General features: G+C 44.9%; 9 protein-coding genes and 2 long non-coding RNA genes across 13 annotated transcripts; 9 read left to right on the forward strand and 2 right to left on the reverse strand.

Moving 5' to 3' along the window:
• Positions 1 to 3,681: 3,681 nt before the first annotated feature.
• Positions 3,682 to 6,271, reverse strand: LOC142820969 (uncharacterized). The gene is made up of 2 exons (XR_012898009.2): positions 6,133 to 6,271; positions 3,682 to 4,556 (listed from the first exon to the last, which is right to left on the reverse strand). It is a non-coding gene; the product is annotated as an uncharacterized LOC142820969 (long non-coding RNA).
• A 13,126-nt stretch (positions 6,272 to 19,397) lies between these two features.
• Positions 19,398 to 26,766, forward strand: HOXB9 (homeobox B9). Its single transcript, XM_006120458.5, has 2 exons — positions 19,398 to 20,849; positions 23,768 to 26,766. The coding sequence occupies exons 1-2, from the start codon at positions 20,342 to 20,344 to the stop codon at positions 24,001 to 24,003; spliced, it is 744 nt and encodes a 247-aa protein (XP_006120520.1). The 5' UTR covers positions 19,398 to 20,341; the 3' UTR covers positions 24,004 to 26,766.
• A 4,890-nt stretch (positions 26,767 to 31,656) lies between these two features.
• HOXB8 (homeobox B8) lies at positions 31,657 to 34,397 on the forward strand. 2 transcript variants are annotated; one of them, XM_006120460.5, is made up of 2 exons: positions 31,657 to 32,636; positions 33,253 to 34,397. In XM_006120460.5, the coding sequence occupies exons 1-2, from the start codon at positions 32,216 to 32,218 to the stop codon at positions 33,555 to 33,557; spliced, it is 726 nt and encodes a 241-aa protein (XP_006120522.1). In that variant the 5' UTR covers positions 31,657 to 32,215; the 3' UTR covers positions 33,558 to 34,397. The 2 variants fall into 2 exon arrangements, with proteins under 2 accessions (XP_006120522.1, XP_006120521.1); XM_006120459.5 differs by having other exon boundaries at positions 31,688 to 32,636; positions 33,250 to 34,397.
• Positions 34,398 to 34,541: 144 nt separating this feature from the next.
• HOXB7 (homeobox B7) lies at positions 34,542 to 40,155 on the forward strand. The gene is made up of 2 exons (XM_006120461.5): positions 34,542 to 36,360; positions 39,230 to 40,155. Exons 1-2 carry the CDS (start codon positions 35,961 to 35,963, stop codon positions 39,481 to 39,483), a joined length of 654 nt encoding a protein of 217 aa, XP_006120523.1. The 5' UTR covers positions 34,542 to 35,960; the 3' UTR covers positions 39,484 to 40,155.
• Positions 40,156 to 46,565: 6,410 nt separating this feature from the next.
• LOC106731806 (uncharacterized) lies at positions 46,566 to 56,845 on the reverse strand. Its single transcript, XR_001368066.3, has 2 exons — positions 56,707 to 56,845; positions 46,566 to 47,084 (listed from the first exon to the last, which is right to left on the reverse strand). It is a non-coding gene; the product is annotated as an uncharacterized LOC106731806 (long non-coding RNA).
• HOXB6 (homeobox B6) lies at positions 47,083 to 51,389 on the forward strand. Its single transcript, XM_006120464.5, has 2 exons — positions 47,083 to 49,240; positions 50,466 to 51,389. Exons 1-2 carry the CDS (start codon positions 48,829 to 48,831, stop codon positions 50,723 to 50,725), a joined length of 672 nt encoding a protein of 223 aa, XP_006120526.1. The 5' UTR covers positions 47,083 to 48,828; the 3' UTR covers positions 50,726 to 51,389.
• HOXB5 (homeobox B5) lies at positions 51,540 to 95,845 on the forward strand. The gene is made up of 6 exons (XM_075911276.2): positions 51,540 to 54,105; positions 54,855 to 57,172; positions 74,234 to 74,459; positions 84,279 to 84,342; positions 90,356 to 90,418; positions 91,012 to 95,845. The coding sequence occupies exons 1-2, from the start codon at positions 53,553 to 53,555 to the stop codon at positions 55,100 to 55,102; spliced, it is 801 nt and encodes a 266-aa protein (XP_075767391.1). The 5' UTR covers positions 51,540 to 53,552; the 3' UTR covers positions 55,103 to 57,172; positions 74,234 to 74,459; positions 84,279 to 84,342; positions 90,356 to 90,418; positions 91,012 to 95,845.
• Positions 67,377 to 95,845, forward strand: HOXB4 (homeobox B4). 2 transcript variants are annotated; one of them, XM_075911278.2, is made up of 6 exons: positions 67,377 to 70,718; positions 71,411 to 71,729; positions 74,234 to 74,459; positions 84,279 to 84,342; positions 90,356 to 90,418; positions 91,012 to 95,845. In XM_075911278.2, exons 1-2 carry the CDS (start codon positions 70,304 to 70,306, stop codon positions 71,722 to 71,724), a joined length of 729 nt encoding a protein of 242 aa, XP_075767393.1. In that variant the 5' UTR covers positions 67,377 to 70,303; the 3' UTR covers positions 71,725 to 71,729; positions 74,234 to 74,459; positions 84,279 to 84,342; positions 90,356 to 90,418; positions 91,012 to 95,845. The 2 variants fall into 2 exon arrangements, with proteins under 2 accessions (XP_075767393.1, XP_075767392.1); XM_075911277.2 differs by having other exon boundaries at positions 67,381 to 70,718; positions 71,411 to 74,459.
• An 11-nt stretch (positions 95,846 to 95,856) lies between these two features.
• HOXB3 (homeobox B3) lies at positions 95,857 to 100,071 on the forward strand. Its single transcript, XM_075911274.2, has 2 exons — positions 95,857 to 96,280; positions 97,729 to 100,071. Exons 1-2 carry the CDS (start codon positions 95,857 to 95,859, stop codon positions 98,481 to 98,483), a joined length of 1,179 nt encoding a protein of 392 aa, XP_075767389.1. The 3' UTR covers positions 98,484 to 100,071.
• A 1,492-nt stretch (positions 100,072 to 101,563) lies between these two features.
• On the forward strand, positions 101,564 to 106,068 carry HOXB2 (homeobox B2). The gene is made up of 2 exons (XM_075911275.2): positions 101,564 to 103,899; positions 104,840 to 106,068. The coding sequence occupies exons 1-2, from the start codon at positions 103,521 to 103,523 to the stop codon at positions 105,382 to 105,384; spliced, it is 924 nt and encodes a 307-aa protein (XP_075767390.1). The 5' UTR covers positions 101,564 to 103,520; the 3' UTR covers positions 105,385 to 106,068.
• A 9,643-nt stretch (positions 106,069 to 115,711) lies between these two features.
• Positions 115,712 to 118,597, forward strand: HOXB1 (homeobox B1). Its single transcript, XM_006120468.5, has 2 exons — positions 115,712 to 116,548; positions 117,183 to 118,597. Exons 1-2 carry the CDS (start codon positions 115,933 to 115,935, stop codon positions 117,506 to 117,508), a joined length of 942 nt encoding a protein of 313 aa, XP_006120530.2. The 5' UTR covers positions 115,712 to 115,932; the 3' UTR covers positions 117,509 to 118,597.
• The last annotated feature ends 22,220 nt before the right edge of the window (positions 118,598 to 140,817 follow it).

Consider the following 140,817-nt stretch of genomic DNA (forward strand, 5'->3'; position numbering starts at 1 on the left):
AGCAATCCACCAGCCATGAACGGATCATAACTTTTGATGCTATGTTTTATCTCTCTGTAACCCTTCCCAGTTTCCTGAGCCCCCGGAATTCATGGGCCAGGTGCATCACTGGCAACTGAAGTAATTTTGCGTTTATTGTTTAATTTAGGGCTTGAATTGTTGAGTATCTGTGGTATCCACCTCTCTCCGCTTCGGAATGTGTTTGATCCTTGTAATATTTCCATACCCAGATCCATTTGCAAACATGAATGATGTTTCACAATACAACACAACACAACACCAGTGCTGTGATTTGCCTGGGGCAACACAATATGCCCATAGTTCAATGAAGCTGTTGGACTGGGATTTGGGAGGCATAGACTTCATTCCTGCATCTGCCACACACGTCCTGTGCATCCATGGGTGAGTCACTTAATCTTTCTTGCCCTCTATGGCTATGTCTACACTGCCATGCTATTTCAGGATACTGGAGTATCCCGAAATAGCTATCCTACATCTTAACAGCAAGCTTGTTATTTCAGGCTTGCTATTCCGATGTCCCTGTAAACCTCATTCTATGAGGAGTAAGGGACATTTCAGAATAGTGAGTTATTTTGAAATTTGGTGCTGAGAAGAGAGCACCAAATTACGAAATAAGCCATTATGAAATAAGATCAAAATAAGATACAACACACAATAATAATAATTTGTGTAGCTCTAATTGCAGATCTTATTTCAAACTACAGTGCAGTGTAAATGTAGCTTAAGGGTATGTCTGCACAGCAGCATTATTTCTGAATAATTGGCATTATTTTGAAATAAAGAGGAGCTGGAGGACTTCTTAAGCTGAGGCTATGTCTAGTCTATGGGGTTTTTCCAGAAAAACTCTGCTGCGTCCAGGGAACACGTTTGCTCTTTCACTTTTTTCACGTGCTCTTTTGGAAGCCCTGTCTTCCTCCTCCACAAGGAAGAAGGGCTCTTCCAAAAGAGGGTTTTTCCCAAAATTTAGCCCAGTGTAGATGAGCCAAATTTCGGAAAAGCCTCTTCCGAAAAACCTATCAAAAAAAGGTAAACAAATTGTGGGGAGCAATTTGCATACCTTCTTCCAATAAAGCCCCATAGTGTAGACATACCCTGACTCCTGTAACCCTAATTTCACAAGGAGTAAGGGAAGTCGAAGGAAGAGTGTTCTTCCTTTGGCTTCCTCCTATGTAGACAGCACCAAAAGCCGAATTAAGCTATTTTGACTTCAGCTATGCAATTGATGTCACTGAAGTTGTGTAGCTTAATTCGACTTTTGCCCTGCAGTGTAGTCGTGTCCTCTATATATAAGACAGGGTATTTAGGATGAAATCCATGGGAGTTAGACACCTAAATACCATTGAGGGTCAAGACCTTCTCATCTGGGAAGTCCTCCTAGAACACAAAAAATGAATTCCACGACCTTGTGGCTGCAACCATGTTCCCTTCTTCCCATCCCACCACACCCCAGCAAACATGTCAAAAATGTTTATTTTGCTTTATCTGCGGGTGTTTGATCCCCTTGAGGGGGGGGGGGGGCATAATTCTGCAGGGAGGCCTGATGCAGTGAGTAGACAAACAGCCCGCCTGGTACCCTGGGAGGTTCTTTGCGCCTGTTAAGGTCTGGACCCGGCTTTTTATTTTGGAGGGAGGAATGGAGGAAATCCACCACTGGGGAGCGGAAGCGATTGAGAAGCTAGCGATGGCCAAGTGTAGCCGCCCGTCTCCCCAGTCTCCTCCGTCTGCAGCTCTTCGGGGCTAAAGGGCCACCTTGGGTGCGGGGAAACTTTGACAGTGCGCAGCGAGGAGTCGTAAAATCTCCCCAGGAGAAGGAGGTGGGGCCAAAGAGGCCTCAAATCTCTTTAAAGTGGACGTTAGCGAGGTCTTTTTTTTATGGCTAAGGCCTTAAAGGGAAGGATCAAAGACACTGTTTTGCAGAAGTCATGGGCAAAAAAAAAAAAAAATCGGATTCCTTTCCTGCTCGAGGTGTTGCTGGGGGAGGGGTGCCTCTGGTTTTCCTGTGCCTCCTCCTTTCCCCTGGGCGGGAGGGGGGGGGGGGAGAATCGAGGGACATCGGAGGGGTTGCAAAGCCACCCGGCTGGGAGGAGACGGCGCCGCCAGACATTCTGAGGAGCCTGCGGTCTCAGCGCGCAGCGCCAGGCGATTCCCGCGGCAAGGTTTGGGGGCTTGAAAGCCTGGGGCGACTGCGGGGGACATAAACCGCGAAACGGATCAGGGGTCGGGAAGTGGGTCCTGTACACGGAGACATTAAAGATGGGTCTCCCCTAGTGTTCGGTATCAAACTCGGGTACAGGGACTTCTTTCCCAGAAAACATTGTGGGGTCGTTTTCTTTTAAACAAGCTTCTAGCTTTAAAGAGTTACACCCCTTTAGTGAGGATACTGGCTATCTATCCACATGCACCCCATCTATCTATCTATACCCATACAATCTATCTATCTATCTATCTATCTACCAATAGTTTCAATATATCAGCTCTCCATACTCTGGTGCTTGATCCATTAGCACATCTAGCACGGGAGATAATCTAATAGGGGGTCACACGTGTCGAGTCTCGGAAGTGTGAACCCGGTGGTGGCGGTGGGGGGAATTCTCGGGGTAAATTCGAGATTAGCATTAGGAGTTGATTACCTTGCCTGGCGCGCTGTGTGCGTCAATGTGCATGGAACTGCGGCCACACGGGCCTGGACTCTGCGCTCCGCTTCCCTGGATGTTACAGATTGGCTGAGATTTCGATTTTCCTCCCCAGACGTTAAGTTTAAAAGCGGGGGCGGGGGCCGCTCCCTGCCTTCTACGTGGAAGCCCTTTTGTTAGTGTCATCAGGCCCCGTCTCTTTCAAACGGTAGGTTTCTTTTCGTGAACTTGAAGGGGGTAATTAAATGATAAGAGGAGACGATTTTCTTCTATTGGCTTTGCATCTATTCACTCCCCCATAATATCCTCCTTCTTGGCTCTTAACCGATCCCCCCATCTCCCCTCACCAAAAATCATCTGCTAAAATGTCCGCAGCAGTTACCGATGTGTGCAGGTCACTCAGAAAACACGCCGAGGGGAGTGAGAAATGTCCCACCCTTTCCCCATCCTGTGAAGGCGTATCTGGGGTGCACTGGATGAGGAAGGGTACTCAGCTAAGTCTCCTTATCACATTGCTACTCTGAAAGCCGCAAACATTTTGCGCGCGAGCAAAGTAAACCCCAAACTTTACTAGCAGCAAAGGCTCGATCCTGAAGGCCAAACTCTCCCCCAGCTTTTGGGGGGAGCTCTGATAGGGGAGGGGTGGCTGGAAAGGTGCGATCCTTAAGTTGCGAAAGCACCCCTCTATGGACCCCCAAGTAAGCAGGCTCCTGCAGATCAGGGAAAGGCTCAAGCTGATTTCCCCGCTTACTTGGGGCGGTCATGGGGGTTTATTCACACCCTTGTGGTCCAAATTTACAAAAAGAGCACACACACACACACACACACACACACAGAAATTTCTGCCTATGGGCCTGTACTTGTTGGGGGGGGGGGGGGATGATCGGAAGAATGATCGACGCCCAGGCCCGGCTATACAATAACGAACACTTTGCTTCTCCGGGAAGTTTTGTTAAACAATATTTAGCGTTCTCAAAGAGCTGTAAAGATTTATTTTCTTTGCGTGACTAACAAATCACAATGGCTAAATCTCATACTTTTTCAAAGACAAATATAATAACTATAACTATGTAACTCTCTCTCTATAAAACGATAGATGACTATATAACTATAGCTATATAACTCTATATAACTATAGACCTAAATGTATAACTATATACAGTGTATATATAACTATGCATATATATAATCCTGCCTTTCTATATAGGAAGTAAGACATCACATGTTATCTCAAGATTAGCTTTAATCAATCTCTGTGATAAAATTATCTTCCCTGCCTGCTTCTTCGGTAGAGGGAGACTGTATTTCAAGACGAAATTGGCGGTGCAGCTTCCAAAAATGGCTTCACTCTGGTGGTTTCCCTCTCATTCCAACTGGCAGGCCTGGAAAATGTCCATTCACTCACCTGAAATTCATTCTAAAGATTCCTTCCGTCCCCCACCCCCCAAGTGAGACCCTGAGGAGAATTTTGCCATAATTCTCCCATAATTTTTCTCAGTAACAGAGTTAGCGTTCACTGAGAAGGTTTCAAACATGGCCCAAGCGGCCACGCGTCGAAACCCGCTTATAATTCATTAAAAAAAATGCACATGCATAATACATCCGTGAGGGCAGAACTTGGCTTCCTTCCTTCTTAGAAGGCAAGATTTTCTGGGGTTAAAAAAAATTAATGTATAATCTAAAACAGTTTGTGCAAGAAAATGCGTTTCTCACAGATGCTGGCTATAATCCGGTGTTGGTGGGTTTACACCCCTCGCTACTCCATTCGTTTCATGGCGGTTGCTGCTGATGTACACAGTTCGGAGGTCTGAATCAGGCCCGCAGCGTTGCATTGAACTTAGCGGAATAAGAATATTGTCTTGATAAGGAAAGTGTTGAACAATTGGCCAAGACCTTGAATTTCTGCAATGAAAAGTGAATGAAGAAAGTTAGCCCAGTTAAAAAACGAAAGCGAGCAAGTATGTGTACATGGCGAGCAAGACCCATTTTTTATGAGTCCATTATGGACTAAACTACGTGGCGCCATCCCAAATATTGATACTGGAATTTAACACTTGTTTCACCCCGTGCTGAGATCATAAATACAGAGTGTCCTGTCCCAAAAGTATTTAATTTTTATTTTATTTTTGCTGACATGCTCAATCGCAGCTGCTGATGAAAAATAACGCTGAAAAACCAGTTAGGCGGTGCGGGGAAGCAACGTAATGAAAAGAAGCATCTGTCCCGAGCTTTTCTACAGTGAAAAAACATTTAGGACACCTTTTTAAAGACAACTGTTTACTTATTTTTTAGATAGTCCTCATCGATATGAAAGTTGAAAACACAAGGTAAATTCAGAATAACAGGCCAGGTCATCTTATTGTTAATGTGCTAGGTATACTTGTATGTGCCATATGTATATATAACTAATACGTCTCAAAGGGGCATGGTGTTAGTCTATAACTTTAAAAACAACCAGATGAGTTGGAGTGGAAATTAACACTCATCTGATGAAGTGGGTTTAACCCAGGAAAGCTCACAATCTATATTTTTGGTAGCACTTTAGACTAACAAAACATGTAGATGAACAAAACATTTGTTAGTCTATAAAGTGCTACCAGACCATTTGCTTGCTGTTTTTTTCTGTAACAGACTAACTCGGCTACCCCCTAAAGCTCCTGAATCTATATTTTTGTTCGTTTCTAAGGTACCACAGGACTGTTCGTTGTTTATCTATGTAATGTGTGTCCCAGTTGTGCGTGTGTGTATTTCCCAATTTATAAGTGTTTACGTGACTTTCCCACAGTCAGTTCCTTTAAGCCTAACTTCCAAATACAGGGTTAAGGTCGCGTAATTAGAACATCGACTTCTGCTTGTTCAGACTGTGTGCTGTGTAGAGGGAGGAGGTCTGCCTTCCATTAGCAGATATCCATCCCCGCCCTCTTAGCAGCTCGGATGCCTTCTCTTTTACCCATCAAAGGTCTTATGCTATAACCCCTTACTAAAAACAGGAACAAACACCTCCCATATTACTAGGGGACTAAAAATCATTGCATTGGAGTCCGCACTTGGATAGAGAGAGGGGCGTAGGAGAAACTTTAGCTGCGGAGGGTTGCTTTTGGGGGAGGGGAAGGGGTTAGGGTCCTTCCACCCTCTCAGTCCTTTGTAAACCCAGAAAAGTTTCCCATTAAAACTGACACCCTAGGATGGTCCTAGCGGTCACGTCCATCTCGGATTGGCTCGCTCACCGGAAGTTGCTGGCAGACGCCTGTTCCAACCGATAAGTCAGAGACCTTTCCCCCTGCCCCAAAAGTAGGTTTTGTCCCCGCCCCAGCCCCACAGATCCCGGGGCAGCTCCTCAGGCAACTCACCCCTCCCTCAGCGCTGGGCCCCACGGAAGAATCGACCCAGGCTTCTCGGCCCCCACCCGTCCCTCCCCGCTGCTTGTCCGGGCTTCCCACTGCAAACTGGGGGGCGAGGGGGCAGGGTTTTCCCCTACCTCCTTTGGGGTTGCGATGGGTCGCCACTAGACAGGGCTGCTGCGGTTCCTTCCGCCCCGTTTGGGGGACCGGACAGGGTGGTCCCCAGCAATGGCCTTCCGGGGAGTGCGCACCCAAAGCCGAGGAGTCCTGTGCGGGATGCGATGCTGAGAATTATCCAGAGGGATCCGCGTTCACCAGGCGTGACTCCGAATCGGGTCCTGGAGCTGGGGAAATCTTCGGCGTCACTTCACAACCTCGGGCAGCCGTCAAGCCGGCAGGCTCCCAAAGGCTTCCCTGGACTCCTGCCTGCACCCTCGCTCCCTGCGAAGGGGCACCCGCGAGAAAACAGCCCCTCGGCTCCGACTCTAGAAAGGAGACTCTGAAGAGTCCGCTGGGTGGAAGGGACCAACGGAAGAGCAGCGGGTGTTGTTCTCTCTCCAAGAAGCTGCGCGTTTAGACAGGCCTCCAAGCGACCCAACGCCGCGAGAAATCCGAGGTGCGCGCAACGAGGAAAGAACAGCAACTTGGCCGCCAAGGAAGGCGACTCACGTCCGGGCAGGAAGAAGCCGGTTTTGCCCGTCAACACAAGGCGATTTGAGCCAGACTGCCAAGGAATAGGGGTGGGGGGTCGAGGCGGGTTTCTCCCCCGCCCCCCTCCGCCAACACACTGACCCTTGAGTGAAAAATCCATTTTCAGCGCCCAGTCTCTCCTGCCAGCCCCGTTTATAGCCCACATCCCGGAGGGGCCCAAAGGGAAAACGAAGCAAAATAGCCCAAATGCTTGGGAAGATTTTTTCTCTCTCTACGGCAAATGAAAAAGGAGGGTCCATTTTGCCCCCGAAATTCTTCTAGCGGAGAGATCCCCAGGCAGGTAAGTTAGTTCTGGACACAGGGCGTTTGGAATAAAGGCGGATAGAGGCGGCGGAGGGGCGAGGGGGGGGGCTAATTAGGAGGGGTTCTTTCGGAACCTGCTGGGCGAGGGTAATTTCCCCTGTGTAGATTCCAAAGACTGTTACAGTCTTCTCGTCAGACTGTGGACACCTGTGTCGGCGCCGCCAAGCCAATACCGCCACGAGAACCGGCCGCGAGACCTGCTTTATTACATGGTCATTTCATCCCAGTCCTCCGACATAGTTACCTACAGCCACCTTGATCTTCCTCCCCTCCCCCCAAAAAGTCAGTATTTGAGATAAAAAGCCATGCGTCTCCCTTAGCGTGTGTGTATTAGGGGCATCAAAACTTGGCTTAACCCCCCCCCCCAAAAAAAATCAGCTATAGCTGTCGAGCCTAGAAATCGAATACAAATGAAATAACCTGGGGGGAGCGGGGGGGAGCGGATTGTAGAGTTCTCACCACTATTTACGTGCCAAAAACTTTCCTCCTGAGCGGCTGTATGTGTGTGTGAGGACGGGAAATTCCTAAACTCCTCATAGAATCTTCATCAATAATCATCAAAATACCAAATCATTCGCGAGGTTTTACTTTCAGCGTTCAACAAGTGACCCGACTGTTGGTTTTTTAAGCCTTCCCACAGCCACCCTGACTTCCTTCCTTCCGGGCATTTCTTTAATGGGGCTATTGATAGTGGTTTTCTAATCCCGGTCCTGCCAGGGGAACAAGAAAGGAAGTTTAGACTTGAAACTATGCGGTCGTTTCAACGGGACTGCCAAGTGCACTGGCTTCGGGAGAACTAATCCAGTTTTGTGTCGCCATGTGTTCCTCCCCACGCGTATAACGCCGAATCTCCATAGAGCTTAGATAGATCGATGCAGGCTTGTATCAGAATCACGCTTTAAATTCAATTTCCTCTCCGTTTTATAGTTCTCTGCAAACAACGCCGGAAACCGTGGATAAAAAAAGACTTATTAGCGCAATCGACTTATTTAAACAAATTCATAGAGCAGAGTCCTGACTGAATGCCCCACTGAATCTAACCCGAGGTTGGCAATTTGAATATTTTTATTTAAACAGATGTGTGCATGTCCTTGGTTGTCTTAGTCAAGCAGCATTTCTAACGTGGACCGCGAAGAAGTCTTAGAAAGTTTTAAACCTCTTGCATCGCCTGGAGCCAATGGAACGGGGTGAAAGTACTAGAAACAAACAAACAAAAAATACCAACCTGAAAATAGTGAAGGCTGTGTTGTTTCCAAGTTTTTTTGGTAGGTTACTGACTGGGAAAAACGGGTTTAGACTCTGATTCCTGGAGGCTACATGTGAAACAACTACTAAACGTTTAATTTGGGAAAGTTAAATGTGCACGTACAGATTGGCTGCTCATTGGATCGTAAAATAAGTTTGTTTAAAACATTTTGGTAATTTACATTATTTAATGACAATCAACCTAATGTTTCCTATATTACGCTGTACCTGCTGCTAAATTACTTTTTAAGGCTTAGCCACCCTGCTACCGCTAATTAAAGAATATTTCAATTGACTGAGTCAGTCAGTATGCAGCATCTGCAGAGACCCATAAAAGGTTTAAAAATAAAGTTTGGGTTTTTTTTCACGCTGAGAGCTCGATCCTGCCAAGAGCTTGAAAGATTTTACTCCCGTGAGCTGTCCTAGGGCTTGCTCCCGCGACCCAGGTTCCGCGCTGAATTTCGGAATTCATATGACAATGGGACCACAATTGCATTTGAAACTCAGCGGTGTGTGTGTCCCTATTGGCCGCAGACACAAAGCCATGCGCCTCGAACACGTTAAGGACAAAAGAAGAGAACCAACAAAACCTGAAGGATGCTGCTGAAATAAAGTGTAGTGCTTGTGCTTTGCTGCAGAGGAATATTGAACCTTCCTTGCAAAGCGTTTACACACACGCCTAATTCTGCTCTTTAAGTACATGTACCACGGAGAGCAGAATTTGCGCCGACGTTTCGATTTGCTTAATTCTGAAGATGGGGGGGAGGGGGAGCCGACCCTGCCATTCTGACATATCAGAAATGGCACGGATGCTAGAGATTTTATTTTTAATCCGGAAAATGACTAAATCTAAACCATAGTTTTAGTCCCTGGACACCCATTTACTGACAGCTGCTTTTCAATGTGTGCAGATGTATGCCGGGCGGACCCAAATGGCGTATCGAATTGAGTTTTGTGACTCACTTATCTGGACCCCCATCGATATTTTTTTTTAATCGCTCTTTTCTTTGAATCACGCTGACTTTCTCTTGTTACACCTATCGCCTGAAATGTGAAGGGAGGAGATTAGACAGAGGATTTGTGTTTCATGGGTGCGCGCGTGACAGCAATCTCTCCTTTGCTTTGTGCGAATCTTTCCTGCAACAAGGGGTCAAAGATGACTAATAATCATCATTAATAACGTAATACATTGTTGACGTGTAATTGCAAATCCACAAACATTTGGCGGGAGCGGGGTCGGGAGCCGGTAAAATACCTGAACCTTCCTTTCGCTCTTTTTAAATAACTTGGCCACACATTACAAATTGCTGGTGTTTCTTTCAATTTTGCAAGGGAGATATGGTATCACCCCCCTAAACGTCCCCCCCCCCTTTGCCTCTAGTCCATGCGGGAATGATATGACATTGGAGATGGTTTTCACTGGCCCTTGCAATCATACATAGCCCGTGGACATTTGAAGCCACTTTCCCTTCCAAATTTTGGAGATGAAGCGGGTGCCGCTCCATTGTCTCTGACCCTGGTTTATTTCATTGCACTCCGTGTATTAAATTGCTAATCTCCATTTGCGATGTTTCGAGTCTGTATTGTAAAGCCAGTTCTCGCAAAAAGTGAGGCATTTGCTCCGTTGTTGTACTCCTGCACAGCAGTGAATGGGCTTTGCGCTAGTAAAAAAGAAAGAGGTAAAAATATACAGCCGCGTAATACACAGGCTTCTGTTTTTAATTTCGTTCCTGGGGTGCTAAATCATGTACAACTGCTTGTGACTGGAAAAAAATCTTGCTTATTCCATGTTTTACAGAAAAGTATAACTCCGTTTCGTTTATCTTGGATTTACTACAGATACCTGGGTTCTGTGAATAATAAGTTAGCAGACTGTTATCGACTGTCTAAATTCCTCTGAAGTGGGTTCAGAGAAAACCATTTTTGTTTCTTTTTGAGTGGACAAATTAGTTGAGTTTTCTGGTTTTCTTAAAGAGCAGAAAATGTAATCTAAATTTTCCAATTTCTTTCTTTCTTTCTTTCTTTCTTTCTTTCTTTCTTTCTTTCTTTCTTTCTTTCTTTCTTTCTTTCTTTCTTTCTTTCTTTCTTTCTTTCTTTCTTTCTTTCTTTCTTTCTCATTTGCATCAAAACACAGTTACAAATGTTTGTTTTATATTTGGCGGAGGATACAAAAGCTGTAGCTATAGCTGGCAGCTGGCTGGCTGAAAAGGGTGGAAAGGAAATGGAAAAAAAAAAACCTCCCTTATACTAAATAACAGAAGCTGAAGCTGGAAAAAGAGATTCTTCTTTTGACCAGAGAGCGCCGCCTAGAGGCCAGTCGAAGTGTCAGCTGCACAGATTAGACAAGCCAAAAATTGGTTCCAAACCAGAATGAATAGGAAAAAAATAGACCAAAGATAAATGGGTGCTAGCAGAATTAACAATTCACTTCTCATTGTGACAAATGCCTAAATACAGCCAAAGCAAATCAATTTTGGGAGAGGGGAGGGCGGGCTACTGTTTATTTTTCTTTGTTATCGCGGTTGTGACAGTGTGGAGAGGTTTCATAGATAAAACTTTAAAAACTTATCCATATAAAAGCAGTAAGCGCCTTCCATATGTAACACATGCTGGGTGAAAATACTCCACAGCTCTTAAGGGACGGATGCCAAATACTCCAGAGGCTATTTCTGATGAATGGGAACCCTGACAAAGTTGTCATAAAAATGGAGCGCGCTGAAGGTCTAAATAAAGCACCAGGAAATCCATAATGAGAACCTGAGAGTTAAACACGTGTATATAGAAAATAGATCCATGCACAGATATACATAGATAGATATATAGGCAAGTACACTCATCTTCCCTTGCCTATTCATTATTTTAGCAGGAACCTCATGGCGAGTGGAACTAGTCCTATAGATTTAAATGAACTCTATAAGAGAGCTAGCAAGTATGTGATGTCTGCATTTAAAACATTCTGAAGAACTTTTGCAACTGCCAGAAGGGGGAAAAAATCCCATTACTTGAAAATATTCCATCTGAAGGCTTAAACCCACTCTATAGCTTATGTAGTTTTATTATGCTTATTATTCTTAGCATTATACGGTGCCTTACTTATTTTAAGCCTGGTCGTGAAATTAAATGACACATGCAAATTTGTCTTTCATACTTATCTAGGTCGTTTTATGTCTGTAATTGGGTGGGGAAGTCTTTAATGGCCAAGTTTGAAAGCTGAGTTATAAACAGAGTCTTCCAGTTGGTTGTTTTGTATAGACGGAAAATCTACTCTGGCAGCTTTGAGAAAGGCTAATGAAAATGTTTGGGCTAGTGGGTTTCACTTTTAAAAAACTCTCGGGAGCAGATAGAATTCAATCTACGAGGCTGTGAGTGACAAGTGCGTGAGTGGGGGTGTGAATTATTTGTCACTGACACGCCAATAAAGTTTTGTCGTAATATAACTTTTACATTTTTTTGCAAAGTTTTTTGCCCCTCGTTGAGTGTCCGGACTGTGATCCAAAGCGACATGATAGATTTGAAATAAAAAGGACATATTTATTTGAAATCGCAGGCGATGACAAAGATGTTGTTTCTATGTCGTAATTTTCAGAAAGAGAGTTTGTATTGCACACAAATAAAAAAAATTAGGATGCTTGTTTTCTGAACCTAAATTATTTCTCTTTTTATAACGTCGAATTGGATGGTGTTGCCGAGCTGGGTTTTTGGTTTGTTTGTTTGTTTAATCTGTGTTGTGTTTCTATTCACCCCCTCATGTGATGGAAACTGAAGTTCAACAACGGGGCTAAGTTTTATTGTATTTCCGGTACAATAGATTTATGTACCACCCGGTCCAGTCTTTTAAAGGCTTTGCAAATGAAATGAAGCTAAGTTATAGTCAAGTTTCAGGCACCTCCTTACATCTCTTGAACTCGGAGTTGTTGTAGTGGGCTGGGTTTGGCTTTGTTTTCCTTCCAAAGAACTTTTAAACGCTAGGGAACTTGTACTTTAAAAACCAGAGCTATCGATATTTATTTTCTTTCGAGTGAGTTTATTTATTTAATCCACATAGAGAAGAATACAACATCCAAGGTAAGACATATATTTTATGACATTTAAAAATGATGGCAACGGGAAAATTGAAGTAGAAAATCTTAGTGTTGTATTTTTAAAGAACTCTAAAGGTAAATCGTTTCACGTGTTAGACTTCTTGATACGTTCTAAAAGTCTTCGTAGAATTAAGGAAATCTCAGAGAACATTGAATCTCAATAAAAGTTCTTAGTGGTCTGTTATCCAACCATCTTCCCCCACCTTATCCTCAACTTATTAGGTTTAATTCTTCTTTATAAAATTAGTAATTATTTTAGATCATCACCATAAACATATCATTTATATATCCAATGCCAAAAAAGGAGCAAGTTTATATAAAGTTGAGAGGTTATAGTTATAAAATAGATGTGGGGATGCTTTTCTTGTGCTGATGGATTCAAACTGTTCGAGAAAAAAACTGGTCACGTTATCACTTTTTAGGAAGTGGGAGAGAAAACATTACTTATGATTTTTAGATTTCCGGAATTGACCGATTTTGTTTGATTGTTGTTGCCTGCAGGAAGTTAGTCAAAGATTTGTTTTATTTTGAACAAAAATCAGGTTTTCAAAAAGTATTTACACATGGGAAAAGATGCTTTCAGTTGTTTTTATGAAAGGCTGTAGGTATTTTTGTGCTATATTTATTGCTGAAGCAATCGTTTGTTTCTCAAAGTGAATAGTATTTTACTGTTCCTCTAGTCTATTTGTAAATTATTTGTAAACTCCTGCAGGAGAGATCCGTTCTAGACACTGTACATAGGAAATAATCTGAATAGGTATTTCGTGAAATCGTAGGGGTTTTTTGTCTTTGAAAAGATCCTTTTGTTGCTTTTGTTTCCTAGCAACTGTTTTCTATTATAAAAGTTCGGATTGCAAGTGATGTCAAGCAAAATGGCCGCCCAGGCGCCTTTCTTGGTAATTTTAGCCTTTGACCCAGGAATGAACTAGAACTGCTTTGTGAATTAGGTAGTTTCATGTTGTTGGGCTTCTAGTTTTTTAAACACAAGAACATAAAACTACCTGATTTACGCCAGTTATTCTCCTCGATTTTGTTTATTCAGGGCAGTTGGATCAGAGGGACATGCTAGGTACGGTTTTATTTATTTATTTATTTATTTATTTATTTATTTATTTATTTATCATCTCACATCACCTTTAGCACCTAAGGGTTAAGCCAATTGACAACAGCCCCTATTACTTTTTGCAATAAAATAAGCCCCTGGAATTATGCATGTAGGGTTTGAGAGCCCCCCCCCTCAAAAAATCCATTTCAATGAAAGAAAGTATGATGAGGCACAAAACAATTAGCAACTTATAAATGGTTCCGTCCTGCTACTGCCCAATTCAATGAGGTCGGGATCCTTTGTCGACAGGAGTCTTGTTAAAAAATAGAATTGCTTGGTGCATACAAGCGGAACCACGTTTCTGATTTCTGGAATAAGAAATCCACATCTAGGTTTACACTGTAACATATCTGTTCAGGGAACCCAGTAAAACTCTCTCCTTTTTCCTTCTTCAGTTGCCCATGTTATTTAATGATGTTCATGATAAGCCCTATTACAAAATCGCAAACAAGTGTAACTTTCTATTTCAGTTATTTCACTGTGATCATGCACCGTTTCAATGATAACATGCAGTTGTCTGTGATTTCTCCTGGTCCTTCTCCGCCGCAATTAGAAATAGACACGATTGCTAACTGACTTTGTGAGTTTAACACAATGTACAACTCAGAAGATTCTACTTAAGTACTCCAGCGGCTATACTGCGAGGTGAAAAAATATGGATACAGATAGTTTCCCACCTGTGTGGCTGTGGTTCATTGGCCTTCCAATGAGCACTAAAATAACTTTGTGTGTGTGTGTGTGTGTGTGTGTGTGTGTGTGTGTGTGTGTGTGTGTGTGTGTGTGTATCAGCTTATGGAATGGACACAAGTACTAGTTGGTCTGGAGGGGGGATTTTTTTAAAGTTTTCTTGCCTCACACTTTCAGTTTCGAATGAGTAAAGGACTGATGTGAAAGCCAAGCTTAGAATATCATCTGCGGTCTCCGCTATAGCCCAAGGATCTCCCACGAAAGCTCATGATACCATCTACATGTTTTGTTAGTCTATAAAGTGCTACCAGACCATTTGTTGTTTTTTAAGTTTATCCTGTACAGACTAACTCGGCTACCCCCTGAAGCTTCTGTGGAGTTAGTTTATTCTAGGGTCGGAATGGTACAAAACGGGTGTATCGCCTTTATGCTTTGAATATGCTTTGTCCCAACAACTGGTAATTGTTGTAGGCCATGTGCCCATCTTGCCGATTAATTTAGCAGCCATTCCGAAGGAGTGTGGAAGGGGAAGAAGAAAATCAGCATAAAACTATTTGCATTCCGTGCTTGTAAGAAGTTCTGTGAGTCTTCAGTCTAGAAACGCGAGTTGTATGTGATCTCCAGAACCTTACCCCCGAAAGGCACAGTCTTGCGAAGTTAATCATCAACTACTAACCTGTCCCGTGAACGATTTTGATCTCCCTTGTACCAAGGTTAAAGAAAACAACAAAGTTCGTGGGAGGGAATGGAATTTCCGGCGCTGTAAATCGAGACCAGAATCCGGCCCGCGTGGACTGTACACAGAACTGGGTCTATTTTCCAAAGGGCGGATGGAAGGGGGGAAAAAAGGGCGCCGGGGAGGGGAAAGATCCGAGTTGGGAATTAAAACTAGTGACCATTGTGCACCTGGTTTGCCTTGTTTGTATCTGAAGCGCTTTGTTTTCTTTTCTTTCCAAACCAGAAGGCTAAGCAAGGGCGACTTCACCTGAAGCAGCAGCAAGGTTGGGGGGCTGAGACTGCCAGATCCCTACCAGAAACTGATTCGTTTGCTAAATAACATCAACTCCTGCTCTGCATCCCCACGCGTGGCAACCCTGTGAAATGCAACAATAAACCTCAAATTCGTATTCCTTCGCAACGGCCCAGTCGGCCTAAAATTCTCTCAGCCCCCTTTCCTAGATGAGTCTAAACTGTTGGCGAAGTGCTGTAAAAATAGCTATTTGAAAGAAACACCCCTCTCTCTCTCTCTCTCTCTCTCTCTTTTTTTGCAAGGTCTCATGCCATAGATTTTATTGAAGCAATTATTTAACAACCCAATTCTAGTGTGCTTCCCTGTTCCTTCTGACTCTGGGTGGAACCCACCGGCTTTTTCTCACAACCTCAGCGTCTTAATGCCACCTCCTTCCTTCCCCCCAATAATATGTTTGGGTCCCAATTATGTCACAATGACCCAAGACCCGGTTCGGATCCCTCTTAGCTCCTCAGCCCCTCTCCAGAAGTCAAAGAAGTTCCACGGGCGTGAAAATCCATAATCCAGCCAGGAGAGTCGCAGCCCCGCACTTACGTGTTAGTTCATGGGGAAGAAAGACTTTAGCACCCACAATATTGGTTGGAAGATACACTCACTCACACTTTAATTTCCTTCCCCACAGTTTGTCCTTTACAAGGGCAACCAGGTTTCACTGTCCCACGGCGTTAGGAGCGACTACGCTTGCAAACCTCTTTTCAACCCGTGTTTTTTTTAGCCAGAGTAAAGTTTCATTTCTTGGGAAAGTGCCCACATGCGTAAATTGTTTTGCTTCTCTTCAGACCAGGATTTTTTTTTTCTTGCGGATTTTGAACAGACGGCGGTATTCATGCTACGAGGCAGCACAGGAAATGGTAAATAAAGGTAGATCCTTCTGCTTTTCGGCTACAAGAAACTTGATTTCACTTTTTTAAAGAAAGGGACCTAGGGAAGGATAATGATTCTTCGCCCTCCTCATGCGTTTTGCGAGCTGGACTTTCCTTTCCTAACCTCTTAGACTGGTGTAAACGCATCATTCCTATATTCTGTTGGCTTTAAGCTGAGCTTTGCTTTTTGTTTTCTGTCTCCTTCTATTCCTTTCCCATCAGTTATGACACTGTTTGGTTATTATTTCAGGATGAGCGTTCTTCACAGCTGTAAAATGAAGGCGAGGGAATTTGGCATGTGGGGTTATCCTGGGATCTTGCTCTTCAATGTCTGGATAGCTATGAAGTTCACTCCCTATTTTTATTCACCTTGTATTAATTACCCGTATCTCCTTAAAAGAAAAACTACACGACAGGGTGGATTTCTCTTAAAAGAAAGGATATGATACATATTGAGCACAGGCGCCATATTAGCCTTTTGGCTCGGAACTCTGGACCAAATTCTACAATCTTTGCCCAAGTCTGGTTTAAGATAAAATTACTATGGTGGTAAATGGTTTTTTTTTTTTTGGCCCGGAAAAGGAATACCGGGTCAGAACTTTGCTGTCCCCAGAATTTTTCTACCTTCTAAGGGATGATAAGGAAGCGAAATGACATGGAGAAAAATGCCATTTCCAATACGTGGCAACAACAGTTTGTTTTTTATACAAGGGTTAAATATGTTTCCGGTAAGAAATGGGTCTTCTGTTTTTTTCCTGTGCAGATCTTATAAACCAGTAAAATGTGACTGTTACAAAGAGTCACTACGTGGCTATTTAAAACACACTTTATATTGGCTGATTTCCGCATAGAACTTATCCGCCCCACAAACTGATGTCTCAGGGTGAAATTGGGCAGTGGGAGACGCTAGTTAGAAATGACTTCTTCCCCTCCCCGCAAACAATAACTATTTATAAATAGCAACTGGGTTCAAAGAAGCTTTGGCTTTCCAGTCCAAGCCCAAAATATTTAGCATTTTTCCTCACAGCCAACAGGACTTGAAAAAGTTTGGCAGGGAGTCTGAAAACAAAACAAAAGTGTCTCTTCTAGATTTCTGGGAAATAACTGCTCCCGTTCACTTCCTGTGCCCAATTCATAAATGCGCAGCTCTAAAACGGATCCGTCCAGTAAATAAATCAAGCAGGACTTGTACATTATCTGTCCAAATATACCCAAATTACGCCCAGGCAAGGTCAGAATCTCCAAGGAGTTCTCTTTTGCTTCTCCTTATCCAAGTTATTTGCAAAGCACTTAAGTTTTCATGCAATGCGAGGCGTATGTTGTTATCTTAATTCAGTTCTCTAAAATGTACCCCTACCCAACACAGTACAGAGACCAAAGTGCAGCCTCAAAAGGGATAGATCTGATGGTGCAATACAGGCGGGAAGAAGAATAGAGACCACTCTCCATCTATCCCTCCCTCCGCGAAGATACACGAAGATGAAATATGGTGATGTACATTAAAAGTAAACCACTGGATAAACAGAAGCCTCCAAAGCAGCCAAAGTAAATGGATTCTCCAGGTCTCCTTGTGTGGTTTCCATCCACTTGGGATCTCAACCCCTTTGGATTCTGCTTTGGAGACTTTTTAGTTTTAATTTATATACTCCCGAAAATTATATACTCCGCAGCTGACACGCTTCACAATTATTTATAGGAGGCGCTCTCCGATTTTTTTCCCCCCAAGAATATATTTATGACAGGTAAGACATGGCCAATTTATCTTGCAAACCCAGAACAGGTGCTTGGCCTCAATGAATGTTCAGTAGTTTCTTACACGTTCCTTTTCTATCCCCACCGCCGCCGTGGCTACTTGGCCATCATTTATATCATAAACACGCTTTCACCAGCTCAGGAAGTTTGAGCGCCACAATCCACTTACATCAGTCCACTCCTTTCCAAGCTATCATAATATTTGGGGAGTTCCTCCGACTCCCGTGATGGGAGAGATTGGGTTATTTTTTCTTTTTTTAATATCATTTCTGCCAGGCAATAAAAACTGAGAAATATGACAGTGTACGCAGCGGACACATATTTCATTGTTAATAACGCAAGGGGTATTTCCATTTCGGAACCTGTCCGACTCTACGAGGGAAGATTTTTTAGAAAGTTAGAGGGGGGGAAAACAAGGATTATGCAAGGCGCGTGGCGCAAACCTTTTTTTTTTACTGGTACACACTGGAGATTGTTCCTTAAGGAAACCCGGTCCCGCACACTTACCCAGAACACTAACTACGCTTGGGTAAGGAATTCCGTGAGTTGCTCTTCCATCGATTTATATCCAATTGGAACGAAAAGGAGTTACTTCGGATTTACCCTGATGTGAATTTTACCCTGATGAAGGTGAGAGCAGCATCGGAACCAGTGGGAGTCGTCACCTGTACAAATGTATTCACGGCACCATTTCAGGATCCCAGACTAGTGGATATAAACAAAATCATAGCAGGCTCTGCAAACCGTGAAAGAATTTGCGCTTTTGTTGTTATTGCCGGATGCATGTACTGATGGAATTACATATTAAGGGCAGGATTAAATATTTCCTGTCCTTACACACCCACTACCTCGACTTATTTTAGAAAAGATCTAGTTGCTGATAAGAACTCATCTAGAAGTAGATACATGCAAGCAAATGAGACATATGTCACTCACACAGTCTACAGCTTACTTGCTAGCCTCAAATACATTTTATAGGCATTCAGGAAAAATGTAAAGGTTTGGGGTTAGGTTTCTTAAGAGCCTGTACAATTTTCCACCGGTAAAATTGTCTTGTAGAGATTTGTCATGTGTTTATACCTATATCTATAGAACATGAAAGAGAGAGGAGAGAGATTTGTTTTGTTTTCTCTTAATTTGAAGAAGGTGACTTAACACTCAATATCTGATGATTAGTCAGCTCCTAAAGACATGGCAAATGTACATCAGAGCAAATGTAGAAAATATTCTTGCTGCGTAATCATGTTAGCAAGTTCTAGTCTATTCATTGTAACAAGAATTCTGGGTGCAGGGAAGAATTCTATAGAAATCTAAGGAGGAAATTCTATAGAGATTCAAGGAGACTCAGGTAAAGTCCGAGGATAATTTTGCACACAGTCACGCTAGAATTAAAATCTTAGTGTATTTTCCTGGACAGACTGCATCTGACATAATTTGTCTGAACAGACGCTATTTCCGCCAGAGCCCGGACTAGTTGGATCTCCTTAACGCGTGTGTTATTCGTGTCCTGAACTATTAGCAAAAAAGAAAAGCACTCCGTTTTTGTTTTAAATATCATGTTTACACGCAAGTGAATTTTTTTCACACATGGATGAAGGGCTGTGACTGTGGCAGTGAGATAGGGTGTCGAGACGTAAAACGTGAAAGATTCCTTTTCTTTTCCACAGGCAGTAAATTCAAGGCTATAAAAAATCAAAGAAAGCTAATGTAAGTTTTATTAAACTATTTAACCGCCACAAAGCAGGATCCGTGCCACACGGTATTCATCGGCCTTGTACAGTGAAAAGACGGCGTCTGGTTTCAAGCGGTGTGTTGGACTATCTGAGCCTTCGCCATACAATCCAGGGGTTACCCTGTGAAGAGCAAGGAGGTGCACTCTCCCTTTTCCCATGTAAGGCAAACCCAGAGCCCCTACAAACGGAGGGATTCTGCCCCTCTAGTCAAAGTGATTCTGTCAAGTACATTGCAACCATATTTGAAATTTTAGAACTCCGGTTATTTTTCCTGGGTTTACCAATTTCCACCCAGTCCGGGAGGGATAATTCTCTCCAACCAGCCCCTCCCCTAGTTTAACAATGCACGAGCCTCCTTCTCGCTAATAACTAACTTTGCAGCCGAATTAATCCCTATTCCTCCCGGCATGAGGGTTGTTAAAGCCGGGGAGATCCGCGTGTTGTGTGTCTCCCTCCCCCCCCCCCCCCCGGTATATTTCAGAAGCGCATCTATGAAGGCGTATTCGCCCCGCACTGTACGTCTCGTGGCTTTCGAAGCTTCTGACGTTTTGCAACATTGCATAAACATAAAACAATCCATCCTTGATATGGAATGCAAGGGCGAATGACAGAGCCGCCCAGCCCCCTTCGGCTGCGATTGATTTACGCCTCTACTGACGCTTTATCAGGCGCACGAAAAAAGTTTGACCAATCATTTTGCTAGGAGCTCACAACACAGCAGCTCCACTGTACTTTGTTGGCTAGGAAGTTGGAGAAGGGGGTGAGAGTACAAATCTAGATCTGTCCTATATATTTTTTTCCCTTCATTGAACCGTACTTTGTATGATGTCTGAGAATGTCCATTTCTGGGACTCTTAGCAATTATTATGTCGACTCTATTATAAGTCACGAAAGTGAAGACTCGCCTGCAGCTAAATTTTCAACTGGCCAGTATACCAGTTCCAGGCAAGTTGGCCATAATGAGCAGCTAGAATTCCCCTCTTGTAGTTTCCAGCCAAAACCTCCAGTTTTCAGCGCCTCCTGGACTCCTTTGAATGCACATTCTTCCGGTACCCTTCCTTCGGTCTATCATCCATATATTCAACATCAAAGCGTCCCTTCCGATAACAGGTATCTACGGAGCTGGCTGGATCCCGTGCCCAGAACAGAGACCATACCCGGGCAGGGTTCAGTTAAAGCGGAACCTCTTCTGGGGCACCCCGGGGAAGTCCATAAAGAAGGCGCCCCGGAGTACAATTTAGAAACTTCTGCTGCAAGGGAGGCGATCGTTTCCAATCAAAGGCCCAGCTTCGAAGACAATAAAGTTTGTGAAGGAAGCGAGGACAAAGGCAGGCCAGATCAAAGTAAGTTATAAAAGTGAGGAAGTAAACAGCATAAAAGCGGAGGAGGTGCCATAAAACGGGACAATGCGGAGCAAAGTTAAAATCATGTCTGAAAGAAAACCGCTCGGATTACTGGTGCCAGCCTAAAGGACGGGAACGGGTGGTGGAAAGAGGTGGGAGGACTGGCGGGGAGGGGGGGGAGAGAAGGGCATTGGTGTTATTAAAACTCCTGAAGCAAGGTATAGGCGAGAGCAAACGCAAAATGCTTTCTCCAACCCTGACATGCGTTGCTCCAAGCTCGGAACCCGGGGCATTCCTAGCAGAGGGTGAAAAGAGCTTAGGGAGGGGGGAAAAACCAAATATTGGAAAGGGACTGGGGGGTGGGGTGGGTGGAAGGCGGACGAGTTCACGTGGAGAAGTAAACAGCCCCGATGTCTCTTTCATGCTAGCTGCTCTGACTTACCTTGAGAGATCCAAAGCGGACGGGTTACCTCGGGTTTTCCCCCCCTACATCTGTCACGCTGCCGCTTTCTGTTTGTTTATTAAATGGAACGGGAGGGTTGGAAGGGTTCAGAGCCAGGCTCCCAGGCAAGAAAGGGGTCTGAACTTCACTCGGGCTTGGTGTGTCAGGGAGCAGACTGGTGAGCGGTTCAGCGGGGTCTTGCGCCTCTGTGGGGGTGTTGTTGGCGTGTATGTACAACGCCTGCATGGAGATACAATCAGTATGTGCGTTTATAGACCCCCACGTAGATGTACATATCTATTCACCCGCAGCTTTCGATGCACAGCGAGGCGGTTCGAGCAAAAGCGCCTCTCGTACCTGAGTCCTTTGAAAGGTAAAAGCAGGACTCAGCCCGGCTGTAAATAATTGGCCCGGGATGCCCCAAGCTTTGGAAACGAACTTGAGAGCGCTGGGCGCCAAGTGACCGAGCTCTGCCCCTCTGAAGTGGCGGCTGTTAGTTTGCAGCGCGGAGGAGATATTTAATTCTTAATCAGAAGCATTTTTTAAAAAGCCCATCCCGCGGAGTGAGGCGAAGCGATTCCTCTCCTTGAACCGCGCACAAACAGACAGTCCGAGTCTATTGTACCGGGCAGAGATCCAGAACAAACTGCGGGTGAGGTGAATGACTAGGCAGAATTACAACAGGCGGGCGGGTCGCTGCATGCGCCTGAAACCGAACAAATACAAATATTGTCCTCGAAAGTCCTGGGATCCACTTACTTCGATAGGTGGTTAGGACGCTCATTTTGTTTTGGCTCACAGTTTAAAGTTGGCAGCTGTTGACAGGATGCCAACAAAAATTTGCAGCAGAGCTAGAAGCGAGACTGGAGGGTGGGTTTTTTTTCCTCCCAGAGAGACCTTCTCATCAGTTTCAATTTTGGGGGGGAAAGTTTTGCATAATAAGGAAGCTCGTGCCGCCACCACATTGTAATGCGGTGGTTGGATTAAAAAAAAAAACCAACCTCCCGTCCCAAATAATTTCTCATTTGCTTCCCTGGCTAGGGGTTGGCAGGCAATTGATAGAGCAACCCAGTCCCCTGTATAAAATGCAACGTTTTTCGAAGATCTTCTATGAAAAAGAGCACTCCACTGCCATTAAAAGACAGGTCGCAGGACTAACCGTATCAATTATTAACAGCGTTCTTCCTCTTTAATATTTAATTCTGCATATTAGATCAAGTCAATTACACTAAGGAAATAGTCGTGCAAATGTGTAAGGCGCAGTACTTACAGTGGAAGAGTTGCAGGGTTATTTTTAAAATATCCAATCCATGTCATTTTACATGGAGAAAGCATTCTGTTGGTGCACTTTATTTATGTATTGGTTACTATAACGCTCCATTGAATTGGTGTAAAGGGCGATGGCTTTATCTCTAGTTTCAGGAGAGGCAAAGGAAGTACAAGGATATAATCTTCTCATTTGATTCCCCTTTGGCTCCCAAGTTAACTAATGGCCAGGCAGTTTAATGCTTACATGTCATCAGTAGAAGTTTGCAAAGCATTTCGCTCCCCTACCCCCAAATATTCCAGCACACCTTGGTGACAACTACGCCAGGTCTATTTTTTGGCACTAGTGCTATTGTGTTGTGAATACACATGATCAGACACGCGGTCCTCATTCTCTATTTCGAGTTTCTGGTGCAAAGTCTTTTTTGTTCTTTACTCTCCACCTCGATTAGATGAAATCACTGGGAAATGTTCTAATGCCCAGGGCCACATTAGCCGAGGAGGGCAGACCGAGTGTATAACGTTGCTCCTTCCCATTGCTTTACTTACCTTTACAAAGGGCTGCTAATACAATTGTGTTTCTGAAAAACACTGACCAGACCTCACTTAAGTATCCCTTCAGCCACCAGGGATGTTTATTGTATTAGGACCATTGCCTGGTACTTAGCAAAAATAGGCCTGATTTATTGAAGCCTTATTCAGAAGTTAATCTATGTATTTTCTGAAGTACAGCGGTACCAGGAATGGGCTAATCATACGCATGCACACCTACCTGCAACCTATGCCTTTAGATGCCTGACTTACTCGCCGTCTGTCTTAATCCACACGTGTGTGCCTGGCCTGAGACCCATGTACACACACATGCATCTGTACATGTAGAGGCCCCGATCCTGAAACCACTTTAGTGCTTAATTGGAAAACAATGGGGCCATTCCAAGGGCGGAGGAGGGGGTCAAGTTGAGCACTGGAGTCATTGTTTGCAGGATCGGGGTCCTAGACATCCACCCTGGACACAGGTAGGTGTGTGTGTGTGTGTGTGGGCGTGTGCGCGTGCTTTTGTGAACATGCATGCTTTTCACGTAGCCTTGTTCTGGTAACTCATATCTCAGTGGCCATTTGTCCATGTATCCAGGTCGGAATATTCGATGGCCTTATTGATTAAAAGCACTCTGAGAAGCGAGGAGTACTGATCTTGCTGCTTGTCTTTCAGCCAACCCAGCGGCCAACTGGCTACATGCCCGCTCCTCCCGGAAAAAGCGATGCCCTTACACCAAATACCAGACCCTGGAGCTAGAGAAGGAGTTTTTGTTCAATATGTACCTCACCAGGGACCGTAGACACGAAGTGGCCAGACTCCTCAACCTGAGTGAAAGACAAGTCAAAATCTGGTTTCAGAACCGAAGGATGAAAATGAAGAAAATGAACAAGGAACAGGGCAAAGAATAAGAGGCAGGAGGCAGATGCATCTTCCTCTCTGTGTATGGGAGGCAGCTTCCGAGCTCCACTATTGATCATAAATAAAACACGTGGGTTTTTTTTTTCGGTTCCACCTTGTCAAGCGGGAAGTTCTGCTTAATCTTGCCAGTTAGAAAGCTACTCATGTGCAGGGGCAGCTCCTGATTTGGGACACATTGTGGGTTTTGTTTTTAGGGCCCCTCCCCCCATCCATTGTAGACCTAACAGGCCCATAGCTGTGTCTCCATCGGGATATGTTGCCTCGATTTTCTAAATGAAAGGCAAACAAACAAACAAAATCCAGTAACTACACCCACTGTGTCACAAATAACCATAGCCCATGACACCCCCCACCCTCCTCTTTGTAACCACATGATGGTATCTCTTACTCCAGCCTCACCACACACCCACCTACAGAAACTGAAGTGGCAAAGAAATCAGACAATTTACTAGAAGACAGACACGTTCTTAAGAATTGAATTAAACTGCGGCACATCATTTTTTTCCATTCACCCACTTTATACTGATGTACTCGGATTAATGACACTCCATTACCCCACTGCACCTATGTTTTTATTATTCTAATTCTTATTCTTTCAATCTCTCTGTGGTGGATCAGTGATTTTGACCAGGGAACATAGTATAATCTTAGAAATAATCCTCCCAAACTGGTAGTTTTATACTGGGTCGTTTAAAAAGCCTATCAGAATGAAAGTGTTATTTAACAAAAAATAAGAACAAAAAGAAAAAAAAGAAAAGAAAAAAGACAAAAAAGACAAAAAAAGACCCCCTTCCAACTTATTCTTAACTTTTAGAGGAGAAAAATGTCATTTTTCTAGTTAAAAACAAACAGAAAACAAAACAAAAAACCCCTACCTTAGTAGATCTATAAGAGAAGGTAAAGTTGTATTCTTAGTGTTAGAGTATTTATAATTTATTGTGGAATGAATTTTCCTAAGGAATTAGGTTGGTTCAGAAGTAAAATGCCCGGGCTGGTGCTTGTCCATGTTCTTCCCCGGAAATTTCAGCGGAGAAGTTTGTACTTGAATGTTTGCTTCTGATCTGCTAGAAACGAATGAATCACGTTTTACATTTATCCCCTTGTTTACATTTGGAACACAAGGACCTTCTAAGACGTGCTGTGGCAATTTCACACGCAAAGGGACACTGGTTGGGTGACATAAAAGAATTGTGATTGTCTTGTGGTTGGCTTTTTATTTTTTATTTTTTGAGGTGCATTTAATGTAACAAATATGTATCCTAATTGTTTACAAAAGAGGCCTCATTTCATGGTGGAAGGAACGGAATTCTCATCTGAAAGATCTCATGGAGGTTTCTCCAGACCATCCAACCAGGATTGTGAATCCCTTATCTCTCTGTAAGACTTAACTTTTTTGGGGGGGAGGGAGGGATAAGAGTGGGAGAGGAGTGGGAGGAGGGGGAGTAACTTTAGTACAAGTTGACTGACTATATGATGGCTGTTGTAAAATGTGTCTGTGATTGTGTTTCTGTGGACGCTGAAACTTGTTTTATGTTTTCAATGTCTCTTTGAGTATACCTTGAGATCTTTCATTGTTACTTTTCAAAGAGAGACGACCAGTATCGAAATAAACCTATCTTTTTTTTTCGTGTGCACATTTGTATACCAAGCTACCAACAGTCTTTCTAGGAATAACACAGCGTATGGTGGCAAGTTTAAATAGAAAGAGAGAGAGAGAGAGAGAGAAAAGAAAGAGAGAGAAAAATATATTTCTGGTGGTGTGTGAGCCAAACAATACAAATCTAATTTCATAGAGGAGAAAACTGATTGTACTTTTAGAAAAAGATTTTATACTACTTTTTTCTGCTGATAAGAGATTGCTCTGTAGAGATTGGAAAGTGAGATTTACATCTTCGGCGCATGATCCTGCTTTGCAAATTATCCAACGGTGCTTTTCTGTTCGCTGCAATTGACACAAGTTTCGTTTTCCCCCTTCAAAAAAATCTTTCCGAAACCAGACCCGAAAAGATTTAAGCCCATGTTTAATCTTTAAGAAGCTTTTTGTTTTTGTTTGTTTGTTTTACACTTTCTTGTGTCAAACTTCCCAACTTTAAATGCTGGGAAGCCTCAGCGGATTTCGTCTAACCTAACGTCACGTTGGATGGAAATTTTCCCTCGCAAAAGAAATTCCAAAAACCAGGGAACCCCCTATTTTGAATTTAAAAAAAGGGGGAAAAGATCATTATTCTTAACCTGCCTTTACTTTCAAAATCATCTGAAATTAAACGTAACCAATGGGCACGTTAAAGTTGCGGGTTCTGTGTGTTATATTTAGTTTTTCCTGCCCTTTTCCATTGAAAGAACGACGAATATTTCTAAAGCATAGCATTAACGAACTGAATATACTTCCTAAATCAGGCATGTGGAGCCAGACTGGTCCGAGACAGGCTTGTGTAAACACCTACTATTTAAAAACAAACAACCGATCAAATCTTAACCATAACTTTTAATCCACTTGTTCTACCTATTGGACTTGAGGCTACAGCATCCTTTCCCCCCTGTCCTTAGCTTTGTGGATACCTTTAAGGCAACAGTGAACTTATGCTTTTAAACATGGTAAAATGTTACTTCATTTTGGTAGAGGATTTGGTTTGTTTGTTTTTAAAGAACAAATTGTTGGAAAACCTGATTTCTGTTGCACGAGTCCAAATGTATTTTCTACGGATGTTTCATGTTCCAGAATAAAAATCGATTTTAGAACCATAATACCTATATTTCATTGTGTTCCACTGCTTTCCCTAAAAATTCGGAAATATTTTCAGTGTGTTTCCCTGAGTTCAATAGTGGTTCGTTAAATGTACTATAAAGATAATTTTTTTAGCTTGTGTACGGGGGGCGGGGGAGGAGAAGTGTCCATGGGAGAAATGAAATTAATTATTTTCTACTGTTTCCATTCTAACCTACTCCATTCCTAACCAAAACCATTTTGCAAAACATTTTGAGTCTTTCCTTCTGGGGTTAGATGCGCAGTTATTTTGTGTCTACGTAGTCTACAATGCAGGAAAGATGAGTGGGGATTTTTTTTAACTTTGCAAACGAAAACAACAACCACCCCACCTTTGGTTGGATTGTTCACAGCATATAACACTTTTTTCCTAGGGCTGGATAAGAATTCACTATAACCTCTGACATAAAAATCGTTTTGCACGTTATGTCTTACGCTGCAACATAAGTCCTTGGAAAGTAAAACAAACAAACAGACCCAAAACGAGACCCTAAAGTTCAGGACAGCTGGAAATTGAGAAATACACACAAGATTCCTCTAACGTTGTTAACATAAAAAAGAGTGCTCTAAAAGGCGACATTTTACTTAAAAAGAGGGGGGACCTTCTTCTATGGGGTAGCCCCAAGAAAACAAAAGAAGTTAAACGATTTTTGGAGCTTAGTGGAGAAAGAGAGGAAGGGAAGTAACTTGTCATAAAAAGATAAGTGCAGTGTGCTGCAATAAAAGAATATGACCGCTATAAAACTTTACAGGGTATAAATTTCTGAAGGTTAAAGAACTAAACGGCTGTAAAACAAACAGTGCAAGAAAACTTTCAGGAGCTCTTAAATTACTACAACGACTTGGGTATGTGGGGAAACCCAACATGTAAATACTCTTCTTTCTGCTTCAATCACATACAAAGTTTTTGTTTAAAGTCGTCCCCCCCCCCCAAGGGTGGAGGTGGGGGGAAGGGAATATGTTAATTCATTCTTCTTTATTCTTTCCTTGCAGATGCCGTGAAAATCCAGCTTTCTGGATGCTTCCCTTTGTTCTTTCTTTCTTAGCAATTCCAGGCTGCCAGAATCCCCGAGCCATTAACTCACAACAACAACAACACCACACACACACATACACACACACACAAGTTCTGGCGAGACGTCTGGGCTTGGGAAGTTCTTTATCTGTTTACAGCCCTACCCTTCCCCCTCCAGAGGAGAATGCCCAATTGTTTAGTCTCGGGTTTTGAAACAATAGTGTGTTTCAAAAGTAAATCCATTCTCCCCGCTTTATTGCTCCTAAAACGACTGGATGATGGGGGTACTTTGGAGAAAAACTCGGTGTCTTGCTTTTACTTTTTTATCACCACCTATCCGCAGAGTTTCACGAACCGTTTCCTGATTTCCAAGCTTCACCCCTCCCCCACAAATAAGTCCCCCCCCAACCTTTCCCCGACTCTTTTTATTGGATTCATCTGTTTGTGTAGCTAGGTTTTTTTAACTCATACGGTCGCTAGATGGCGCTATTGCTCCATGTTAAAAATCAAACGCGGGTCAGTTCTTTAATACTAAGGCTATTTAATAGCACCTTGATTTCACTGGAAACAACAAAACTTGTATATTTCAGAAGAGTATGAATAATCCTGAGAGATAAAATATAGGGTTAATTATAGCAATTTTGCCCATTTTATAGGTTACATCTATTTTGTCCTGAGAGTGTAAATTATATGAAATTCAAATCTGGAAGGTAGGACAATTTGGGATGAAACCATTATCTATGTTAGACATTTATAAAAACAGCTATTTTGTCGCCTACCGGTTAGTTCGGTTTGTTAGAAAACAACATTTTCATGAGGTTAAAATGTAAGGAGTACATTTTCAAAAATGAAAAAGAAGGAATGGAAGATTCTTTTAAAAAACAGAGAGCATATTTTCAAAATACATATATGCAGTATACTGTCTCATTTGTTTATTTAAAATTGTTTACATTAATAGACATCAAAGAATTTACAAATAGCACGTCTGTTATGGCTATCGAACCGCTGTACTTTTGTATATTTGCTCAATGGTTCCATTACACTGCGCATTGATTGTTTTCTTAACTGATGTAAGAAAATATAAGAAGGAGCCTAAGTAAAGTATAAAAAATTAAAATAAAAAAATAGTTAATTTACCGAGCTGAAATACTTTAGAATGATTCCACTGGCCCAGCAACCGTAACAATATGAAAGTTTTGTATCTATAATTTCATTTTCATTAGAATCTTTCCCCTCTTCAAATTAAGAAGCAGTAAAATCTACTGACGCAAATACGTGTAAGAAAGAAGCAAAACCAAGGAAACACAGGCACGCAATTTTAATATAAGATTTTTTAAAAACACTTTTGTACCAAAACATTTTCTGGATAAATACTTCTCTTCACAAGCGCAACGAATTTATCCTTTTTCAAGACATCATTTTCCAGAATGGAATGTAACAAACTTAAAAAGATACTTTACCAAAAGTAATCGTTTTCGATGCAGAATTTAAGAGCTTGCTTATAACTCTAAAATTTAAATAGTTGTACATTGTATTTAAATATTCTAAAAAACCAATACCCATTGAAACAGAAATACCTGCAAAATTAATGGAAGTCCATTTTATACAACCAATAAAATGCAAAATAATGAAAAGTTATGGTATCTGTAGTAAGATTTTTTTCTATGTGATTTTCTAATAAATCTTTCCTCTACTGGGTATTTATAAATTATCTTCTCTCTCTCTCTCTCTCTCTCTCTCTCTCTCTCTCTCTCTCTCTTGTTTTTTTCTTATAACAGAAACATTTTCCTTTCACCAGAGATCACTAGTACAATATATGGATGATTTAGGGCCAGCCATTGATTTCTGATGCATTGATGAGTTAGTACTACATCATGACCATAAAATTCTACTGCACTTGCTAAAAATATTAGCTTCCAAGATTCCAACAGAACTGCCCCCTTCTCTGAATCTTTTCATACCAATATCTGAGTTTATAACATGTTTCATTTTATATAAATCTATGCAGACAGAAGAACATCAGTTCCTTTCTGAAAATAGACTATTTATTTGGGTTTTATTTGTTTGTTGTTGAAAATAATCATTGTAATTTTTCAACCACAACAATAAAACCCCCGAGATGTTTTACTCTGTTTACTCAGCCGATCTATCTATCTATCTATCTATCTATCTATCTATCTATCTATCTATCTATCTATCTATCTATCTATCTATCTATCTATCTATCTATCTATCTATCTATCTATCTATCTATCTTCAACGATGAAAACAAACTGTACTCAATCGACAGTAAAATTGTCTGGACAAATAAAACCTTAACTTGTGTTTAGAAGGAAAAAACCTTAATTATGCTTCTGCAAACACTCCAAGAACAATAATTACATGAAAAAGATTTTGGAATAAGATGAAATTATTCCTATCCGAAATAGAAGACAAGTAATAGTAAGGATGGTTTAAAATGGTTTACAACTTTTATTTTCTTTCTTTCTTTCTTTCTTTCTTTCTTTCTTTCTTTCTTTCTTTCTTTCTTTCTTTCTTTCTTTCTTTCTTTCTTTCTTTCTTTCTTTCTTTCTACTGTCTGTTTTCAAGATAGTATTTTATGCACAATAATAGGCTTTATTTTTTTCTTATTAGCCTTTTGGAAGCAGACGATTGAAAATTGTCTCAGTTTCAGGCTGGGCGCGAAATAATGTTTTATTCCCCTTTCGTGTGTAAATATAAGGTAGTCGGATAGAATGGAAAGCAGTTTATGTGCAGACAGGGCTCAAAGAAAGATACAGATGTACAGAATGTCTCTTTACCTCCTATTGAAGTTGAAAGATTGAAAAATATAGCATGGAAGAATAGATGGAGTGATAGGAGGGAGTGCTGATTGTTTAGAAACACTAAGAAGCGCTTAAGTTGGGAGGGATTTGTGTAGTTATTATCTGAAATATGTTTCAGCAATATTTGCTGACTGCGATAAATGAATTTCAAAATCTACCCCCTGTGTGTTTATATTGTGGAAAATTGCAATGCTAGCGTGTTAGGGATAACTTTGCTCGGTTGTTCCCAAATGTCAATAAAAGAGAAAGTCTTTCCATCTCGTTCGCCCCACCCCACCCCCGCTCTTCTTCCTTTCGCGTAAAAAAAAATAAAATAAAAGTTTAAGCTGGTGGGAGGGGGTGTGTGGAGATGCGGGGCCAGGCATCAGTTAATGCCCATAAGGGTTCTGTTTTGGATGTGATAAGCGAAACAATCCTTTAGGTTCCCATCTTTTCCAGCCACATCTTTAACACATCCTCTACGGTGGGAGGGAAAGAGGAGGAGATGGGATGGGGGGCGGGGGGAGTGAGCCACAAAAAGTCAATGTTATAGATGAAAAACTATAATCATTTTAATTCAATATTGACACCCCAGCATCTTGCTATAATGCGAAAGGTTCCAATCGAACCCTCTGCTTTATAGCAGTAGAGGAAGGAACTCGTAAAATCCTAACAGCTTTTATGTAGTGCGGTATAAACAACAACAACATCCCCGACTTTATGGCGTTTTATAGTTTGTTAAGCAGTTTACAGCCTTTTTTGGGGGCTATTACAAATGCAATTCCCTTCATGCGATAGTTAAACCTTTATCAATAATAAGGAAATTGATCATTAAAATGTTAAATATGACTACCTCGTTTGTTTTAAAATATGTTTAGGATAAGAAGCTGTATGATTTGATAACTTGTATTAAAATACCAATTACATTTATAGGACCTTTTAAAACGGGTAGCAATTAAATCGTGTTCTTTTACAGTTTTCCAAAGCGACCCTGACATTTAAAAAGGCTAAAACTGCCTCGTTAAATTTTTGAAATTAACGAGGGAGAGCGCCTCTCTTTAATTTTCCAACACTCCCCAAAAATCAATCTTTTGGGTGGTCTAGGTATTTGATTTGTTGTGAGGCGAGAGATATCTCATTAATGTAGCTAGTTAAACATATTTAATCCGTATATGCACCCCACCTCTCCCTCTCTCCCTCCCTCTCTCCCTCTCTGGCTTTTCCTTCTTTATTCTCTCACACTCTTCCTTTCACAATCATGCAGTGCAGAGTCCGTGTGGAGTAAGGAGAAGCCAATCGGATGAGGTTTTGGTAATAGATGCAAATGATCATGAAAAGACACTGCAAAATATGAAACAACTCATTTGCGCCGAAGTAAATCACTGAAAACTGTTTATGAACTGACTGGCACCTCTTCTTGGAAATGTAAAGCGAGAACTCCTATAAGTGGCGATTTTTTTTTTAGGGGGGGGGAAGAAGCAAGAATTCAGTATCATGCAGCCTTAGAGTTTTGATTATATCCTCCTTTTATATTCCTGGAAATCACAAACTGTTGTTGTCGAGCCTCTTAGCTCTTTCTGCGCTGCTAGATTCCCGTGGTTTAGGGGGAAAAAATTAAAATGAGCTCTTATTTTGTCAACTCACTGTTCTCCAAATATAAAACAGGGGACTCTCTGCGCCCCAACTACTATGACTGTGGCTTTGCTCAGGACCTGGGAGGCAGACCCACAGTTGTGTATGGACCCAGCTCGGGGGGCAGCTTTCAGCATCCGACCCAAATTCAGGAGTTTTACCACGGAGCACCCTCTCTCTCCAGCTCCCCTTACCAACAGAGTCCCTGCGCGGTAGCCTGCCACGGGGACCCCGGCAACTTCTATGGCTACGACCCACTGCAGAGACAGAGTCTGTTCGGGACGCAGGAACCGGACTTGGCGCAGTACGCGGATTGCAAGCTGGCGTCCAGCGGCCTTGGGGAAGAGGCGGAGAATTCAGAGCAGAGCCCTTCTCCCACACAGCTTTTCCCTTGGATGCGGCCGCAAGGTGAGGCGAAATAGAAAGGGCAGCGAGGAGGCATTTCCTGAACCCATAAAGTATCCCCCCCTTTCCACAGCGACTTTTTACTGCTTTATGGGGGTAAACTTTTGCACTTGTAAATTGCTTTATAGTTTAATTACCCTGAAGGAGACCTTTTCTTCTCCTGGTGCAGAGCGGGGCTTTCAGCGCGGGGCGCTTCCCCTAAAGTTTATTGCACTTTTATAGCCTTAAAGCCCCTTCATTTGAGGGTGGGTTTTTGTGTGTGTGTGTTGCGTTTTGTTTTGGGTTTCGCCCGGGCTCTAACTCTGCGCTGTCTTGATTACAAAGGAGTGAAGAGAGATTTTTTTTCCCCTTTTGCAAGGGAACAATTTTTTTGTTGTTGTTGCGAGCTCCGCTCTCGGAGAGTGGGGTGGTGGGGTCTTTTTTCCCGCCCCCACACAACTTTCTTTAAGAGCTGTCCTCCCCTATTGTAATATTCTAGAGGGGTCGGGTCTGGCTGTTTGTTTCCTGCCTTTGCTTCTCTGTTCTCCTCCCCCCCCCCCTTCGCTTTCTATTCCGGAGCCTGGTTTATGTATCTTTCAACCTCCTTCTCTTCTCCCCAACCTTTGCCACCCCCCAGCAGCCGCTGGACGCAGAAGGGGGCGGCAGACCTACAGTCGGTACCAAACCTTGGAGCTGGAGAAGGAATTCCTCTTTAATCCCTACCTGACCCGCAAGCGGAGGATCGAGGTGTCGCACGCGCTGGGACTGACCGAAAGGCAGGTTAAAATCTGGTTCCAGAACAGAAGGATGAAATGGAAAAAGGAAAACAACAAAGACAAGTTTCCCAGCAGCAAATGCGAGCAGGAAGAACTGGAAAAACAGAAAATGGAAAGAGCCCAGGAGGTGGATGAGGAAGGGGAAGCACAGAAGGGGGAGAAGAAATAAGGTTTTTCAGAACTGAGAGACAAGCACTAAGGTCTGGCGAGATTCCGGCTCTTACATTAATGGCAGTTAATGTAAGGGGAGGGGGAGCAATGCATAGAAAAGAGAAAAAACCCTTTTATTGCTGTCAAACAATATAGCTGTAAGCCCCCACTTTTCCTGATTGTCCTTTGGTACAATGAACAGTATGCAAAAGAGATCCGGAGGTCTTTCTAGCCTTTTGCCAGTTATTAACTAGTGGTAGTGTATCGCAATAGCTTATGTAAAACATGACTGTGAATTCTCTCTCTCTCTCTTCTTTATGGGGGGGTTAACTCTGCTTTCAATGCTATAGGAGTTTATGTGAAATTACATTGTGCACTTTTTAATCACCCTCCTTTTTTTGTTGTGGTCAGCTGTATGATATTGGAGGTAGCTATGAAAACAGACACCCAACAACATGAAACTGCCTATTTATGCTGTAGTTACCTCTTTCTACTCCCTCTCTCTCTCTCGCTTTCTCTCTATCTCTCTTTTATGTTTATTATTTGGTCACTTTCCTTTCCTTCCTGATTTGGGGTGGGATTTGTTCTTTTATTTTTGTTCACAATTTTGTCTTTTTTAGTGTCTCTGGCCCCCAAAACCTCTTTCCTCTCCTTTAGTTAGCATGCGCACAGTGAAGCAAGTTGTAAAGTGATCCTTAGGTTTACTGTGAAAAAAAAGAATGTATACTGTATCCGTGAATTACTTTATGGGGGGAACTAATGATATATTTTGTTGTTCTTTCATCACTTTGTTCTATTGTCTAAACCTGGAAGCGGCGGAAGAAAGTTACAATAAAGTTTACAAGTGAGAATCCCGTGACAGCGGTCTTTTAACCTGCTTCATTTCCTCTAGGACTACTTGGATAGAAAGGAAATAAAAGTCAATTGTGCCCTGTCATGCAGACCTCGCAGTCAAAGAAGCGGCTGCCCTTTCGCGAGGCTGAGGAGTGGAGGTTGCTACTAAGCCTGGAGGACGCAGTGGCTGAAACTGAGGGCTTCGGGGGTGCCGGGGAAGGGGGGGGGGATGGATTGTTTTGTGGCGGTTGTTTTTTTTAAACAGTTCACATCTGTTGACAGATTAGGTGGCTGTGTGGAAATCCTTCCTCAAGGTAAATTTTTCTTTCCTTGCTTGCTCCCATTTTTTCCCAAGACGAAGCCCAATCACTCAGAAATGAATCATTCCTCCCCCCTCTCTAATCTGTTTGCAGAATTGTCAGATGGGCCGCGGAGTAGCTGACGTGTGTGTGTGTGTGTGTGTGTGTGTGTGTGTGTGTGTGTGTGTGTGTGTGTGTGTGTGTGTGTGTGTGTGTGTGTGTGTAAGACAGAGAGAGGGACAGAGGGTTATTTTCCCTTTCGCCATAACCTTGGAAAGGAAGAATAGCGAAAACTGGAGCTGCCGATCGGTCGTGATCTCATATCCCAAGCAAAGCTTTCATTTAAACACGAGAAGGCGAGAGAGAGAAAGAGAGAGGTTACTTTGGGGAAGAACCGCCTGCTTCCCCAGCAGAAAGCTAAGCAGCGACCTGGTAAACTGTACTTGGCTTCCCCAGACCCGTTGACAAGCTAAACAAGGGATCTGTAGAGTCTTTATTTTTTGCAACAGGGGAAGCAAATGCCAGCTCAGCGCCTGTGGCATGGGAATAAATTAAATACACAACTGAATGGCTTTTTTTTTTTTTTTTTACAAAACCCCTAAAGTATTAGGTATCAATGAGGCATTTGTCTTTTCAGGGCTACAGATAAGGCGTGGGGGGAGAAAGGGGATAGAGTCTCCCGAAGAAGAAGAAAAAAAAAGCCATGACAAAGACAGTGAAATCTGATGGGGGCGAAGGAAGGAATTTTAGACAGAAGCAATGAAGGAATAAACAGAGCTCCGTTCATTTATTTCTCCCAGCAGAGAGAGAGAGGGAGAGAGTGAGAGAGAGAGAGAGAGTCGCTTCTTTATAGCCAACGTGTATCTTTTACTCCCCACTCCACACACACACACACACACACACACACAATTACAGGTTGCTTATCGACTGCACAATTACACACACACACACACACACACACACACACACACACACACACACACACACACACATACACACACACACACACCCCTTACAGCCCGGATCTTGGAGGGTTCCTATCCCATAAATTATTTATCATATTTTATAAATCCAGCAGTCCTACTATTTTTTTCCACATTACCAGGAGCCAGTGGGGAAGCTGGCTGCTGATTGGGGCGGACAAAATCACGTGCCCCGGAGTCACATGGTCAGGGAGGAAAAAGGGGGTTCTTTTTGGTGTAAATCTGGACTCTAATTCCGTAATATATCACGGTACCTCGTAAAACCGACACTAAAACGTCCCGGCCTACAAATCACCCGGCCAAATTATGAGTTCATTGTATTATGCGAATGCTTTATTTTCTAAATATCAAGCCGCAAGTTCAGTTTTCCCATCCGGAGTCTTTCCGGAGCAAACTTCTTGCGCGTTTGCCTCCAACACCCAACGCACCGGGTATGGGTCCGCTTCCAGCACCTCTTTTGCCGCTTCCATGCCGGGTTTATACGCCAATGGGAGCAGCATGCACCCCCAAACCTCCAGCATGTACTCCACCGGCTACGGCCTAGACAGCAGCTCCTTCAACATGCACTGTTCTCCGTTCGAGCAAAACCTCTCTATGATGTGCCCGGGAGATGCCTCTAAGCAGGGGTGTAGCAAAACGGATCAGAGGGATTCCGATTTGCAAAGCGAGAGCAACTTCCGGATCTATCCCTGGATGCGAAGCACAGGTAAGTGGAAACCTCCTTCAAGAAAGACGCCTAAAGGGGCGGTGGGGGGTGCAAAAAAATTTAAATGATTTTATGGCGTGCGGGAAAGGAGGGGGGTGGGCAGAGCAGGGGGTTTTGTCCCCAATTCCTTGCATGAGGTGTGGCCGAAAAGAGAGCTCTCTCTTCGCTCGCTTGCTCGCGCTGTCTGCCTTCCAGAGAGGAACCCCTCCACCCATAAAACCACCCTTTTAGCTTTAAATATTTATTAGAATTGCTGGGGCTGCGTACGGGCCATGCAAAAGGCCGTTTGTCTTCGTGAGGAAAGGCAGGGCGACAAAGTAATGACTTTCGGTCCCTCTTCTGGAAGCTACTCCGTTCATTTGTGTTTATGGGGACCGCAAGAAGCACTGGAAAGGCAGGGCTTTTATATACATCTCTAGATACACACATTTTGTTTGCTTGTGGAATTTGCGCTTGTTTGTTGAAGATTGCCAGAGCTTTCCTGGCTAAAGCCCTCGCATCCCGTTCCAGCCTGGGTGGTTGGCGTGATTCTAATAGAAACTGCGACACCTCATTCCACGTGCAGTTAAATCCGCGCTCTGGAAACGGCTGAAATTTCTGAAGGCGACAAAGGGTCTCGGGTCCACAGCGCAGCCGCCCAAGTAACTGGTCCGTGTTTATGCTTTTTGTGGGGTCACTCTGCTTAGCGGAGCGATCCGTGGGAGCGGATCTGCAAGGAGCTTATTAGACAAAGTGCCTGCACCAGCTTCCAAAAGTTGTGAGACACACACGCTGTCAGGGTGATGCACACACACGGTCCGTGGAGCTGTGGATACCGGGGTCTCAGTAAGTGTAGGTGCCGACTTAGCACATGTATTTAAAACACAGATCTGTCTAGTGCACCCATCCCGGCTGGCGTATGTATATTTCATCCCCAAACACGCTTCGTCTCAGCATATTAGTGTCAATTAACATTTAATAAACACCCTGATTCATTACAAGAGACAGAGGTCTGACATAACCTTAGTTTCCTCATACACTGAAATCATTTCAAGAATTAAGAAACACCCCGGCAATAAAGCGTGACCAAACTGGTCTGACTTTTTTTTTTAACTAAATCACTTCTCTTATCTTTCTTATCTGGTCTTTCTCAGATCACGGCCTAGAAAACTAAAATAGGAAGATCTCATTTTTTATTGCAAATGGAGTTTTTTTTTAAAATAGGTCGCTGTCCCATTGAAAACCGTGTGGAACATATAAGGTCATGTCGCTGCTCTAGTTTTCCAATGACTTGCCAGATTGCAACTTGATAGCCTTTTGACTAATGAGTTCACTTGAAGCTAGATATTCTGAATATGTCTTGTTAGGAAACTTTAGGGAAGAAGAAACTCCTGTCCAAGCGGGGTGCTAATTAAAGGAAGCCTAATGCGGGCTCTTGCACAGGCAGGAATGTACTCTCTGCTTATTTGTGGTCTGTATTTTCCATCGCCGGTTCCATAATTCATTCACCTTTACAGTTGAGGTATCAAAGACTAAATATTTCTGGTTGCGAACACTTCATCTCTGCGTTTCTCTGGCTTCCGAGATAAGCAATCCCCCCTCCCCCTTTTCTGGCATGTGCCATTGTATAGCAACAAGGCTAGGAACGATTTTGAAATTGGGCGAACATGCTGGATTCCTGCGAAGACAAGCCCTCCAAGAGGCATAGGGTGTGGTACGCAGAGCCCCAGAACTAACATTCTACCTGCACCTAGAAGAATCCCCATCCCCAACCTTTGCCCAGTGTGTAATTGGGGTTGTGGGATTTCATCAGCGAAGAAGAGAGAGTTTAGCAATTTCCATTCAAACCAGTTTATGGCTCTCTTCCCTCACGGATTTTACAACCCACATTCCACTGAACTGCACATTTTACTTCCTCGCCTCTTTTACAGCTAGCCTAGTCATTTCCCCTTTCCTTTCTTTAATAACAGTCTTTTCTTGCTTACCCTCCCCCTCCCCAAAAGCCCCTCCACTGGAATGTTTTGGATCAGTGTTGAGGGCTTGTAGGACCCATTCTGGTGATCATCGGAATAGAAAAATAGAAAACCGCAAACATCATGTTGCTGCGTAATTATTTCCAATTGAATTCCAACAAATGACCCGAAAATGTACGCTGGTTTCATTCCAGACCCCATTTCTCAGACAACTACATAGTTGTGGGGAAGCTGGATAACTTGCTGCGTCTTTGTTGCAGCCTGTTCCCAGGCAGATAAAAATATTCCTCTACAAAAACTTCGGTTTAGGCGGCCTCATCTTTCATACAGATTTTTTTTAAAATATACCCCACTTTCATCTGAGGAAGTAGCCTGATCCACGCTTAACCACTGACTGCGCGTTTCCAGCAGGCCAGAAGAGCAATGGGATACAGAAAACATTCCGTTTAATAATTAAGACCATTGCGCATCTTACAAACGGAGCTTTAATGGTGACAGCTTTAACAAAGCAGGAATAATTGAAATGGCATATTCAGCAGATACTTCTAGCTAGCGATGGAATGTATTTATCGCTTTGTTTATTTACTTGCTGGATCCTAAGAAATGTCTTAGGTTAAAAAAAAATGCGTTCATATCAAAGTGGTTCCCAAAAGTCACAAACGTTCTCTCTTCCCTCCCCCGCGCAACCTAAAAATGGGTAACACTCCCCCGCCCCAGATTAAAAAATAATTCAGTTTGTGATGGGGCCTATGTTACACTAATGCATTTCTTCAAAAATGAACGGAGCACATCCCTAGCTGATGGGAAAGTGTCCGTGTTCTATTGAGAGATGGGCCATATCTAGAATATGTTGAAACAAAAATAACCCCCCCAACAAACAACCAGAGTTTATTGGATTCTAATTTATTGTTTCACAGGGACAGACAGAAAGCGGGGACGCCAAACCTACACCAGGTACCAAACCTTGGAGCTGGAGAAAGAATTCCACTATAACCGCTATCTGACGAGGCGAAGGCGCATCGAGATAGCCCATGCCTTGTGCCTGACAGAGAGGCAGATCAAAATCTGGTTTCAGAACAGACGCATGAAGTGGAAAAAAGAAAATAAAACTGCCTGTCCCGGTTCAAATAGCCAGGAAAAACCAGACGCTGAAGATGAGGAGGAAGACTGAAAGCGGAACGGGACTTGAGTCCAGAAAACTAATCCAGGAAACGAGAAACCTAAACCTAAAGGACTATATCTATAAAAAAATAAATGAAATCAAAATAAAAACAAACCTAGGAAAGATGCATTCTGTTTCCTGACACTGAAAAAAATACTACCTATATTACAGTCTCTTTTTTGTACAATAGAATGGATAATGATATCTACCTATTAAATGTGGCTTCAGAGTCAAAATAGATACATTTTTCTATGTGGGTCTTCATATAGTACAAAGTATTTGTAAAGCTCCCTGTTTGTATTTCCTTGTGTACTTTTTTTGGGTATGAAGTAATGTGTGGTCTTGCTAGCACCTTTAATTAGAAAATGGTATGGGAAAGTCTGAAGGGAAATTAAACTTATGAGTATATATAGGACTCTGTACATAATAGGAATTATGACCGCTTGTTTGTTGTAACGTCTGTGTTTCTTTTCTGGTTGCGATGCTGTTTTGCCTGTGTATATTTTTACCTGGATCACTTCCTTGTTCAAGTCATTAGAGAGAGAAACAATAATTAATACTGTACTAAGTAAAGCCGTGTCTATCCAGGTCGCAGATTATTTAATTGCGGCGCGTTTCTTTTTCCTGGTTTGTGATTTCAACATAATAATAATAAAGAAGCCCCGCCAATAGTTCGCCTCAGTTCATTGCACGTATATGTTTGCACTGTTACAAACTAGTTGTTGGTTTCAGGGTAGAAGGCAAGTTCCCCCTTTTAATTCCCCGATACCTCTTTTCCCTCACCCTCTAATTTCCAGCATAACATTGCAATGACATTTCTACAGATGTTAAATACTTCAAAACATTTTGCAAACTAAAACCCATAGTCGGGGATAAAAACCTATTGCCAAGAATGTGGGATTGCAGATTTCACTTTTTTTCCCTTTCGCCAAATATCTGCGCAGATTATTCTACTGGGGAAAAGATGGAAAAGCTAAAAACAGAGAAGCAAGAAACAATTATGTATCTATCTATATCTATATCCACATACAGGCATGGATATGAATATTATTAATATATTCCTGTGGTAATTTGACCCTTTCCCAAGGACACCAGATATTTCGCTATGGTTTGGGGTTTGGCGTTGTTTTCTCCCCCCGCCCCTTTCGATTGCTTTATTGTGGACTATAACTATTTCATTAGCACCAACTAATGTTTAACATGAAAGCACACATAAAATAAATTAAACCAATTAAACTCAGGAAAATCAACAACGCAAAAACAATGGAAACTAATTTTAAGCGCTTGTGAGTGTATCTCTCTCTTTCTCTCTCTCTCTCTCTTCCTTTTTCTCTTCTTTCTCTTTAATATTTCCAATGCGCACAATCAACGTGTCCTTCGAGTAGGCGATGGACGTAATTCTAGAAATGTGTGCGTAATAGTAATACGAATAAATAGACCACGTGGAATTAGCTGTAGTTGGTAAATTCTTTCTTTCTTTCTTTCTTTCTTTCTTTCTTTCTTTCTTTCTTTCTTTCTTTCTTTCTTTCTTTCTTTCTTTCTTTCTTTCTTTCTTTCGTCAGGGAAGCTGAAACATTTAATAAAATACCTTTCTTTCATTTTTCCTCGCCCATACACAACATACGGTTTCCACTTATAACCGAAATAACCCTACCAAAGTTTTTAGACAATACGATGCAACATATTGCTAAAAGAAATCATGATGGTAGAACACCTATTCCAGATATTAGCCATGATGGCGTTTACACAGAAATCCTGCCGGATCGGTGAATTAAAAAAAAGTGAAAACTAAATTTTTCCCATATCACATTATTCCCCCCATTGTCACTTGTTTTCACGGGTGCGTTTTCCAGAGCGAAAACTGCGTTCCAGCAAATTCCTGCTGCTCGTGACACTGGGTTTTGCTGCTTTGGGTCAGATCTATTGTCCCTGCGACACGTACCTATGCTAGCAACCGGCCTCTCGGAATTAAGAATTTAAAAAAAATATTTATTATGCTCACTCTATTGAAGCCCATCTGATTAGCGTAACACCAAATCTTACGGCTTGCTAGTCGTTTTTACATATTAAAATGACCTACTCTCAGGGATTCCAATTAAGGGTTGTTGTTTTTTTCCAGCGAATGATCCTAAATATGTAGTGAACATAAATACACAGGGGTAGATTATGCTACAGCTAAAACCGCAATTTCCCTTTCCATATATTTATCTTGATCTATTTCTAAATCGTCCAAAGCCCGCAATTGCTAATTTTCTATTTTACTAAATGGATTCCTAATTACCCAGCTAAATAATGTTAAACCCACGTAGCTTTAAACCTCTATTTTTAAAGCCCTCTGGGTAAGGTGTGATTCCGGCACCTCTATGAAATCTCCCTCCAAGAAAAAAAAATATCTTAGCATATTCTTTTATTTTTGTTTTTTAAAAAAAGATGGCGGCTAAGAAAAAGACTGCTGTTAAAGCAGTCATGAAGAAATGCAATAAATTCCTTGTTGTTTTATGAAAATTTACAACTTTGTGATAGAACTTTATGAGTGGCTGGGTTCTGGGATTGGCCAGAGCCGGTCATGTGGACTGCTAACCGTGAACATGAACTTTTTATGATTTCCCATGTGGTTACAATGCACCAGTCTTTTGGCCGCTCCACCTTGGGTCGGATCAGTGTCCTCTGTAGGGCTCTTGCTTCTTTACATTTTTTTACTTTCGTGTATAAACTCGATAAGGCTAAAAGGGGGAGGAGGTGAGGGGTAAGGGGGGGACACACATGCACACACTCTCCTCCCCCCTCCCCCAAAAAAGAGACAGAGAGAGAGTTTAAAGATTTTTGGTTTTTAATCCCTGGGTTAATTTGCCTGCTGGTTTTGGAATCTCAGTAGTAATGGAGGGGAAATGGAGATTCTGTGCCGAGTGGAGTCTGATCTCATTTTTCAAAGAGGGAAGTTACTCCATTTTCTATGCAAATGACAGCAATGCAAGAAGCGATCACAAGTCAGAGAGACAATCGACGGCTATCAGGTTGGGACAATATTTGTCAGCTAAAAGATAAACAAACGCTATTTGCTTTTAAAAAAAAATCTTATACCACAGAAATGGACGTCAAAAGGTAAGGCAATACTATATGTTTCTTTTCTTTTGATATATCTATAGCTCTCTATATATTTGCTTTGAGAAAATGCAGTATTAGAACTCCTCTCTCCTCCCCCAAAAGAAAGAAAGAAAGAAAGAAAGAAAGAAAGAAAGAAAGAAAGAAAGAAAGAAAGAAAGAAAGAAAGAAAGAAAGAAAGAAAGAAAGAAAGAAAGGCATTTCAATATCACCTGAATACGGTAGATATTTGACTTAAGGCTGCTATGGTCTTTAGTGACAGTGTCTTTTAGAAACTGCCTTAAAAACAGCCAAGCAAATCCTTTGTGGGTTGTTGCCGTAGATGTATTTTATTTTTTACCCCTCCCGGACAGAATGATCCTGCCAGTGTGCCTGTCTTCAGGCGAGCCCAGTAATTTGGCGAAGTTTGCATGGAAGCCAGTTGGGTTTTCTGTTGCTCTCCGGGCTCGATATGATGTGGTTGGTTTCTTCAAAGAGGGCAGTCCACAGCCGTCCTGAAGAATAAGGGTCTGGAAACTAGAAAACATAATCAGAATAATAACAGAGACAGGGGCTGCAACGTTCGGATTAGATTTATTTTGAAAGTGAAAGAGGACTTCGTGATGGAATAAAGCCGTGTGGATTTCACTGCGTTCTATTATGTCCCTGCAAATGTGACCTGTCTGTGGAACTGTGCATGCCTAAATATTGCTTAGTTATATCTTCCTTTCCCCCCACTTGCTGCCGTGGGGTGTGAAAATATCCTTTTGTTTGACTAGCTTCTGCTTTAAACGAAAAGGTTGCTTTGATTTGAAGAAAATACCTGTTTGGCGCTGCACGTCATTTTGAATGTTCCTTTTTAGTATTTCAGGGCTATAAAAAGACACATTGCTACTGTTTTCTGGGGCTTTTTCAAATATCATAGTATACGAGGCTTATGCTGGAAAGGGATATTGATTAAGGGATACCTTCATGAGTTAACCATTAAAAACAGATGGGCGAGGCGACTTATACCACTGGCTGGACTATTCCTGAATATCATGTGGACAAGAGTACACACTAGCAAGAGTGTAAATGGCAAACAAAACTTGATTGTCAAAAGGTATTTGGGAAGGAACTGTCGAGCGTTTATACATAGCAGGAAAAATATAAACGTCAGCTGAAATGTTTTCCCTTTGCAGTCCAAAAATGGCATAGACTCTTTGGTTGTTGCTGTTCTTCTACAAAGGCACGTGATTATTTTATTTCGTTTAAGTAACATCATTCCAGAATCTATTTCTGCTGATTTTTTCTTTAAAAATTCGACGTGAGAAACCACTTGTAGAACGCAAGAGATAATGTCACTCGAAGTTAAGTCATTTTAATCCGTTTACCCCGGGCACCCTTTCATGCCTGATTGTCTACGTAATCTAAATGTTTTCGCTAGGACACAGATAAGTTGCTAATTAAGGAATTCCTATCGTTTAAACATCACCTAGTTGTTTATTTTTAAAAACGGAAAGGTCTATTTCTCTTTATGTCTTTTCTGTTATAAATGGCTTTCCAGCCCATTTTGTGCAGTATGCTGCCATCTACCGTCCAAAGCAAGAAAACTTCGGTTTGCTTAAATATTTCTCGGTGATTAATATACCTTGAAACTGGCTAACAAATCCCATTTCTACATTTTTCCCCCTAGTAATGGATTATAAATGCACTGCATAGCTGGGTACCTCCTGGAAATGGGGCATATGTGACTTCTCATTTGGTTCAGGAATCTCAGACTTGCTCAATTTTTTTTCTGAGGCCTGCTGCAGCGCGGAGGACCCCAAGTTATGTGTTTTTGGGATCCAGAACTTCTCCATTATGTATTACAAAACCAAAAGGGGGTTTTAAAAAAGCCTCGTTATTTCCAGCGAGCGAACGCAGCTTGTACACAGAGAGCCATAATTAGAGGAGGCGAGAATAAGGCAGGAGATTGGAGCTAATAATAAAGACAAGAACTTGTTTGTTTGTTTGTTTGTTTGGAATGATTCTTCTGGAGTTGTCTTTAAAAGGTAGGTCTACCGGGGTGCACAAAACCCAGGTGATGGCTGGGGAGGGAAGCAGGAGCGAAGAGGGACAATACAAGAAGAATCCCTTTTAAGATACAGTAGGTTTTGAAAGGACAATGCACGCCTTTTATTTTTAAAAGCTCTCTCTGTCTCTCCCTCGGTTCCTCCTACTACCATACAGTTTCCTGGCAACTGTTTATGTCTAGACTAGTGACATTCCCCTGTATGCAAGTGAGATGCCCAGAGACTATGTTAAAATAAATAAAAAGTTTCTCGTTTTGACTAATAACAGCCATGATTCACTTGTTCCATTCTGTAACCCTTCCCACCCGGCGGCACCCCCCAGCCTACCTACATGGTTCATGCTTTCATTTCTCTTCCACCCGTTTCCTTAGCAAGATTTTTTCCCCCTTAACCCTCTCAGGGTTTCCGTTAGCGGAAATAAGGTAATATGAATACATATTTTGCTATCCGAGTGTCCTTCCCGCAACCCCCTCTCACTTTTGCTTTTTTTCCTTCCCCCCCCTTTTGTTAATTATTAGCTGCACTCTTTAATGGAACAATGGTAGATTATTATTGCTCCTTTTCAAAGATCCCATTAACGAGGTTATTATGCACTGCACGGGAAGTCAGGTAAATTAAACTTAAATTGCTGGAAATTAAGTTTCAAATGGTTATGTGCGGATGGAGAGAGGATTTTTTTTAAAACACCTTCAGGGGTCATTGTTTTAAATATGCCAACAATGGAGAGAAAATAACCCTTATGCCTTTTTTTCCCCCTAATAGGGATTTGAGTGAGGATGTATATTACAGGACCAGTCTTCTGTGCTGTGAATAGCTTTAGATGTCGAAATACAGTAACGAGGCTTTTCAGATGTTGTCTTTGGTGTTAGCCTGGCTTTATGGCTGCAATAGGTCCCCTGATCTGGAAGGTCCCGCTGCGTTATGAGTTCGGAGGGCTTGAGAATTCCAACTCTATGGGAGGAAGGGGGTGGGGGAAACGACCCGTTTTTGTTGGAACCCGCTTCCACTTAACTTTCTGCGAAGTTCTTAACTCGCTCAGCTTTTACACAAGCAGGGCTCTGTTCTGTTTGCATTTCGAAATATTTGTGGGCGGCTGTAATCCCCTCATTTATCTGCTGTTCTCTGCTTTTGTGGAGTTGGCATTTGCTACCAGACGAGCAAAAAAAAATGGAGAAAGAGTGAAACTAGCACTCTTCTAAGGGAGACCACTGCTAAGGTACATTCTGCAAACAAGTCCCTTTCATCTTTATTTATTCTCAGCCCATTGGGTAAGGGGGAAAGGTGGGTTCTCAGGGCTACTGGAAACATTTTATACTTCCTTCCGTTGTCTCTAACAACGACACCCTCTTTGGCTACTTTTCTTGTTCATAAAACCAAACGAGGCCCAGATGAAAATACACTAAGAAAAGACCGTCGAAGACTGCAGTGTAAGCTGCACCAGCAACCGCTCTGTTTAGGGCTCTTTCTGTTCCACGCCCCATTCCTGGCTGCCTTTAGAAATTGCCTTGCACAAAACATTTCCCCACAAACCCCCCGCATAGATGGATCTTAAAAGTTTAGCAAGCAACTTGGGAGATAGCCCAAGCATCTTCCCCATTCCCCTCCTCCCCCCGAAAAAAAATGTAAGATAACTTTTGAAAAAGCTATCAAAATGAGATTAGAGACCAATTTACCACTGATCACACCGTTCTGTCTGTGATCAAATGCATTCTGAACACACTGCTAGCTATTACAGATGGCAAACATGCCAGCTTGGAGGTTTGATTATATGGATGATGGACACTACGATCTATGTATTTTTTTCCAAAATGAAGCAAAAGCTTAATTTATGTTTTACACCAAGTTTTCTTCTATTTTCCCCCACCCACTAAAATCCATGAATACTGTTAAGTGAAGCGTCACCTTCCTTAATATTATTCCAGTCTAAATGACAATAAGCAATTAGCGAGAGGCGAGTTTCAGTTAGTGAGTTTATTTTTTTTCTTTCACACACAAAAAAATGACGACAGCCAAAATATAGGACAGGTTAGCCACAAGAATACTAAATTGAACTGTCTCTCAGAGATCTGCGCCAGACATCACCACGTTCGGGGAAAACATTCTTGCGACATACTTCGGGGGGTGACCATTTTCATAGCTATCATCATTAAAAAGATGTAAAGAAAACGTGTTCAGCAATTTTTACTCACTCATGTAATTATCAGGGATTCAAACTTCATAGCCCCATATTCTGCATGGCTGTGCAATTCATCCCAGCTGTTCGCGGTTTTGCTCTTAGACACATTTTGCGTAAACTTTCTAATCAAATGTCTGAGCGTTTGCCTTCTGCAAAGCGATTCACTTCATTGTGTTCAATACACGGTTGTTGTTGTTTTTTTCCAACGGACTGTCAAGTTTCTCTTTTAATCTCGTGTTCCCATGCCCATAAACCAAATCTGCGTAGGTTTGGGTCCACTCCATACACAAAGGAAAACTCTGCAAGAACAAATATAATAGACATCAGTCAGAAAGGAGGGGAGAGAAACTATTTCCTTTGCATGTTATTTCCTTGAATTATAAAGAGAACGCTCCGACCAGTGCCCACGGCAGGGATGGCATAAAATCCTCTGGCTTTGGAGCTGTAAACACAGTGTTTAAAATAAATTCGCTCCTAATAAGAGAACAGTTTCATAAATTGGCAGAAATTGGCAGTTTTGTAGTGACCATGTAAATGATGTGCAATCCTAGGGCCGAAGCACACACATCTAGGTGTGTACGTGGTGTTTTGTATATTTCATTGCATAGGACAGACAGACAGATAGGTATGAATTTGGAAATGCCCCTGAAACCACTCCATTTTCAGTTTTATTGCTGAGGACATTTCTGAAAAAAACACGACTCTCTCTAACATGCCTGGCCAAATATTTAAATCTCACCATGTCTTCTGCTAGAGCAATCTGAAGAAGCGACTCGCCACTGCCAACCACACCTACCGCTAATGAATACAAGCAGAAATATGAGCCACCCCTCTCAGCCCAAACTCATTTCATTCGGTCTTTCGCCCTAGTTTGGAGGAAAAAAACCCCACGGAATTTCGAGTTTATTCCTTGAGAGGTGTCAACTTTTTTTTTCCCAAATAAGTCCCTGGTAGTGGGAACCAGACCCACATGGAAAGGGGGTTACAATATGAGAGCCAGAGTGATCGTTCCCCGTTAGACACGCCAAACAACTGTATTTTTAAAAAAATCTTGATCAGTGGCAATCGATACAGACAGTTCTTGGCCGTAAGCGAACGCTGCCTGTGTAGGGTCGGAACATAGATTTGGTATGAACAATAAAACGCAAGAGGGCACAATTTGGGACATATGTCTAGTTCTAGATGAGTGTTTAGCCCGGAATAAAGGTAACACTTCGATTCCCATTCATCTCCTGGCTGTGCAACTCTTCCACAAAATAAGTACCTAGAATGCGATGAGGCAGCGTGTGACCCTTTAAAAGGAAGCGTTTTCTCTGTCAATCTATCCATTGGATAAACCTGAGAAATAAGTTACCAATCTTGACTTCTCTTCTCCCGTCTTCCAGCACCCACCTTTCCTTTCCTATATCCGAGCTAATTGAACAGATACGGTCTATTTAGCCCCACCCCCATCCCGATAAAAAATAAAGTAAAAGTTGCTTTCGATGCAAAAAAAAAAAAAAAAAAAAAAAATAAAAAAAGAAAGAAAAAGAAAAAGAAAAATCATAGCACTATTACCCACATAGTCTGCAAGCAATAACAGGCAACCAGGGATTAAACTTTGCAGAATAAAAGGATTCAACTTTCTCTCTCTCTCTCTCTCTCTCTCTCTCTGTTGTATGTGTTTGGTGTATGTGTGTGTGTTTTTAATGATTGTTTTAGAGACTCCCAATGTCTGGGGATTTCTCTCTCGCGGATCATAACGTATCTGGTGAAGGGGGTGCGTGTGGTAGTTGAAAAGGGAGGAAAAAAGAGGGGTCGGGTGGTTTGTTCTGGGGGTCCCCCGTGCACTGCAAACCCCTCATGGGTGCTATTTTGCAATCTCAGGCGCTCGCGATTGGTCAGTCCATGATCAGATGGTTCTACTTCCTTGTGTCCCTCGCTGGCTCCCAGCCATCCCCTTCAGCTAAAACCCAATCTCCGATATACTACTAATAGCTAAACCACTTGGACTATAAAACACAACAAATCATAAGGCCGGGGAAGGACCGCTGCCTCCTCCCAATGAGTTCTTATTTTGTCAACTCCACTTTCCCGGTGAGCCTGGCCGCCGGGCAGGAGCCTTTCCTGGGACAAATCCCGTTATATGCCTCGGGATATGCGGATCCTTTAAGACACTACCCCGCTACTTATGGAACCAGCGGAGTGCAGGAAAAGGGTTACCCTTCCTCCTCTTACTACCAGCAAGCGAACGGGGCGTACAGCCGGACCTCCGCCTGTGACTATGGGGTAGCAGGGTTTTACAGGGAGAAAGACCCTGCTTGTGCCAACCCCAATCTGGAGGACCATGTCCCGTTTGCCTCAGACCAGCGGAAGTCAGACTGCGCCCAGAGCAAAACTGTTTTCGGGGAAAGTGAGGAGCAGAAGTGTTCTACCCCAGTCTACCCCTGGATGCAGAGGATGAATTCTTGCAACAGTGAGTTCCTTTTATATATATATATATTTATTCCTCCCCCCCCACCCCCGCCGCCTTGCCCCCTCCCGCCTCTTCTTATTTGCAAAAGGAAAACAGGAAATTTAGCGCAGATCCAACTTCCAGCAATGGACGGGACTCGAAGTTATGCTTGACACAACCCAAAACTTTATGGCAGTCTTGCTCTCTCGCCCGGTTCTTTCACCAGATCCTCTTTTTTTTTTAAAGACACACACAAAAAAGTTTGTGCCATACTTAGACAAGCCCGTATCTTCTTTCTTTTTTGCACGCTGTAATCCGTATGTCACTTCTTTCCAATGATTTATCTAACTCGGTGTCTTCTGCACATACAAGAGAGATTTCTATTCGCAATGACAACAGTATGGCTACACACACACACACACACACACCAACACACTCACTCACGCGCGCGCACACACACACACACCCTCCCCTCGCTGGAATTAAATAATGTAAAAGGGCTTAAATATTTGAAAAGAGAGAACTACAGTTTTAATGAAACTCAACGCGTAATGAAAAGTCTGCCATGGGAGAATGCTCCCTCCCCCCCCCCCCCCGTGATGTATAGCTGGTTTAAGTGCTATCTCTTCAATCCAAAAATAAAGTAACAGTCCTCCCATGTTTACATTCATTATTTGTTGCCTTTTAAGTTCCAAATTGATGTCCATTAGTGTGAGGACATCGAGTCTTGGATCCCCTTTAATGCACAGAGTTTGTCTAGATCGATATACTTCATTATTGCTTAAATGCCCAGATCTATTACTGCTGCCGGTAGGGAGGAAAAACACAAAGGTGTGTGGGGGTAGAGGGGAGAGACACCTTGAGATTTTACATAATGGAATAAGACAGACCGAGCAGGGTCTTCCAAGCCCGGCACTCAAATGGCTGGTACTGGCAGAACTTTTCATGCCTTCGAGCTATGCAGGAGAAGCAGCAGACAGCAAAGGGAGCAATGCCCATTGCAAGGCGAACTCAGGGGGTTTGCTACGGGGCTGGCTTTGCAAAAGAAGGAGCCCGGGGCACTTTGCCTAGATGACTTTGGGTTGGTGCAAGGAGGTAAAGCGGAAAGCAAAGGCAGAGCGACAGACTCCACCGCCCCTAAACAGAAACTCTGCAGAGTTCTAAGTGTCCGGCCCAAATGGCATTATGATCTGAACTCGAATAAACCTTTGGGTATCCTCTCCTTCCCCCCTTCCTTGCCTAACAGGTTCATCTTTCGGGCCAAGTGGCAGAAGAGGCCGGCAAACCTACACCCGCTACCAAACGCTGGAGCTGGAGAAAGAATTCCACTTTAATCGCTACTTGACCAGGCGTCGGCGAATCGAAATAGCACACGCACTTTGCCTCACAGAACGACAGATCAAAATCTGGTTCCAAAACCGGAGGATGAAATGGAAAAAGGAAAACAAACTGCTCAACTCCACGCAGCTGAGCGCGGAGGAGGAGGAAGAGAAAGCCGCGGAGTGAAAAAAAATATTTAAGAGAAAGAGCGAATGTACCCACACTTAGAGGAGGGAGAAGGTGGGGGGGAACGGGTTGGAGTGGCATTAAAAACGCACCCCGACGTGGTGCACGCTTTGTAAAATACCCGAGACAGTTTGAAGGTGGCCTGCCACCGACATCACTTTGCACCGATGGACTCGTGATCAGTTAATCTGTCGTGTCATAAAAATAAAACCAGGCTTCTAGTTGAGGGTTTTTTTTCGTTCTATTCCTCCAAATATAATATAATATAAAATAATAATAATTTGGAACTCTTACCTGTGTTTCTCCCCTTGGTGTCACTGTTAGTAACCTGCTAACTCTTGTATTTAATGGAGGTGCTGCAATATGTGTCATTTTTGGTGTTTATTGTCTTAATTTTGTAAAATGTTTCATGCACGATTGACTTATAGATTCCCCCACCCCTGGTTGCTTTTTCCTTTTGGTAAATTAATCAAACCCTGGGGTCTTCGTAATTAGTTTCATTTTTAAGAGGAAAACCTACTGAAGGAACAAGTACTACCTACAAAGATGCAAAAGCAACAACAAGAAATATTCTATTTTATTAATTTTTGTACGTGTCGTGTTTGTAGTTTGTCTTAGGTATGGACCTGGAGTACTCTAATAAAAGCAAAGTATTCGCACCCCTGCTCAGCCCGTTGGTGTCATTAACAGTATTATTAGCCCTAGCTATGAAAATGTGCCATTCCTGTGCAGCTGAATGGTTGCTAGCGAGGCAGGCTCTGGTGTTACCCGCGTGTGACACTTCTAATCAGCTAGGACAAGCAACTGGCGGCATACGGACGTTACAGTTGAGAGATAAATCTGCTTTTCCCTCTTTTTGCCTAATCTGAAATGCGGGACCTTTCACCAACCATATCTCCGAGCTGACACTGTGCTTTAAGATGGCTTTTTTATTGTTACAGTAACTAGAGTTATGAGGGAAAGCGTTCCATATACATAATAAATCAAAGGAAGAGGCAAAATTCTGCTCCCACCTCTCGACCGAAGATACATAATGTTTGTCGAGCATCTTTCAAACATCTGGCCCCTTATTTCACTTTCCAAAATCAGAGAGATGGGCAGTGTAAACAAAGCGAGGTTCCAGGCTTTTCCTATTTATTTTTTAGTTGAAACTTTTTTTCCACTCCAAGACGGTGAGCATTATTTAAGCATAAAAAAAATAAAATCAGTGAGGGTGTTTTCTAAATGGACGTACACACACCTCTTTCAGCTGGCTCTCCTGGCAATGTCATTGTGCCTTGGAGTTTGAGAAAAGCTGCTCTCTGCGCTCAAGACCGAAGAGGTCTTGGAGAGGCCATGGAGTAAACTTTTCTTGGCTTTTTCAAAATGCACAATGAACGAAAAGAAGTGGTGTTTCTCCTTGGGGTGAGCAGATTTAAAACAAAGCCATTGCTCAGCTCAATTCTAATCACATGGAGGAGGCTTCACGCGAGAGAAAAAAATGCTTTTTCAAAAGAACTATTCCTCCCCCCCCAAAAAAATACCTATGTATTAATGCATTCCCTCATGTCACAAGCTGTTTTAATGCCAGTCACTTTTAAAATCAATTCATGCAGAAGCGGCACAGCTGTAGGACATTTACTATTATTGCCACTCTTTTCATTGCCCGTAATTATTATAATTATATGTCACTTTCAATATGGCGCATAATTTCCAATGAGTTGCAGACAAGCATTTGAAATTCCTAAACTGCCTGGAAAAAAAACCCCAGCAGCGTTGAACAAAAAGCACCGCCCGGTCAAGTTTCAGGTTTTCCTTGCTACCTAATATTTCTTACAGGTTTGCGATGAGGGGAAATAGAATTATGTTGTATTGAAAGGGGGGTGTGCGAGAGGGAGGCTAAGTCCAAGAATATCTTAAAAGCAACATTGTCACCGAGTTTCAACGGCTGATCTCTCTTCCTGTCGCTTCCCTCCAGAATTACAAGGTGTTACTGTGCACTTGATAATATGATGAGAAGGTGGAGAAAGCCAAACTTTCATTGTGCCAATTAAAATAAATAAATTAAATAAATAAAGCGCACATGCTTTTTTCTTCTTCTTTCAGCAGGCTCCGTTATTTTCCCAAGGTATTCAAACAGAGAAGCGCCAGTTCCAAAGGTGACTTGTCCGCCCACTCCCCACCACAAATGTCATTATTATAAAAGACGGATCATTTAAAAACGGTCACCACCCCCATACAAAGATCACAGGAGTAAAACTGATTGTTGACAATAATCCCCGAGTTGGATCTGATCAACATTTTTTCCCTCCACTTGCAAAATTAAATAAAAAAATTAAAAAACCATGACAGCAGATGCTCGGGATGAACATGGATGAGGGGGCATTTCTGTGTGTGTGCTTTTTAACAAAAGAATAAAAACACGAAGAGTGCAAATTGCTGCGAAATTACTTTAAAAATACATTAAAAGGTGGGTAGTCACCCTGCACGCCTGCTGAGTCACCCTGCGCCCAGTAGGTGGCGCATTCCGCCAACGTGGAAAAAAATCTCTGTCTTCTGAATTTTTTTTTTCCAGGCTTGCATTGACTTGGGCCTTAACGATTCTCAGATCGTCATTATTTGTAACCATAGAGCATGAATTACCTCTTGAGGTCATCAGTGAGAATTTACGACTGGTCAACAAAAGCACGTGATTTCCAAACGCACCCCCACCCCCCCCATATTTGGCCGCATACATAGCAAAAACGAAGTACAGTGCATTGCTATAATTCATTAATACATCATAAATCGTCAAGCACCGGGTTATAACGACCACGAGCCACAAATCAAGCCCTCCAAAATAACCCAAATGAGCTCTTACTTTGTAAACTCGTTCTCAGGGCGCTATCCAAATGGCCCCGAGTATCAGTTGCTAAATTATGGGACTAGCAGTGCTATGAACGGGTCGTACAGAGATTCAGGCACCATGCATTCCAGCTCCTATGCCTACAACTACAATGGGATGGACCTTAGCATCAACCGCTCGGCCTCCTCTAGCCACTTTGGGGCGGTGGGAGACAGCTCCCGCAGCTTCTCTTCACCGCCAGCGCAGGAGAGCAGGTTTAGACAGGCGTCTAGCTGCTCCTTGTCCTCTCCCGAGTCCCTTCCCTGCTCCAACAGCGACAGCCATGGAGGCAAACCCGCCCCGTCCCCCTCCGACCCGGCTCCTTCTGCCGGCACCAACACAAATTTCACAGAAATAGACGAGACCAGCGCGTCTTCGGGGACCGAAGAGGGCACCCAAATAAACAGCAACAATATTTCCAGGGCGCAGACAGAGCCCGTGGCTACATCCACAGGACCAACAGAAGGGCAGACACCACAAATATTCCCTTGGATGAGGAAGCTTCACATTAGCCATGGTACAGCTACTTTTTATTCCTCCCCTCCCTTTTCCCCCTTCTGCTTTTTTTCCCCCTTCCCCTTTCTTCCTTCTTTCCCCGGTTTTATTTGAAGAGCGGAGGAGGCGCCTGATTAAGAAATCCAGCTCTTTCTCTCCTCGTATTTATTTATCTGATCGGTGCTTTTAAGCCGAAAACTGCCTTCCGTGCCACGTCTTTGTAACCCTGCCGCGAAATGTGAGGTTATTTAATATATATACATATATGTATAGAGAGAAAAGGTCATTCAAAACTGCGGGGAGATTTGCGGATGGGGGAGGAAAGGTGGGGGGCGGAGGGGAGAGAAAAGGAGAGGGGAGAACTAAAACGGGCTTTATCTGGACAGATGGGGCTCCCGGTCCTTTATTATTTTGGGTGTGTGTATTCTTGACAATCTGCTAATTACAAAATAAAACCCACGAGCACACTGCACCAGGAACAGCGGTTTGCAAAGGGGGGGGGGCAGGGGAAGTCAATATTTTGCAGATCCAAACACACGCACACACAGTAGGTAAAATGATAAGAGTTTTAGGGTGCAGTTAAATCGTGAATATTGAATTGTATATGCCGGAACTGGGAGATTGGGGGGAGGGTGTCTACACGTGGGGGAGGGGAGGCTATTTTGAAATAACCAAGTGCACATTCATGATTGTCCTGGGAGGGGAATAATTTGCCTTTTGATCTAACAAAAAAAAACCAAACCCAAACCCAATGTTGTCCGTATCATTCAGACATGACTGGACCAGACGGTAAAAGAGCAAGAACCGCGTATACTCGCTACCAGACCCTAGAATTGGAAAAGGAATTCCACTTCAATAGATACCTCACCCGGAGGAGGAGAATAGAAATCGCCCATGCCCTCTGCCTGTCCGAAAGGCAAATTAAAATCTGGTTCCAAAACAGAAGAATGAAGTGGAAGAAAGATAATAAACTGAAAAGCATGAGCGTGGTCTCCGCGGGCAGCGCCTTTCAGCCATGAATTATAGAAAAGGAATATCATGGAAAGAAAGAAGAAGGAGAAGAAAAGGGGGGGGAGGAGGGAGGGATAAGCAAACGCATATCTTAGTTTCTGAGTACTGTACAGTAAGGCACTTTTTCCGGCATGTTGTTGATATTTTAAACAACTCCTAAGGTACTGTTATCCCAGGACTGCGTTCCTGTCGTGTTTTTTTTAATTTTTGTTTTAATTTTATTTTATAATTATTATTATTTTTTAAAAAATTTAGATGCCCCTCCACGCTCTTGATGTTCTTATAAATGTTTGTGCCCGTGCTATTTTGATGCTTTCTGGAAAGCTAGCATGTTTTATGTGAGCCCTTTAGATGTTCTAACTTATTTATAAAATTGATAACAGACGGTGGTTTGTTTAGGTTATTTTTTCCCCCTGAGTTTACAGCTCTTGTGAGGGAGGGGGGATTTTTTTCTCTGCCTAAGCTAAAAGTCGGGATTCCTGCACTAAAACAGCAGAAAAAAATAATAAAAAAACAAGCAAAAAACTGTAAAGAAAAAATAAAAAGAAAAAAAGCAAAAAAAGCTCTTGTATCTTTTTGTCTTAAAATTGTCGAATCTGTGATTTAGTTCCAACTTCACGCCTTGCTGTCTTGTCCCAAGCTATTTCTGAGACGTGTTCTTAGACGTGGGTAAACTTCACTATTAAACATGTATAAAATTGGACCAACCATAGCGTGTGCCGATGTCTGTAAATAGTAGGACTATTTCTGATGTGACTAATAGACAGTTTGTAGTGGGCAGAGTGAATGCAGTGGTAGGTGTAAAATGGCTAGCTGCCTGTTAGTATTTTGCCAATATGCTTTTTGTATTTGTTTGTAGCGTCACTTCAAGTCAAATAAACATTTCTCCTATTCACAAAGACTCCCCTTCGTATTTTCTACACAACGCGGAGAGTTCGCAATATCTTCTAAACACAAATAGGTACCAGGACTGGCGTATCGCTTGTACTGAGCTCGGAGCATTTAACCAACGCTACAAACTGTTCTCTTCCCTGCATATCCCTTTGGAAACCTCTCCGAAGCCAAAAATGCAAACTTCACGTAACAGAGACTTAGGTGGAGGAGGAAAGCAAACGCAGTCTACAGAAGAAATGCAACCTGTTATATAGTTTCCAAACTTTGTTTCGCCCTCCAAAAAGAACCCAAATATCAGCTAAAACGCAGTGTTGGCAAGCAGCCTAAGTTACAACAAGAAGATACAAATGCTCTGCAAAATATATGTATGTGCATTTCAAGATCTGGCATATATTAGGGTTTAAAAAAATAAAGCGATCTAGCTGTTTATATCTGTGCAGTATCGCTGCTGCATAATCTCTGGTCTCCCCCACCCGTTCCATCTCCATCCATGTGCATATTGTTTTTATATCCTAGTCGCTGGCTCGACACGTAAATAACAGTTCTGTTAACTACTGAAACTCACCACAAAGAGTCATTTGCGCCGCATATAATTTAACTTAATCAAAGGTGGTAAACATTTCAGTTTTGCTATCTGTTGACAAAACGCTATTGACATCTTTACTAGCTAGTCCAGGTTTCTGCTCGTATTAAGTAAAGTTGGATCTTATAAACTTACCAAACTTAATTCCCCACTGTTTAGGTACTTCTTAAATGATTTTGAGAAGACTGTGAGGTGGACTATCAGATCCAGGACCATTTGCTCGCCTTCCCTTGATCTATAACTAGATCTCTAGGCATACATATTTACCAATAGCAAACTATACCAAAAGTAGGTATGACATTTAGATGTCAAATGGATAGGGTTTTATCTAGAAGTTAGATCGTAAAAATCGCCCAGACCTCAGACAGATACCCCTCACTGGCTCTCAAAAGTCACGTGAGGTCCATAAAGTTAGTTTTATGGTTTTGGGGAGTTGACAATGTACAATATATTTCACATTCTCTAGAATGTTAAGTGACACTTTAACTGCTTGGTTTGGCTTGTAAGGGGCAGAAATGGGTGAACACTTTTCCAGATGAGATAAACCTTTGCATTTGCTGCTATCATGCTTTGCTGGTCCAGAGTGCTCGGGCTCCTGAAAGTAAGTCCTGAAATATTATCTGATTAAACTCTTTTAAGGGTTGTATTTGCTAAAGGATGAGGTGGGTGGGGGAGGACTTCTCTCTCTCTCTCTCTCTCTCTCTCTCTCTCTCTCTCTCTCATTCTTTCCTAAGCTTGATTTCCCATTTTTAAAAGGTCCAAATTCTTACACTCCCGAGATGTGATGTTTCATTAGGGTTGAGGCCCATATGCAAACAACGTAAACTTTGTGGAACGAGGGGGAAATAGAATTCCGCCAAGATTAATTACGGCTGCATCGCGAACGCCATCCAATCTTTGCCTGGGGGCATATGTACTTCAGACAAACTTTGTTTTATTCTTAGCCCTGTCAATAGAGACTGGAGGCGCTTTGGGGAGTTTTATACTGAGCACAGTCACGAGCAAATATGGCCCAAACCTTGGCATTTCAAGGCGCCTTTTGTATGTTTATATTCTTGGTTTCGCTCACACCCTTTAAGAATTTTAATTCTTTTTTTTTCATCCGGAACATTTTTAGCCTTTTCCATGGCCGGGGTATAGACCAAAATATTCATGCTAGGCTTTTTTTCTTTCCGTAGACAAAATCCTAATAGTTCCCTGGTTTGTTTGTACAATATGTGGACACGGGATTACTGCCGTTATGTCTTTCTTCAGCTTGCCTCTAAAGTGACTACAAATATTAAAAAAAAAAAAAATCAAACGTGCTGCTGTTTGCAAAATGGGCATGGATTCGATGAACTTTAAACCCTATATATGTCGAATATACTTAGTCCAAAGGTATTGCTTCTACTTTTATAAAGAGGAGACAGTTCTGAAAAACTCATTAAAACAGCTTTTTCTTTGAGAAAATAAACAAGTTATCAGAGAAGGGCAAGTAATCGAGATGCAGCGAGTATTTACCCTTGCTGGTCCATCAGCCAGCGGTGGCAAAGTCCTGATGAGATGTCTATTTTCCTTTATGTTTGTAAGGTAACAGCCCAAAACTCCTGCCATAAAGTGGCGTTCAGGTATCTTAATATGAAACACTCTCTGTTCGACTACACCAACCCTGGCTCAACATAGCTTGAAATTATTTTTATCTAAAGTTTTTTCCCCCTCAGTGAGACTGATTTTTCCAGCACAAACAAATGGACTGAATTTATTTTATTTTATTTTTAAACTCTAGGTGTTGAAATCTGCATTTATGTCTGCCCACTCTCAGCTGCAATTCCGTTTGTGTATCTTCAAAAAGTTAAAAGAAAATAGGCTGAGGAGAGATTTTCCCCCTCTTACGTCCCAGAATGCTGCAGCAGCCACTAATGTTCTTTTTTTCCTCTTAAGCAGGGAGGTTTTTTTTAAATGGTAGAGCAACATTTGGTGGACACATGTCCGTCTCTTTCACACAGAGCAAAAGAACGCCACCATTTTGAGCAGTTTGCGGATAGTTTTTCACTCCTTGGGTTGTTTTTCCTGTGCTGGTCCAGGTGTTTGCTGTTTTTATTGTCACAATTTCAGCTTCTGCATTCTATTTGTCCTAGTTGGCTGGCGGTCCTAAAACTCCCAACTTACAGTCTGAGAGGAGTTTTGCTGGAGCGCTGCTCTTATGTTAAAAATACACAAGTACAAACTCAAAATCCTGGCCTGGGAAATTTGGAGGGATTGGGGCCGGGACAGAGATAATTAGTTGAGTCACTTTAATTTCAACATCCCAATCTGATTATCTGACTGAGTCCTGTGCCTCTTTATCTGTTCATAATAAAGGCATTATCTGTTCTGGGCCCTTGAATGGACTGGGGTTAAAGTGTGAATTTTGCAGCCAAAACCCCCACAGATCCCCAAAATCTTGCCTAGCAGCAAGAGAAATATTTACTGAAGGTAAATAGGGTGTAGGTGTGATGGGGTGGTACTAAGTTACTGACCCGGACATTCTGTGGCTCTCTGCTTTGTACTGATGTGCAGAAATAACGCTGACTGATACAAATTGTTAACAACAACCTAGGTGATTAAAGTACCTGAATGACAAGGTAATTGCAAGGAAATAGATATTTGACAATGACAACGTAATTGCAGGGTAAAGAGAAAGAGAGATATAAGATATATGTAATATATTTGACATTAATAAAAACCATATATATATTATAGTATATCTATACCTATATCTGAACACACACACACACACACACACACACACACACACACACACACACACACACACACACACACACACATATATAATACATATTTGACTTTAGTCGAAAATCTCTCTCTGTCGCTCTCTGTCTGTCTGTCTCTCTCTCTCTCTCTCTAAATTTGATTCAAAATAGAAAAGGGTTTCAGTACTTGTATATTATCCCAGTCAAACTTTCCTTTACAATCAGGTCTAATGACCCAAAGCATACAATAGATCAACGTAAAATACCACCATTTTTAATTACATGGAATATGCAACATGTTAATGGAATGGAAAGAACAACCTAAGACAGATAGGGCATATAGAAATTCCATCTTCCCAAATGCGGACTGAGCTCAAGTCGGTCTATTCTTTCTGCATCATCTTTCGTGTCACTGTGGTGATATTAAGGATTGTATTTAGCAAAGGTTAAAGCACAAGGAAACCACTGTCCCATTTCTATCCCTCTCAGTCTTTGCTACAGTTGCAGGTAACCCCCATTTATTTAAGAAAACTCTAGCTTGTGCAGAAGTTTGAAATAGGAATGGGACGGGGCCTTGTTATACGATCTCAGCATGCTTTAGAAATTATATTCCTGCCATATTAAAAGCATCTACCCTTCTTCTGCACTTTCAAAGCTCCTGCTTTTTACCTATCTGGCTTTCTCTGGCGCTTACAGGCTGGTTTGTTTGCACAGTGTTTGTCTCTCCCCCCCCCCCCCCCCAGCTTCCTGTCTGGCTGTAGAGTGGAGTACAACTGTGTGTCCCACTGTATAGCAAGGAAGGAGTCACAGGCTCAGAATCTTTCTCCCTTTCCTACGTCCTTAAAAAAATCCACCTCCCTTTGCTGGTGGACTGAGGAAGGATAAGGAGAGGAAACAGGAAAGGAGAGCTCTGACCGTTAATATGGGCGAGGATTCCCATTGGATTTTTCATCCTTTCCCTCCATTTAAAATGGTCTACCTCAGACTGTGGAACAATTAGTCCTTCAGCAGCTGTAGAAGATAGAATAAATATGAGATTTTATCGCGCTCTCTCTCTGTATGATGGAAATGATCACTGAATTAAAAAGAAAACAGCCCATATATATATATTTTATATATATAACATCTCTCTCTATATATATATATTTAAACATCTCTTATTTATGCTTGCCAGGAAATAAATATTTGGCTGTTTGTCCAACATAAGCACCAGACCCAAAGCCCACCGAAGTGAACAGTTGGGCCTGTAAGGAGTCCAGTAATTTGCCACACTCCCTGCAAATGTTATGAGAATTAACAATGGGCACATGGGTCTACACACTGTGTTCTTTGGATGGGCAGTTTTAGAATTTATTTCCACTCTTGAAGGATCTCCGCCTAGTTTGGGAGACAAAGTAAAAGTGTTTCGTGCTCTTGAAAATTAAAAAAACCCCACACCAGTCCTCATATATCGCAGATGGGCTCAGTGCCTGAGAATAGATCTATGCCAGTCTTCATCGTCCGGGAGGGCAATGTTGAGCATAGAGATTAATTAACATAGCTGCCCCCATGCCCCTCCTGTCAAAAGTGGCTTTTTGAACATAGAAGGGATGCTCAGAATTCTGTGTGTCTACATTCTCTGCATAAACAACATAGACAGCAGACAGACAACTCTTATCTCAGAAAGTATCTGCTATATCCACTCAGCAGATCAATCAGCTATTTCAAAGAGACGTGCCAGAGAGGGGAAAAAAATAGACAGCAAAGTAAAAATTCAATACTAAAATATCCTGCTAACCTTATGGCTTTGGTGAAGCAATAAGTAGAAAACCCTGGCAGAAACAGCACTCATTAGATGTGTAGATAGATATGGCAAGAGAAACCGTTCAAACACAAAGACAATTCAGTATCACTGTGTCCTTCCAGACTACATAGGATCATAGCATAGGAGGTTTGATTGCTTTAGAAAAAAACCAAGCAAACTCTACACTAAGCGTGTGGCATGGCTTTTTTTAACCCTTCCCTGCAGGCGTTTTTTATTTGGGTATAAAACGGAAAATAATAAGGATGAAATAATTGTATTACACTCTTTAAAAAAACAAAAAAAAATAAACTTAGAAACAAAAATAAAACTTACCCAAGATAACCTAGTTACGGATTGGGATGAGAGCTTATTTTATTCAATCCAAAAAAGTGATTAAAATCTGGTAAAGGATTTAATTACGAGGATGAAATGAAAAGGAAGGGGGCACAAATGAGTTGGGAAAAAAAGCAAAGCTATTCTAAACGATTAAATCGCCATTTTAACAGTATAATGGGGTTTGCATACTGAAAAGAGAAATCAGAGCTCATATCTCATCAATAATTCATAGGCACCCGGGATCATTCCGAGGTCAACAGACTAGTCAGAGCAGCGCCTAGATTGGAGAACTAAGACACCCCATCAACATACAATAGTTACATCTCCCACGTCCACTGGGGTCTGCGGGTCACCTTTTTAAAGAACAACATAAACTGCTTTAAAAAAAGGCGGGGGGGGGGGGAAGCGGAGAAGTCCGACAACAACTCACTGATCAAATGTATTGGTTGTTAATACCTAAAAAAGGGTTTTGGAAAGAGCCATCAAATTAGATATGATCATATTTCCCTAATCTAGCAAGAACAATAATAGCCAACGGGACAAATACATTTTTGGCAAATGGAGCTGTTCGTTTTGCAACTCGCCATCCTACATTTTCCCTCGTTCTCCCTCTCTCTTTAAAAAAAAGAAAAGAAAAATAACGATTGAGAGTCTGTTATTTTCTATCTATCTGGGAATCTAGAGGAGGAGAGGAATGTGTTGCTAAAATTCACTGTTTTTTTTAAATAAAAATATGTATTTGTTTGTAGTAGTCTTGTGAAACACGGGAAACTAACCCTCTCCCCAGGCAATGTAACCATCGAATTTCAAGGTCAGAGAAATTCTAGTGTTTTTTCACCATTTACAAATTAAATTATGATTATTATTATCCGAGGGGAGTACAGTTACCTGATTATTTAAAATTCAAGATCGCTCCACAATTTGGAAATCCAAAAACGGTTGAAGCGATTTCTTGTCTCTTCCTCTGGGATCTCTGCCAAGTCAGGGCTTTAAGGGGAGAATACACCTTTTTTTAAGAACACCGGGCAGTTGTGATGATTTCTATCCAATACCCGACTGACTTTCTACCATCTTTTCTTCCACCCTGTGAAATAAATGGCAGTTTAAAGAGGGCACCGAGGACTTTCATTCTAGAGGTGTCTGTGCAGGTTTTCCACGTTCCCTTAGCCTGACTAGCTTTAAAAAGAAACTATTTTGACAGGAAGCGTTGGAAGAGTTTGAGTTTTGTTTCCTCTCTCCCTCCCCTTTGATGTATGTCTGTTTTCACACACACCCCACAGAGAGCCATACACATATTAGCCCTTCACGACCAAATCCATGGCAGCTTTTTGTGTTGTGTTGTTTTTAAAAGGGGGGGAGATGTAGTTCACAGAGTGGCAAATTAATTTTAAAAATATTTATTTTTTTAAAAAAGGGTTAGAGCCAGTATAGTTCGGTGGGGAACTGATTATTTGGGGGAAATCTTGGAGCCTGTAACGTCCTCCAGTAACCACCAGAGCTCGCTTCAGACCAAGTTCACAGTCACGAGTTGCCCGCTATGGTTTCTGTCGGTTCTTTTTGTGTCGCAAAAGATTCCCCCCCATCCCCCCCCGCTCCAACACCTCCCCACACAAACTTATCTCTCAGACCTTCAGTCCCCCACAGATAACCAAAATCTCCTCTAATCACCCAGCCCTCCAGCGCGGAAAAAAAATTAGACCAGGCTAATTACTGCCGCCAACAACTCACCTAGTCAACAACTCACCTATTTGACATCCCATTAGGCAAATAAAACAGAAATAATGTAAAAAATGAGATGAATCCGGCTGTGGTTTAAGGGACTTTTCTCTCTCCTGTTCTTCTAAACACACAGAGCTAAAAGAAAAGTGTAAAAGGGGGAAAAAATCCGACAGTCTATGAACCTGATGGCTTGATATGGAAAACCACACACAATGTTTGCAAAGCCAGGAAATGTTATCCCCCCCCCCTTGACAAAGAAGGAACCCACAAATGTTAAGAGGGTTTAAAAAACAGGGAATCTGTGCAGCTTTACTGTCTGGCGACGTAGAAGGTGGCTATGGTCTTTGGGGGGCTTGTTAGTACAGCATTATAGCTCAAGGGGTCAAAAAGTTGAGGGTCAAAAGTTTACGCTGTGCGTGACTCAGTCTTGTGTATAGCCTGATAGACTGGATGTCAGTGTTTAAAAAAAAAGGGTGGTGGATTGGGGAAGGGGCCGGGGTGGAGAGAGGAAGGATCCTTTTCTTACGGGCAGAGATGAGAGAAAATGATAGCGAGGTAAGAGATAGAAGGAAGACATGCTGCCATTCCAGACAGGCTGTGGGGAAGGGAATTTGGCGAGTCAGAACGCGACGCCGGTAGAAAATAAGGTGGATTAATGAGACTTCTAAATACTTTTAAAAAATGATAATCTTTGAAACACCGTATAAAATCTAATTAACAGAATACAGGGGCGAAATACATTTATTACAACCAATTACATGGAAGTCCCTATAGGATATTAACACGAGCTGTTATAAATATATAGATATATATAGCTGTAGAATGAACATTCTCTTATATATTATGAACCTTCATTCTCTTGTCATATAGATGATATAGAAACAAATATATACAAAGGTTCATTCTACAGTCTTGGTAATCATTTTCACCCTCCAATTGAATGTTCTTGCACTATATCTGTGTGTGTGTGTGTGTGTGTGTGTGTGTGTGTGTGTGTGTGTGTGTGTGTGTGAAATCATAAAAACAAATACTAAAAGATAAAATAAACTAGAATAAATGAGGGATTATCTTTATATAATCCACAATGCCGCTTGTTAGACACAGCAAGTAGGGCGATCGTTAACAAAATCTTAAATGCACGAAAATTAGGCTCTCTCCCCCCCCTCCTTTGGTTCAATTTAAATATCTAGTTTTGCTCTTCTCTGTACTTTGCCTCTGAATTCGAATTAAATGTGGTACATTTATTGCTAGCAATGAGAATCCATTCTGTCCAGTTGCAACAGTTTAATGAACTACTATAATAAATATTTCCCTTGGCGATTCACAGTTGTTTCAACCTTCGCTGCTGTACTTTGCATCCTTAAACGTCAAATATTATTTTTATCGAGACTTGTTGGGGCGGGGGCTGTGCAGAAAGCTACTTTTCAATAGCGTCTAAAGCAAATATTGGAAGCTATGCGGACTCTTAAAAACAGCAAATTTGCTTTTGTTCTCGCCTTTTAAATATCTGCAGTGACTAAATTCTTATAACAAACATCATTTTTCTTGGAAAAGAGAGACAGAGAGAGAGCGTGTGTGTATGTGTTAGAGTCCTGGGAAAGGCACCCTTGGATAACCCATTTGCTTTGCCGATTTGGAAATGTTCATGCAGAGGGTGAAATTTGAGAGAACGCAAAGCGTTTTGTTTCGCGTGATAAGACGGGGATTTAATTAATTACGATGAATTTGCTTGGTATTTATAAAATATCACTATACAAGAGCTACCGTTTAGTTCTAACTTGGGCCATCCATCTGTCCACTCTTGTAATTACTACACTTATCGCTGTAGAACAGTCTTTTCAACTGTAGGTTTATATAGCAGGTAATGAATAACAACCGCCATTTGTTTTCGGGAAATTAAAAGAAACAGGTATCATTCCAAGGTGGTAATAATAATAATAATAATAATAATTATAATAATAATAATTATTAATAATTATTATTATTATTATTATTGTTATTAACGTTCTTATGAAATTCACGCCTGCATCCTAATGTTTAACTTTCAGTTTAGGAATGCAAATTTCTGAACCAAACCAGAATCAAGGAAAGGAAAGGAAGACATTATCTGCCAGGACATTTCTAGTGCATCTCCCTTGTTTTCCTCTTTGCCTCGTGCCTGAGTGCGTGAATTTGGTTGTATCATACCAGCTGTCGAAATAAACTTAAAGAAGGTGATTCTACACAGACAATAGATTTAAAAACTCCATTTACTTTTCAAATGGTTTGAACATACACGATGCTACCGTTAGACTGTGCCTCTGTGTGTGTGAGATTGTACTAATGATAGATAGATAGATAGATAGATAGATAGATAGATAGATAGAGAGAGAGAGAGAGAGAGAGAGATAGATAGATAGATAGATAGATAGATAGATAGATAGATAGATAGATAGATAGATAGATAGATACGGTAAATTCCCAGTAGGCTGTGTTAAAAAACTTTATGTAGCCTATATGACTCAAATATCCTAGATAGTATTAACCTTTATCCTCTTAGACCTATCACTTCCATTTGGGTACTTAAGGGACGGAGAAAATGTCACAGTTCCTTTAAAATCTAGATTTTTTAAATTTTCGTAAAGCTTTTTAAAAAATAAATAAAATGATACGCACAATCGCTCAGAAACAGACGATAAAAATCTTCTACGAGTCGTTTGCTTATAGGGGAAAAACAGGGGTGGGCTGTTTTCCATCTAAACTTCCATTCTCCCGATTTTTTATTATGATTTTTCTTTCACTGGGAGCTAGATCAAACTGCCTCTTTCTAAAAAGTCCCGTCCTATGGAAACATCTCTCAGACCTGCGTGTTATGTGGAGGAAGTCCCTTCTCCAAACGAGAAACCGAAACGTTTATGCTTCCGATGGCAAAGAAAGCAGGGTTGGCATTCCTAGTTACTGGACGACTAGGACGCCTTAAAAACAAAACATGAAAGGGAAATTTACAAACAAAACGATGCGCTCTCCGATCACTTGGAATTTCAAGCCATCGAGGAAAGCGCTGAATAAAATCCTCTGCCCGGCCATTTTTCTCCAAAGTAATGACCTGGGTAAAATTCAATATGACCGAGGGAACTATGCAAGCGTATTATAGACAGGCAAGCGGAGCGCCCCCGGAGTGGGGTGAAACTCAGGTCAGAGCGTCTAACAAATATTAAAATGTTCGCGGGACTCGGGGCACGCCCTCGCGGTTTAACAAAGACTGACAAAGTATGAGATTAATACGAAAACTTGCGGCTTTCCCGACCCAAAATGCTCAGAAAGGCCTGAGGCTAGCTCCTTGACAGCTCGGGGTTTGCTTGCCTTTAAAGACAATAGTGGTGTTTGCTGGAGGGGGGGGGGGGAGAGGAGGAATAGAGGTGTTTTTATCGAGAAATAATCCCTCTTTAGGGGGAAGACCGCAGAGAGCAACTCGGCTCTGGGTTGGGGTTCTTGGATTTGTTTGGAGGGGATGTCCGGAAACCATTCCCGACTTGTGTGGGCGCTACCTCAAGTCCTAGAAGATGGTTTGGAGGGGGGGGGGATTTTTATTTTTTTTAAAGGTACGCAGTGCTCCCCCCCTCCCCCATTGCACTTAGAGGGAGTGGGAACTGGCAGGAAGAGGGGTCGACTCCAAAGGTCATGTCCGCCACCTGTAGAACGGAAAGGTAAGAGAAGCCTTTGACGGAATTGAGGGGGGACAGGCCGGGCGCGTGGGGGGTGGGGGGAGTGAACGGGGACGATCCTTTCCTTTGCAAGGTCGGAAGGGGTCAAAACAGGGGCTGCGAGACAGGGGATTAAGGCTGCGTGTGGAAGGCTTTTCTCCTGGCAGGTGTTTCCCCCCCCCCCCGCCCCCCAACCCTCTCCTTTTACGCGCCTTCCCTCCGAGCCTTTTTGATCGTCCTCCTGAGCGCCAGCCCCTCTCCCTTTGGCTCCCCTTTTCTTGTACAATCTAAATAAACAGCGGACAGTCGAAAGGGACAGAAGCGGAGGTGGAGGCGGTTTGCCCCCTTTGAAATGGAGAGAGAGAATGTTAAAGGGGGAAGATTTGTCTTTCTAAACTTCCGAACCGCGAGACGTTTTTACGATCGGAATCGAAAGTGTGAAAAACTGCGTGCGTGCGTGTGTGTGTGTGTGTGTGTGTGATGAGAGGGGGAGTGAAGGGTGTGTGTGTGTGTGTGTGTGTGTGTGTGTGTGTGTGTGTGTGTGATGAGAGGGGGAGTGAAGGTTGTGTGTGTGTGTGTGTGTGTGTATGTATGGGGGGGCAAGACGGGGAGCGAAGGGCACTATCTTGTTCTTCTTAATTCGAGATCTGAAGCTGCGATGGGAGACTTCTGGAAGAAAAAAAACCATGTCTGGCAAACACTAGAGGTGCTGGTGCAGCTACAGCCCTATTGCAAAGACAAATGAAAAGGGCGATGTCTTGGGGAGGGCGTTGTAAGGGAGGGAGTTATGAATCCAGATTAGGCCCTACCACCTAGTTGTTGATTGGTACGGGGTAGGAGTCACCGGTGTTGGTTAGGGTATTACTGGTGTCGCTTCTGTTCCGACTTTGGGGAGAATTGGTTGATTGTAGCGGCACCAGTCTTTACGGGGTTCGAGAAGCTTTGATTCGGATTCTAATTTTTAGCGCTCGCTGTTCTGGAAGGCGGTCTACTTCGGAGTCACTCTCCGTTCCCACGGCGTCGGTGCCTTTAGGCAGACTTTTGGACCTCCTTGTGCTGTGTAGGAAAGGCATGATAAAGCGACCCCCCCCCCCCCAATATCCCTGAGATCTGCTTGATTCGCAAGAAACTTTTTGTGGGTGTTAGGGGATTGCAAAGCGTCCGTTTGGCTAGTTCTCGTTCAGAAGTGGTCTCGATTATATGCGATCTGACCAGAGATACAGTCGATTCACCTTTAAGCAGCTAGAAAGTCTTAACGCTTGAGGTGTCCCGAACAAGCGGTGTTCATTCATCCTGTGTCCTAGGAAGGTCTTTAAAAAAAATCAGCGATCTTTGAAATACACTTCGATTTGAGGGGAGGGGGAAAACAATTTTTCCAGCCCATGAAGGGGGAAATGTAGCGTTTTTATGGCAGCGTTTGTGAGCGTGGAGCTTAAATATGATTAAATCGGAGATGTTCGAACAAAAACGTGTTGCTCCCTTCTGATTTTTTTTGAGGAGGGGCGAGGAACCTGGGAAGTGTAGGGGTAGAAGACAATGGTCTACTTTTAATCTCTGGGGTTACTGTAATTTTAAAGGAAGTCTCAACATGATGCTATTCTCATTCGTTCCGAATGAAGGTTCATTAGCTAGACAGTATGAATATTTTATTGCTATCGGAAATGAAACTCCTTTGATCTTTTTCTCGGGTTATAAAAAGAATTGCCTGACATAAAAAAAAGAGCATGTCCCATCTGCCTTTCCATTCTGCTTTTATTTTCATTTGTTTCTCTCTCCCCCCCTCCCCCAGTTTGCAACAAAAAAACTTTGGATGACCTACAGAAACTAAAAAAATAAAAATTAAAAAATCCTGCAATATTTGTCCCTGTTGATCAGTGAAGGGTATTGAAAACATCACGTTTGGAGTGAAGATGAATTAGCACATTTAAATTCGAAATGAATTTGATAATTTGGAACTTGTATAGTTCAGGACTAATTTTCTTGGCTCATAATTCTAAACTAATGTTCAGTGAAGAAGTAGGCAAGTTCTGCATGACTTACCTAGCCTAACCATCACCTACACTGTATTTCGAATGGGTGAATTTCATTTGTGTGTGTGTGTGTTTCCTCTGGAAAGAGAAAGTTCTAACCCTATTTATCCATAGATCAATTCTGTTAGCATCAAAGCTTTTGGTATAAAAATAATACTACATTAAATCGAAGAGAATGGTTACTGATCAGTGAAGTTAGAAGATTTCTGACCAAGAAAGATGCATCTGTCTTCTATATGTACCCTGTAGATCCGAATTTGTGTAAAGGAAGTTGTGTCACAAATTCGTATCTAGGGGAATATGTAGTTGACACAAACACTACAGTCATTCTCCCTGAAGAAAAAAAAACTAAATAAAAGGATGAAAAGAAGCATTGACTAGAAGATCTTTTTATAACCGAAAAGGAATATTTGGGTATTTACCTAAACTCCCAAATCACGTACTTCTGTGATAAACTTTATGGCCTCGTTGTCATAAAAATCTAATCTACAAATGGGCATCAGAAATTCAGGAGGACAAAAAACTGTTGCCTTAATCGGTATAATTGCTTAAATTACACACGGTATAAATAACCCAGCCCTGTTTCCTGATTTTTATGAAGGAATTATTACGTGCTTCGATTTTAAACACTCGTCCAAGTGTTGCTTCTGTAATCACGTTTATTACAACGGAGGAGAAGGGAGGACCGCTTAGACTCGTTAATTTTATCTTTAATTGTCCATAAAGCCCTTTATTTCGTGTTCGGAGGAAGGACTCTCTCCCACCCATGGCTGGCAAACGCTCAATCGACTCCCGGAGCTAAATGTGATTTAGGAGGCTGTGTACCCCGAATTAGCTGATGGATTTTCTATCGATCCAAAACCAGCCCAATTTATCTCTGCCAGCATCTCCGCGTCCACTCGCTACTCTACCCTCTTCACATCACCTACATTAAGAACGAAATGTAAACACCAGCCAGAGGGACCCCAGTGTATCATCTGCCAGGGCGTTCATTTTGATCCGGAGCGGATTTCTCCCCCTCCTTCAAATTACTGAACATAATTCCGCCCTCCCCCCGCACCGCACTCGTACACACAACGAAGCCAAGACACACCTCCCAAAGGGAGTGGGGTTGCTTATCACTGGGGGTTAAGTGGATAGCACAGCGATGGGCTAAGCGGGGTAAGTAATATTGTGGAGGGGCAGGAAATTTCACCCCGGCTGGAAATATGTAAATATTGGCGATTAAAAAAAAATCCAAGAGGCGTCAGCGACCTGCTGTCTGAGCATAGTTCCTTATCCGGGAATCGCTAGCCTCCCCGCCATTGGCCGCCGCTGTCACATGGACTCCTAACTTTGTTCACTTGACAGTATGTAGGAGGGTTTAGGGAACAGGAAAACGAGGAGGGGGGGAGAGGAATAAATTTTAGTATTTTTGGGGGTGTGTGCGCGTGCAATTCAAAGAAATTAATGGCCATGAGCTCGTTTTTGATCAACTCCAACTATGTGGATCCCAAATTCCCACCCTGCGAAGAGTATTCTCAGAACGATTACCTTCCCAATCCCTCTCCGGAATATTACCGCAGCCAGAGGCGAGAAAGCACTTTCCAACATGAGGCGATGTACCAGCCGCGGTCAGCTTGCAACGAGCAGCCCTACCCGGTGTGTCGGAGCTCCGGCCAACAGCCAGCGGTGCTGTCCCCCCGGGGTCACGTCCATCCTTCGGCCGGACTTCAGAGCCACCTCTCAGAACCAGATCTCTGTGAGTCGGTCACCCCCAGCCCTCCACCCTCGTGTAGCCAAAACTCTCTGAACCAAAGCCCATCTCATTCTTGCAAAGAGCCAGTAGTTTATCCCTGGATGAAAAAAGTCCATGTAAGCACGGGTAAGTGAACTAAAGTGGCTTTTGCTTTATAGTAACTAGCACCTCCGAGTCTTGTAGAAAGCCAATTGCACCCGTTGTAAAATAACCATGCGTGGAGATTTACGATCGCCTGTTTGCAGAGCAGTATAATTACATCCTCCATAAATTTTTATGGCTCTACTTGGCCAAGTGCCTTTGAAGTCTGTGTTACCATCCTCCTCCGATTTCTTGCAGGCTACTTTTTTATGGCTGCTGAATCTTCCTACGTTAAGTTTTATGCTTTTGTAATTTGTATTTAAGTGGTGGGTTGAGTAAACTTTTACTATTTCTCTCTCTTGCACTCTCTCTCTTTCTCTTTCTTTTTGACGTATTGTTTAGAATGGGAGAGTATATATGCAGGGGGAGAATTTTATAGATTTAAAGAAGCCATAGGTGGCGTATGTATATAATCTTTAGTTGCGCTATCTGTACTATCCAGAAGAAGCTGTACAATATGTCTAGGGAACTTTAAATGCATTTAGACCTGAAAGTCCAGGAATCGGGATGGAGTGAGAGGGTTGGAGATGGGTTAAGGGTACATTTTTGGAAGATCCTGCTTCATCCTTCTGCCTCGAGTAGCCTCCCAGCAAACCAGTGTGTGACACTTAAAAAAAAGTAATTCTTTCCCCCCCCCCTCTCTTCTCTCCCACCCCCTCCCCTTTGTGTTTGCTCAGTAAACTCCAGTTGCGCAGGTGGGGAACCGAAACGCTCCCGGACAGCTTATACCAGGCAGCAAGTCCTGGAACTGGAGAAAGAATTTCACTACAATCGCTACCTCACGCGGAGGCGCCGCGTGGAGATCGCCCACGCTCTATGCCTGTCCGAGCGCCAGATCAAAATCTGGTTCCAGAACAGGAGGATGAAATGGAAAAAAGACCATAAATTACCAAATACCAAGATCAGGTCTAATGCAGCCAACTCTGCTGGAAGTCTGCAGATACCAGGGGGCTCTCAGAACCGAGCCCATGTACCAACTACCGGCCTATAACTGTGGTGTGTGTGTGTGTGTGTGTCTGTGCGTTTGTGTGTATGTGTGTAGGAGACACAAGCTACTTTTTATATGGTGCAAAAGGGGGCATCCTTTTTATTTATAGAACAGGAGGGGGGACTCAGCTGCAAAACAAACGGAAGCCAGAGACATGCGGTGGAAATAGCCGTGTTCAAATTTGGCTAAAATCCTTGTTTCATCTTGAATCACGCCAAAACTCTGCCCCAATGTGTCATGTTTACTACCCCGTACAAAGGATGGCCCTTATGCTGGCGATTACCTCGACAACCTGTGCTCGCTTTAATAAATGAGGCGCAGTGTCTTCAAGACGAACTGATTTTTTTTTTTTTTTTTTTTGCTGCCTCCCAGCCACAAAGCGAAAGTTTCTATTCAGCTCTCCAAGGGCACAGCAGCTCTGGCGCTGTACGGCAGCCCTACAGACCAAAAACAAACAAACAAGCCGGCGTCCACCGCTGCTCTAGCGTGAGGACCGAGGAGAAGGAAAAGGTGTTGCACATGGTCCTGAGCAGGAGAGAGAAGGGACTGGCACAATTTTAAACCAACCGAGTGACATTTGGGAGGTGGGAGTGGGGAAGGGGACCAACATCAGGGAGGCTGATGTAAGAAACCCCCTGCCATTTTTTAGTCCAGCGGGTTAATTACCTCACTTGTAAATGTGGGGCGAGAGAGGGGGACGTATTTAGTTTAGAAACTTGATGATCAAATAATGCTACCTGAATGTAAATGTTCATCAAAGGGAGTGGGTGAAAGAGAGGGCTCTTTGTTAAAAAAAAATGCTTCTCCAATAAGACTCAATCCATTTTTGTCCTCAGACTGTGAATCAAAAAGGCAAGGTAGGAATCTCCTTCTCTCTTAGATGCAAAAGGGCATATGAAATTCGTACAAATTTATATATATCTATATATTTTCTTTTCGTGTTCTATAGTACTTGACATTCCGAGCTGATGTGATTTCAAAGAACTTTTGGAATCTTCGTCCCCCCCCCTTCGTCCAGTGGAATTACCTCCCATTGTTCTTTGTGCTATTCATGCTCACTTTGTACATAGCAGAACAAAAGCAAATGGAAATAAAATGTTCGTGGCGACTATAAACGGTGTGTGTTCAAAATAGATTTTTTTGTAAACAACAACAACAACAACAAAAAAGCACGTGTGTTATTTGATGGTGATTTCTGTCAGTGACCCCCTCGTTCATGAAAACAGAACATGTTTGACTCTAGGATAGCTCAGCCTTAAGTACAGCGAAGCCTTACATATTATGATTTATTTATTCTAAGCACATATGAAAATGTCTGGTGTGTGGTGTGTTCACAAACTGGTTTTAACTGTGTGGGTCATTAAAGCTCCACTGTGTATTAAAGAACGAAAGCAGCAATGTATTTCTCAGGAACTGCTTCCTCCTTTTTAAAAATCTCCTTCTGCAAGGTACTTAATACAGTAATGAGTGTAATTTTTGCACAGATGTTTCTCGGTGTTCGCAGGTTTTCTGTGTATTTTTATATTACAAAGGAGCTGGCTCTGCAATAGCTCAAACTCTGACAAGCAAATAGATAATCAAGAAGACAAATGGCTTCTTTTGTGAGTCACAGCTCTTGTATTAATTTTCATTTTCTTGCTCATAGAAAGTATCGAAAATACTTTTCGGGGCGAAATAACATTCCAGTTCTAAGTTACCATTAAAAGGGGGGGGGGGGGCGGACGGACAGGAGGCCTCTAGATCATAGAAAGAAAATCATAGTTTTTAGATGCATTCCCTATGAGAAAATGGGTTTTGTATATTTGTGAGAATTTATGAATTTCTCTTAGGCTCTCAGTAATGATTAAAACACCCCACAAAGAACAAAATAGAACAAAGACCTGGCTTAGAATATTTAAAGTGGCCATTTCGGTGCTGAAGGTCCTAAGCATTTTAACTCCGACCCCACGCTTCAACTGTGTTCAAAAGTTGTTCTTGTCTCCATAAATCGTCCGTAATGTCTTATCCTATTGACTTTTTAACAGTTTGTAAGAAATATTTATATGGTCATGTGATACCGAGCCGCTACACGTCTTGTCCTGGAAAAATGGAGTTGTGTATGTGTTTGATTAACTTTTGCCCTTTTAAAGGCAAAAAGAGGAAACCTTCAGAGTTTTTATTTCGATGAGGGGTGGTGAGGACTGTATTTATTTTGATGGCTGTTTCTCCCCCCCTTTGATCTGCATGCTATGTAGAGGCGATGTAATTTTCAAATGGAGGCTATGCTTTTAAGGGTACCAAAACGGGTCTTAAAAAGCATATGTTGATAGGAATGCAACTTCTATAGAACAAATTCAAAGCTGGAAAGTATGAATAGAATTGAAGGGGGGAGAAAAGAAGACTTCTATAGGACCTAAAAGTTCACAGCCATTATAAGGAGACAGAAGCCAAGAAAAATGCGAGAATTATACAGAAAATCATTAATCACTTCTTTTCTTTAAATACTTATCCTTTGCCCATTGTTATTCAACAGCAAATCTCCGCAGACCGTCTGTTGGGAAAAAAGTACCCGGAGTCCTACAAAAATCTTCACGGGGAATAATAACAATAAAAAAATCTGGATCATAAAGTTGAAAACTTTTTTCTTTTTTTTGGAAAACAAAACGGAACAAACAACAACTCTCCCGCTTGGGAAGAATCCACCCAAACCATGAATACCGTCTATGGGGCGTTGAAGAAAGGATGTGGGAATGCACAAGGTAAAAGAACCGACTGTTTGGCATGCATTTTGGATCGTTTTATTGCCTTCTTTTCAAGAGAAAGTTTGGGGGGGGGGGACACTTGAATCCTTTACGGGATTTTCTTCGGGTTCTTCGTTTTATGTTGGCTGAGAGGGAGGGAGAAAAGAAAGATACCAAGCGGATTACATATAAAGGGGAAGGCTAAAACCCCTTGATTTTTGCATTTTATGGTGTGACTCCCTCACGGCCTGGCTTTGCAAGAACCATTCTTTTATCTGATGTAACACAGAGGAAAAGCGGGGAGCTAAGAAATTAACCTTTTTGTGACCAAAAGCAGCCTCGCTCTTTCAAAGTATATTCTATTTTGCCTCACCGACGCTGTGAAGCCGAAATTAAAGGGCTTTGTACAAAAGTCACGTGAGAGTAGGGACCGATCCGCCTGGTGGATTGTTTCTTTTTTTGCTGTCAGCGTGTGTGTCAGAGGTGTTCCTTTGAGCAGTGCCAGGGCAGTCAGACTTGGGGGATCTGGCTTCTGGAGCAACTAGCTGTTTTGTGGAAGGGTTGGGCCTTTCTAGAGCGTGTTTGGGGGATTCGTGCGGGTCTGCTGCTGGTTTCGAGACTTTCTGCATTTCCCCCCCTTCTTTCTGGGGAGGCTGAAAGGCAAAATAAACAAATAAATTGAGGCGAAATTCTGAGCTGCCCAGCAAGGAGCGCGCATTCGGGTTCACTCAGAGGACACGTTTTCTGACCGATTAGCTCAGTATTATAGCCCGGGAGTGACCTCTCGAACCCCTTGACCTTTTCAAGACTGGACATTGTGCCGTGGAACATGTCCAGGGCTGGGCTGGACGGGGCGCAGGCAAACTTTGCCCGCCGGAAAGAATCTTTTCAGCCGCAGCGCGGTTCGGGGAACGCGGAGGGGGGGGGGGAGCTGCCCACGGAGGATTCGGAGTTCTGGCTGGGGTGGGGTGGTCCCGAGACGTTGTGCAGCTTCTTGGCTGTGGGTGTCATCATAACGCACCGAGGCGGCCCTAGGAAAAAGACAAAGAGAGCCGGGAAAACCTGCGCCCAGGGCAGAGGGAGAGAGGTGCGGGCTGGCTTTTCACCTTGGGCTAGTTTGGTTTTCTCTCCGGAGGGCTTTCCATAAAGGACCCCACAATTACCCCCTCTCGCTTTTCCAAAAACCCAACCCCTCAGTTAGCCTTCTCCTTTCCGGGAAATCCTTTGTGTCTGAACTCCCCCCCCCCCTTCCCCGCTTAGCCCACTACAATCTCGAAAGCCCTTCACGGCTTGTGATATTTGGTAATGCAATCAGGCATTTCTTTTTTGGTGGTATTTGGGGGGGGGAAGCAGGAGGGCAGGCGGGAAAGATGGGGGGTGCATGCTGTTGAAACCACCTCGCTTCTGTTCAAATCGCGGCCCGCTGTGTCATGCAAAGCTTTAGTCCTTATAGCGGGGAAGTATTGACCAGCAGCGTTTACATGGGCCGCTCCCGGATTCTTTGAACGGCAAAGGCTGAAAAACATCGAGTCTGCAGCAGGGTTCTGGCGGAGTGACCGGGCGCTTGGTAGCCATCTCTCATCCTCGCTGGCCTCCTTAGTTCATGGGACTCCCCCCTTACCTTTGTTCATATCAGTGACTTTTCGGGGCGACTCCGCTTCGTAGCGGTGTAAGGGGCATTGCGGGAAGCAAAGCCGGAGGCATCCCCTTTCCTAATAACTATGCATGAAGCCCACACGCGCAGGCGTCTGTGGGCGCACCCCAAAAGACACCTGATTTTTCCACGCAGAGCGCTGAGGTTTTGCTTTCCAGACCTCGTTCCTGAAGGAGGCCCTCACATATTTGTAATTAGTGTGAGACAGAAAGGTTTGTTATTGGAAACAGGCCCTTTCTTCCCCGCGCACCTCTTTGTTCTGTCCGCCAGCACTGTGATCCGAAGCCGGATTCGCAGCAAACCAACTGGAGTGGCATTTTCTAATCGCCGCTACGATTTATTTATGGGGGGAGGGTAGGGAGAGGACAACACGCGAGATTGTCTCTGTATAATATCAATATATTGGGAGGAAAGAAAGTATATGAAACTGCTTCCTCCCCACGGAATAGAGCTAGATCATTAGGTGTAATCGCACCTTGTGGCAGTTTTGGGTTCCCTTTGAGCGCTTCTCTTTGAGTAAGGATCGAGCCGGGGCGTGCAGTTTGGGCGCTTCGCAGCTCGCGTAGCTTCCCTCTGACAGATTTATGATCCCCAATAAAAACGGCGTGTTTGAATTCGTAAATCAATCTCCCTTCCCCACTATATAAACGTTCATTTTATCTCGAGGAAGAAAGCTGCTTTGATGATCGCACCTCGGAGCTGGAGGGTGCTGTTTATGGCCACAGTCCCTATTCTTTGAACTTTTAGCGAAAGTTGCTCTTCTTTAAGAAAAATGCAGCCGTGTTTTTTCTTTCTTTTTTTGTTTGTTTGTTTGCTTATTTGGTGGGGCTAGCAAGCAAAATCCGGATGGGGGACAGTTTGCTTTTTTGAGGGGAGGGGAAGGGTCTTTTCTGGAGGAAAATATGTGGCTTTGCAATTTGCCTCTTCCTGGGGAGGTCCCAGACTGAAAAAATCATCTCATTCTACGCATAAAGGAAATTTGTTTTATTAGATAACGGCTCCTCTATCAACATACGGCACAGAACGCGTTTAACCCTATCCCCCCGAATAAACTCTATTTCCCCCTTTGCTGTGTTTCCCCCTCTCTGTCTTACACCTTTACCCAGAATTTTTAACTCTTTCCCACGACAAGATCCATCCTTTAAAAAACAAACCCATGTCAGGCAAATTGCTTCATTTTTAATTTTTTTTGCCGAGCTTAAAATGGTTTTTTCCTCTCTATCCCAGCCGCGTCGAGATTCCGCCTGGGTTGCACGCTGAGTATGAACGTTCTGCTTTTCCTGGAAGTGGATGATTAAACTCAGGACAACCCGGGCTAAATCTCCAGGCTTGTCTCGATTTTACATATCTTTATACGGATTCCGAAGCTTGCAAAACCAGAGCTTCGCAGCCAAACCGCTTTTCGCTTTGCTCCCGGGTCGGGCTCACACCTCGCTATTGCTTTCCACTGGGCGGTCTATCCATTCTATTGTGTGGGTCCGGCATCCTTAGCACCTGAGAAATGAGGGCTCCTCAGTTAGATCTGCAAAGAGCTTCGGTTACTTACGGGGCGTAAAGAAACCCGGGGTCACAGCGCTGCCTTTCAAGTCGGCCCACGCGTGTGCGTGTGTTTATGTCAACATATGCAAGTGTTCGGATACATACAGACGCGAGCGCATTGTTCTGTGGCAGTGAGGCATTGCCTACTTGGGATTTGCTGTTCCAGGGACAGCTTCTTGTACATTCACTGTAACCCGCTTCCTTTGCTGGCCAGCCCCTCCGCTTTGGGCTGGCGGAGTTTTGGGGAAACTCCGAGACCAAACCTGACTTAGCAGCTCCGCGAAAACTCCCCAAACAATCACCGCAGAAGCCACAAACTCCAGCCCTAATGGGAAATTCTATAACAATAAAAACTTCATCTGTGAGCATAAATATTTTCCGCTGGCTTTGGAGCCTAACACAGTTGTTCTGTTGCGTGCCAGGCTGCAAGCAAATGACCGGGAGAGCCAGCAGGATGAGTCTAGTTGGGGAAAGAGGCAGCAGGGTTTGGGGAAAGTGTTTAAATATGGAAATTGTCTAAAGTGTCTCAACTTGGAGGAGAGTGGGGGGGGGGAGAGGTGCGACCCCAGCAGTGTGTCCTTTAACACACGCATGTGCATGGCAGGACGTTGTGCTGTGCACACACTCTCTGCTCTTCCACATGCCTGTGTAAGCATGCACATGTGTGTCTAGAAATAACTAGGTAGCCCGCGTACCTCGGTAGGTCTCGAATGCTACATTCCATTCTGAACTTATTTTTTTTGGGGGGGGGGAGGGAGAATGCTGCTATAGGGGAAGGTCACAGTGGTCCTTTGAGTATGAAACTGAGAGACCCCCTTCCCCCTTTCCAGATCACGTGATTCATTAAATAATTAATGCAGAGGTTGCAGAATAGATATGTATTCGTCAGGAGCATCGCAGACATGGTCTCCTTGTGTCTGACGTGAAATTCAACTGTCCTTTAAAAAACAAGCCTATAGCAGAGGGGGGGGAAAAGAGAGAGAGAAAGAGAGAGAGAGAGAGTGAGAGAGAGAGAGAGAGAGAGGACTGCAATAAAACAATTCTCAGGAAGACAGAAGCCACGCCGTGGGTTGGATTGTTGTGAGTAACAGGGGCTTCCCAATTCCTAGGGTGTCTATATGTCCATGTAAATTTATTGTTTGTTATTAATGTTATTGTCGTAAAATGTGACAAATAGCCGTCTTCATTTCCTCCCATTTCTCTTCACACGGCGGTATGTGTGTTTATACCCATCGAGGCATTCCATTGATATTTTTAGGAATATTCCTTCCCTCTCTCCTCCTCTCCCCCTCTCTTCTCACCACCTTTCTCCCTCTTTTCTAAAACCCCCTTTCTTGATTTATTACAATAAGCATGTCAGCGGCAGGGCGGCTGTGTGTGTGTGTGTGTGTGTGTGTGTTTGTGAGAGAGTTGTGTTGTTTATGGCGGTGTCCAAGATAAATCATTTCTCAAGTGAAAATGATGTGCAAGCGATGATATTTTAGAGCGAGGGTTTCTCTCTGCTCCACTCCCTGGAGTTGATTATTTCAGACGATTTACAGTAATAGATCAGCAGCTAATATGAAAGCTCTATAGCTGGGGGTCTTAAATTACAGCATCTGTGATTACCAATTAAGGAGAGATTTGTATAAATTTGGTAAACCGGGAACGCCTCATTGGCATATAAACCTAGTAAAAGACCAAGACCTTAATATCAACATCACAGCATCACTTTCCGAGCGATTCCTCATTTTTCACCCTCAAGTCCCCTCTTTATTGCACTATCAACACAGTCTGGGGAGGTGTCTTGATGTTTGTTGGAGGCTTTTTCCTTTATTTTGTTTTGGGTTTGGTTTTTCTTAAAAGCTGGATGTGTCCCATTATACGCCGGATGATCAGAAAAGCGAATAAATAATAACTACATTGGAAAAACGAAATCAAATTGCTGAGGAGAGTGGATCCGGAGCAGAGAGTTATGTTACTTTGTCCGTGCAGGGTAGAACAATAGGTGAGCTTCCTTTCCTCCCAAGCAAATCCTACGGGTTCTAAGGAAATGGTTCCCAAATCTGAGTATGAAACCCATGTATAATGACGAAAGACTGTTCACACAAGGAAGTGAACTCACCCCCAAATCAATCCTTTTATGCAAAGAGCAAATAATTTGCACGGCTTCATTCCTGCAAGATCTTGCTATGTAGGTAGGCAGGCAAAGAATGTTCTTATGATAAAAGTTCCAGAAGTTTAGGTAACAAAGGACCTTTTGGCTAGGAACTTCTGCGTTTAGACTGGTAGTAAATTAGGAGTAACCCTATTGAAGTCAATGGCACTAAACTGTGTACAGAACTTGGCCCTACATTCCCAAGGAAGAAAGCATAGCTTGCCAACAGATGTTAGCTTTTCACTGGCACTTGGTATGCATAATATATATGAACTATAATCATTAAATCCCTTTAAGAGCGCAGTACAGTTAAGACTTTGGGGGAGCAAGGTATTCTCCCCCAGAGCAGAATTGAAGGTGAAAGACGTCCTTAAAAAAAGCAAGCGTGAAAATGTGCATCCTTGGTAGAAAATGGAAGGTCAGGAATCAGCCACTTCTCATTTCCATTTTCAAACTTGACCAGCTAGGTTAAAACCGCGCGTGTTGGAAAGGCAGGCGGAAGTGGGAAATGGCATTTTAAATATGTAACAAGCTTGAACCCCGCAAGGAATCAGTAAAACCGGCAACCGGGCTGGAGATGAAACGTTCACACCGGATTCTCAAAAAGTGAATCCAGCCACATTTTCTGCACTTCCTTTAGCCCTCGCCAGCCACGTTTAACACCGTCGGGAGTGGTGATATTTAACTCTGTCTGCTAGGGTAAACCTTTATGTAGCAGAATTAGAGCAACTCGCCGGCTTTCATTAAATATTAAGGGAGATCCAGGGATGGCGAGCAAGCCAGCAATGTAGCATCACTCTCTGTCAAGCATATATTAATTTAAATCGTTGGCTTCAAATTGATTTTGACCACTTGTTTTCTAGGTTTGAGATTCTGAGCATGAAAGATTAGCCCGCTGAGAAAGGCTCCTGTAGTTACCAAGTTGGAAGGAGCGGAATTATTAATTTCGCTCTCATTATCATTATTATTACGACTCCTTTGCTGTCATTAATTCGCCATACAGTGCGCCAGGCAGAGGTGTATTAGGCGCATTAACAGGGGAATAAATCAATAACGGGGGAGGGGAGGATGTTACTCGGTTCTGGGAGAACTTAGGTGGCTGTAGGATTTTGAATCGGACCCGGTGGCAAAGATTGAAGCCCATTTTCCTATTCACCTGCCATCATAGGCTCTCCGGATCCCTTGCTGATAGATATCTGTATCTATAGCTCTCTATAGCCTTTTGATTGAAGGTGTGTGTGGTTGGGGGGGGGGGGTTCCCATTTCAGACCACACGACGTTTGTGCTTTGCCTGCTATCTAGTGTCTATGGAAAAGGGAGGTAGCTGAGAATTATGATATATCTGATGCAAAAAAAATATTTTTTTTTGCTTCAGATAAGCCTGCTTAGATCTGCAGATCTTACTCGCCTCTCCGCTTAAAGTCAACATCATGGGGTTCCCTCCCCTTCAAGAAGCTGTTTAAGTAACCAGGGAGCACGTTTCATCTGGCTCCTTCCTTCTGACTTTCTCCCTTCTCCCAGAAATCTGCACCCCTTGATATTGACCCAGGCCGGATTCATTCTACCTGGAACCATCTCCTAGGAACCGGCTCTGGGGTTTTCTCTCTCGTTCCTTCTGATAGCTACCGGTGACGTAACACAATGGAAAAGGGTTTGCATTTGGCTAGCCAAAGGAGGTTTCATTGTTCCCTTCGGCCAGTCAAACAATAACAGCGAACCCCCCTCTTACTCACTCATGTCCCTTCTAACTCCCTGCCCTACCTACCTCATTCACTCACCCACCCATATTCCCATTTGGGCTCATTATTGGTTTGTTTATCGATCAGGCACTATAATAATAACTTTGCTGATGACTTCTCTCCTACAGAGTAAAACAATGGGCAGATCGTTCATTTTTGTTGTTGCTATATTGCTTTTATTAACTCGGTTAAACTGAGTACACCAGAAAGCAGAGGTAGAATATTCTTCCTTGTGTTGTAGTTACAAGGGATATGAATAATATTCAAAAATACTCGAGGAGATATTGTTCTTGTCATTAAGACAGGTCGGCTTCGTTCATTTCTTTGCGAGACGCTGTTCTTGCCTGCCCCGTTTCAGAAAAGTTTGATCTACCAACATTAAGAATTAATATGGACCTGATCAAGAAGGCCCTTTTCTGCCATCACACCCACCCTCCCTTGTAGATACACTCACCATTCCTTTCAGAAGAGGAAGCTGTTAAAGTGGAAAATATAAATCCAGCGGCACCTTAGTTCATAATGTATTGACGGCTGCAAGAAAGTGTTATGTAAGATCAAAGAACTATGGAAAGATAGACCACTTTGGAAGTGCTATATAAGGAGACCATTAGCTAATACAGAATGGGTTACTATACCTCCAGTCAATACATAAGCCTGTCCATTCAATAGATGGGAATCTCAATATATGAACAATGCATTTCCAATATACAGTAGTACCACTCTTATTTCTTAAACGCTGTCCAATCTAGCTACCCAATTTCTGTTTTACAATAAGTAAGATTCAATAAATATTCGTGGGCAATACGTTTATTCCGACCGATCGTTTAAAAAACAAAGGGGCTTTTCAAAGGGATTTGATATTACAGCCCAGGAATTGTAAATACAAGATGACCATTGCTTGTTCAAATAATTGGTAGCTATTAGGGGGTAGCCTAGCCAAATCGAATGACTTCTTTTAAGAAAGAAAGAAAGAAAGAAAGAAAGAAAGAAAGAAAGAAAGAAAGAAAGAAAGAAAGAAAGAAAGAAAGAAAGAAAGAAAGAAAGAAAGAAAGAAAGAAAGAAAGAAAGAAAGACGCAGAAAAAAATTAACTTCTGAAATAAGTATATACTATACAGGCCTTAAAAACTACGGGTGATCACATCTCACTCCTGCTAATACATTTCTGTTCAAAAAGGGCTGGGAACGAGATTTATTTGGCACAAAGACAAAAGGGAAAGAACCCTTTGCTTTCTGTTCAAGAGGCAAAAGGTAGGAATAATGGTGGTGTCCTTTGAAGTGCCAGGGGTGGGGGTCGGTGGGGTGGGTTATCTGTTTTTGTTTATTGGGGGGGGAGCTAAGAACCACATTTCCACACTTGGCTGCGATTCACCAGATCAGGTGCTAGTTCAGGACAGTAGCACCGCACATCAGAAGGATTCGGTTCCTTTTGGTTTAAAGCTGAAGGGGGTTTAAAACCAGACCCCCCCCCCCCCAGTGTCTCTGCGCCTTCTGGAAAGGGGCGTGCAGCAGAATCGGGGCCCGGCAGAGCGCGTTTTCGGGAGGTTTCCGCGCTTTTCTTCCGCCCGGGCAGTCCCTTTGGAAGGGAGAGAGGGCTTACATAAAGAATTGTTACTCGATCACCGAGAATATATCTCTCTATATTGGTTAAATCCAATACACAGGCCATCAGCCCTTGTTGGCGGAAGCATGTAGGGATCGGGAGAGAAAGCAAAGCAAACACACAAAAAGCCAGAGCTCAGGGCTCTGGCTGGCACACGCACATGGGCAGCGGCTGCCAGCTCCCAGACAGCCGTTTCTGCAGACAGTCAAGTGGCCAGCTGTGCCAGGACATTTTCACGGGCAACGTTTGTCCTCTCTCGAAAGCCACCCCGCTCTCCTCGCTTCCCACTGACTCGTTGCCGGTGGATGGCTTCCCATTGGGTTGCGGGGACCTATTCCAGTGATAGCGGGGTCAGAACCTACATGGTGAAACCCAAACACAAGACACTCGGTAAGGCGAATTCCTCCTCCCATCCCCCCCTTTCAGCGGGCCAGAGCCCAGGCTGCTGAAAACCTCTCCCCCGCGCAGATACATTTTTGTTCCGTTTCAGGCCAGTTTAAACCCTACACCAGAGCGCGTCCTGCTACTTCTCAACCTCTTACCTCTGTGCTCAAACTCAAGCGCCTGACAGGCTAAGTGCCACTCACCAGCAGTTAAAAGACCCGCAATCACACATCTCTATTTTTTTTAAACGCGCAGTGTAGGGGCTTAACTTTTTTTTTTTTGTAATGAGACATATGGAACCAATTTTGAATCTTGACATTGAAGGCCGGCCAGTGCCTCGTGGCCTCCAAACCCAGACTCCATTTGGTGCGCGGCTATCCCGCGCCTCTTGTCCCTCCGCGCTAGGCCCCTCTTGCGACATTTTAAGTCTTTATAAAGGGAAATCGCTTTTTTCAGAGAGGTGTCAGGGATTCCCCCCCTCCTCTGGGGGGGGTAAGGACAGGACCCCCCTCTCCCAGTATCTCTGCGCCTTCTGGAAAGGGGCGTGCAGCAGAATCGGGGCCCGGCAGAACGCGCTTTCGGGAGGTTTCCGCGCTTTTCTTCCGCCCGGGCAGTCCAGTTCGAAAGGAGTGAGTCCAAAAATCAAAGTATCTTTGGGGGCTGGGAGCGGGTGGGGGAGCCGCGAGAAGGGAGGGAGAGAAATCCGCCCGGCAAAGCAAAATCCACTGGGGTCCCATCGAGGAGTTTCTTTTCTATTCTTTAATTTGCTTGCTTCCGTTGCAGCAGCCGCCCCTCACCGCCCCTTCTCTCCTTCTTCCTTGAAGTCCTTGGTGGAGAACGAACACAGGTAAGGGGGGCGGGGAGGGGGGGGGGAGAAATTGTTGCAACTTTGCCTTCTCGTACTCTGTGAATTCCAGCGCTCTGAGATATCATTAATTGCTCCCAAAGCTTTGACAAGCTAGAGACCCCTCCATTGGTCAACGCGAACTATAGCTGCCTTTCCCTATATCAAATTAAGACGGATCTCTCCGAAACAGAGCCAGGGAAGATAAAGACACAACCTTGTCGCCCCCCCCCCCCCGCAAAAAAAGAAACCCACTCCGTGTTTCATACCTAGACGAGATACAGAAATTTTCTTTAAAGTGCTTGGTTCCCAGCTAGGTTTCCCTGGGACACATTTGTTAAAGCATTAGCACCTCTCCGCCGTTTGAAACAGAAACTACAAACGCTGCTTTGGAAAAGCGGGGTGTTAAACTGATGAATGCATGTGAGCGTGATTTATGGCCCACCGAAGTTTTGTTTACTTGGAGCAACTCGTAATTATAAGACTTTTCCTGGAAGCTCAAGTCTTCTAAAAGTTCCACTATGCTGAGAGTGGATTCTTCCCCCCACCCCCATCAAATTCTGCTCTGATTTGCCAGATGTGATTAACAAACATCTGGCTAGTATACTTGTTTTTCCCGTCAGCGGACCCATTTATTTTGGTGGGATGGGTAAGTATAAGATCCTTCAACATTTTGTGTAAGAACAGTGGTCTCTTTGGAATGCCACTAGTTAAAACCACTAGAGGAGTTTCAGATCTGTTTGGGGTTTTCGAAAAATCCACCCTAACGATTTATTTTTTTAAAATGTAATTTCTCCACGAAACCCAATTTTAAAAGGAGGGGCCTGAAAAGAAAACGATTCTCTTTGGAATATATGACAGAATATTTACAAGTGCTGTTTCATTGTTCACTCTGAGGGTCGGAGTCCGAAGAATTGGTCTCTTTGTTAAGGTCCGATGTTTATTTTACGAGGGAGTTGCAACAAAACGAAGCTTATGTGGAAGAGAGAAAGACAAATTTAATTACATTTCAGATTCATTTATTTTTAAAAAATGTGATCTCTGTTCAGTTTGGCTGGTTTTTGTTAGCATCCCTTTGTACTCTGATAATAACTCGGTTCCTGGGACAATTTGTTAGCTATAAAAATGCCCCCGTACATTGTAAACCCGGAAAAGTTTAGATTCAATGTCTAATATTTCCTGGGGCAAGCTAGGGTATATTGCCAGAGAGCTGCACAAGCGTCTGCTTTTTTTTCCCCTGAAAATTGCTTTGCATTAAATTTCCTCCGCTCCAGATTTATCTTTACTCGCCTCCAGCTAAACTTGAAATTCCTTTTTTAACCAAGCGCTTCTTGGTGTGCTGGCGAATAAAATCTGAGGAGAAGCCACAAAGCTCTAAATGACCGTAATTTAATTGATTTTATCATAAATCATCAACTTCATGAAGAGCCAAAGTTTTCATTGAAGTAAATTAATATTAATGGACGGTTTTTTGAGATTCCAGCTCTTCCTTTAGTTGGAAGATAGATAGATAGATAGATAGATAGATAGATAGATAGATAGATAGATAGATAGATAGATAGATAGATAGATAGATAGATAGATGGGTGTGTATGAGGATAAATAGATAGAGATATAGATAAGGATAGAGATTTGAGACTTGATTTGAGTCTCATTCCTCTCGCCAGACTCTTCACAAATTTGGGGGAATCTTATTTTTCTTGCCTTTGTAAGGATCAAATCTTAATTAGGCAACTCGGCAATTTTTAATCACAGAAATAGGGATCGGATGATTCTTGCTGGATGGTTGAAGACAAGTGTGTTTCTTCAGAGAGTCTTACTTAAAGCATGGTGTGTGTGTGTGTGTGTGTGTGTGTGTGTGTGTGTGTGTGTGTGTGAAAGAGAGAGAGAGAGAGAGGCACAGATATTATAGTATGATCTAGTGGCACTACATTTGTGTTAAACAGCCACGATAATGCTATTGTTGCATTCCACCTTTCAAGTGTTTGGATTCATTTCACTGCTAAGCAGGCATTAGCAGGAACAGATTTAAACACCAGACCACGAGCTTAAGTGCCGAGTTCCATCTAAGTACCCTCTACGAGAAGGACATTGGAACCGTGTGAAACAGTTCTGTCCCGAAGTCTTTCCCTTCGAATTAAAAATTAACTAGTGAACGAAAAGACTGCTATGGAGGCTAGCCTTTTGATATGTTGATGAGTATGACAGGCCAAAGACCCTAACAGTATCACAGTATTTTAGTCCCACCCGTGATCTGTATGGCTCACTGGCCATGCTCCGTTATGCATGTACATTAACACGTGCATGTGACTGTACACATCTACATGCTATGTGCATACGATGTGTGCTCAGCTAATGTATGTGTGGTATGTCATAAAACCACTATGTAATGAGTATGCAGAATGCGAATATATTCTCATCGTATCCAACTACGCAACATCTATAGAGTGCTCCGTAGGTCGGTGTGTTTGATCTAGTGTATTTGTAGGATACAATAAATGAATTATACCATGACATCGCAAAAGGAGAAAATATTCTCCTTGTATCTAGTTAGACAATAGGCTGCACGAACACGGAGAGCCCCAGAAATGTAACTCCTGCACAAAACCCTCCCCTCTTTTTTCCTCTCTCTCTAACATTCCTCCCTCGGAAATGGTTACGTCTCCGCATGTGACATCAAATTAAGGCAGGTAAAACAGAGCCGTTCTGCGTCCCTCCTCGCCCCACATCACCCTGTTTAAGTCAAAGGACTAGAACTGTAAAGTAACCGAATTGGGCTTCCTTTTGTAGCAGAAACTGCCAAGTCAGTCGCTCTGGGGTGCGATCCAGGAATCCTTTAAAGGCGGGGGGGGGGGGGGGAGAATCCTCATTTTCTCTCCAGATTGTTTTAAAGGGCCGTGAAATCCGGGGAGCCGGAGCTCATAGGGGCAGCCCATGTCGAACCCGCGCCTGGGAGCCCGCCGCGGCCTCAGTCCAGGTTTTAATTGTAAATCCACTGGGGGCAAGAGGCCGCGTGGGCGGTTACCTGCTCCCGCAGCCACGCCAGCCCGCAGGGTCTCTCTGGAGTCAAGCGCAGAAGCAGGTTAGCAGCAGCAGATTGAAAGGCGAGGTCTTCGGAGCTTGGAGTGCAGAAATCATACTCCTTTAGCCATTCCCTCCCTCCCTTCCTTCCTTCCTTCCTTCCTTCCTTCATTTCCTCCCTCTCTCCCTTCCCTCTCTCTTTCCTTCCTTCCTTCCTTCCCTTCTTTTCTCCCTCCCTTCCTTCTCTCTTTCCTTCCTTCCTTCCTTTTTTCCCTCCCTTCCTCTCTTCCCTCTCTCTTTCCTCCCTCTCCCCTCCTCTTCCTTCTCCTTCCTTCCTTCCTTCTTTTTCCCCTCTAGTTCCCTAGTTCCTTCCACCTCTTCTGGCTTTTGGGTCGGAGCTGAGACTCTGGAAGTGTGTGGTTGTGGCAAACACTTCGCACCTATGTTTTTTCCTCCTTCCGCTCGGAGGACTGAAAAAAAATCAACACACAACATCTGAGGGGACTAACTCGGGCAGGGGGGTAGAGGGACTGCTCTTGGTAACTCTTATTTAAGTTCAGAGAAGTCTTTGGAAAGGGGGAACCATGAGGGGGAGGAGGGAGGGGTCGTTGAACAATTCTGTATGAAACTGGTAAAAGGTTGACGTTTACCAGTCACGTGAGCGTATAATTCAAGTCATTATTTTGGCATTTAGAAGGAGGGGAGTGGGTGAGGGGACAGTTCTTCGGACTCTCTGGTCCCTGGCTTCCTAAATAGCTATTTACAGCACTCCGGTGCCGTTGCCCCTCCCCCACTCCGAAAGAAACCAAAATGACACTGTAGCAAAATGTATGGCCTGAACATTTTTGGCGAGCAAGAATGTACAGAAGAGGAGAGGACCTCAGGGGGTTGGGAACCTCCCTCTCCCCCTCGCCCCCCATCCAGCCAGGAATAGTGGGAGCCCGGGTTTTGTGGTTGTTTGGTATTTAGGAGGCAATTCCAAAGCACTTCCGTTGATTGATCATTAACCCGGTGAGTTATTACTCTTGTAAGCAAAGGTCACGAGGAGAAAGAGAGCTAATCTCTCAAAGACACCGCACACTCGGTTTCATTTTGATTTCTTATCCGGAGTTGGCTTCTGTGGAGAGAGAGAGAGATTGAGAAAGAGAGAGAGAGAGAGAGAGAGATTTTTTCGAGTCTACCTCATCCTTCCCTCTTCGACCTTAGCATTCGCACCCCTCATCTTCTTATGAGAGGTAGTGGGTGGTGGAAAGGCCTCCATAATTTGCCTATTGAAATCCTATTACAAAGTAAATAAAAGGAAACGGAAGGAGAATCTTGCCCGGTCGATCTCTCTGCCATTCTATCTCTATCTATCTATTTATCTATCTAGCCCCGTACACCTCATCTATCTATCTATCTAGCCTACCTACCTACCTACCTTCCTAGAAAGATAAATGTTCCTATTAAGATTATAGTGCTTCATTTGAGAATACCCATAATTCACCACGAATATCTTTTAATAATGATACATAATACATGAGCCTATTGTTAGCAGCGAGGTAAAGCGGGGAGGAGTGGAGGTTTTCATTTAATACGGATCCTTCAACGTGTAGCCAAAACCTTGGCTGCCTTTGGCGGGCTTCACTGAAAATCTTTCTCGGAGCCTTTATTTATTTTGTTTCTATTTCCCCTGCTTTTGCTATTCACTCCCAATAAATGCTGTTTTCCTCCTCTCCCCAACTCCTTTTGTTCCGTTCCCCCTCTCCACTCCTCCTTCTTTCCCAGCTCCTCATGTGGGTGGGACTTTTACAGAGACATATTTGGTGCGCTGGGTGCATAGCACATAAAGGGTGGTGGGGTTTGCTTTATCTTTATTTATAATCTACAGAGGGAATTAAAAACCCAAGTGAACCTGGTAAGGCTGTGATGTCAATGGGCTATAGCCAATGTTGTGTATTAAAGTGGGTGCGTGTATGTGTAATAATAGTCATCCTCGTCATAAATTATTGCCATAGGCCGCAGACCAGAGAGGAGGCAGGCCGCGTGTGATTTGTGTTCCAGGAATGTTGTCACAAGAAGGGTGAAGAACGTTTGATTTGAGATTCATAACATCCACAGACAGAACGGAAACAGGATTATTACAGCGAGGGAAGGGTTCCCAAAACGAAAATAACTTTAAATGAGTCCCCCCCCCCCCGCTTTGTCTCCCAATCCAATCGCGTCGGGGTTCCAGGGAGAAATCTCCGTGTAGTTTTAAAAAGGTTTAAACTGGGATCGTTAATCCTTTCATCGAATAACTTTTGGGTAAATGTTAGCTACACGTCACATAAAGCAGCTACTTTTTATGGGGCTCGTGCAGGAGAGTGGGCAAATTGACTCCCTAGGAAAAGAGCTGGAGATATTTAAGCTTTTGTTGTCTCCCAGTGAAATCGACAAGCCTTCCCTAATTAACTCGATACATTTCATTTTTTAAAACGCACTTAACCCGGAATGACCAGCAGCCTGTAACTCAAAACTACAAAAAGAGGTAAAAGGTGGATTGCAAACCAGCGTTTTTTATTATTTGTTTCAAACCAGAATTCACCAACAGGAGAAATATGTTTACATTTCACTGCAGATCATATCAGCTGCAAACTATTCGGATGCAAAGCTGATCAATTTCCTTCGAAGAGGGTTTCCAATATTCTAATGCTATCCAAATGTTAGAGAGCCATATATATGAGTCCAATTATAAATGCTTATTTGCAAGTCTGCATGATACCAATCCTTCATCTTGATGGTGTGTGTGGGTGTGTGAAACAACTTTTGAAACATGCTAAAAACGCTTATGAAAGGTCTTCTTTGGTTACGTTATTGAGAAAATGCCTCAGATGGAGCAGTGGATTTTTTTAAAGTATCTATTTAATTTTTGTCCATTAAAAACGATTCCCCCATAGATACGGGAATCAACGTGTAATAAGTTGGTTTCCCCATATCTTTATGATGGAAGTTTTGTCAATTTTCTATTTTACAGTTCTCTTTCTTTCTCAAACTGCTGCGCTGCTTCATTTGTGCTGGGCCAGACAACTGAGAATTGGTGAGTGTTCTTAAACGTGATGCCCCTGGTCATAATAAAATAAAATAAAATAAAACTCTTAGAACTGGAAACCATTCATTTTTTAAATGAGAGACAAGTTGTTTGCCTTTCACCAGATTTATAATGACGATTTTGTGCCTTACCTTTTCTGTGAAGTATTTTCGATTTGCTACTGGCTTGTCTTTACATTTGGTCATTTCTGGTTATAATTTTGGGTGGACATTGTAAATGGAGAATATTTTCTGGTTTCCTTTTGAAGGGAAGTCTAAAAGGACCAGGACTGCAAAATTCGGTGCTGAACTTGTGAAGTTTAACCCCCTTCCCCCAAACGGCAACAAAACGTATAAGCAGAAATGCAAGGCGATATTAAACCTAATATCTACTTACTAGACACTCAGTGTATAGAAATACATCTTGGCATGATTTTTTTTTAAAAAAGTTCTCCAGTCATTTAAAAAAGAACACAAAGTTGGTACTTCAGAAAAGTTCTTTGCAGAGCCCCGGGCAGACTCTGGTCTGATATTCTAGATACTCGATTATTAATCATTGGAGATCCCATCTGCGAAAATCTACCGAGTATTTGTTTTTTCTAGGAGGGGTTTTTAAAAAGAATAATCCATAAATACTATTGGTGACTTCTCCATGCCGCGCTGCAAGGCGGGTGTTCCAAAATAGGCTCTCTTCTCTGGCTGAAGACGTATGTCCAAGTAGGTCTTAAAAAGTCAGATAGAGAAGGGGGGAGGGGAATCTCACAGTGAAAAATGAGACGCTGAGGATCCAGCTCACAACTCAGGTCTGAAAACTGCTGTTAGAACAAGAGGTGGGAACACTTTGCCCCTTAGCAGCCGGCACCTGGACCGTCCTTTCCACCAGACCCATCCCGAAAGTAAGTTGTGGCGAACTCTGGATTTGGCTCCCTTCGCCATGGGCCCTTCTCCAAAGGTGCTGCCAGCAGCGCACACGGGTCCCCCCTTCCGAGCGGGGTGCAAGCAGCTTTCGTGGCCAGCTTGAAATTCCCTATTCAGCACTTCACCCAGAGGCGCCGGGGGCGCGAATGAAAGGCGAGCACACCAGTGCAAACTGGAACAAAACCAGCGGAGGGGGGGAAAGTGCAGACAGCTACATTTTTCCTCCCACCACCCCCTTTGCAATCTTGCACCTTCGCCCGAAAGCAGCTGGGGAAAGTTCCGGCTTGGAGCGGCAATTGTGCCTGCTCCAGGAAGCATACCTAGTGAGAACAGCAGCGTCTGGGCGCATCTTCCTATTCACAACCCCCCTCCCCACCTTTATTGTTCAACACCTACCCGACTTCGCCTCCCCCCTGCGATTTTACTCCCTGCCCCTTTAGAAGTGCAGATCCCACCCTCCTCTCCACTGCCCGGCTACAGGAGGTGCGGTGGGGGAGGAAAGGTAACCATCGCTCACAGAACTTTTGACACGCAGACTTAATATTAAAGTCCCCCCCCCCCAGCTGTAGGCTTTGGGTTGAAGCCACACCACGGACTCACTCCCCCCTCCCTTGCCCCCACCCGTCTCCTCTCTCTTAAAAAAACCAGTTTCCCATCTAGCGGGTGATACCCTCCTTGGCCCCACCCCTAAGAAGTGTATTTCCTAATTATTCCATTTTAGGGACTCTTCGGAGGTAGAGCCAGTGGCCGGGAGAGACAAGGAGAATTCTCCCTGAGACGGGGTGTGGGGGGAAGGGAAGGGTAGGGCGACGTGGGAAGGGTTTATTAGCATAAATTGACACCAAATTGTTAAACACGTGAACCGAAGGGGAGCTTTGCTATCTTTCCGTCTAGGCCTCGGTCCACCACGTCTGCAATTAGCATAATTTTTCACTAGTGACGCTGTTTGGAAAGGCTGTTGGCTTTGCCCGGCGCTCCAAAGCAAATCTTTTCCATTTATTTATTTATTTATTTCTCTAAAAAAAAAAAAAATCCTAGCTCTATTTTCCCCTCCCCCCCTCTCCCGGAGCCTTATTAGAACGATTATTATTATTATTGTTGTTTTGAATCCTCGCCCGGCCGTTCCCAGGGAAAGGGGTCGCGAGAAGGATTTCTTTCTTTCTTTCTTTTTTTTCCCTCCTTCCCTCCTTTCCCCGTCGCCCGTAGCCATTGTTAGCAGCGAGCAGGGCGTATCAGTCTGTAGGGCAGCAAGAACCTTAGGATCTGTCCAGTGAAAGCTCCCCTAGCTTCCTTACCCATCTAGGAAGCTGTAAAGCATCTTGCTCTGGGGGTTCCCCCCCCCAAACGGAGAGAGTGAGTGAGAGAGAGAGAGAGAGAGAGAGATTTTGAGCAGCCGAAACGAACGCTTTACTGGCTAGAACCCCCCCTCCTTTGGGTTTATTGCTGGATTTCTCTTTTTTTTCCACACACACACACTCTTCTCTCTCTATCTGTATATTCCTTTAATTTTTTTTTCCACAAGGAAGAGGGGTGGCATTGCTGGCTTATTGATTGCTTTGGTGCTGGATGTGAAAATAGATCATGTCTGCCTGTACTTTGCTCGTCAGAGACTAAGGTAAGCCGAACTCAAATAGGCTATCACTTTGTGAATGGCGGAGTGTATGTGTCCCAATGATTTATGACCATATGACTCCAATCTCGGTTCAAGAAGAGTTCACAAGCTTTAAGCTTCCTTCCACGCAGCGACTGTTTCGCAGCCTCCAAGCGAGGGGGCCTTGCTTTTCCCCCCTGCTTTTCAACTGGGGGGGTGCTGCTTGGGGTTGATAATCGGCGGCGGCGGGCGGGGGGAGGGAAATTTTAGGAATGTGTTTCTTATTTCCCAGACAGAGTCCTCGCGAGGCAGTCTCTGGAATTTGAGGTGCCTCTCTGAGCCAGGCTATTGTTAAGGGACGTGTCGATAGATTTCTTATTTTGACCAAAAAAAAAACCCCGGGTTGATTCTTTCTTTTGCGTGGTCTGTGAAATATCCCTCCGGCGGGGGAGGGGCGGAAAGAGCGGCTCTTCTTCCTAAACAGAGTCAGGTTCTGAATTTAGGATTTCCAACATGGAGGGAATCGCTTTACAGGGAAATAAAAGGCGTAGATCTCGTCCCGTCCACTCACCCGTCCTTCCCAGAGGCCTTCCGACTTAGATCCTTTCCCCTTCTTCCTCTGCATATTTCAGCTGTTGTTGTTGTTGGTTTTTTGTGAATCGCCTCTAAATCTTCCGCAGTAAAAGTTCCCAGGCAGTCTTTAATGCTGCCATCGCTCCCCCACGCGAAACTTGGAAGACTGGGAACCGTATCCGAGTTGAGCCTCCGCTAGTTAATTGGAACACTATATAATCTAATATTTATTATTCTGCCTGAGATTTAAAAAAAAAACCACACAATTCCTTGGAGTAAATAATTAGGATTCCGGCCGTCTTCGGGAAGATAAATGACCGGCATTTGTGACGCGTTGAGAGATGAGCTCCAAAAGCAAATTTTTTCCTTGGACGCTCCCAGCTAGCTTCGATTTTAGGTGGGGAAGGCGGTAGATGTATTGTATTTATTTAAAATCACCACCGTTCTTTTTACCTGCTTTTGGTACGCCTCCCAGGCAGTTTAAAAGAGAGAGAGGGGAGGGGGAAGATTTTTTCCCCCCAAGGAAAGCCGTGTAAAAAAAACCCCAGGAAGGCCTTATAGAGATTTCCACCTTTTTGCACGCCTAGTCAATTTCAGCCACCCTATTCATAATAAATGTACTGCTGCTTGTTAATTAATTCACAGCTCTTCAGCTCGCGGAGAGGAACCTACTTTTTAATATTTATCGCCCGGAGGAAATCAAACAAGATCCCCTCCTGCAATAATTCCCAGAAAAATTATTCCAGCCTCCTTTGTCGACAAAATAAAGAAAGAAAGAACATAAGCTCCGAGGAAGCTCTCACGCCGATTTGGGAATGGAGGAAGGGCTGAATTCGTGTATAAAAGCTAAATCAATTTTACATGTGTGTATTGGCTCCGACTGTGGTGTTTGAAGCGCAGTGAGGGCTCGTTTGACATAACCACAAACACACAAAAAGTCGGGAGAGGGAAGAAAATTGAAGTGTTATTTACAGTACATCCGTACATTGTGTTAACAGCATTTGTATTTTAAAATATCGCACCCGGCTTTTTTCAATGCTGTTTATTTTTTTTAAAAAGTGAAAATAGTCCTGATAAAATTAAAATTAAAAATAGATATAAACATCAAAACAAAATGAGAGAAGCAATGGGGAACACCCACAAGGTTTTTAAAATAAGTTTGCTGCTCGGTTAATCTCCCAGACACCAAATTATGTTTTGATCAGTGTCTATTCTTCTTGGGGTTCCCCCATCCCAGGTAGAGAAAGTTCATGCTTTGGGGAAAAAGAGGCTGGTTTTTCCGGTTTTTGTGGAACTTTTGGGGCTTGGATAAGAAAGGAAACCAAAACAGAAGGGGCGGAAGGGAGGAGGGGGGAGGATAATGAAAAGTCGAAGGGATAGAAAACTAAAACCAAATGGCCTGGCGAGAAAATTGTTTTCTAAAAACCAAACCAAACCACAATGAATCTGGGTTGGGAAGCAAATCTTTTTCAACGGCAGTTCCAGATTCAAGATTTTTAAGAAATGGGGGTGAGGAGTGAAAAGGGAATCTTTCCTAAATACAATCTGTCCGTGGTTCAAAAATGCAATAAATAGACCAAAGGAAACACTTCTTTTTAAATGGATGTCCCAATATTTCTTTCAAGTGTTTGCTCCAGAATTGCAAAGACAACGTGTGTTCCCTGTGAAAGCAGCAAATCAAACTACACGAGTCAAAAGGATAAAATACAGAGATTATTTCTGGTTTCAAATCACACGTTAGGTGAAGCAGTCCTACAAGAAAGCAGCATAACTTAATAGTGTCTGATCCTCCAATCTTTCGTTTCTGGGCGCATATAAAAAAAACGTGCTTTTTTTTTTTTAATTCCTGGGCACTATTTATTGCATGAGCTGGAGGGTAGTGCGGGTAAAAAGGCAGGAGTTATAATCGGTTCAGGTTTGTAGTCAGCAGTGATCCATTCTGTGTTTTTATTCGTGTATTAATGTGTGTGTGTTTATATGTCCGCATGCCTGTGAAATCACCTGAGTTTAGACAGATTTAAGCATGCACGGTACAATGCTGGGGAGAAAAAAAAAACCCATACTGACTTTAAAAAATACACTTTAAAATAGTTCACGGGCCTCGGGAGGAGGAACCCAGGGCAAATCTGTTCAAAGCATCTGCTAGCCCTGTTCTGTAGGACCCTATTCATGTCATGCGCTTTTCACGACCTAAGATGGATTCATAGCCAGGCCACTAGTATTGTGTGTTTCTTCTAACCTTTCAGGTCAGCTTCCAAGAGACAACTGGAAACGGACTGTCACGTGACCTTGGGGGGGCCAATGTTCTTCCATCAGGGTTTTAAGACCCCGGTAGTCGGTGAAAATATTCGCGGGGAAGCCCAGAGATGCAGAAAACAACATACTACGACAGTTCGACGTTGTTTGGAGGCTACTCCTACCAGGGCGCTAATGGGTTTGGCTATGAGGGCCCTCAACAGCCCTTCCAGCCTTCTCACGTGGAGAATGACTACCAGAGGTCCGCCTGCTCCCTCCAGTCTCTTGGCAACACTGCCCCCCATGCCAAGAGTAAAGACCTAAATGGAAGCTGCATGCGTCCCAGTTTGCCCCGCGAGCATCAGCAAGCCGCACCTGTCTCGCCACCCCCAAACTCTGTCGCCAACAGCAACAGCAATAGCCAGTCAGGGAGCAGCAAACCTGCCCCCAGCAAATCAAATCTCAGCTCCAACGCGACTCTCGCCAAACAGATTTTCCCTTGGATGAAAGAATCGAGACAAAACTCCAAGCAGAAAACCAGCTCCCCGAGCACAGGTATCGCGCTCTGCGTCTGTAACCCTCCCCTTCCCCGACCAGCGAAGCCAGCAGCCTGAATACTCTTGTCCGAAGGTGGAGAAATGCAGGCCTTGAACATGCTACTATGGTTGGAGTGGGCAGCCTATTCAGTCTGTAGGCAAGCGACCCCTTCCCAGGGAGTGTGGCTTGAACAAAGCCTGGCGGATCTGGACCGCTAGGAAGACCGAGCGGTGCACAGTTGATGTAGGCCTGCATTTCTTCTCAGTGCCATCACAGTGTTGCGAAAGGCAGCACGTGAATTGTACCTGGCTGAAGGTGGCTGAAGCATTGAAGGCATGTAGTTACTAACAGCTGTGCACAACGACTGCAGCCTATTTTAATCAATAGTCAAGAAATTCAGACATAACCATTTATTTGTCGCTCAATAGCTAGATAGAAAAAAGGAATATCATACAATTGCACCAATATGTGTGTGTCCGTGCACCTTCATTTTACGTGCATATAGACAGTTGCACTAATGAAACATATGTGCATATATAACATAAATACTATATATGAATGGAGATATACTTATCTCCTAGAAGTGGAAGGGACCTTGAAAGGTCATTACATCCAATCCCCTGTTTTCCCAGCAGGACCAAGTAGCATCCCTGACAGATTTGCCCCAGATTCCTAAATGGCCTCCACAAGGATTGAACTCATAACCCTGGTTTAGCAGGGCAATGCTCAAAACACTGAGCTATCCCGTCCCCCGCACCAAAAGCGACACATATGTAATAAACAGGCTTGTGTACAGCGCTTTATGTGTCTGTATGTACAACTGTATATGATTGTTTATACACACAATTACACACACACAATCAAATACAGTTACACATACATATACAGCTATACACTAGTCTGCTGATTAAATATGTATCTCTTGGTATAGTATTTGTGTTACATATATGCACATACATTCTTTTTAGTGCAATTGTCTATATGCATGTAAAATAAAGGCACACCTATCCGGTGTGTAAATATGTGTGTCTTACCAGACCTGTTAAATACACCCCCACATCTGCACAAAACACAATATACCTATGGCCTGGGAGCCTAAAAGAGTCTCTCATGAAAACACATTGCTGGCACCAGTGTTTATATTAATTTGCTTGCTTTTTTTTTTTCAAAACCCTGCCCCCCCCTTGCCAAAGTGTATTGTCTCAGCATGATCTGTTGGAAATAATCGACTCCTAAATAAATGGCCCTGGAACCCTTTTCTGCATGACATGATCCAATTTTCATAAAGCCGGGGCAGCTTTGGAGAACAGAACTCTTAATAAATGACATGATTATGGAGTGCCGGGTAACGGGGAGGATTGGGGGGGGGGGGGTGGAAGGTGCCTTGTTCCAGGATTTATTAGGAAGCGGCCGCATTCAATTTCTGCATGTCAGTAATTATCTTTTATTTCATTCCGGGCCGGCAGAAAGCTGCGGCGGCGAGAGGAGCCCTCCGGGGTCTTCTGCCTCCAAACGCGCCCGCACGGCCTACACCAGCGCGCAGCTGGTGGAGCTGGAGAAGGAATTCCACTTCAACCGCTACCTTTGCAGGCCCCGCCGGGTGGAGATGGCCAATTTGCTCAACCTCAGCGAAAGGCAGATCAAGATCTGGTTCCAGAACCGGCGGATGAAGTACAAGAAGGACCAGAAGTCCAAAGGCATGGGGTCGTCGTCGGGGGGGCCCTCGCCGGCGGGCAGCCCGCCCCAGCCCATGCAGAGCTCCGCCGGCTTCCTCAACGCCTTGCACCCCATGCCTAGTAACTACGAGGCGCCTTCGCCGCCTTCCTTCAATAAGCCCCACCAGAATGCCTATGCCATGTCCACTAACTACCAAAACCCCATCAAGGGCTGCCCCGCCCCGCAGAAGTACGGCAGCACGGCGCCCGAGTACGACCCCCACGTGTTACAGGCCAATGGCAGCACTTATGGGACGCCCACCAGCCCGGTGTACGTGGGAGGCAGCTATGTGGATTCTATGCCTGCCTCGGGGCCCTCCCTGTACGGCCTCAACCACATCCCCCACCACCAGTCTGGCAGCATGGACTACAACGCAGCGCCCCAGATGCCCGCCGGCCAGCACCATGGACCCTGCGAGACCCATCCCACCTATACGGATCTTTCCTCGCACCACGCCTCTTCTCAGGGTAGAATCCAAGAGGCGCCCAAACTCACCCACCTGTGATAGAGGGGTGGGGGCAGGGTGGGTGGGGGGCAGATGCACTGGTGGAGGCTCTGACGTGGGGTGGGGTGGGGTTTGGTTCAGAAAGGTTTGTGTTGCGCCCATCCCATCTTTGTTTCTGGTGGCCTGTCTTGTGGAAATTTCTGGCTTTTCCTGGGTGTAGTAAGCCAGCCAGGTACACTGTCTGATGATGAATCCTATTTATTTGCAAGGTGCAGTTCTTAAATCTAATCCAATCTATCGATCTATGGAGAGATAGATCTACCTTCTGATGCTTTAACACAGATGGGGTTTTTTTGGGGGGGGGGAGAAAAATGGGGTAGTTTTATGGAAAACGAGCAAAACACAAAACCAAAACAACCGGATCTGCTGAAAGAAAGTACAAATAATTGCAAAGGTCCCTCGAACATCGATAATGACAGCAGACTGTCGACCCATCAAATCTATTCAATTGGATGAACAGCAACAGATTAAAAAAAAAATCTAAACAGATTCCTAGAAAACTATACCCTTCAACCCCCCCCCCCATAATCTCACCTTTTCCCTTGTAGTCTAACTCTTGACATGAAGAACATATTTTTTTTGCTGAGTAATTCTCCCCACCCCCTTCACCCCGTTAGCTAAAAATATACGGATCTGCCAACATTTGGGAACAGAACCTCTCTTCCGCCTCCTCTTCACCCGCTCCTCAAGTAGGATGAATAGTTGCAAAGGTTCTGGAAATACATTTCTGCAACAAAGTTGATTTATGTTATTTTATGAAGTGGCCAAAGAGAGGAAGAGAAAGTTGACAGGTCTGGATATTTTAAACCTTTGCCTCTTAGGAAGTGGAGTCTCCATTGGATTACACTGTTTTTGTTTTTAGCGTTCACTACTAAACAAACAAACAAACAAAACAAAAGCAATTTAAGAGAATTCCTACATTTTGTTCCTCCTTCTCTCTTGACTTAACGTGAAAACAGGGTATTTTTGAACAAACGGTGTGTCCTACCAAAAGAAGCAGCAGTGAATGGACTTTCGGTGTTTGCTAATGCTTTCTTGTTTGGACATCTTTCTTGCACTTAGAGTTTACATTGAATGGGTATAAAACAACTTTGAAGGGCGTTCTTCCAACTCAACTGTGACGTCTTTCAAAAAGCTGTGTGTTCTGGAGAACATTCATATATATTTATTGGTTATAGCCAGTTTTAAAATATTTTCCTTTTTTGTATTATTTATCCCCCCATTATGTATTTATATGAGAAAAAAGAATCAAATTGTACTTTTTTAGTATTTACTTGTTATAAAGGACATTGTGTTTTCTTGTCATTGTACAACAAGCTTATTTTAGTTATTGTAATTTAGAAAGACCAGTAGTTTTATGTTACCCTCGTACTTATGAATAATGTAATTAGTTCTACTGGAGGCATGAGAGCAGAACCAGACTGTAATTGTGTAGTCCTGAATTAGAAGAACTATAGCTAATCCCCCCTCCCACATCACCCCTCATCTTTGGAGAGCTTTCTTTGTTCCTATAGTAGTTATTTTATTTCCTTGCTTAAGGGTTGTCTGTTGAGCAATTCTTGAATAAACTTTCTGTTATCAATTTTGATCTTGTCCTGGTAGTCGGATCTAAAAGCAAAACTCAAATAAAAGTCAAAGTAGTCAAAACAGAAGCTTAAATATGCCAGAGAATAAAAACAGATAGATGGCTATCTATAGTGCTCCCTCCACGGCGCGCCCCTCAGGTTATAATCCTATTTGTTTTACAGAGCAGGTTGTAAACCACTGGCACGTTCCTAGACTATAATATTTAATTAAAAAGTTAATAGCTACTCTCTGTTTCCCTCACCCCACCCGCTCTCCCTTTGGAAGCCCGTTTAACATTCTCCCAAACAGACTAAAGTTCGCCATCCCCTTTTTGGTTACAAAGAGAAGAGATCACGTGTCATCCGTCCTACACAGCCATTGGGCCTAAAATGAAAACAAAGGAAAATGATTAATCACAAAAAGGCAAAGAGGAATTTTAATACTGAAGGGAAATTAAATCCCTTGAAGAAGCAAAAGAATAAAAGTGCTGGCAGAGAGGTGCTGGGCTAGGGTTAAACTGCTAGGGAAAGGGAAAAGAGAGGGGGGAGATGTGATGTGCAGCAGCAAAAGCAAATATAAGATAATGCTGTCTGGGTAATTGGTCTTATATGCTCCAGAGCCTTAAGGAAACTCACTTTATAAGCGATGTGGTTCCATAAAAGTTTTATGATGCTGGAACGTGGTTACAAAGTGTCTGTCAATCCCCAAAACGCCCCATTTGTGTGGCTGGAGAAAATAACCAAGGGGAAAGCTCCGAAGAGCCAACGTGATACTGAAATCCTGATGCTGTTATTGAAAAAAGATGGAAAGGCGCTGAATCATTTGGAGTGGGAAACAAAGGCTGAAATGTATTAATTAGCGTTGTGTGGTGCCTGTATGTACAGTCTCCTTGTGCATAGGGTCGAACGAACAATGATATTTCAGTTCCTCTTAGCTCTGATTTCTTTTTAGAACATGGAATGCAGGTTAGTCATTAGAGCCTTTGTGCAATAAGAAATAATTAACTACATAAACAAGGAAGGAAGGAACTAGGTTTTTTTTTTCTGCATAGGACTGTAACTGAAAAATATACGCACCTGCAGGGAGCAATTTAAGATTCGGCGATGCCATAATTTTAAAGCTTTGACTGGGATCATACAAAATACCAATATTCAAGCTTTGGGGTTCCCCTCCCCAATATGATTTTCAGAGTGATGTAACAGACTCGGAAATAGTGGACGCCATATTGTTCGATTTGTTATCACGGAATGCTGCGAGCGAGTTTCAAAATAAGTAAAAGTGAATCCGGCATCAAAATGAAAGACGCCCAGGTCACATTTCATGGTTCAGACTCATGTTGTCTCTTTTGTTTCCCCTCCTCTGTCGCCTCCCATGTTCTCGGTTTTAGTTTGCACATGGCTGTGTTAAGCAAGAAGTCTTGTTTTTTTGCCTTTTAAAAAAGTTTGCATTTGTCTTTAATTTTCAGTATACGATATGAGGTATTTTTATTTAACAAGAAAGAAAGAAAGAAAGAAAGAAAGAAAGAAAGAAAATGAGTAGAAGGAAGGAAGGAAAGAAGAGAGTTTCCCCCTTCAAGTAGGAAAGAAATGTAATATCTGATCACCCCACGTGAAATAAGGAGCAAAAATATTCCCCCAACAGGTTTTATGTCTGTAACCTTCACGTGAGTAAGGAAGGGGAAAAGAAATGAAACAAGTCATAATCACTTTCCAAGTTATTTCAACATATCACCTGTCTCCCAGGAAGTAGAAAATACGGCCCTGCTTTAGAATGAAAACTAAGTTTAAAAGAAAGTCAATTTTAAATTTGTTTTTATTTCAATCTCTGTTCTGATTCGCCAGGGCTTTTTGGTTGGTTTACCTTTTCTCCTGATCTCAGCGGAAATCTAATCAAAGAAAGGAACTTTTTTTTGAAAAATGCTCTCCCAAACTTAAATCCAAGTCCGGGTTGCAGACAACTATTTTCTCACTGTTTTATTTTCCTCTCCCTTTTGCTGCGCTGCCCTTCGGCTTGGCTGTAGATTTATGTGTTTCTCTTTAAATGCCTACCTCCCACACGGATGTTTTAACTGACAAAAGTTTCTAGGCTTTACTGCCTGCATGACTGCAGTTTGCCAGCCCTTCTTTCCTACAAGATGCGGGGAAATAGAGTTTAAACAAACAAACAAACCAAAAACCTTCTAAAGTGTCAGAATTCTTTATTATTATTGCCTGCTTTCCCCGTTGTCTAATCTTTCTGTTTTTGCTCTTCTCTAGGTTAAAGTTTTCGAATATTTCCTCTCACAATAACTGTAATAAAAGGCAAATTTCTTTGGTAAGTTGGCAAGGCCCAGCTGTCAAAAGGCTTTCCAACAAAAGATTGATGGTTTCTCTCTCTCTCTGTCTCTCCTTTCTTCTTCTTCTTCTTCTTTTTTTTTTTTTTTTTTTTTTTTGTGAAGCTGCTGGTTTTAAAAGAAAAAAATCTTTTTGGGGAAACGACTTTTAATTTAATCAATTATATTTAAACTATCAAAGTGGAGCTCTTTAACGAAAATAAATCGGATTGCACAGATATCGGTGACATTAAGACAACCCCCCCGCCCTCCCTCACCCGCAGCAAAGTTTAAAGCATCCATTAAGTCTCACTTAGGAACGGGATGGATTACCAAAGGTAATTTAACAAGATAGGATGTTTCCAGTCCACTTGTAAGACTTGCTTTATGGCTCCAAAGGACCGACGCTGTTCTTCGGCACACCTCGCCGCCCAAAAGAGAAACCCCTCTATGAAACTTTTATACTGACGTGAACTTTTAAAAAATATCCCAACTGCCAGAGGGTGGTAAATCTGCACTCCCCGTTGGCCTTTTTATGAGGAGACTCAGCCTTTCCTGGCTCTTAACAGGGGCAGCCACTGCCTTAACGTGGGAAACTTCTTTTCTAGTCCTGATTTCAACCCGTTGTCAAAACTTTTTTTTTTAAAGAAATGAATGAGTTGGCTTCTTAATTGCTCCTGTCTCCCAGAAGGTGCTACCCAGCCACTGTATTCCCAGGCAGGGAACAAGCTAAAAAAGGCAAATGCCACCTCTCTCGCCCTTCCCTGCTTTACAGGCAGCTCCGCTTTTGCAGCAGATAGAGAAACATATGCCAAATGCCAGCGCCCGAGTCCTTCTCCAAGAAGGGCAAAGGATGCTTCCTAAGGACCATTTTTATTTTAATCTACTCCAGAAAATAACGCCTTCTGTTTTCTACCAGGCCCCGCCTGCCATTGGTCCAGGCTGGTCAGCTGACCAGGAATTGGCTGCAATTTCGCTCCAGTCCCCAGTTTAATAGAGCAAGGTTCCCATACGTCTGTATTATCAGCAATATACCAATTATAAAAAGCCTGCGAATCGTCATAATAACAATAACCATAAAAAAAATCCTGGGGCCCTAAGATTTCCTCCCTCCTCCTCTTCCTCTTCCCCTCCCTTTTCCACTGGGCCCTGGAAAAGCCATGAATTTTGAATTTGAGAGGGAGATCGGGTTTATAAATAGCCAGCCTTCGCTCGCAGAGTGCCTGACGTCTCTTCCCGCTGTCCTGGAGACATTTCAAACTTCATCAATCAAGGAGTCGACATTAATTCCACCTCCTTTGGAGCAGAGCCTCCTCAGCCTGCATCCGTGTTCCAGCGACCAGGCGAGACCGAGAATCCAAAAGCCAGACGCTCATGGCCTGACGCCCCAGCGCCCCGTCCACTTCGGCCCGGGGGCCGCAGAATTCCCCTGGATGAAAGAGAAGAAATCCGCCAAGAAAGCCACCCCGGTTTCCTCCTCCTCTTCTTCCTCGCCATCCTCTTCCTCCTTCCCGGGATCGGCGGCTGGATCTCCTGCAGGTTTGTACAATGCAGGGGAGTGGGGGTGGCCATGGGGGGGGGGGTGTAGTGGGATCGGAGAGGGTTCAAATAATAAACATGTTGGCATCATTTCGCCCCCACCCTCCGTATCCATCCATCCATCCATCCATCCATCCCTTAGACGGTGTTACGCAAGAGAATCCAGCGCTGCCCCATGCAGCCTTATTGTGGCCCCCCTCCTCCCCACTCCAGTGCAAATCCAAAGGAGCATCGGGGCTGGCTTTGCATCTCTTTCCGAGGGGATCAGCTACAATCCTGAGCAGCTGCAGTTGGAATTGGAAGCCAAATTCTAACGCGCCAGGACTCATTTTGTCCGGCGATTCTCGCAATCCTAGAAATGCCCCCCCCTTTACAGTCTTGGGGGGGGGATTGCTGATGCTTTTGTGTATGAGTCTGAGGAGGGGGAAAGACACAGAGCCTGCCATTGCGGCATCCATGTGCTGGTGGGGGAGAGGCCATAGATAGCAAAATAATGCGCCGCCCTTTTAAACCGGCTCATCTTCCCCAAAACACCGGTGGTGGGTTTTCCCCCCTGCAGGCCCTAGGGCAAGACCCTTCCCGCGTGTCAGGAGGGAGGGTGTGACTTTTTTCTTTTTTTCTTTGTAAATGCTACCCCCACCCTCAGCAGCTGCCTGGTGGTTTCTCGGGGCGGAGGGGGGGGAGGAGGGTCAACTGGCTGCCACCCTAAGTTTGGAGTTTCCAGACCGTTGGCAAGAAATTTGCAAGGGGGCCCCCTTACACGGGATTGGGGGGGCATGAGGGTGATTGGGGTTAGGGGGTAAATTCTGTTCCCTCCTGGGGCAGCTTTATTCTGCCCCCCCCCCCTTTAGCACCTGGAATGGGAAGCTGGCCGTGGTTCTTCCAACCTTCTCTCTCTCTCCCCTCCTCCCCTTCTGTGTGCGCGCTGCCGGATCGGAAGACCCCCAGGGGATCCCGGAGAGCGGCGCAGGCGGCTCCAGGCGGCTCCGCACGGCCTACACCAACACCCAGCTCCTGGAGCTGGAGAAGGAGTTCCACTTCAACAAATACCTGTGCCGCCCCCGGCGAGTGGAAATCGCGGCCCTGCTGGACCTGACCGAGAGGCAGGTCAAAGTGTGGTTCCAGAACCGCCGCATGAAGCACAAGAGGCAGACCCAGCACCACGAACCCTCCGACGGGGACCTGGGCTACCCCCAGCCGGAGGAATGCAGCGACGAGGCGGAGGAGGCCTTCTGCCCGTTCCAGACCAAAGCCCAAGACGCGCCCGGCGCTGCGCAGCCCAGCCCCGGCTACCAGGCGGCCGGAGAGGACAACGCCTCGGCGGAGGGGCTGGAGTCTCCTTTGCTGCCCGATCTGAGCCTCTTCGCGTCGGATTCCAGCCTCCAGGGCTCCCTGCAGAGCCCGGTCCACTTCTCGGAGGAAGACTTGGACTTTTTTACCAGCACACTGTGCACTATAGACCTGCAGCATCTGAATTTCCAATAACGCGCCTCCCTCTCCGCCCAGGTCTCGCTGCCTCGGCTGTATCGCCCCTTTTCGCACACCCCAGCCCCCACAGGCCACCGCAACCTGGAGCCATGTCACCCCTCATCTTACCCTCCCCCCATTTCCCTTTGCCCTGTAAAAGTCGTTCTGATGTGGAAGGTAGGTCATAGGCATGCCCCGTCCTTGAAATTGTTATTCCGATAGTCGCATATAAACGGAGCCTCTGTGTTTACTGCATTCAGGTATTTAATTAGAGTTTTATTTTCTTTCTTATTTATTGAAAAGAAACACACACACACACACACACACACACACCGCCACCGCCGCCCATACACACATTAGAAAATTGCAGAGAAAACATTTGTAAATCCCCCAAGTGACTCTCTCAGGAATCCGAACGAAACTTTTAGATTTCTTAAGAAAAATAAATAATAATTAATAAAAAGAACCCGGAGGAATTTTGCTTCCTCTTTTTTAAGTTTTAGATGTAGACTATTTATTCAAATCCTTTAATAGTAAATGGCAAATTATTTATTGTACATTATTTTCATAGATTCAATAAATGTCTTTATAAAATTAAAAAAAATGTGTGACACGTTTTCTTCTCGACTTGAAGAACATTTGTTCACCTCCTCCTGCAAGTTAAAACGATGGTGTGGTTTTTCTGCAACTAGAAACTGGTGCTTTGTATTCTCCTGTGTAAACTGGAAGATGAAACGTGAGCTTATGCATAATATTTTTTTCTTAGAAAGCAGATTCTCAGTCAGGAATTCTGTATTTATTAAACTTTTTTTGGTTCCATTTCCCTTCGCTGGTTTTATTTAAATAATAAAAAACAAAGCATTTGCTTCGGGGTTAAAAATGAATGCTATTCGTTAAAAAAAAAAACCACATTCCTACTCTTCTAGAATAAATCTTGTGCAATGAAATCCGATTGAAGCCAACTATAAATTCAAAGATCCCAAAGTTTAAAATCTCGGCGCTTTCAAAAACACCTTCACCGTGAGAACATGCACGTTCGACGCACTCTGGTGAGAACCGTTTGCTGTTTAGAAGTTTGCTATAAAATATTTCCCGTCTCCAGTGAGTGTTAGCAGCACCCCAGTGACAAGCCAGAAAGACAAAAGGCAGCTTTTTGATTTTTCCAGTTCTTCATTTCTTATTACTCGAAGAAAAATAAAATAAAATAAAATAAAATAAAAATGCTGCACCAGGGAGTGGAGAGAGGATAAATATTGTGTCTAGATTCAATAAATGCCCCATGGGCGCATCTGACTCCCAGCCTTTTTAGCCAGCAGTGAACGGGTGTAAAGGAAAGAAGGGGGAGACGTTGCATGTAAAGTGGGGGATTAAGCGGGGGATGGGGGAGCACAACGCAGACCACAACAGGACTGATACATCGGTGGTGATTTTCGACAGCAATGTTTGCTGCTCTGCTCCAGCTCGCGCGTCCTTCCAGGACAGCTCGCTTCCAGCATGTAATTTTAAGCACAAAACTCATATATCAGAGGTGGGTGGGGGCTTGTTATGAATGAAAAGGGGTCAGCGGAGGAATCAATCGCGGTGACACAAAAAATAAATCATATTACGTCTTTGCTAAGTCACTGGTGTTTCCCCAGACACGGCAGAAATTTGGTAGGCGTTCAAGTCGAGTTTGTGTGAAAGTAGCATTGAAACCCAAGAGGCCTGGGGGGAGGAGGGGAGGTGAAAACGTGGGAGGGGGAATACAAGGGGCACTTCTTTCTTTCCTTGGCTGCTTAAAATGGCGCAGGAATCTGTGGCCAGGCACGGAAAAAAGGCAGCCATGACAGAAGCTATATTTATACTGAGCGATGTCTTAGGAGCTAAGAGAGGGTGGGAGTTTAGGAGGTAAATAAATCCCTTCTTGTATTATAGGGGAGGATGGATTTTTCACACACACACACACACACACACACACACACACACACACACACACACACACCGACTCACAACGGTACAACAAAGAACATTCCATTCCATCGGGGTCCTCGGCTCCTTTCAAGGAAGATGTAAGATTTTTTGCCTCGCCTTCCTTTTCCATCTTGCTTTCCCATCTCAGGAAACGGGAGAGAGAAATATTATTGTCCTCTCCGGTTCCTTTTTTGGGGATAGCGGGGGCGCTTCAGAACTTCAAATCCAACCAACCTGAAAACAAAAGACCACTGGTTTGAAATTGCGGTTGGAAACGCCGAGACATTCCTGGCCTCTCCCGCAAGGCATTCTGTTTCCCGATGTGGTTTGGGTTTTTTTTTTAAAGGCGAGTATTTCGCTCTCCTCCCCGAACCAAATGCTCAGATCGATTTTAAAACGAAAAAGCTGCCAGCGAGTTACTGCGGGAGTCGGAAATATGCGTGTTGGGAAAATGGAAATGCGTTGCCAGTCGGATAATCCATTCGGTCTGACTCAACAAACGCATCTAGATGAAAACACGGACCCTACGATTCAACCCAGGAGCCTAAATTGGAGGCGTCAGCTCTGTCCCAGGCCCGCTCTTGCCCGCTAAAGTCCTGAAGTCCTGGCAAAACACGCGCTGGCAAAGTCCCACAGAAAGCTATTCATTATCTTTAAGTTTATTTAATATCTGGAGCCTCTGGAACACACTCAAGTACAGAGCTGGCACTGCCAGAGGTTGTTTATCAAAGGGCCATTTGTTCCAGTGTCTCCCATATTCTCTCTCCCCTTCTGCACCCCCCCCCCCCCCACCAGTTTCGCGCAATCCTGCATACAATCTTGCAGGGGAATAATAAGGAATGGGATGGTTATGGACCTGATCAATCTCTGATGAGCGTACTTCGCCAGTCAACATGGATGCATTGTAGAGAGGAACTATCCCTGTTTAAAAAAAATACCCCAAAGCATTTTGCGCAGGCAAACACACACACACACACACACACACACACACACACACACACACACACACACAGTCTCTGCGAAGAAGGTTACTTCTCACGCAACAGTGCAATCTCCAAGCCACCTGGTTCTTCAGCTGTTTCCCACCCCACCTCTCCCTCTGGGAGGACGGCAGAAGAAGGGGACTATCATCTCGAGGGGGAGTCCGTCTCTCCCCAGGACTCCGGGTTGGTGAGCCGGGCTGTGCTTTCCGATAGAGACCAGGAAGACTTGATGCGGAGCGGAGGCGGACCGAAGGGAGTCCTCCAGCTTCGCCCATGTAAATCCTGACACCTTATCAATACAAATCTCTAACAATGGCCCTTCTGCAGATCATAATGACTTCTCGAAGTTGCTGCGGGTCTGGAAAACATGCCAGTCACAATCACAAATCAATTCCACACCCGCGGAAAGTGACTTAATAAATGGGCCCTCACCAGTTATTATCCTCGCTGGCAGCCACCCTTCTTATTTGTCCTAATTAGCAAGACTGAAATGTCGGAGGGAAGAAGGGGGAATATTCAATAAAATCTAAGTTATTGAATGACTGTAGGACTGCATCATTATTTCAGCCATTCTTTCCCTGCTTCCAAATGTCAAACACATTGAGACTGGGGGCTTTTTTGGGGAACCCTCACCCGTCTGTTTTCTGCAAAGAGAGTGCGTCTGGGAAGCAAACTCTGCCCCGCTCCTTGTCCAAACGCGGCCACTTGGGTGGCGATTATTAGCCAACAAATACGTCAACGGGACGCGCTCCCACGTGCTGGAAAGAGACTCGAGTCCTATTTATGGTGCGCTGATCTAGTCCGGGCCCCTGGTGGCTAACGAGCGCCGTGAGGCCTCCAAGAAGTTGAGGATTGTGGTCATGGGGAGAGCCAGGGGAAAAAGCCCCTGGAAATAAACTGAACTGCGCACCGATGAGCTGATCTTGGGGACGTTACCCCAAACTTCCAATGAGATGTGGATACCAGATTCGGAACAAAGCCGAGAAAATTTCTCGGGAGCCTAATCACGTCTATCAGCTTATTAGGTTTGCCTGAGGTCTGCGTTCAAATATCCATAGTTAGCTGCACCACTCTACCCCATCGATGCTCATAGAATCATAGAACTGGAAGAGACCTCAGAAGGTCATCAAGTCCAGCCCCCTGCTCTAGGCAGGACCAATTCCACTAAGATGCTGTTCCATTCCACCCCCATCACTACAGTAGCTAATAGGCAGCAGGTTTAAAACAAACCAAAGGAAGCATTTCTTCAGGCAGCGCTCAGTCAACCTGTGGAACTCCTTGCCAGAGGATGTTGTGAAGGCCAGGGTTAAAAAAAGAGCTAGATAAATCCATGGAGGATTGGTCCATCAATGGCTATTAGCCAGGAAGGGCAGGGATGATGTCCCAAGCCTCTGTTTGTCAGAAGCTGGGAATGGGTGACAGAGGAGGGATCACTGGATGATTGATTCCCTGTTCTGTTCACTCCCTCTGGGGCAGCTGGCATTGGCCACGGTGGGCAGACAGGACAGTGGGCTGGATGGACCTTTGGTTTGTCCCAGTCTGGCCTTAGGTTCTTAGGCATCTAAGGGGCTAGAACCAATCTCCAAACCTGGATACTGTTCCATCTTCCCTCACTCTGAGCTGAGGAAGAAACGCTTCCACCTCCATCTGCTTGCAGCCCCGGACGCATAAGATGTAGCACCCCCATTTCTTCCTCTCCACTGCGCCTCGCAGGAATAAGCCATCCGGGGCTGTCCCCAAGGCCCAGCGTTCGAGCCCCGTGCGCGCCTGGCAGTCCATAGCCATGCAGTCCCTTGGCACGATCTCTTGCTTCTCCCTCGCCTTGGCACTTGACTACCAGCCCATGCAAACGTGACAAGGGATGAAGTGAAGTGGCGCCTAAGCGGAACGCTCTGGAGTAATGATGGGAGGAGGCAGGCAACCCCCCTTGAATCTGTCTGCGTGGGTCCAAAGGAAATATCCTGATTACAGGGCTGCTTTCAAGACGAACAAACACACAGGGACCTGTCCTGCAAGACTAGTGTAGATGGCATTGAATCCAATAGGGAGGGTGAAAGTCACAAACAAAGTGGGCGACCCTTATTCATATTGGGGAACAGTCCCGGAGAGGTCCAACCCAAGGGGCCAATTCATTGGCTGAGAAGGGTTGCACAATTCATTATGATGACGATTCTAGTATTTCCATGGTACTGGGCAGGGCACCAACACACAGGGAGGTGCCCATATGCTCCTGCCTCCAAGAGCGCCTAAATTCACTAGACAAAGGTGGTGGGGGAAACAGAGGGACGAAGAGAGGAAGAGACGCTCCAAAGGCCATAGGAAACATCAGTGGCGGAGGAGAGAATAAAACTCCCAGTGCAGTTCTCCGTATGCGGGTTGCCTGACTCACTTGAGTATCCGATTCTGATTACATCGCCACATTAACCATTAACACAGATACCGGTCTTCCCCCTTTGGTTCTGAACTTTCACCCAGCTGGAAAGTTTTAAAGGCCTCTGACTCAGCCCTGGTGCAGTGTAAACCTCATTTCTGGCAGCATACAAGTGCGCGGATTTTCAGCATCCAGGCTCACCGCAATGTAGTCGCCAAGAACAGGACCAAAGTCCTGACTCAGATCTTCCTCGGATCCTGAGCGGCAGCTGAATGAAAAAGGTTTCTGCCCCTCGCCCTCAGGAATGTGGAGCGCCTGTAGCGCCTGTCCACTTGCCCCTGTTCAGCATCTTTGAAAATCAGGCCATTTCTATGTAGGTACCTGAGCATGGATTTATGTGCCTCACTTCGGGTTCCTAGGGCCAAATTATCTGCTGGTGAAAACAGGCGAAGCTCCAGCCACCTAACTGGGACATTATTTCGAAATAATACGCATTAAATAAATTATTTCGAACTGATTTCCAGACATGCAAAATAAGTTATTCCCGGAGTTATTGTTCCAAAATAGCTTATTTCGCGAGATATTATGTGGAAATAATAATTTCCGGCATAATAACTCCCGAAATGTCTGCACTAGGAAATCAGTTCGAAATAATTTATGCAACTCTGTATGCATCTACCCCGAGACACGGTGTGTCTGGAAACGCTCTGGTCTGAATGAATACCCTAAACCTACTTGTGTTTATTGAGCACAACAGGTCGGAATTAAACTGTATTTTACTCTTCACTTGCAGGTTGCAAGTAACGCTATGGCAGACGATTTCAGGGGGAGGGTCATTAGCCACTGTCGGTTTTGTCTGATTCTCCATCACTGACAATTTGTGTATCAAGATCAGATTTTTTTTTTAAACTTCTAGCTTAAACCCGAATGACTTCGGAGGAGAGCTATGACCGAAATGAAGAAGTCAGACTAAACCCCACAATGGCTCCTTCTCCTATGGGGACCTATGAAAAGCAGAGCTCAAAGATTTCCTCCAACATTTTCTTGGATAACAGGCTCTTGAGTGTTTTTCCTCTTTCCTTGTTGGACTCAAATATCACAACCAAAGGAGGTGATGTAACCCCCTCCCGACCTCACCCCCACCACCAAATACCCAAAATTATAAAATAGCCAAATAAAATATTTTTGTAGCGATGTCTGAAAGCCCCACAATCACCGGCACTGTGCCCTATAAATCAAATAAGGGAGAAGCCCAACGGGACACTTCCTGGGGGCGGGGCGGGGAACAAACTTTCTCTGCTAACCCTAATATTGAGCTTCAAAGTAGAGTCTCTGAAGTGCCCTGAAACCTTGGAAATGTTTAACTTTCGATGGCAGACCCGCATTCAAATGGAGACTTTTAAAAGACCAGGGCTATTTCCGTTAACATCTTGCCACAAAAACTAAAAGTAACTAACTCTTTCTTTCTTTCTTTCTTTCTTCAAAGATGTCAACCAAACCGTTTAAAAAGACACCATCTCTTATTAACGGGAGCAAAACTTTCCCTTTTAAGACCAACATTCAGCCGTTGGTTTCATGGGACCCCCTATCTCTCTGTGTGGTGGGGCTGGGAGGGGATCTACTGTTAGAAAAGGTTTCTTGGAAGACCTTCCATAAAGGCTAGAAAATGATGGGGATGACCTTTGGATAACTGGCTGGATTTCTTTTCTACACCCTGCCAGTGCAGCTGCTGGGGTTGTTTACAAGGGAAACCAATCCAAAGAAGAGTCACAGATGAACCGTTCGCTGCGGTGAGAACGCGCCTGCCTGTTTCTGCGCGCACGCGGAAGAATGCGCGTGCATCCGTTAGGGAAGAATCCTGCATCAGTCACTGCTGGGGATGGGCCATTGGGCAACCCCGACCACCTGCCTCCTCAAAGAAAACCTGGTTTGAGGATTACTGACTAGTCCTGGGGAAATAAGAGACCCGCAGGCCCGGATTGATACATTAGGAGTCCAAAATTCAGCCCAGGAAACAAACAAACAAACAAAGCCCCTCCTATGGAATAGGAAATGCTTAAAAGGGGCGGAACAAAAAGGGATTTACAACAGGGGAAAGGAGGTTCACAGACTCCTTCATGTCACTGCACGAACAACCGACGTGCAAGTTTCCTGCTCAGTTTAGAGTCTCTCCCGCCTCCTCCAGCCCCGGAGCAGAATAATTAAGACCCCCCTCCCCTCAAAATGTCCCACCTATTTGGGTTTGTTTGAATCTCAAGCTGCGTGGGGCTTTAGGGGCTAGAACTTGCAGCGCACGCGAAGATGAAGCAATACATAGCATGGGAGAGCGATGACTAATTCTGTAGCTGGGAGAAGGAAAAGGTGTGTGTGTGTGTGTGTGTGTGTGTGTGTGTGTGTGTGTGTGTGTGTGTGTGTGTGTGTGTGTGTGGAGGAGGGGAGCAGAGACCTGTAGCCGCCCTTCCCTACCAGCACTGCGAACCCCAGAGATCGGTTTTGTGGTTCCCCAGGATGGACCGTCTCCCCCTCTGAAGGACATGGGGGGGGGGGGAGAGGAATAAAACCGTAAAAAAGCCCAGTCCACCAACAAGTCCCCGTCCTAACTCGCGCGAGGAGCCAAAGGAACCAGATCGAGGGGCGCCCCGACGATTTGCAAACGCCCCCGTTAGACCTGCCTGGGGGGGGCGGTTTCCCTGGATTGGGAGTCGGGCTGCCGTTTGTGGGGCTGCCTGGCACCTTCTTTCGCGAGTCGTTGGGCTTGAAGTGGGGGAGGAGGGGGTGGGGCTGCCACGAAAGTGGAGCGACAGGACCGAGAACTTGCTCCCTATGGCAACCCACAGAGCAGCCGACGCGAGGGATCTTTTAACCCAAGCGCCTTTGATCCCCCCCTCCCAGCCGTCGAGCCGGGGCGCGGTGACTACTTGGCACCTGGGCTCCAAAGCGGAGGGAGGAAGAAAGCGACGTGCTCCCTCGGTATGGGGCTGCGGGTGCGGAGGGTGACAGACCGCGGCAGATGGCGAGCGGCCGCGGAGTGGGGGAGAAAGGAGGATGCGGCGTCCCCTTTGTCTTCCAAGAAAATACCCCTTCCCCCCTCACACACAGCTCACCTTCTTCGGCTTGCTTGGGGAATAAAGGCTGGAAGAAAAGCCCCTTTCCAAAATGGCTCCGTCTCCCATTCCAAGCCACCCTGTTTCCAACCCCTTTGGCAAGAGTTTGGGTGGATTTCTCTCTCTTTTGGGCCCAGGCCCGGAAGTTTTCTACTAGACACCGCGCTGAGGAACCCATGCCAATATCTTCTCCCACCAAGCCATCTCGGAGATCCCAAGTGTGGTTGGTTTGGGTTTTCACTCGGGGATGTTTCATAGGAGGGGGATACCAGCTACAATCTGTCTCCCATCCCCTCCACACACATGGCTGCAACAGCGAGGCAAGACTGAAAACTCCAGAGTCTTTTCATAGGGTAAAGGAAATAAAACATACCCTGGTTTCGCGCCGGCATGAGACAGTTGAAAATGATCAGAGCAATTCCGTACAACCGGTTCAGCGATGGAGTACATCGATTATTTACCAAACAAACAAACAAACAAAAAACCACAGGCGTAATCGATTTTCAGTATCATTTAAAAACAATAAACTCATTTCCCCTCCTGACTCACCGCCCCACCCCTCCAAAAACTTGCAACATAATCGAGAAAACCACGCCTGGACTTAAAGCTAAAAATGCATTTCATTTACGAGAACCACGTGTTCCTTCTTTGGGGTATTGACAATTAGTTTGCTGACGTGTTATTCAAAAGTAGGATGTTCTAAGGACCACAGAACACGTGTAACTTACAGATTAAACATCACCACTTCACTAACGCCCGCATATGAATGGCCTTCACGAACCGAAATGAGGGAATGTAGGAAGTTTCCCTATGCCCCTTAGTGATTCAGGAGAAATGTCACTGGCTAAAACACTCAATTTCTCTTTGAAGGCTTAGAGGAAAAGAGACCCGGTCTGGTCACAACCAGCCCTGTTTCTTAACAAAAGTGTCGCTGTTACTAAAAGTGTTGCATCAGCTAAACCTCTGGAGTAGAAAGCTTGTCTATGTGTCTTAAAGTGAACTATTGGCCTAAAACCTGCAGCTTCTCCTAAGGGCTTAGTAACCAGTAAATATCCTGACAAGTAACTAATGACTGTGGGCGTCATATTGTTAGATGCTCTTGTCTCCCATGTGCTAACAAGTAAATAAATGTGGTCTACCAATGTTTCCTTTCTATGAACAGTGGAGTGGTAAGTCTGACTTCAGTTCCTTTCGCCTTGTACCTCCCCGCAAGTTGGATGGTGCCACAAGAAACCTTCATGTAATAAATGAACCAGACACCGGCCAAATTACGTTTGTAACTGAAAAAAAAATCCGCTTAAACTTCTGGCGTTTGTTGAACGCTGTAAAAAGAAACATCTCCTTTTCTATGTCTAGATAGGGAGACATTTTTCAGTTCCATTCTTTGGTTTGCTGGGCACTGTGGTGTTTCTCCAACAAAAGATATTCTGTCCTTCTAACTTTATTTCATCCGCTCATTAGAATATTGATTGAATTAAAAGCAGTTGCCCGCACCGGTTCTAGACACAAAACGAGATTAAAATACAGAGGGGTGGGTTTTTTAGCCTTTTCATCCCAGCCAACTCCAAACAGGTTCATGCCACTTTGCAGAGGAAAGTTGAAAAATGAAGGGCAAAAAACAGATTTAGAGTTGAAAAAGTCACGAGCCTCTTTCTCGGTCTCTTTCAGATGGAACTGGGTTTGGGGAAAACCTTTTTATCTGGGGGGGAAAGTTCGGATGAAGTTGGTTACATCTTATAACTTGGGGGCCTTTTCACACTTAAAACAGCCTTGAATAATTCTAACTCTCCTCCACCTCCCCCCCATTCCCTTCTCTCTTTTAAAGTCTTTGAGGAAAGATTTTGACATATCCGTGTTGTTATCAGATTGATGGGCAGGGTTTGATTGAAGTTCCTTTGTCATGCAAATGTCAGGGGCTTGATGGATGAGCGCAGATATCTGACAAACTTCAGGAGGTCTTTGCTCATTGGATTCGTGGCCAACCACGTGGTCCCACCCTCCCCCTCCTGGCTGCCCCCCCACCTTTTTCGGCAGGCTCGGGGGGTTCGAGGGCTAGCGATGGACGGGGGGAAGTTTTACAGCTTTGACATACTGCCTAAAGGTTGTAGGGCAGGCGAAATCCCCCCAAACCAGGTTGACCCTCCTCCATCAGTGGCAGATGGACAATACGAGGATGAACTCCTTCTTAGAGTATGCAATTTGTAACCGGGGGACCAGCGCCTACTCGCCCAAGGGCTACCATCCTTCAGAGCCAGGGGCCACCTCTTTTCCTGCTTTCCCCACCAGTGACAGTCTGAATGGAGACGGACGCTTTGTAGTGGCAGCGAGCGCGCCCCTGCCCAGCCATGCTGCCCAGCAGAACCCAAGCTATCCCCAGCCACACCCTGCGGGGCTCGGCCTCCCTTTCTCGGGCGCTGCCCAGGCCGGGTACCCACCCCAAGCCTGCAACCCCAGCTACGGGCCTCACCAGCTCTACCTCGGCCAGCAGGATACGGAGGGCCTGTATTTCCCCTCCCCGGGCTGCTCGGCCCCGACTGGATCCAACCTCAGCTCTGGAGCAGACAGTTACTGCGCCGCCCTGCCCGGGGCTGGTCTGTGTCCACCCCACCCCTATGGCCAGGAGCAGCAGGACTACGTGCAGGGACCTTACGGGCAACTTTCCTCGGCTTGGAGCCAGGACAGAAGTCACCCCTGCTTGCCCGAGCCCTGCCCCCCCACCAGCCTCGCGCAAACCTTCGACTGGATGAAAGTGAAGAGGAATCCCCCCAAAACAGGTGAGCTTAACCACTGGGAGAGGGGGCAGCTTTCGATGAGTGCGCGTGTAGGTAGGTGGGTGGCTGTGTGTGTGTGTGGGGGGGTATCTTTTGCGCTTCTCCTTACCATGGCTTGGGACGGGAGGAGATGGGAGAACGAATTTGTCCCCTCCCAATCCCCAACTCACAGGGAAGGAGGGAAACAGCCCCAGGGAGAAGCGAAGCGGATCAAGCTCCTGGCTGCAGCAGAGGTAGCCAGGGGCGCCGGAAGCTGATTTCTGTTGTAGGCCCAGAGCGATGCCAATCTGGCCTTAGGTAGGAAACGATTCTGCTTCCCTGCCCCCTGCAAAGCTTCCCCCCTTTGTTCGGCTCCCTTCCCTAGAATCCCCCCTTCACCCCCAGCCCCCCCCTTCACCGTTCCATGGCAGTTTCCCAGGAGCTGAGCCACGGGGGGAGGGGCGGCTGTTCGGGAGAGCGCAGGTGACCAGGGCATCCCAAAGGGATGGATGGAGCCAAGGGGGAGAAACTGGAGGAGTGTGTGAGGCTGGGGAGAGCGGGGGAGCCTGGCTCCTCCTGTGTCCACCCTCCCCGTGGCTTTCAACGCGGTGCGCTTTGCTGCCGGCGTCTTCCTCTGTGCGTGTCTGCTCGTCCACAGCGAAAGGCTCCGACTATGGACCGGTCGGGCCGCCCGGCGCCATGCGGACCAGCTTCACCACCAAGCAGCTGACGGAGCTGGAGAAGGAGTTTCACTTTAACAAGTACCTCACCCGGGCCAGGCGGGTGGAGATCGCCGCCACCTTGGACCTCAACGAAACCCAGGTGAAGATCTGGTTCCAGAACCGGAGGATGAAGCAGAAGAAACGGGAGAAGGAAGGGCTGGTCCCCGCGGCCGCCGCCCGGGCGGCGAAGGACGTGGGCGAAGCTTCGGACCAATGCAGTTTCACCTCACCTGAGGCGTCGCCCAATTCGGTTTCCTCCTGAAAGCGGTGCCTTAAGGGCGCAGAACGAACCCGCCCGCCCCCAGCGGCAGCGGCTCCGGCTCCTTGAGAACTCAAACGAGGCCCACGGGCGGCGGGGCGCGTATACAGCCCGTGTGCCCACTCCCACGCTTTCAACCCCGCTCACAGCCCGCCCAGCTGGGCCCACCCCACTGGCTGTTGCCGGGTGAGCAGAACTGTCCCAGGAGTCGCGAGGTTGGCTCCCCTTCTTCGCTGGTGATTTATGGAGGAATATTGACCTCCGAAGGGGCGGCTGGCTGCGCCTTTCCCCTCCCTTCCTGGCAGGACCTGTTTGTCTCAGGGACTTCCCCCCTCCCCCCAACGCTGGGAATTGCACTTTCAACCAGAAGAAACTTTTGAAAGGAATTTAATGATTTCCATTAAAAAATATGCACAAGGCGCCAGAAATTCGTTGTTCGGTGTAACTCCCCCTCCCTGTGTCTTTTCTTCCTACAGGACCCCCCCCCCTTTTAAACTTTGTCCATCTTGGCGTGAGACCCCCCCTGTTTACTGAGAAGGGGTCCAAGCCCTCTCGCCATCATTTTGCACTATTGCGGCGGTTCAAATGCTCCACTTGGGTCAACTGGAATTGAGCACGTCGGCCAAGCACCGGAGAAGAATTCAGGGCCAGGACTCTGGAGGGGTAATTTGGCGAGGGGAGGGAACCCGACCAGGGGCTGGATTGTTCAGTCATCGTGTTGGCCTCAAATGCTATTTATTGTGTATTTGGATAGCCTTAACTCGCAAGAGGAAGCGGTGTTCCTTTCTCTGAGCCGGAGGGAGGGGGGGTATTTAACAACGGGAACTACTGTGTCATTATTCCCCTCTTCAACAAACTTTCGCATGGAACATGAACAGCGCGGAAAGCCCTTGTTTTGGGTTTCGTTTTGCTTTTTGGTTTGTTTTAAGGAGAAAATTACATCGAGGCCCCCTCCCCCTCAACCTTAGAATTTTCCTGGGAATTTCCCAGGTATTTTGACATAAAACTACCTCATTCTAATAAAGTTTAATTTTTCATAGTCTAGTCCTCGTGATTGTTAGTGACGTGGGAACGCCTCACGCCCAGCGAGCCGGCTGAGTGTGCGGGGGTCCGGAGGAGCGTGGGGGCGGGACAGGGGGAATGGGCGATCCCTCAAAGCGGCTACTAACAGCTTTCCAGCCACGGGCCCGAGCCGCCGTCCTTTTTAGCTCAATGGCAACCCCCCTCCCCCCCACTGGCTGCACCAGATGCTGGACCGGGCCCACCTGACCGCTTCTGCGGGGCAAAAAGTGAAGCGCAAGTGTATTGGGGGAAAGGCAAGGCAGGTGGCTCGGACTTCGGAGGCGGCGTCTGGCCGCAAGCGATCCGTTTGCCCTCCGGACCGGCGAGAAGTGTATCCGTGAACGAGCCCTAAAATGTATAGGCATGACTGACACACGCACACTCACACTGACACACTCACACGCTCACACACCGACACGCACACACACACTCACACGCTCACACACCGACACGCACACACCCACTCACACTGACACTGACACTAACACACACACTCACACTAACTAAACACTGATATTCTTGCAACAGAAGCATGGACTGGAATGAAGTGTGTGTGTGTGTGTGTGTGTGTGTGTGTGTGTGTGTGTGTGTGTGTGGGGCGGGGGGTATTTAACTCCTGACGGTGTCTGGGAGATTGAAAACATTCCTGTAAAACGGATCCAGTGGCAGGCCAAGTCAAGAGGGGCATTTCCAAGAGGGGTATCGCCCCCCCCTCGCACGGCCCCCAAGGCTCGCACCGAATGCGCAACTTTAAGCTCTGACCTTTTTACCTCGAAACGCCTCTGGGATTCTAAACAAGTAAACAGAGGGGCTGCCAGGAGGATCCATTGTCCTGGCCTCAGGGACATTTGCAAACCCTTTATTGGGGAGGGGGGAAGCGATTTATCAAAGTACCTGTTGGAAATGAAATGGGTTTCCCTTCATCGAGGCCTGAACCGCTGCCCAATCCTGCTTAAAAGAACTGCTCCCGCATCTTCGCGGGCCCCCAGGGAAACACAACGCCCCCCCCCGCCTTCTCCTGGCAGCGCAATCATCTTCTCGCCCTTTCTATTCGGGATCGTGGGACAAACACATGCTATTGGCTCTAAACAAAGTTTTCGGAAGTGCCGGGAGTCGAGAGATAGGGCTGGGGAGAAGAACGTCAACCTCAAAGTACTAATTTGCCAATCATCTCCTTTGACAGGGGAAAGAAAGAAAGAAAGAAAGAAAGAAAGAAAGAAAGAAAGAAAGAAAGAAAGAAAGAAAGAAAGAAAGAAAGAAAGAAAGAAAGGCTGGATGGGAGGGAGGGAGGGAGGGAGGGAGGGAGGAAGAAAAGAGTGGATGGATGGAAGTAAGGAAGGAAGGAAGGAAGACAGAGAGAGAGGGAGGGGGATGGAAGGGGGAGGAAGGAAGGGTGGATGGATGGAAGGAAGGGAGGAAAGATGGGGAGGAAGGAAGAGGAGGAAGGAAGGGTGGATGGATGGAAGGATGGGAGGAAGGAAGGAAGGGTGGATGGATGGGAGGAAGGAAGGAAGGGAGGAAGGGAGGAAGGAAGGAAGGGAGGGAGGATGGAATGAAGGGTGAATGGATGGAAGGAAGGAAGGGAGGGAGGATGGAAGGATGGGAGGAAGGAAGGAAGGGTGGATGGATGGGAGGAAGGGAGGAAGGAAGGAAGGGAGGAAGGAAGGAAGGGTGGATGGAAGGAAGGGAGGGAGGATGGAAGGAAGGGAGGAAGGAAGCGAGGAAGGAAGGGTGAATGGATGGAAGGAAGGGAGGGAGGGTGGATGGAAGGAAGGAAGGGGCTCTGCTAACCCATTTGATTGAAGGAAGCTTTCTTTGACAGTGTCCAACTCTAGACCTAGTGCTCTGCTCGAGGTGTTTCGAATCGGAGCCGGAAAGGGATGAGTCCCATTTGCTCGCAGGCTGCCCGGTGAGAATGGGCATTAGCCGTGGCCAATAGATCAGAGGTTGGCAAACCCGGGGTGGGACAGGGTCCTGGCCAGGGAGGCTGAAACAGCGGAGCAGAAAGCGCAGGAGTGTACTGATCTGCCAGGATAGCGGGCACAACAAAAGCCCAGAAATCTCGAGTTTAAAACTCAAAGACAGAGTCCGGAAGAGTCTAGCGCGCCTGTGTGGAGGCGCCTTTATATAGATCCCTCCAGACTCATTGCCATTAAGGGAAGGTTCTTTAACTAATCCTCCACTCCCCTTTCGTCCTTCATTCTCACACTGGCTTTAAAAATCCCCACACACTTTGTTTCGGGCTTTTTTCTCAGATGTCTCACCCTTCCCCTTGTTTATGGAAGTTAAGAGACAGAAACACACTGGCTGTGGACTAGAAAACATCCCCAGAAGACCAGCTTGGCGAATTAGAAGAAAGAAAGAAAGAAAGAAAGAAAGAAAGAAAGAAAGAAAGAAAGAAAGAAAGAAAGAAAGAAAGAAAGAAAGAAAGAAAGAAAGAAAGAAAGAAAGAAAGAAAGAAAGAAAGAAAGAAAGAAAGAAAATGTCTATATATGTTAAATTACACACATCTCTCATATAAATACATGTTTTTATAAACACACATGTAACATTGCATGTATATCTATACATATATATGTATGGCTTGATTTTATCTATATACATGCTTGTTTGTGTATAGTTATATATTGAATATATGTGCATGTATAGGATTGACAGATATACAAAGATGTCTATATACAGCTGCTCTATGTCTATATACATTCACATATGTCACATGTGCACATCTATGTATTTACTGTGGAGCATCTGATATGATATTTTTTGTGAGCAGGAAAATCACTCCAGTGTCAAAGCAAACATATATGTAATGTATAAACATTATCTATCTATCTATCTATCTATGTCTATTGGAGATTTATTCCTTTAATATACCAAAGGAAGAAGACATTTCCCAGTTTAAAAAAACCCTTGTAAATGATGTATGACAACAGCCTTGTCTGAGATGTCTCTTGTGGGAGAGGAGGAGATGTTAGGCCAGGATATTGGGCAGACTCCCTGTCTTGGAGCCACACTCACAGATAACAGACCTGGAGAGAAGGCCAGGAGTCCTGGCCCCGCTTGGTAGAATATTTCAGGGCCATCTGTTCCTTACCCCTCAGTGTGAAGTTTTTCTTCTCCCCCTAAAGCATTTGTGCTCACAATGTGAGGCCTTTTGATCTCCGAAAAGCACATTCTATTTTTTTTTAAGAAAGGGAGAAAAGAAACCTGAGGATTTTCTTACTTTCAACTCCATTTTGCTCTGTTCCCCCAGAGCTGCTCCCAGCTGGAAGTGTGAAAGCCCTCCTCACTCCACTGCCAGTGGAAACTTGACTGACTAACAGTACCGTGGGGCTGGAAAGAGAAAAATCTCTCCTAAGGCAAAGCTTCTCATGCCCTGAAAATGAGAAGATGAAAGTTGAGAGCAGTTTCTTGTTCATCCAGCCCTCATATTTCACCCAGCAAGAACAAACAGGAGGAAAGGAGGAGCGCACATTCTTTCCCGGAAAAGAGGGCTTTTTTCATTATTTCCTGAAGCAAATCAGAGTTGATCTCTAGTTTAATTTCACTTCGTGTAACGTATACCATGATTCAGCAAGGCACCCATCCAGAGAAGGGCCAGCAATCCTCCTTAAGCATGTGTTTACTTTAACTAGCAGCACTCTACTGAAGTCAATGGGCTGCCCAAGTTCTTACAGTTAACTCCGGCCTTTGCTAAACAAGGGTGGATCCTCATGGTCCAAGAGGAGAGATGGGGGAGGTAATCTCTTGTCTTGGACCAGCTTCTGTTGGGTGAAACACCCGCTTTGGAGTTTACACAGAGCTCTTCTTCCGCTCTGGGAAACGAAGCAACTCCAATACTCTGGGACCAATAGGGTTACAACAACACTGCCTTCATGCTCAAAGTTAAGCATCTGCTTACATGTTTTGCTGAACTAAGGCCAGACTCAGCCCACTTATTTTTCCTTAGTGCTTTCGGTAACCGGGTTTGGTTCTTTAAAGGATTTGAAACCACAGACAGAGGAATACTTCTTTTTAGGGTCAAACAAAGATTTTTATTTTTCTATTTACTCTATTATTAATTTTTCATTTAAATCGACTCACTAGCTTTGATTCTTTTAAGACAGTGTAAGATACAAATAAAAAGTAGAAAAACAGTACAGTTAAAAAACAAGAAAAAATAACTCCTCCTACAGATATACCCCTCAGATTTACCTTTAAAAATTTGTGGAGTTATCAAATATATAATACTCACGTTAAGAAAGATAGAGGCATTGTTTAGAGTCAGGAGATATTCTTTTCTTTATGTTTCTCCTTTTTTTTGATTTTTCGTTGCAACTTACAACCGGTGTTATTCCTCTTTCGGAGCTTATGTGCGGCAGCGAGATTTAGCGCCGGGGAGGGATCCCTGGTTGATCAGACCTATCTTTTTGGATTTGCAACCTGTTTGCTCTTGGTCTGTTCTGTCCAACCTTATATACCCTGTTTCGGTTTCGGTATTCCTCCACTCGCCTGACAATTGCTGATGTTAGATTTTTGTTGTCTCATTCTGCCCTTTCAAAACTTTCATCTGCTCCATGTGGGGTAATCAGCACTTTGTTGCATATTGCAGTCTGAGTTACTTACTTCCCTAAAAATGGGGTTACTGTTGGTCATCCAATCAAATGTTGGTTTTTTTAATCTTACATCTCCTGTATCTCACAATGCTGCCTTTCCTTTACACTTACAATTAAACTGGTGCTCATTTGACATATTCTGGGAAGGCCTCAACACATCCCTTTCACAAGTGCTTTTTAATGCAAACAGATTCAAACCACAGTAAGGAAATGATACAGGGGCATGGTGGCCCATGCAAGGAACCAGAAAGTTCTAAGTGAGAAGGCCAATTTCTGATACCCTCCTTTATGTAGGCCGTCCCTTAGTGCTCAATCCCTAGAGTAAGCTGGGCTCCTTACAGGGGTGTGGGAACTATTTTTGTACTGGAAGCACTGGGAGCCCAAACTGTAAATCTTGTATATAATGGAAACCACGTCACACCACGGTAGTACCTCCTACGCCTGTAGTACCAGCACTTACAGCTCTCTGCAGGCTCACTGGGCAGGTCTTTTTGTAGCATCTCTTGCCCCATGGCCACAGATAGCCTCATTCACTTCAGTAAGGTGCTAGTCAATTCGACACATTTCCCAGGGGCAGCTGGGTTGGTCTGTTTCCGCAAAAACAACACCGGTGGCACCGTCAGGACAAACCCATTTATTGGGCTCTAAGCTTCTGTGGGCAGGAGCCCCAAAACGTGTGTTAGTCTTTAGGCCACCCCAGGGCTCCTCGTTGTTTCTATTCCATGTAAGGGACTCAGACCTGTCTGGTGCATGTTGAATAAACCAAGCCAGGAGCCAACAAGCGGAGTTCTGGTCGGGCCTAGAGGCTGCAGCCAAAGGGCATTGCCCTGTTGTGCTAGGTACCGTATCCATAGACAACATGGTCCCGCCTTCAAAGAGTTTATCATCTCACCTGGGTAAAACATTCCGGGCTGAGGCCTGGGCACGTGGAGGTAAGTTTGGGGGAGTGGGGTGTTCTTGTCCTCCAATCACTGTCGTTCGGCTCTACCTCCTTACCGTATTTAAAGTGAAATGAACTCTACCAGCTCCTTAGCCTCCCCCCACAAAAAGACATCCCCCAAGTTGATTGTTCTCAAGGTGGCTTCCGTCTTTTAAGCAGGTGAGATGCAGCCTGAGGGCTCATCAGGAGATGGGGGGGGGGCACAACTGGAAAAGCGTACAAACCATTTCCTGACTCTGCAGTGGCCTTGCCTTGCCTTTCGGCTGAGATGGCCTGACAGCTCCATTTCATCCCCAGCCTTCACGTGGACTTGTTCAATATTTATTCAGGCTGATAGGTTTGCCCAGAGCTAGCCTCCATCAGCCTTCCCCTGCCGGCTCCCCTTCCCCTCCGGCCCAGGTTCACGGAAAGTTCAGCCTGCAATGAATTCACCAAAGGATGGGCCCAGGCTGTCCTGAGGACCAGAGATGAGGTCAATCGAGGGTCTCTGTGACCCACTAGTGCTATGCAAGGCCCAGCACTCAGCACTCCAGGCAAGAGGTCTGCTTTGAAAAATTATTTCGGGTTAAAAAAGAAAAGGCCTGGTTAGTAAGAAGAGAACACCAAACAGAGTCGGGGTTGGCTTTCAGTGCACAGTGCGGAGGTCAAGCCTTCAGGGATAGGCGAGAATAGTTCATGAACATTAACCATGCCTGGAAGTCGGCCTGATACAGGAGGTGTCATCTTGCAAGCATAATAAAACGTATCTATTTCCATGGGAGGAAAAGGGGAATTTTATTTTATTTTATTTTATTTTAAAACTGAAAACCAGAGTCCATGTTAAGCAGGAGAGTTTGTAGCTGAAACAGTGAAGGGGGCTATAATGTCGTGTCATGACAAATGTCAGCCCCGGTCAATTTCTTTTTTAATCTTGTGGTATGACGAAACGTTCTGGACGACACATCCAATGCGGTGTGTGGAAAAATAAAAAGAAAGAAAGAAGGAGGAGAAGCGTTTCTGGACTCTTTGGGCCCTTGTGGCTTGGTGGGGCCAATTTTTTCAGATCGGTCACGTGTAAGAGTTTCAAAAACTCCTAATCCCAAGACTCACTAACTGAGGTTATTTGCAGGGGTTAGTGGCACATCCCTTTAGGGGTCCTAGTTTCCATAGTTACTTAGGTTTTTTAGGAGCCTGTGTCCTATCGATCTGGAAGGATGATGAGGAGCCCCAGTACTTCAGCTAGTTTTGAAAATGGAACTTAGTTGGTTTTGACCATTTTAATACAAGGCCAGAATTTCACAAAGGCCCTGACATCTGGCCACTTGCCTTGTGAGCCTTGGGCCCGGATTTCCAAAACAGCCGAGCACCCAGCACCGGGAGCTGTTTTGAAAATGTGGCTCCTCATTTTGGGGCTTAAATGGGATCAGCATAACCAGAAATAAGAACGGTTAGACACTATGGGTACATCTACACTGCACGGCTATTTCAGGACACCAGAGGCATCCTGAAACAGCTACCCCACGTCTTAACAAGCCACCCATTATTTTGAAATATTTTTTGAACTAACAGGTGTGCTATTTTGGTGTCCCGGTAAACCTCGTTGCAGGAGGGTTACGGGATGGCTCGAAATAGTGCATTGTTTTAAAACTGGGTGCTGTGGAGATGCGCCAAATTTCAAAATAAACTGTTTTGAAAAAAGATACGCAATTTGCGTAGCACAAATTGCATATCTTAATTCAAGAGTCGGGTGCTGTATCAGGAAATGGGGATTATACCCATTTGGGAAGCTGGGAATTCACTCAGAACATGTATTTTGCAGGAGATAACCATCTGTGTGTGTGGGGGGGGGGGGAGAACAATGAAGTAAGCAACAGCACAACCACAACTGTCAGGCAATGATCCCCTCTTCCCCCCAAAAAGAGAGAAAAGTTGCGATTGGATTCTGCTATGTGATTCCTCCATTAATATGGTGCAAGTGGAGAGAGACTGAAAACAATTTGCTGGGGTAATCCAGGGCCGGGTGATGCTACCATTGTCGCCCCGCCTGTGTTTCAGAGGCCTCTGCCTTTCAGTCAGAAGCTTTTACAGCTGTTCATGGTAGCTCGGCTGGAGGGGCGGTGGCCATACCTGTTCTTTGTGCTGCATGCCTGGTGGGGTAAGGAGGTAATCCATAGCCACGCTATGTCTACACTGCAGCACTATCTCCGGTATCCCGAAAGAGCGATTCCCTGTCTTTTGAGCGTCCCCTGTTATTTCCAAATGTAAGGGGTGCGCTATTCTGACGTCCCTGTAACCCTCATTCCAGGAGGCATAAGGGACGTTTCGGAATAGCGCTTTATTTAGAAATAAGTGCGGTGTGGACAGCGCCTCATCTGGAAATAAGCGATTTCGAAATAACATTGAAATAAGAGACCCTTTATTGTGTGTAGCTCAGACTGTGAATCTTACTTCGACCCATGGCGCAGTGTAGACGCACCCTCGGGAATGGAGGAAAGGTGTGGTATTTTTAAGGGGGGGGGTTAATTTCCCCTGTTACCTCCTCCCTCCTCCTGTTTTCCAGCTGCTGACCTGGATAAAATCCGGACTTACTGGAGATCCTGGGCTTGTTCAGGTCAGTCGCCAGACTCTCTTTCCATGCATGAGAAAGACGCCACCTGCAGAGCCTCTTCTGCGAACAGCTTCTGGGAGGGAGATTTCACCCGGGCTCCTCCAGATAAGAGCGGGGCCAGCCTTTTAGCAGCTCCAGGAACAAACACGGGGTGGGAGGGAGGGAGAGGGAAAGAGTTTAGAGCTCGGCGCACCGAGGGGTACCTCGATCTTTTCAACACCTGGGTCAGAGCCTCTCCGAGGAGGGGGTGGGGCTGGCCCAAGCCTCTGGCTCTTTTCTTCAGGGCTGTGTAGCTCCAGGAGATAACAGGCGGAACCGCCCTCCGCAGGAAAGCGAAAAGCTTTTTTTTTTAATAGCCATAAAGCTAATCCCGATGGGGCTCCCCAGACCTGTGGACGGCTAGAACATCTCTGGGGTCAGCAGGCTTCTGTTGGTTACACAACTGGCTTGATGCGCACAAAAAAAATTCCGGAATTTTTGTTTGAGTTTTCATGAAGAAGTGGATTCAGCTGAAAACTCGCCCCCTGCTCTTTATAGGATCCCGTCCCTCACTCCTGCATTTCCTGCTCCTGAGTCTTGAGCGAGCTCCTGGAATTGCCCTCCTCCCCCCTCCTCCTTTGGCTCGAAATAGCGGCCGTAATAAGATAGGAAGAAACATGCCCCAGCCGAAAAGCAAGAACTTGCAACCAGCTATTCGAAATACAAAGGCGATCGTTTAGATGAGAGACGCTCCGAATTAACCCCGCGCCAAAGGCCTTTCCCTTTCCAGCACGACCCAAGAAACGAAACTCTCACATTGAATCGGTTCCAGTTCGACTTTTATCCGGCCCAGCATCTCCCCACTCCCACAGAAAGGGGCTGAATATTATTATTTAGTTAATGAAGAGAAGTGGCAGAAAGCGGGGCGTATTTTGTGTAACCGCGTCTGTTGCCCGTAGCTCTGATCGAACAAGCAAAATCCCGAAGTCCCCACAAGTCTAGAGTGAAAAAGGGCAGTTTCTAAAGTTTGGTTTCCAGTTCATTCCTTTCTTAGCTTCTTCTGCACAACCGAGGCTTTACACCCCAACGATTTATTCTATTCTTTAGTATTTAGAGTGAACTATCACCCGAACCAAACCCGATTCCTTTATTATAAACAAGGGGGGAAGAAAACGGTCTTATCGCATTCAAGTGCCTGTCCCATGAACTGAGGGGCTATATTTTATAGACACATTCTGCTGGAGGAAAAGGAGACAGGAAAATGGTGTTTTCTAGCAAGAGGTCTGGTTTTTGGCTTTCCAGAAATAATATTCGTGAGTCCGTCTGATGAAAACATTCGCCGTCAGAGCAAAACTCTTCCGAACGCTGAACGAGTTTATTCCAAAGAAGGGTGTCAAAAACGTTAACAATCTTTGTCAAGTTTGTGGTGGTTTTTAGAAAAAAAAAACCCCATACATGTCTTTTGCTAGGAAACAAATCAAAAAGCTAATTTTACAGATAAGCGAAAATAGTCACAATAGCTCAGAGATGGGAACATACTCACTTTATCACTTGATTTAACATGAACATGGGTCGGCTTCCTAAATGCAACAATTTTGCTGCTGAACAAAGCAGTTAAAATCAAAACTTTCAACTCAGTGGAGAAAGTTGATGATCGGTTCCTATAATCGCCCACTGGCTCAGGACTTTGGCTTTGAGCCGCTGCGGAGAGACTGAATTGTATCCAAGATGTTCTCAACACGTGATTTTGCGTCCTAAAACTGCTCTCACGCTTCTTCTGTTGGCACATGCGAACGGACATTTCTTTAAAGCGACAGGAAAAGATGGATTGTTCCACCAGCGGGAAAGCCCCACGTCTTGAATGTACCTTAAAGCAGGGTTTCTCAATCTTTTTTATAAAGTACCCCTTTAAAAAATTGTAAGTACCCCCAGTACCTACAGTTTTCAGACACACAACATGTTTTCTACCATTGCAACACATTGGTTTAAACAACTTCATCAAAGCTGGGCGGGCGATGACATTTTTGGGTGTAAAAAGTACAAAAATAAGAAAGTGCTGTAAAACTTAAAACAAAAATTCAGTTTTCTCCAAATTTCAGTTGTGTTGATGTAACCCCCAGACGCCTCTCAAGTACCCCTCAGGGTACTTGTACCTCAAGTTGAGAAACACTGACTTAAAGTACATGCCCAGTGTTTAGCTATTTTATTTTTAAAAAGAGATGAAAATTAGATGACTTTTTTTTTAAGGAAAAAATAAAACAAAACCTTGCCATGAAATTGATGGGTTATTGCTGTAAAGTTTTTTCCTAGTCCCTTTCCCCTTTAATGCATTATTTTAGGCAATTTGAATGGGAAGATAATATTATTTTATATAGTAAAAGTCGCCATGAATTATTTTGTAATACGAGATCAAAAGTCGTCCGGCCATTTGTCTCTCATGGTTAGTTTGGGAGGGATGTGAAAGAAGGGGCATTTATAAGAAGAAGTTTCTGATTTCCTTGGGTCTATTTTCTTTCGTGAAGGCTTTTGCCTTATTTTATTATTTCTTTGCAATTAATTATTCTGTTTAACGAATGGGTTTGGCAGTGGGAAGGGAGAGGCCTGCAAATGAAAGCCCTGCTTTGATGAATGAAGAACAGGGCTGTAAATCCGTCCCCACTGATACAAATTATTGTAATATGGCTCCGTGATGATTTATTGCCGTTTTATGAAGCCGGGAGCTCCTGGGCGATGGAGTTTGGTTGCCTTCCCAGATAAAGGAGTGTGGTCGGGGAGGGTATTTTTTTTGACAGGCCCAAGACAAGTCCAGAGAGTTCACTGCCGTGTGCACAAGGTCCAGGAAAACCAGCACTTTGCAGAGTTCCATGCGGGTTCCAAGGAGGAAACTGACCATTTGCGCCTTTCTCCAGGGAGGAGACTCATCTTGGGCTCGGTTTCTCCAGCCCGAAAACAAAAGTTTGTCGCAGATTCCTTCCAAGAACAGCAGTTGCAGGGAAGAAGCCAAAGGCTCAGGCCAGGCGATTTATACCCCTTTGCACAGCATTCCTTCGGAGGAGAGACCTAGAGCAGGGCCGCCTCCTGCTTGGCTCATAGAACAGGGGGCACGTCTCCACTGCTGGGTGAGCTTGAGGTGTGACTCCAGTGTGGCCCCTCCCCCCATTCCTGGCCCAGTTGCCCCACTGAAACATCTATAGCCTTCCAGCGGATTTCAGCCTTTTTTTCTCATGACCCAGTTGAAGAAAATGGTCGATGCCGCGACCCAACTTAATGTGACTGGAGTGCAGGCTCTGCGATGGGGCTGAGGATGGAGCTTTGGGTTTGGGAGGGGCCTCTGGCTGGGGGGGGTCAGGTTTGGGGAAGGAGAGGCTGATCTTGAGTGGCTCCCGAGCAGCGGTGCATTAGGGGGGCTAAGCAGCTTCCTGTCTCTCCTGGCCCCACAGACCAGGCTGTGCCCCAGAAACAGCTGGAAGCAGGTTCCCAGCCAATAGGAGCACGGAACTAGTGCTGGGAGCAGAAGCAGTGCACGGAGCCCTGTGCATTCCCCCCACCCCCACCTCCACCTAGCAGCCAGGCCTGCTGCCGGCCGCTCCCGGGGTGCAGTACAGTCTGGGGTGCCAGGCCAGGTAGGGAACTGCCTTACTGCGTCCCCCCCGCCCTCCCCGCACTGCTCGCCGGGAGAAGAAATATTCAAAGCAAGCAGAGACTGGAGGAATTTGTCACTAAGCAAACTCATTTGCTAGATGCAAAGTCTCCACCCATCTCCCGCTCCTAAAACTGGGCTTATCCTCCTCCTCCCAGGACCACCGCGGCTGAGCACCTAAACTGCCATCATCACAGCGGCCTACATGTTTGGCTCTCTGCGCATCCCTGTCAACAGGAGTTGAAGATTCACATTCTCCCTGGACCTGTGCCAGCCCCTCAAGTCTCTACAGCTTAATGCTTGTTTCAGAGGCCAGCCGGGTAGAGTGGCAGTCAGTAGGGACTGGGCCTGGAGATTTGGGGCAGGATATCCCCAAATAGATTTCCGCCTTCTTGCTGAGTCAACAGAAAGTTTGTGAAAGGTGCCAGGCCCGGAGAATGGGCTCCAGTGTGTATTCATAAAAGCAAGGAGCGGCAGTGAACTCGTGTCCCACCCAGCCCTGCAATGGGCCTTCAATGCCTGATTTCTAGAAGCAGGAGCATCAGTGAGTCGTTTGATCCCCAGGCTCTCGGCCGCACACAGTCAGTTTTGTAACGGAGACACTCAACCCTCGCAACTGTGCGGAGGCCAGCTGCATTCATTCCCTATGGGCCATCGACCAGCTGGGATCATAGAATCATAGAACACTAGAAATCGAGGGGTCATTGAGTTCAGTCCCCTGTCCTCACAGCAGGACCCAGTACCATCTAGACCATCCCTGATAGACGTCTGTCCAACCTGCTCTTAAATATCTCCAGTGATGGCGATTCTACAATGCCCTTAGGCAATTTATTCCAGTGTTTCACCACCCTGACAGGTAGGAAGCCTTTCCTAATGTCCAACCTAAACCTCCCTCACTGAAGTTTAAGCCCATTACTTCTTGTCCTAACCTCAGAGGCCAAGGAGAACAATTTTTCTCCCTCCTCCTTGTAATACCCTTTTAGATACTTGAAAGCTGCTCTCATGTCCCCCTCAGTCTTCTCCTTTCCAAACTAAACAAGCCCAATTCTTTCAGTCTTCCTTCATAGGTCATGTTCTCCAGACCATTAATCATTCTTGTTGCTCTTCTCTGGACCTTCTCCAATACCTCCACATCTTTCTTGAAATGTGGTGTCCAGAACTGGAAGAAGACACTTAGTTTTCAGACACCCCCAGCTGAGCCTGCAATCAAACTGGCGATGTGGCAAGGACAGATCATGCTACCCCGCTCTCTGAGACATCCCACCAGATCTGATTTTTGGTTTCTTCCCTTCTGCTTCATGGCAATGCTAATAGGTAATAACAAAAGCCCAATCCAAGAGGAGTTACTTTTAAAACATCCCAGATATGCTCTTGGCCTGATAAATCCTAATGGGCAGAGTGGACAGAGATTCCTGGAAGCCTCTCTTGCTATTACCACTGAGAGGAGTTTAATAAAAAAGCATGCCCCGAGAAGCTCAGCAAGATAAAAATTCTCCTGGATCCAGCGATAGTAAGGAATCTGAAGAGACTGCAGATAAAAGGATCAAGGGAGAACAGAGTCAAAACCCAAGGCTAACAAGAGCCTCTCTCCTTCTCCATCACTTCCTTCTAGATGTCATCTGTCTTGCTAGCCCGGAGGTAAAGGAGCACCATGAACTATCCTTTCCAGAAATGCAGTGCTTTGAGATGGGCAATAGCCCAGAGAAAGGCATGGAGGGGGAGGCATGTGTTTCATAACATTCCTAGGAATCTCACCATCTTTCAATTTCTTATCAGTTTGGAAATACCAGGCATGAAGCCTCAACCACCGCGGAGACCAAAAGGTTATCAGAGTGCAAATACCTGAGGCTGGAAAGACATGTTTGAGAAAGAACAGATAACATTTTAAACATACTGATAGTCCCCATCCATTCCCGCTTCCATCCCTATTTCACCTGAACTTTCACACGCAAAGGTGTGCTTATAATAATCAACCTGATAAAACTGGTTTGTTTTTTTCAGAGCCAGAGCTTTCTTAGCAAGTGACAGGTGTCAGCGTCAGGGACTTCTACTGCTAGCTGCAATTTTGCCTCCCTACAGAACTTTCCCCCAGCTTTTTCAAAGAACGTTGCAAACATGAATGAACCAGCACAACAGCTCTGCGAAGCAGACAGACTTTATGACACATGCTACAGATGGGGAAACCGAGGCAAGCCGATGGGGCTGTGACTTGCCCTTTGCCACACAAAAAATCGGTGGCAGAATCAGAAAGGGCACCTAGGAATAACCATTAGACAATGTCACTTCTTAGCCAGATGTTTAGTTCACACTGTCAGTTTCCATAGGGAAGGTGAATAGATCAGTCTAGATCAGTGCGTCTCAATCTTTTTTTTTAAAATACCCCTTTTAAAAAAATTATAAGTACCCCCAGTACTAGCTACAGTTTTCAGACACACACAATTTTTTTCTACCGTTGCAACACATTTCTTTAAACAACCTCATTGTAGCCGGGCAGGCGATGAAATTTTTGGGTGTAAAAAGTACAAAAATAATAAAACGCTATAAAACCTAAAACAAAAATTCAGTTTTCTCCAAATTTCAGTTGTGTTGATGTACCCCCCAGACTTCTCTCGAGTACCCCTAAGGTTGAGAAACACTGGTCTAGATAAACCAGTTTCTAAGGGGAAGAGAAGACTTTCTGTTTTGTTGAATGTAAGTGCAAATTAAAAAAGCTGTGAATAATTTCACACTAAAATCAGGCACCAGATCACATTGGTGGCATCTTCCAGAGAGAACTCTGGCTGAATGACACTTTCCATCTCAGATCCTGCAGGTGGAAAATGGCTTGACGTTAACAATTCTCTGATTATTTCAATTGAAAAAAGGCAAGTTGGCAAAGTCCAGGTAGTTTTGCTGCGAATGTTCAGTAGATGTTGGAGGATTTTAGCAAGGCATTGGCTGTGCCATTTGATGTTGTATAAGCACTGGTGGATAATGGCCCCAATGGATCCGGAAGGAAACCTCCGATATTAGGATTACAGAGCACAGGGTTCCAAAGACCTGCTTCTCCTGGGATGTAAGCAAATCCTCTCTCACATTGCTCCAAACCAGGAAGGGGGCAAGAACAGACATGCAGCAATTCAGTAACTTGGCAGTGGCATGGCTCTTATCCAGAACGCTGGCCACTTGGGCCGGAGTCTTTGCTGGGGTCAATTCGCATAGCTCCGTTGATGTAGCTCCATTGATTTGATTTAGTTGGTTAACACTAACGAACTGATTCGGGGGTTGGAACGGGTCCCATATGAAGAGAGACTAAAAAGACGTGGACTTTTCAGCTTAGAAAAGAGGAGACTAAGTGGGGTTAGGATAAAGGTCTATAAAATCATGGCTGGTTTGGGAAAAGTGAACAAGGAAAAGTTATTTACTTATTCCCACAATATAAGAACTAGGGGTCACCAAATGAAATTGATAGGAGGCAGGTGTGAAAGAAACCAAAGGAAGTTTTTCTTCACTCAGCGCACAGTCAACCTGTGGAACTCCTTGCCAGAGGATGTAGTGAAGGTTAGGACTTTAACGGGGTTCAGAAAAGAGCTAGATAGATTCATGGAGGTTAGGTCCATCAATGGCAATTAACCAGGATGAGTAGGAATGGTGTCCCTAACCTTTGTTTGTCTGGAAATGGGTAACAGGAGAGGGATCATGTGGGGATTCCTGTTGTGATCCCTCCTCTGAGGCATCTGGCATTGGCCTCTGCTGGCAGACAGGACACTGGATGAGATGGACCTTTGGTCTGACCCAGTGAAGCCGTTCTTATGTTCTAACACCCCCTGAGGTTCTGGACCACTGACATGATGCCCCCTAGGACCTACCTGGTGCACGGAACGGCTCTGACTTACACGGGGGCCGGGCAGGGTGTTGGACAGTCACATCAGAGGGGGTGATCAAAGCTCGCTTAAACTCACCTTTGCCCCTTCTTCGTCCATCCCTCCCCCAGGGAGGGGACAGGAGTGACCGAGAGTCCGTCCCACAGTGGTTGCATGCTGATCTCACACCGGTGTAGCTTCACTGTGTCAGCGGTATGTCTCGTGGTTAACGCTGATCTCGCTGAGAGGAGAACAAGGCCCACAGATTTTAGAGGCGGGACAGATCTAGGAAGCTGCCTCCCACCTATTGTCCTGGGGCCAGTACAGGACGGGTCCTTACGGCGTATTCTCCACACCTTTTCCCCACCAGCCTCTCTCTCACAATGTACATTCTGTTTCAGTCCAGTGTGCATGGCTGACAGGTGAACCCTGCTCTGGGGATCCAAGATGGATGGTCCTGCCCCTTCCATCCAAGGCCCCACCCCTTCTGCCCAAGGCCCGCCTCTTCCGTCCAAGGCCCCGCCCCTTCTGCCCAAGGCCCCGCCTCTTCCATCCAAGGCCCCACCCCTTCTGCCCAAGGCCCGCCTCTTCCGTCCAAGGCCCCGCCCCTTCTGCCCAAGGCCCTGCCCACTCACTGTGCCACCAGCCCTAGCAATGCCCGGCAGACCCTGCTCAGTCTGGCAGCTCTTTGCATCACTCCTCACCTCCCAGTCCCCCGGAGGAGGGATGTGGTGAGCAGCAGCGACTTTCAGGGGTGGGGGATGGAGCGGAGGAGGCAGAGGGGTCCTCGGGAAGGGGGGGCACTATGGCCCATTGTTTGGCAGACACAGAAGGCAATGCCTTTCCTTGCCTGTTATACCCGCTGCCTATCACAGTCTGTTTCCCCTCCACAGTCCCCCCCCCCCCCCCAGCCTAGCACAGGCAGAGGGGAAAGAAAACAAACGTGATCATACCGGGGCAGGGACTATGGAGCCGCCACGGTTCCTGGGAGCGTCAGAAGGAGCGGGGCTGTTTAGACCTCACGTCCCCCTGCCAGGCCAGAGTGAAGGCTCCTTTCCCCAAAGCATCTTTTTCCAGCCGCGCGTTCTCGCCGCTGCCCTTTAACTTTCTGGCCAGCGCGACGCTTGGCCCCTCCATCCAGCCGCTCAGGCGAAAGCTGTTTGGGCTGAGACAGAAGGTTGTTTACAGACGGGGCAGGCTCCCGGGCTCCCACCTGGTTTCTGTCTGGGCCACATTGGTGGGGGTCAGAGAGATCTCATTTATCTTGGCCTCATTTCACAGGCCGGCCGGGCCGTCAGGGGCTGCTGTGTCTGGAGGAGCAGCCTCCTGATAAGCATGTGGCCCTCCCCGGCTGGGCACCCCGGAGCCAATCAACAGGTGAGCTTTTGCCGAGAGCACCCACCCCCTCACCGCCCGCCAGGTGCCATCTGTCCCAGGGGCTAAGGAGAGTTTATGCAAAAGGGTCAAGTGGTCCTTGTGTTCAAGGGCCCCTGGATGCTGACTAAGGAGGGGGCTGGGTAGGGGGGTTCCCGCCTTCCCAGCATCGAACGTAGGCCAGCGAGAAAGACGGGAAATGGCTGCTTTCTTGCGGCCAAAGTAATCCCAGGGGTAACGCCAGTGGCGGGATGGAGCTGAGACTGGGGTTTTCAGCGCTTCAGCATCTCAGAGGGAGAGGGGCAGAGGGCCTGGGGTCACCTGGTCTTTTTAATCTGGAAATCCAGCGTGGATCTTTTTTTGTGGGGGCAGAGCAATCAGAACAAAGTTCAAGCCATGACTGAGTTGTGTCACGGGTAGGCGTTTTGGGGTATGTGGGAGTGTTGTTCTGAGGGGATGTCTCCCCTGGAGCGGGAGGTGCCATTTCTAGCTGAGGGAGCCACCCCATGCGAATGCTGCTGCAGCCCGAGCACCGGAAAGAGCCAGGTAGTTATGGCTGCACCGGCACCAGGCTGGGCTAGTCGCCTCAGTGCCTACCCAGGGTTTCAGATGGGACCGTACTCAGGGATGGGGAACCTATGGGTCAAGGGCCAGATCGAGTCTCTGGCTTACTCTGATCCAGCTAAGTCAGGTGCGGGGAACCTAAGGCCCGGGGGCCAGATATGGCCCCCGGTTTGCCTGGGTCTGGCCCCTACAGCTTGGGGCTCCCTCCAGCAGGAGCCCACAAAATCTACTAGCCTGGGACTTCTCGGCTTTGGGGTGCGAGGGGAATGTGGGAATGTCTGTCTCCTCAGTCGGGGGTCATGCCAGCGAAGGTTTGGTTGGGTTGTTTTTGTTTTTGTTTTTTGCTTCTCACGTGTGTGTGGCCCAGACTGACTGTTCTGAGGGTCAGCAGCCCCCGACCCCAAAAGGTCCCCTTTCCTGGTGCCACTTCCCCCCGCAAGGCTGGGGGGTAGCCACTTGGGGAGACCTTGCCAGTGCGGGCGAGTGACTTTTTGTGTTTGTTTCTCAGCTGGGAGCCAGGTCAGTCTGGTTCTGGGTTGCGGGAAGGGGGGTTGCTTCTCATTTGTCCCCGACTGATTTTATTGCGGTCTGTGGCCTCCAAAGGGAGAAAAGGTTCCCCGCCCCTGCATTAAGGTGACCGGACATCCTGATACTATTGGGGCCATCCCGCTATCTGGGGCAACTATGACCCCTTCTCCCAAAACATGTTTCCTGATTTATCCCCCCCCTTGCTCTCTGCTCCCCTTTGGGTGCAATCCCCTGAGTGTGTGTGTGTGTGTGTGCACCTGAGCGGGAAATGACGCTCGTGTAGCTGAAGGTCAGATGCACCGTTAGGATGGAACGGGTTTGGAACGGGTTTTGCCGGGTTTCTCAGAGACACTCAGGCCGTTGGAGTCACCTCTGGACGTTTCCCCCTTTCCAAACCCGGCCGCCCGGCCTGCTGACAGCATGGAGGATTTCTTTTCAGAACACCTGCCTCTGCAGACAAGGTGCAGATAAACAGCGACAGCCCCTCTTAATAAACGCTGCGGCAGCTCCAGATAAACTGTCGCCACGTGGGTCACGCCCGGCTCCGGCCTCAGCCTGGTGGGGAAGTCGCTCAGCGTTTGTGGAAACCAGATTTGTTTTCTCCCTCCCTACCCCTGAAAACTGAAGCCCGAGTGGCTATCCTTACGGGTGCTTTCAAACAACGACACCGAACTGAAGAGGCAACTTTCCCCAGGTGTATCCATCCCGCGGTAGGGTCCCGAGGCCCTGGCTGACTCCAGCTGGAACCTTTCAAGAGCCTTAAGTTTTTAAAGTGCAGGTCAGCTCTGAAAAGCCTTGGACCCTGTAGAAATACCAGCAGGGTGCCCAAGTTTATTGTCTCGCTGACATTCAAATCGGTGAATCTCTCCACTCACCACCAGTCCCCAAACTCTAGAGTGGATCCCCAGCTCAACCCATCCCTTTCTCGCTTGTCCATAACTTCCAGTGCTGCAGCTTCTGGACTGCAAGTCTCTGGGTCTGTCTAAGTCCTAACCTGATGCCCTGCCGGCACTGGTTCCGTCCAGCCTTAACTTCGGTTCAGGGTCCACTCAATGTGGACATGCTATTTTGAATTAGCAATACGCTAATACGAATTAGTTTTTAGGTCTAGATGCACTAATTCGAATTAAGTTAGTTCGAATTAGTGTTGTAGTGTAGACATACCCCATGAGTGGTGTGGAGCTGGCCCCAAACACTCTAACCTCAGCGCCCCAGAGACAAGGGAGAAGCAAAGTGAAGGGAGAACCATACAAGAAGAAGAAGAACCATTGATGATGTCGCCCAGGACACAGCCAAAGCTGTAAGAGGCTTTGCATGCTTGATGACGGCTGTTCTTCAGAGGCAACAAAATCTTATGGCTCTGAAGTGTACGGTACAGCATGGCCTTTCAGATGGGAAGGTCCAGAGCTGGAGGAAGTTGGCATCGCTCTATTACCCTCCGGTGAATAACAGGCGGTAATGGGGCAAGCTTCCTTTAAAATAAGAAGTGGAGTAGCAGAGATACTTAATAAAATGACCTTGAAACGCCCGGGACTCCGGAGCATTTCCATCAGGCTGCAGAAAACCAGGCCTAAAAATCCACCCGAGCATTCATCTCTGCTCAGTTTCACGTTTTCTTGTGATGCCGTCCGAAGAAATGTGCTCATTGGCCAACAAGCAGAACGGTTACCGGGAAGCTCAGATGTCGATTAAAACAAGATATTCTTAACTGCTTAGCTTTCTGAGTTTTCTCTTGTCAGCAGATATTATAAAGGGCACGTGGCAAGAGGACAGGATACTGCGCTGGATGGACCTTTGGTCTGATGTTCTATGGCCGTTCTTATGTTCTCTCCTTCACCCCAGCTCCACTTCAAGCCTTGGAGCCACAGTTCCTCTGAGCTCCCTGCCCTTCCTTTTAGCATTTAGCGAGCGGGAGGTGATTTTAATCATGATTCCTGACAGCTGCCCCATGGCCTCTCTCCTGCTCCTCTGCTCTGTCGCTGTCCAGTCTGGTGGGCGCCTTGATCTCCCGAGAGTCCAGGTAGCCAAAAGAGCCAGCGACAACGCCCCCATTCTGCCAGCTGGGCGGCTTTCCAGAGCGCCACCCGCTGGGCAAGAGAAGAAAGCACAAGGAAGAGCAGGGCAACCCTTCAAAGGATGGATAGTGACCTGTCCTGCTAACATCTTGCTGGCTGCCTCCTTTGCCTCCTCATCACACAGCCAGCACCCTCATGCCAGACTGGGGAGGCTGACCCTAGCGTGTGCCCTAGGCCAGGCACAGGTCCCTGTGTGGTCCTGCTCTCTCCAAATGGCTGGACCAGCCCGGAAACCTGGGTTTCCTTAGCCACCCTAGCCTGCAGCTCAGTTCAAGATTCTCCCTGTGTATTGCAAGCCACGCAGTAACAAAGCCACAGAATTGTGGTGTCCACCTCCACACCATCCACGCAGACAGCATGGATAAGCATAGGCTAGTTTTTGTGGTGCGCCCTAGACTAGCCTTGTGAAACAGGCCTGCTAATTCCAAACTCTGGCCCTGACCGAATGCCGGGGGCTACTGCTCCTTCCTTAATCTCTTGTCTGTCTCCACCATCCTAGCACCATGCTGTGTTCAAGTTTGGGTGGGGGGGGGGGAGGAGGTCGATTTGACCAGATAAATCAACCACCGAGTGCTCTCCCATCAACTCTTGTCGTCCACCAGAAGGAGAAGAGTCAGGCAAGTCGATGGGAGAATGTTACTTGCCACAGTGAAGACACCCTGGTAAGTAGCTCTAAGATGTTCATGTAGCTGAAGGGGTGCAGCTTAGATCGCCGGCCCTAGTAGACAAGGCTGGAAGCACTGAGAACATCCCTAAAGCTGGACAATTCCCCTCAACCCCATGTCTTTGCTCTGTGCTGTGGGTTCACACCTAGAACAAAGGCGGGGTTGTAACCCACGGCTCTCCTTGGGATTTTCCCAAGATGCCCTATAGCCAACTGGGGGAGATCTCGGTTCATTAGGAAAAACTACTTCCCTGGCGGTGGGGGAAGCATTAAGTTGGGTTCCCTAGGGAGGGGATAGAATCATAGAACACTAGAACTGGAAGGGACCTTGAGAGGTCATCAAGTCCAGTCCCCTGCCCTCATGGCAGGACCCAGTATCATCTAGAGCATCCCTGACAGGTGTCTGTCCAACCTGCTCTTAAATAACTCTAGAGATGGAGATTCCACAACCTCCCCAGGCAATTTATTCTAGTGTTTAACCACCCTGACAGTTAGGAAGTTTTTCCTAATGTCCAACCTAATCCTCCCTTGCTGCAGTTGAAGCCCATTGCTTCTTGTCTTGTCCTTGGAGGCCAAGAACAATTTTTCTCCCTCCTCTTTGTGACACCCTTTTAGATACTTGAAAACTGCTCTCGTGTCCCCTCTCCATCTTCTCCTTTCCAAACTAAACAAGCCCAGTTCTTTCAGTCTTCCCTCATAGCTCATGTTCTCTGGACCTTTCCTCATTCTCGTTGCTCTTCTCTGGACCTTCTCCAATTTCTCCACATCTTTCTTGAAATGTGGCGCCCAGAACCGGACACAAGACTCCTAGAGGTGTGTAAGTCCCCGCTTGACAAAGCCCTGGCTGGGATGATTGAGTTGGGGTTGGTCCTGCTTTGGGCAGGGGGGCTGGACGCGATGACTCCTGAGGTCTCTTCCAGCCCTGGGATTCTATGATTCTATGCTGGAACAAAGGTGGGATGCAGAAAAGGATTCAGGCCCCTAACTCCCACTAACGACTCCCTCTGGGTGCCTAACTCCCTTGAGCTCTTTTGAAAATCCCAGCCACTATGCATTTCTTCACCACCTCCTTCAGAAAAACCAGCGGCCCTCAGACACCTTGCCCCCGGACCTATCTTTCCAACTGGCACAGAGATCATGCAAACCTAGGCCTGGCTAGGGGGTGCTGAGCGGTCTGGAGGACTTCAAAGCATGAGCACTGTTTGAGTGAAACCTGTTTAGCTCTTGCCCAAGGAGAGGCCATCGCTGCCAGCGACCAGCAATCTTGTCTAACTTGTGAAAGTGAACAGCGTCCCATTTGGCACAAGCGCCTGCATGGGCTGCTATGCACCAGCCATCCCTGCAAACTATAAATCCTCTGCTAAGGGGGGAAAAAACCCATCACCTGTAAATCTCCAGACGTGTTGAGTGAGACGGTGAAAAGAGGCATTAAATTAAATGAGAAAATGTATGTGTCAGTGCA

Source organism: Pelodiscus sinensis, chromosome 29, assembly GCF_052426305.1.
Source record: "Pelodiscus sinensis isolate ZL-2025 chromosome 29, ASM5242630v1, whole genome shotgun sequence".
NCBI classification, from domain to species: Eukaryota; Metazoa; Chordata; order Testudines; family Trionychidae; genus Pelodiscus; species Pelodiscus sinensis.

Coding starts and splice junctions, on each gene's coding strand:
- HOXB9 (XM_006120458.5), top strand. CDS start 20,342: ATGTCCATTTCTGGGACTCTTAGCAATTATTATGTCGACTCTATTATA. Junction 20,850..23,767: donor CAAAGGCAGGCCAGATCAAA/GTAAGTTATAAA, acceptor CTTGTCTTTCAG/CCAACCCAGCGGCCAACTGG.
- HOXB8 (XM_006120459.5), top strand. CDS start 32,216: ATGAGCTCTTATTTTGTCAACTCACTGTTCTCCAAATATAAAACAGGG. Junction 32,637..33,249: donor CCCTTGGATGCGGCCGCAAG/GTGAGGCGAAAT, acceptor GCCACCCCCCAG/CAGCCGCTGGACGCAGAAGG.
- HOXB7 (XM_006120461.5), top strand. CDS start 35,961: ATGAGTTCATTGTATTATGCGAATGCTTTATTTTCTAAATATCAAGCC. Junction 36,361..39,229: donor TCCCTGGATGCGAAGCACAG/GTAAGTGGAAAC, acceptor ATTGTTTCACAG/GGACAGACAGAAAGCGGGGA.
- HOXB6 (XM_006120464.5), top strand. CDS start 48,829: ATGAGTTCTTATTTTGTCAACTCCACTTTCCCGGTGAGCCTGGCCGCC. Junction 49,241..50,465: donor GAGGATGAATTCTTGCAACA/GTGAGTTCCTTT, acceptor CTTGCCTAACAG/GTTCATCTTTCGGGCCAAGT.
- HOXB5 (XM_075911276.2), top strand. CDS start 53,553: ATGAGCTCTTACTTTGTAAACTCGTTCTCAGGGCGCTATCCAAATGGC. Junction 54,106..54,854: donor GAAGCTTCACATTAGCCATG/GTACAGCTACTT, acceptor CGTATCATTCAG/ACATGACTGGACCAGACGGT.
- HOXB4 (XM_075911278.2), top strand. CDS start 70,304: ATGGCCATGAGCTCGTTTTTGATCAACTCCAACTATGTGGATCCCAAA. Junction 70,719..71,410: donor AAAAGTCCATGTAAGCACGG/GTAAGTGAACTA, acceptor GTGTTTGCTCAG/TAAACTCCAGTTGCGCAGGT.
- HOXB3 (XM_075911274.2), top strand. CDS start 95,857: ATGCAGAAAACAACATACTACGACAGTTCGACGTTGTTTGGAGGCTAC. Junction 96,281..97,728: donor AACCAGCTCCCCGAGCACAG/GTATCGCGCTCT, acceptor CCGGGCCGGCAG/AAAGCTGCGGCGGCGAGAGG.
- HOXB2 (XM_075911275.2), top strand. CDS start 103,521: ATGAATTTTGAATTTGAGAGGGAGATCGGGTTTATAAATAGCCAGCCT. Junction 103,900..104,839: donor GGCGGCTGGATCTCCTGCAG/GTTTGTACAATG, acceptor CCGGATCGGAAG/ACCCCCAGGGGATCCCGGAG.
- HOXB1 (XM_006120468.5), top strand. CDS start 115,933: ATGGACAATACGAGGATGAACTCCTTCTTAGAGTATGCAATTTGTAAC. Junction 116,549..117,182: donor GAGGAATCCCCCCAAAACAG/GTGAGCTTAACC, acceptor GCTCGTCCACAG/CGAAAGGCTCCGACTATGGA.